The 102,217-nt window shown below is 50.3% G+C and overlaps 6 protein-coding genes and 1 long non-coding RNA gene across 11 annotated transcripts; 4 read left to right on the top strand and 3 right to left on the bottom strand.

Moving 5' to 3' along the window:
* Nucleotides 1-24: 24 nt before the first annotated feature.
* CCDC68 (coiled-coil domain containing 68) lies at nucleotides 25-6,112 on the top strand. 3 transcript variants are annotated; one of them, XM_048931813.1, is made up of 8 exons: nucleotides 25-866; nucleotides 1,603-1,676; nucleotides 2,475-2,600; nucleotides 2,689-2,800; nucleotides 4,133-4,215; nucleotides 4,299-4,389; nucleotides 4,499-4,582; nucleotides 5,840-6,091. In XM_048931813.1, exons 2-8 carry the CDS (start codon nucleotides 1,614-1,616, stop codon nucleotides 5,842-5,844), a joined length of 564 nt encoding a protein of 187 aa, XP_048787770.1. In that variant the 5' UTR covers nucleotides 25-866; nucleotides 1,603-1,613; the 3' UTR covers nucleotides 5,845-6,091. The 3 variants fall into 3 exon arrangements, with proteins under 3 accessions (XP_048787770.1, XP_048787773.1, XP_048787771.1); XM_048931816.1 differs by lacking the exon at nucleotides 25-866 and having other exon boundaries at nucleotides 1,431-1,676; nucleotides 5,840-6,112; XM_048931814.1 differs by lacking the exons at nucleotides 25-866; nucleotides 4,499-4,582 and having other exon boundaries at nucleotides 1,431-1,676.
* A 1,637-nt stretch (nucleotides 6,113-7,749) lies between these two features.
* Nucleotides 7,750-26,421, top strand: MBD2 (methyl-CpG binding domain protein 2). The gene is made up of 6 exons (XM_048931812.1): nucleotides 7,750-9,155; nucleotides 12,166-12,325; nucleotides 18,864-19,001; nucleotides 20,242-20,332; nucleotides 24,094-24,271; nucleotides 26,263-26,421. Exons 1-6 carry the CDS (start codon nucleotides 9,043-9,045, stop codon nucleotides 26,354-26,356), a joined length of 774 nt encoding a protein of 257 aa, XP_048787769.1. The 5' UTR covers nucleotides 7,750-9,042; the 3' UTR covers nucleotides 26,357-26,421.
* Nucleotides 26,422-26,582: 161 nt separating this feature from the next.
* Nucleotides 26,583-29,181, bottom strand: LOC125687100 (uncharacterized). The gene is made up of 2 exons (XM_048931905.1): nucleotides 28,532-29,181; nucleotides 26,583-28,501 (listed from the first exon to the last, which is right to left on the bottom strand). The coding sequence occupies exons 1-2, from the start codon at nucleotides 29,014-29,016 to the stop codon at nucleotides 28,111-28,113; spliced, it is 876 nt and encodes a 291-aa protein (XP_048787862.1). The 5' UTR covers nucleotides 29,017-29,181; the 3' UTR covers nucleotides 26,583-28,110.
* Nucleotides 29,182-33,725: 4,544 nt separating this feature from the next.
* SMAD4 (SMAD family member 4) lies at nucleotides 33,726-70,701 on the bottom strand. The gene is made up of 10 exons (XM_048930574.1): nucleotides 70,151-70,701; nucleotides 64,423-64,452; nucleotides 61,646-61,837; nucleotides 58,901-59,032; nucleotides 57,656-57,772; nucleotides 55,359-55,409; nucleotides 54,686-54,869; nucleotides 49,678-49,846; nucleotides 47,509-47,647; nucleotides 33,726-45,065 (listed from the first exon to the last, which is right to left on the bottom strand). Exons 1-10 carry the CDS (start codon nucleotides 70,563-70,565, stop codon nucleotides 44,854-44,856), a joined length of 1,641 nt encoding a protein of 546 aa, XP_048786531.1. The 5' UTR covers nucleotides 70,566-70,701; the 3' UTR covers nucleotides 33,726-44,853.
* Nucleotides 50,225-54,676, top strand: LOC125686514 (shematrin-like protein 1). The gene is made up of 2 exons (XM_048930575.1): nucleotides 50,225-52,983; nucleotides 53,043-54,676. Exon 2 carries the CDS (start codon nucleotides 53,507-53,509, stop codon nucleotides 54,503-54,505), a length of 999 nt encoding a protein of 332 aa, XP_048786532.1. The 5' UTR covers nucleotides 50,225-52,983; nucleotides 53,043-53,506; the 3' UTR covers nucleotides 54,506-54,676.
* A 1,418-nt stretch (nucleotides 70,702-72,119) lies between the features above and the next one.
* ME2 (malic enzyme 2) lies at nucleotides 72,120-101,977 on the bottom strand. Of its 2 annotated transcripts, XM_048930573.1 has the most exons (16): nucleotides 101,867-101,977; nucleotides 95,128-95,239; nucleotides 92,446-92,579; nucleotides 92,217-92,366; nucleotides 91,234-91,309; nucleotides 88,612-88,773; nucleotides 84,875-84,978; nucleotides 84,664-84,773; nucleotides 80,055-80,152; nucleotides 79,838-79,951; nucleotides 78,127-78,241; nucleotides 77,482-77,624; nucleotides 76,057-76,159; nucleotides 74,698-74,768; nucleotides 72,744-72,842; nucleotides 72,120-72,652 (listed from the first exon to the last, which is right to left on the bottom strand). In XM_048930573.1, the coding sequence occupies exons 2-16, from the start codon at nucleotides 95,215-95,217 to the stop codon at nucleotides 72,503-72,505; spliced, it is 1,719 nt and encodes a 572-aa protein (XP_048786530.1). In that variant the 5' UTR covers nucleotides 95,218-95,239; nucleotides 101,867-101,977; the 3' UTR covers nucleotides 72,120-72,502. The 2 variants fall into 2 exon arrangements, 1 of the variants encoding a protein (XP_048786530.1); XR_007373814.1 differs by lacking the exons at nucleotides 72,120-72,652; nucleotides 72,744-72,842; nucleotides 74,698-74,768; nucleotides 76,057-76,159 and adding exons at nucleotides 76,188-76,368; nucleotides 76,428-77,052 and having other exon boundaries at nucleotides 77,456-77,624.
* On the top strand, nucleotides 92,249-102,028 carry LOC125686515 (uncharacterized). Of its 2 annotated transcripts, none has more exons than XR_007373816.1 (3): nucleotides 92,249-92,356; nucleotides 95,046-95,105; nucleotides 101,917-102,028. It is a non-coding gene; the product is annotated as an uncharacterized LOC125686515 (long non-coding RNA). The 2 variants fall into 2 exon arrangements; XR_007373815.1 differs by lacking the exon at nucleotides 92,249-92,356 and adding an exon at nucleotides 92,586-93,304.
* The last annotated feature ends 189 nt before the right edge of the window (nucleotides 102,029-102,217 follow it).

Genomic DNA, 102,217 nt, shown 5'->3' with positions numbered 1-102,217 from the left:
GGTCCTCCAGGAGGATCATAGAGATGAAGGGGAGTGGGGTCCTCCAGCATCACAGAGTTGTGGGGTAGGGGGGTCCCCCAGGAGGATCATAGAGTTGGGGGGTAGGAGGGTCCTCCAGGGTCATAGAGTTGGGGGATGGTTGGATTAGGGCTGGTCCTCCAGGATCATAGAGTTGTGGGGTAGGGGGTCCTCCAGGATCATAGAGTTGTGGGGTAGGAGGGTCCTCCAGGGTCATAGAGTTGGGGGATGGTTGGATTGGGGCTGGTCCTCCAGGATCATAGAGTTGTGGAGTGCTTGGGTAGGAGGGTCCTCGGAGATCATAGAGATGGAGGGTGGGGGTTGGAGGGTCCTCCAAAGTCATAGAGTTGAGGAATTGGGGTAAGAGGGTCCTCCAAGATCATAGAGTTGGAGGGCATTGGGGTAGGATGGTCCTCCAGGATCATAGAGCTGTTGGGTGGTGTAGGAGAGTCCTCCAAGGCCATAGAGCTGTCAGGTGGTTGGCTAGGAGGGTCCTCCAAGGTCATAGAGCTGTTGGGTGGGCTAGGTAGGTCCTCCAAGGTCACAGAGTTGCAGGGATCGGGGTAGGACGGTCCTCCAAGGCCATAGAGTCACAGGGAGGGTGGGGTAGGAGGGTCCTCCAAGATCATAGAGTTTGCAGGGGAGGGAGAGGACTTTGGAACTGGGCGCTGCCGTCCAACTGCTGGGACTTCGCCCTTGGGGAGGGGGAGAAAAGGAAGAAGGAAGAGAAAGGCAAATTACCGGCTTCTAATTAATCGTTTTTAATTAGAAGGTGGGGAGGAAAAGCTGCTCACGCTCCGTCAGGATCCGCTGCTACAGTCCGGGAGAGGGGGACTTCCTTTGGGCAGGTGACTTTCTAGCCTACGGCTCTATGACCCTGGAGGACCCCTCCAACCCCCACGCTCCATCTCTATGATCTTGGAGGACCCTCCAACCTTCACCCCTCAACTCTATGATCTCGGAGGACCCTCCAGTCTCCACCCCTCAACTCTATGATCTTGGAGGGCCTTCCTACCCCACTCCCCTCCATCTCTATGATCTCAGAGGACCCTCCAACCTCCACCCCACAACTCTATAATCTTGGAGGACCCTCCTACACCTCTCCCCTCCCTCTCTATGATCTCAAAGGACCCTCTAACCTCCACCCCTCAACTCTATGATCTTGGAGGGCCTTCCTACCCCACTCACCCTTGACCTCTATGATCTTGGAGGACCCTCCAACTCCCCACCCTCCATCTCCATGACCTTGGAGGACCTTTCTACGACACCACCCCTCAACTCTATGATCTTGGAGGGCCTTCCTACCCAACTCCCCTTCATCTCTATGACCTCGGAGGACCCTCCAACCTCCACCTCTCAACTCTGTGATCTTGGAGGACCCTCCTACCCCACTCTCCCTCCATCTCTATGATCTTGGAGGACCCTCCAACCCCCCACCCTCCATCTCCATGATCTTGGAGGACCTTTCTACCCCACTCCCCTCCATCTCTATGACCTGGGAGGACCTTCCTTCTCCCCCTTTCCCTCTCCGACCTCCCCCACCTCTCCCAACCTCCTCAATCCTAATTAACGCCAATTAATTAGCCACCAGAACGATGGACCCCATCGATCAGCAACTCCTGGACCTCAACCACCAGAACAGAATCCTCCGCCTTCAGGTTGGGCCTTAATTTGTTTTTGGGGGGGGGGGGGGGGGGGGGGCAGATTTGGGGTTTTTGAGCGCTGGGATCATAGAGAAGTGGGGAAGATGGGGGTAGGAGGGTCCTCCAAGATCATGGAGTTGGAGGGCATTGGGTTAAGATGGTCCTCCAGGATCATAGGCTTGCAGGGAAGATGCTGTAGGATGGTCCTCCAAGATCATAGAGTCGGAGGGCACTGGATTGGTCCTCCAGGATCATAGAGTTGAAGGGGTTTGGGGTAGGAGGGTCCTCCCGGACCATAAGAGTTGAAGGGCATTGGGTTAAATTGGTCCTCCAAGATCATAGAGTCAAAGGGCATTGGGTTAAGTCGGTCCTCCAGGATCATAGAGTCAAAGGGCATTGGGTTAAATTGGTCCTCCAAGATCATAAAGTCGAAGGGCATTGGGTTTAAATTGGTCCTCCAGGATCACAGAGTTGTGGGGAGGTTGGTTTAAGTTAGTCCTCCAGGATCATAGAGTCAAAGGGCATTGGGTTGGTCCTCCAGGATCATGGAGTTGAAGGGGTTTGGGGTAGGAGGGTCTTCCAGGATCTAAGAATTGAAGGGCATTGGGTTGGTCCTCCAGGATCATAGAGTCGGAGAGCATTGGCTTAAGTCAGTCCTCCAAGATCACAGAGTTATGAGGAGATTGGCTTAAATCAGTCCTCCAAAACCATAGAGTTGCAGTGGATCGAGGCCTGTACGGGCTTTTCCAACACTGGGAAAACCCTATAAATCCTATAGGGGAAGCTTTTAGGGTCTTTTTCCCACCCCTACAGTTGGAAGCGACGCGAGAAGCCGGAATCCAAGCTTTAAAATCAGCATCCCAACGATTTTCGGAGACCTATAAGAAGAAACAGGAAGAACTGAAGAAATCCCACCATGAGGAGAAGCAGCGAATGGAGGTTTGGGGTTTTTATGGGGTTTTTGGGGGGGTTTATAGGGCCGCCGTTTGGGTTATATGGGCTTGGAGGACTCATGGCGGCCCCGCAGGCAGGCAGGATCATAGAGTTGAGGAAGGAGTGGCGGAAGAAGATGGCGGAGGAAGAGGAAACAAAGGCGGCGCATGGCGGAAGTGGAAGAGAGGCTGCGAAGGATGGAGGAGGTGGGGGGGAAACGGGGGGTTATGGGGGTTTTTGTGGGGTTTGTGGGGTTTGGCGGCCATCTTGGGGTCCTATGGGGTCACTTTGGGGTCTGGCGGCCATTTTGGGGTCTTATAGGGTCGGCTTTGGGGTCTTTGGGGTCCTATGGGGTCATTTTGGGGCCTTTGGGGTCAGGCGGCCATTTTGGGGTCCTATGGGGTCTTATGGGGTCCTATGAGGTCTTATGGGGTCCTGTGGGGTCATTTTGGGGTCCTATGGGGTCATTTTGGGGTCTTTGGGGTCTGGCGGCCATTTTGGGGGTCCTATGGGGTCACTTTGGGGTCTTATAGGGTTTGGGTTTGGGGTCTTTGGGGTCATTGGGTTCCTATGGGATCTGGGCCCCATTTTGGGGTCCTATGGGGGTCACTTTGGGGTCTTTGGGGTCTTTGGGGTCCTATGGGGTCATTTTGGGGCCATTTTGGGGTCTGGCGGCCATTTTGGGGTCTTATTGGGTCACTTTGGGATCTTATAGGGTCGGCTTTGGGGTCTTTGGGGTCCTATGGGGTCATTTTGGGGTCTTGGACGATTTGGGTTTGGGGTCTTGGGTTCAATTGGCATCGGCTGAAGTTGGTCCTCCAAGACCATAGAGTAGCAGGGAAGACGCTGGAGGAGAGCCTTTGGGGTCTGGCGGCCATTTTTGGGTCCTATGGGGTCATTTTGGGGTCTTATTGGGTCGGCTTTGGGGTCTTTGGGGTCATTTTGGGGCCTTTGGGGTCTGGCGGCCATTTTGGGGTCTTATAGGGTTTGGTTTGGGGGTCCTATGGGGTCATTTTGGGGTCTATGGGGTCCTATGGGGTCATTTTGGGGTCTTTGGGGTCTATGGGGTCCTATGGGGTCTCTTTGGGGTCTTATGGGGTCGGGTTTGGGGTCTTTGGGGTCTTTGGGGTCCTATGGGGTCACTTTGGGGTCTATGGGGTCCTATGGGGTCATTTTGGGGTCTTTGGGGTCTATGGGGTCCTATGGGGTCTCTTTGGGGTCTTATAGGGTCGGGTTTGGGGTCTTTGGGGTCTTTGGGGTCTGGCGGCCATTTTGGGGTCTGGCGGCCATTTTGGGGTCCTATGGGGTCACTTTGGGGTCTTATAGGGTCAGGTTTGGCGTCTTTGGGGTTGTTGGGTTCCTATGGGATCTGGGCCCCATTTTGGGGTCCTATGGGGTCATTTTGGGGTCTTTGGGGTCCATTTTGGGGTCTATGGGGTCCTATGGGGTCTGGCGGCCATTTTGGGGTCTGGCGGCCATTTTGGGCTCCATTTTGGGCTCCATTTTGGGGTCACCTCCCCCTTTTCCCCCCCCTATAGGAGCAGCGAACGCTGAGCGCCAAGAAACTCAACCTGGAGCTGCAGCTCCGCCAGCTTCACTCCCCGACCTGCGGCCCTTTGCGGTAACGAAGGCGGCCTTAATGAGTTTAATGAAGCTCATTAGGATGGGCGGCGACTTAATGAATGCTAATTAGATGCTAATTAGGGAGGAGATCAGGACCTTGGACGATCAGCTGGCCCACCTGCAGGCTGTGATGCAGAGGCAACATGGCGCCTTGCGTGGGGTCATTCGTCAAGTGAGCGGCTTTGGGGGTTAATTAGGGCTTAATTAGCGGCCTGGGGGGGGGTTCGTTAACGAGCTGGGCCTTATGGGTTAATTAATGATGCGTTTTTGGTGTCCTGGAGGCGGAGGAGCTGAGGAAGGAAGCGAGGATGAAGGAGCAGAGGGTGGAGGAGATGGAGGAGAGGCTGAGGGGGTTGGAGGAGGAGGTATTATGGGATGGAGGGGCATGGGGGGGGATGGGGGGGGGACAGGGGGGCCTATGGGGGCCTATGGGGGGAGATGGGGGGAGATGGGGGGGATATGGGGGCTTATGGGGACATAGGGGGACATAGGGGGAGATGGGGGGAGATGGGGGGAGATGGGATGAATGGGAGCCTATGGGGGGGACATGGGGGGAGATGGGGGGAGATGGGGGGACATGGGGGACCATGGGGGGAGATGGGGGGACATAGGGGGACATAGAGGGACATGGGGGCCTATGGGGACATGGGAGGAGATGGGGGGACATTGGGGGGACATGGGGGGATATGGGGGGGAAATGGGGGGGACATGGGGGGACATAGGGGGTCTAAGGGGGGACATGGGGGGACATGGGGGGACATGGGAGCCTATGGGGGGTCATGGGGGGGACATGGGGGGGATATGGGAGCCTATGGGGGGACATGGGGGCCTATGGGGTCATGGGGGGACATGGGAGCCTATGGGGGGACATAGGGGGACATGGGGGGAGATGGGGGCCTATGGGGGGACATGGGGGCCTATGGGGGGTCATGGGGGGACATGGGGGGACATGGGGGGAGATGGGGGGGACATGGGAGCCTACGGGGGGACATGGGGGTACATGGGGGGACATGGGAGCCTATGGGGGGACATGGGGGGACATAGGGGGACATGGGGGCCTATGGGGGGGACATGGGGGCCTATGGGGGGACATGGGGGCCTATGGGGACGTGGGGGGACATGGGGGGACATAGGGGGACATATGGGGACATGGGACCCTATGGGGACATGGGGGGACATGGGAGCCTATAGGGGGAAGTGGGGGCCTATGGGGTCATGGGGGGACTTGGGGGGGGAACAGGAGGGGCCATGGGGGGCCTATGGGGACATGGGGGGGACATGGGGGGACATGGGGGGAGATGGGGGGACATGGGGGGAGATGGGGGGACATAGGGGGGATATGGGAGCCTATGGGGGGACATGGGGGGACATGGAAGCCAATGGGGACACATGGGGGGACATAGGGGGGATGTGGGGGGGACATAGGGGGATATGGGAGCCTATGGGGACATGGGGGGACATGGGGGGACATGGGGGCCTATGGGGGGACATGGGGGCAGATGGGGGCCTATGGGGTCATGTGATGCCATGGGGGGGTCATGGGGGGACATAGGGGGGACATGGGGGCCTATGGGGGGACATGGGATGCTTTGCTTCTCATCTCTTCTCTTCCCCCATTGGAGAATAAGGAGCTGAAGGCGAGATTGACAGCTCAGCTGGGCCAATCCGCCGCCAGGCTTTCCAAAGGGGTGGGGACCGAAAGCTTTCGTCCCATTGGTTCTTTGGAGGCGGTGCAAAGCTCCCGGATTCGCAAGCTCTACCAATCAGGAGGCAGAATGGAGTCCTAGGTCCTCCAGGGGCATAGAGTTGGGGGGGTCCTCCCAAGGTCATAGAGTTGGTGGGTTGCTGGGGTCCTCCAAGGTCATAGAGTTGGTGGGTGGTAGGAAGGGGGGTCCTCCAGGGTCATAGAGTTGGGGGGTGGTGGGAAGGGGGGGGGGGTGTCCTCCAGGGTCATAGAGTTGGTGGGTTGCTGGGGTCCTCCAAGGTCATAGAGTTGGTGGGTTGTTGGGGTCCTCCAGGGTCATAGAGTTGGTGGGTGGTGGGAAGGGAGGGTCCTCCAAGGTCCCTCCAGGGTCATAGAGTTGGTGGGTTGCTGGGGTCCTCCAGGGTCATAGAGTTGGTGGGTTGCTGGGGTCCTCCAAGGTCATAGAGTTAGTGGGTTGTTGGGGTCCTCCAGGGTCATAGAGTTGGTGGGTTGCTGGGGTCCTCCAAGGTCATAGAGTTGCTGGGGTCCTCCAAGGTCATAGAGTTGGTGGGTTGCTTGGGTCCTCCAGGGTCACAGAGTTGCTGGGTGGTGGGAAGAGGGGTCCTCCAAGATCATAGAGATGTAGGGTGGTGGGATAGGAGGGTCTTCCTTCCCGTGGCTCTGTGATATTTGTCTCTCCTACCCAACCATCGCGCAACTCTATGATCCTGGAGGGCCTTCCTACCCCACAACTCTATGATCCTGGAGGACCACCCCCCCCCTTCCATTCTACCAATACAAACACCACACAAATGCAAATGAAAGCTCCTTTATTTAACGAACGTTCGGCTAATTAACCACGCTAATTAAGCGCGGGGGAACCGCTGGAAGACAACCAAATATGGACCTGTGGCTACCAAATGTAGGCCGGTGGCTACCAGAAAGAGATCCACGGTTGCCAAATAGGGAGCTGCTATTCTTAATACAGACCCACAGCTGCCAAATATTGATCCGTTACTCCCAATAGAGACCCACGGTTGCCAAATAGGGATCCATAGCTTCTAATAGAAACCCACAGTTGCCAAATAGGGATCCACCATGCTTAATATAGACTCACGGTTGCCAAATATTGATCCATTGCAACCAATACAGAGCCATGGTTGCCAAATAGGGATCCACTGAGATCAATAGAAACCCACAGCTGCCAAATATTGATCCACTATTCTTAATATAGACCTATGGCTGCCAAATATTGATCCACTACTCCCAATAGAGACTAATGGCTGCCAAATATGGATCCATTGCTCCCAATAGAGACCCATGGCTGCCAAATATGGATCCACTGCTCCCAATAGAGACCCATGGCTGCCAAATAGCGATCCATTACTCCCAATTGAGAGCCATGGCTGCCAAATATGGATCCACTGCTCCCAATATAAACCCGTGGCTGCCAAATATGGATCCACTGCTCTCAATTGAGACCCGTGGCTGCCAAATATGGATCCATTACTCCCAATAGAGACCCATAGCTGCCAAATCCCCAGTCTTCTCCCGCCCTAATTACCCTACGGTGCTAATTAGGCTCCTGGCAGGGTCACTGGGGGGGGGGGGAACAGGGGTCTTCTCCAACCTTAATGACTTTAAGGTCCTAATTAAGGTCCTTCTTCCACGTGATTCCCTTCACTTCCGGTTTTCCCTTCACTTCCGGTCAACCTTCCACGCTCTTCCTTTTTCTTCCGGTCCCCCCCCCCCCCCCCCCCCACTTCCTGTCCCCGTTCCTCCTTTCGGTCCTCCGGTCCCCTCCGTTTCTTTCACCCAAACGTCTCCGAATGTCCCGAAAAGCTCCGAGCGCATCCCGAGCGCTTCCGAACCCGACCCGAACTCGACCCGAACATCTCCGAGCGTCCCCGAACGGCTCTCAGTGCCCCCCGAACACCTCCGAGCGCTGCCCGAACTCGACCCGAACAGCCCCGAACTCGACCCGAACGCAGCCCGATTGCTCCCGAACTCAACCCGAACGCCTCCGATTGCAGCCCGAGTGCCTCCCGAGCGGCTCCGAACAGCCCGGAACTCGACCCGAACGCTCCCGAGCCGCCCCGAATTCGACCCGAGCGTCCCCCAGGGCTGCTGAACGCCTTCCGATTGCACCCCGAATGCCGCCGAACGCGATCCGAAAGCGCCCCGAACGCTTCCGAGCGTCCCCGATTGCACCCCGAACCACCCCGAACTCGACCCGAGAACCCTCCGAATGGCCCGAGTGTCTCCCGAGCGTCCCCGAACCCGACCCGAAGATCTCCGAGCGTCCCCGAACGCCTCCGAGTGTTCCCCGAACTCGACCCGAGTGCGCTCCGAACACTTCCGAACAGCCCGGAACTTGACCCCGAACTCTCTCCGAGTCCTCCCGAACTCGACCCGAGTAAGCTCCGAGCGTCCCCGAATTCGACCGGAAGTCGCCCCTAACACCCCGGAACTCGGACCCGAACGCTCCCCGAACACCCCGGAACTCGGAGCCGAGCCCCCCCGAACTTGACCGGAAGGAGCCCCGAATCCTCCCGAACACCCCGGAACACGACCCGAGTGCAGCCCGAATCCTGCCGAACTCGACCCGAACTCTGCCGAAACACCCCGGAAATCTATCCGAAAAGTCCGGAAGTCGGACACGAACTTTGCCGGAGAACCCCGGAACTCGATCCGAGTGCTGCCCGAACCCCCGCGAACTCGACCCGAACACCCCCGAATTCGACCGGAAGTCGCCCCGAACACCCCGGAACTCGGGCCCGAACGCTCCCCGAGTCTCCCCGAACTCGAACGGAAGTCGCCCCGAACACCCCGGAACTCGGGCCCGAACGCTCCCCGAGTCCCCCCGAACTCGACCCGAGTCTCTCCGAACTCTCCCCGAACACCTCGGAACTGGACCCGAGCGCCCCCCGAACTCGCCCCGAACAACCCGGAACTCGGACCCGAACGCTTCCCGAACTCGACCGGAAGTCGCTCCGAACGCCTCCCGACTCCATCCGAACTCGCCCCGAACAACCCGGAACTGGAGCCGAACCACCACCCGAACTCGACCCGAGTGCGTTCCGAACACCTTCCGAACTCGGCCGAAGCCCGGCTCCTCATCGCCTCCCCGATAGAACCAAGATGGAGAAGCAAGGCCGGATCGATTGCCCGGCTCTTCCACCCGGTTGGAAGAAAGAAGAAGTCATCCGTAAATCCGGGTTGAGCGCAGGGAAAAGCGACGTTTATTACTTCAGGTCAGGCCCCGAATCCCCTTTGCGGTTGGTTTGGCTCCGGTTCCATGGGGTTTTTATGGGGAGGCTGGCGAGCCGGTTTCTCCTATGGGTTCCTTAAAGGGGGGGGTTTGGGGTCGTGCAGCCCCTCATAGGGCTGTAGGGGAAGGGAGGGGGGGGGAAGGGGGAAAAGGTGGGGTGGATTTGGGGCTGGGAGTGGAATGGGAGGCAATGGGAGTGAATAGGAGTCCATGGGAGTGGATGGAGGAAAACCCGGAATGGATTTGGGCTGGGAGTGGAATGGAAGGCAATGGAAGTGAATAGGAGTCAATGGGAGTGAATGGGGGAAAACCCGGAGTGGATTTGGGGCTGGGAGTGGAATGGGAGTGAATGGAGGGCAATGGGAGTCAATGGGAGTGAATGGGGGTGGATGGGGGAAAACCCGGAGTGGATTTGGGGCTGGGAGTGGAATGGGAGTCAATGGGAGGCAATAGAAATGAATGGGAGGGGATGGGGGAAAACCCGGAGTAGATTTGGGGCTGGGAGTGGAATGGGAGTGAATGGAAGGCAATAGGAGTGAATGGGAGGGGATGGGGGAAAACCCGGAGTGGATTTGGGTGGGAGGGGAATGGGAGGCAATGGAAAGCAATGGGAGTCAATGGGAGTGAATGGGAGTGAATGGGAGTGAATGGGGGTGGGGGAAAACCCGGAGTGGATTTGGGCTGGGAGTGGAATGGGAGTCAATGGGAGTGAATAGGAGTCAATGGGGGGATGGGGGGAAAACCCGGAGTGGATTTGGGCTGGGAGTGGAATGGGAGTCAATGGAAGGCAATGGGAGTGAATGGGGATGGGGGGAAAAGCAGGAGTGGATTTGGGGCTGGGGTGGAATGGGAGTCAACGGGAGTGAATAGGAGTCAATGGGAGTGAATGGGGATGGGGGAAGACCCGGAGTGGATTTGGGGCTGGGAGTTGAATGGGAGTCAATGGAAGGCAATGGGAGTCAATGGTAGTGGATGGGGATGGGGAAAACCTGGAGTGGATTTGGGGCTGGGAGTGGAATGGGAGGCAATGGAAGGCAATGGGAGTCAATGGGAGTGGATGGGGATGGGGGAAAAGCAGGAGTGGGATTTGGGGCTGGGAGTGGAATGGGAGTCAATGGGAGGGGGATGGGGGAAAACCCGGAGTGGATTTGGGGGTGGGAGTGGAGTGGGAGTCAATGGGAGTGAATAGGAGTCAATGGGAGTGAATGGGGGAAAACCCGGAGTGGATTTAGGGCTGGGAGTGGAATGGGAGTGAATGGAAGGCAATAGGAGTGAATGGAAGGCAATGGGAGTGAATGGAGGAAAACCCGGAGTGGATTTGAGGCTGGGAGTGGAATGGGAGTCAATGGAAGGCAATGGGAGTGAATGGGAGTGAATGGGGGTGGATGGGGGAAAACCCGGAGTGGATTTGGGGCTGGGAGGGGAATGGGAGTCAATGGGAGGCAATGGGAGTCAATGGGAGTGGATGGGGGTGGGGGAAAACCCGGAGTGGATTTGGGCTGGGAGTGGAATGGAGTCAATGCAAGGCAATGGGAGTCAATGGGAGTGAATGGGGGTGGATGGGGGAAAACCCGGAGTGGATTTGGGGCTGGGAGTGGAATGGGAGTGAATGGAGGGCAATGGGAGTCAATGGGAGTGAATGGGGGTGGTTGGGGGAAAACCCGGAGTGGATTTGGGGCTGGGAGTGGAATGGGAGTCAATGGGAGGCAATAGAAATGAATGGGAGGGGATGGGGGAAAACCCGGAGTGGATTTGGGCTGGGAGTGGAATGGGAGTGAATGGAGGGCAATGGGAGTGAATGGGAGTGAATGGGAGTGAATGGGAGTGAATGGGGGTGGGGGAAAACCGGAGTGGAATTAGGGCTGGGAGTGGAATGGGAGTCAATGGGAGTGAATAGGAGTCAATGGGGGGATGGGGGAAAACCCGGAGTGGATTTGGGGGTTGGAGGGGAATGGGAGTCAATGGGAGTGAATGGGGATGGGGGAAAACCCGGAGTGGATTTGGTGGGGGGAGAGTGGAATGGGAGTCAATGGAAGGCAATGGGAGTGAATGGGAGTGAATGGGAGTGGATGGAGGAAAACCCGGAATGGATTTGGGCTGGGAGTGGAATGGGAGTCAATGGGAGTCAATGGGAGGGGGATGGGGGAAAACCCGGAGTGGATTTGGGGCTGGGAGTGGAATGGGAGTCAATGGGAGTGAATAGGAGTCAATGGGGGGATGGGGGAAAACCCGGAGTGGATTTGGGGGTTGGAGGGGAATGGGAGTCAATGGGAGGCAATGGGAGTGAATGGGGGTGGATGGGGGAAGACCCGGAGTGGATTTGGGCTGGGAGTGGAATGGGAGTGAATGGAGGGCAATGGGAGTCAATGGAGTGAATGGGAGTCAATGGGAGGGGGATGGGGGAAAACCCGGAGTGGATTTGGGGCTGGGAGTGGAATGGGAGGCAATGGGAGTGAATAGGAGTCAATGGGAGTGAATGGGGGAAAACCCGGAGTGGATTTGGGGCTGGGGATGGAATGGGAGTCAATGGAAGGCAATAGGAGTGAATGGAAGGCAATGGGAGTGAATGGAGGAAAACCCGGAGTGGATTTGGGGGTTGGAGTGGAATGGGAGGCAATGGAAGGCAATGGGAGTGAATGGGAGTCAATGGGAGTCAATGGGGGAAAACCCGGAGTGGATTTGGGCTGGGAGTGGAATGGGAATCAATGGAAGGCAATAGGAGTTGCTTATAGGGTTTCTATGGGATTTGTGGGGTTTTTTATGGGATTTTTATGGGATTTTTATGGGATTTGGGGTTTTTCTCCATCCCATGAACCCCTATAGGGTCAGAATGAGAAAAATTGGGGTGAAAATCCGCCATTTTGGGTCAAAAAGTGTCAATTTTTAGTGTCATTTCCTCCCCATTTACCGCTATGTATCTTATAGGGTTTTGATGGGATTTTTATGGGGTTTTTTATAGGATTTCTGTCCCTTTTTCCCCTATAATCCCACAGCCCGAGCGGGAAAAAGTTCCGGAGCAAACCTCAACTCGCTCGATATTTGGGCAACGCGGTGGATTTGAGTTGCTTCGATTTTCGGACGGGCAAAATGATGCCCAGCAAACTGCAGAAGAACAAACAGAGATTGAGGAACGATGCCCTCAACCCCAATAAGGTGACGACCCTATAAAGGGAGCCTGACCCTATAACCTTAATGACGACCCTATAACCTTCATAATGACCCTATAACCCTAATAACGACCCTATAACCCCATCCTGACCCTATAGTCCCGATGGTGATCCTATAACCCCGATCCTGACCCTATAAATGTGGTCCTGAGCCTATAATCCTAATGGTGACCCTATAACCCCAATGCTGACCCTATAAGTCTAACCTTGACCCTATAACCCTAATAATGATCCTATAACCCTAATAATGACCCTATAAGCCTAATAATGACCCTATAACCTCAATCCTGACCCTATAACCCTAATAATGACCCTATAACCCCAATAATGACCCTATAACCCTAATGCTGACCCTATAACCCCCGATCCTGACCCTATAAATGTGGTCCTGACCCTATAATCCTAATGGTGACCCTATAACCCGGATCCTGACCCTATAACCCTAATAATGACCCTATAACCTTCATAATGACCCTATAACCCTAATAACGACCCTATAACCCCGATCCTGACCCTATAACCCTAATAATGACCCTATAATCCTGATCCTGGCCCTATAAATGGGATCCTGACCCTATAATCCTAATGGTGACCCTATAAAGGGAGCCCGACCCTATAAGCATAACCTTGACCCTATAAGCCTAATGATGACCCTATAACCTTAATCCTGACCCTATAACCCTAATAATGACCCTATAAGCCTAATAATGACCCTATAACCCCAATCCTGACCCTATAATCCTAATGGTGACCCTATAACCCCAATCCTGACCCTATAACCCCAATCCTGACCCTATAACCCCAATCCTGGCCCTATAAATGGGATCCTGACCCTATAATCCTAATGGTGACCCTATAACCCTAATAACGACCCTATAACCCCAATCCTGACCCTATAACCCCAATCCTGATCCTATAACCCTAATAATGACCCTATAACCCCAATCCTGACCCTATAACCCCAATGCTGACCCTATAAAAGGGATCCTGACCCTATAAATGGGATCCTGACCCTATAACCCCAATCCTGACCCTATAAAAGGGATCCTGACCCTATAAATGGGATCCTGACCCTATAACCCCAATCCTGACCCTATAAAAGGGATCCTGACCCTATAAATGGGATCCTGACCCTATAACCCCAATCCTGACCCTATAAAAAGGGATCCTGACCCTATAAAAGGGATCCTGACCCTATAAATGGGATCCTGACCCTATAACCCCAATCCTGACCCTATAAAAGGGATCCTGACCCTATAAATGGGATCCTGACCCTATAACCCCAATCCTGACCCTATAAATGGGATCCTGACCCTATAACCCCAATCCTGACCCTATAAAAGGGATCCTGACCCTATAAATGGGATCCTGACCCTATAACCCCAATCCTGACCCTATAAATGGGATCCTGACCCTATAAATGCGATCCTGACCATATAACCCCAATCCTGACCCTATAAATGGGATCCTGACCCTATAACCCTGATCCTGACCCCATAACCCCAATCCTGACCCTATAACCCCATCCTGACCCTATAAGCCTAATCAGGACCCTATAACCCCAATGATGACCCTATAAATGGGATCCTGGCCCTATAATCCCAATGGTGACCCTATAAAGGGATCCTGACCCTATAAGCATAAGCTTGACCCTATAACCCTAATCAGGACCCTATAACCCCAATCCTGACCCTATATAACCCTAATAATGACCCTATAACCCCAATCCCGACCCTATAACCCCAATCCCGACCCTATAACCCCAATGCTGACCCTATAACCCCGATCCTGACCCTATAAATGGGATCCTGAGCCTATAATCCTAATGGTGACCCTATAACCTGGATCCCGACCCTATAAGTCTAACCTTGACCCTATAACCTCGATCCTGATCCTATAACCCCTAATAATGACCCTATAGCCCTAATGCTGACCCTATAAATGGGATCCTGAGCCTATAATCCTAATGGTGATCCTATAACTTGGATCCCGACCCTATAAGTCTAACCTTGACCCTATAACCCTAATAATGACCCTATAACCCCAATCCTGACCCTATAACCCTAATAATGACCCTATAACCCCAATGCTGACCCTATAACCCCGATCCTGGACCCTATAACCTCGATCCTGACCCTATAACCCTAATAATGACCCTATAACCCCAATCCTGACCCTATAACCCCAATGCTGACCCTATAACCCCAATCCTGACCCTATAACCCCAATCCCGACCCTATAACCCCCAATGCTGACCCTATAAATGGGATCCTGAGCCTATAATCCTAATGGTGACCCTATAACCTGGATCCCGACCCTATAAGTCTAACCTTGACCCTATAACCCTAATAATGATCCTATAACCCTAATAATGACCCTATAACCCCATCCTGACCCTATAATCCCAATGATGACCCTATAACCCCAATCCTGACCCTATAAATGGGATCCTGTCCCTATAATCCTAATAATGACCCTATAACCCCAATCCCGACCCTATAAGTCTAACCTTGACCCTATAACCCCGATCCTGACCCTATAACCCCAATGATGACCCTATAAACCCCATCCTGACCCTATAACCCCAATACTGACCCTATAACCCCAATGCTGACCCTATAAATGGGATCCTGACCCTATAATCCCAATGGTGACCCTATAAAGGGAGCCCGACCCTATAACCCTAATAAAGACCCTATAAAGGGATCCTGACCCTATAACCCTAATCATGACCCTATAAAGGGATCCCGACCCTATAACCTTAATAATGACCCTATAACCCCATCCTGACCCTATAAGTGTGGTCCTGACCCTATAACCCCAATGATGACCCTATAATCCCAATCCTGACCCTATAACCTCGATCCTGACCCTATAACCCTAATAATGACCCTATAAGCCCAATGCTGACCCTATAACCCCAATCCCGACCCTATAACCCCAATGCTGACCCTATAAATGGGATCCTGAGCCTATAATCCTAATGGTGACCCTATAACCTGGATCCCGACCCTATAAGTCTAACCTTGACCCTATAACCCTAATAATGATCCTATAACCCTAATAATGACCCTATAACCCCATCCTGACCCTATAACCCCAATGATGACCCTATAACCCTGATCCTGGCCCTATAAATGGGATCCTGACCCTATAATCCCAATGGTGACCCTATAAAGGGATCCCGACCCTATAACCCCAATCCTGACCCTATAACACCAATCCTGACCCTATAAGCCTAATAATGACCCTATAACCCCAATAATGACCCTATAATCCCAATCCTGACCCTATAAATGTGTTCCTGACCCTATAATCCCAATGGTGACCCTATAAAGGGATCCTGACCCTATAACCTTAATGAGGACCCTATAACCCCAATCCTGACCCTATAACCCCAATCCTGACCCTATAACCCCAATGCTGACCCTATAACCCCATCCTGACCCTATAAATGTGGTCCTGACCCTATAATCCTAATGCTGACCCTATAAATGGGATCCTGACCCTATAACCCCAATCCTGACCCTATAAAAGGGATCCTGACCCTATAAAAGGGATCCTGACCCTATAACCCCAATCCTGACCCTATAAAAGGGATCCTGACCCTATAAATGGGATCCTGACCCTATAACCCCAATCCTGACCCTATAAAAGGGATCCTGACCCTATAAATGGGATCCTGACCCTATAAATGGGATCCTGACCCTATAACCCCAATCCTGACCCTATAAAAGGGATCCTGACCCTATAAATGGGATCCTGACCCTATAACCCCAATCCTGACCCTATAAAAGGGATCCTGACCCTATAAATGGGATCCTGACCCTATAACCCCAATCCTGACCCTATAAAAGGGATCCTGACCCTATAAAAGGGATCCTGACCCTATAACCCCAATCCTGACCCTATAAATGGGATCCTGACCCTATAACCCTGATCCTGACCCCATAACCCCAATCCTGATCCTATAACCCCATCCTGACCCTATAAGCCTAATCAGGACCCTATAACCCCAATGCTGACCCTATAACCCCCATCCTGGCCCTATAAATGGGATCCTGACCCTATAATCCTAATGGTGACCCTATAAAGGGATCCTGACCCTATAAGCATAAGCTTGATCCTATAACCCTAATAATGACCCTATAACCCCAATGCTGACCCTATAACCCCGATCCTGACCCCATAACCCCAATGCTGACCCTATAACCCCAATGCTGACCCTATAAATGGGATCCTGACCCTATAATCCTAATGGTGACCCTATAAAGGGATCCTGACCCTATAACCTTAATGAGGACCCTATAAGCCTAATCAGGACCCTATAACCCCAATCCTGACCCTATAACCCCAATGCTGACCCTATAACCCCATCCTGGCCCTATAAATGGGATCCTGACCCTATAACCCCAATCCTGGCCCTATAAATGGGATCCTGACCCTATAATCCCAATGGTGACCCTATAAAGGGATCCCCGACCCTATAAGCATAACCTTGACCCTATAGGCCTAATGATGACCCTATAACCTTAATCCTGACCCTATAACCCTAATAATGACGCTATAACTGGGATCCTGACCCTATAACCCTAATCATGACCCTATAACCCCGATCCTGGCCCTATAAATGGGATCCTGACCCTATAATCCTAATGGTGACCCTATAACCCCAATCCTGACCCTATAACCTTAATAATGACCCTATAAGACTAATCATGACCCTATAACCCTAATAACGACCCTATAACCCCGATCCTGACCCTATAACCCTAATAATGACCCTATAATCCTGATCCTGGCCCTATAAATGGGATCCTGACCCTATAATCCCAATGGTGACCCTATAAAGGGATCCCGACCCTATAACCTTAATAATGATCCTATAACCCTATTAATGACCCTATAACCCCAATCCCGACCCTATAACCCCAATGCTGATCCTATAACCCCAATGCTGACCCTATAACCCCAATGCTGACCCTATAACCCCAATCCTGACCCTATAACCCCAATGCTGACCCTATAACCTCGATGCTGACCCTATAACCCCCATCCTGACCCTATAACTTGGATTTGGGTTCTTATATGGGATTTCTTATGGGATTTGGGTCCTTATATGAGATTTCTTATGGGATTTGGGTTCTTATATGGGATTTCTTATGGGATTTGGGTTCTTTTATGGGATTTCTTATAGGATTTGGGTTCTTTTATGGGATTTCTTATGGGATTTGGGTCCTTATATGGGATTTCTTATGGGATTTGGGTTCTTATATGGGATTATTTATGGGATTTGGGTTCTTATATGGGATTATTGATGGGATTTGGGATTTTATATGGGATTTCTTATGGGATTTCAGTTCTTATATGGGATTTCTTATGGGATTTGGGTTCTTATATGGGATTCTTAATGGGATTTGGGTTCTTTATGGGATTTCTTATGGGATTTTGGTCTTTATATGGGATTATTTGTAGGATTTGGGTTCTTATATGGGATTTCTTATGGGATTTGGGTTCTTATATGGGATTATTTATGGGATTTCTGTTCCTATATGGGATTATTTGTAGGATTTTGGTCCTTTTATGGGATTTCTTATGGGATTTTGGTCCTTTCATGGGATTTCTTATGGGATTTTGGTCTTTATATGGGATTATTTGTAGGATTTGGGTTCTTATATGGGATTTCTTATGGGATTTTTGTTCTTATATGGGATTTCTTATGGGATTTTGGTCCTTTAATGGGGTTTCTTATGGGATTTGGGTTCTTATATGGGATTATTTATGGGATTTCTGTTCCTATATGGGATTATTTGTAGGATTTTGGTCCTTTTATGGGATTTCTTATGGGATTTGGGTTCTTATATGGGATTTCTTATGGGATTTTGGTCCTTTTATGGGATTTCTTATAGGATTTGGGTTCTTTATGGGATTTCTTATGGGATTTGGGTTCTTCTATGGGATTTCTTATGGGATTTGGGTTCTTATATGGGATTTCTTATGGGATTTCTGTTCCTATATGGGATTATTTATAGGATTTGGGTCCTTTTATGGGATTTCTTATGGGATTTTGGTCTTTATATGGGATTATTTGTAGGATTTTGGTCCTTTAATGGGATTTCTTATGGGATTTTTGTTCTTATATGGGATTTCTTATGGTATTTGGGTTCCTATATGGGATTTCTTATGGGATTTGGGTCCTTTCATGGGATTTCTTATGGGATTTTGGTCTTTATATGGGATTATTTGTAGGATTTGGGTTCTTCTATGGGATTTCTTATGGGATTTGGGTTCTTATATGGGATTTCTTATGGGATTTCTGTACTTATATGGGATTATTGATGGGATTTGGGTTCCAATATGGGATTATTTGTAGGATTTTGGTCCTTTTATGGGATTTCTTATGGGATTTTGGTCCTTTTATGGGATTTCTTATGGGATTTGGGTTCTTATATGGGATTACTGATGGGATTTGGGTCCTTTTATGGGATTTCTTATGGGATTTCTGTTCTTCTATGGGATTTTAGGGCAAACCCGACCTGAACACGGCCCTCCCCATCCGTCAGACCGCTTCCATCTTCAAACAACCCGTCACCAAAGTCACCAACCACCCCGACAACAAGGTCCGCTCCGACCCCCAGCGCCTGGCCGACCAACCGCGCCAGGTACCACCCCAAAAACACCCAAATCCACCCCAAAATCCCCCATTTCCACCCCAAAAACCCCCATTTTGACCCCAAAAACCCCATTTTCCACCCCCAAATACCCCAAAATCCCCATTTTTGACCCCAAAATCCCCCATTTCCACCCCAAAATCCCCCATTTCCACCCCAAAATCCCCCATTTGCACCCCAAAAACCCCATTTTCCACCCCCAAATACCCCATAAACCCCATTTTTGACCCCCAAATACCCCAAAATCCCCCCAAAATGCCCCATAATCCCCTGAAAATCCCCCCAAATCTCCCATAATCCCCCCAAAATCTCCCATAATCCCCAAATTCCCCCCATAATCCCCCATAATCCCCCAAAATCTCCCATAATCCCCCCAAATCCCCCCCAAGATCCCCTTTTCCCCCCAAAATCCCCCCATAATCCCCCATAATACCCTAAAATCCCCATAAAATCCCCCATAATCCCCCCAATTTCCCCCATAATCCCCCATAATCCCCCCATAATCCCCCAAAATCCCCCATGATCCCCCAAAATCTCCCCATAATCCCCCGTAATGCCCCCAAATTACCCCAAAATCCCCCATAATCCCTCAAATATCCCCCATAATCCCCCCAAATCTCCCATAATCCCCCATAATCCCCCTCAAAATCCCCTTTTCCCCCCAAAATTACCCATAATCCCCAAATTCCCCCCATAATCCCCCATAATCCCCCAAGATCTCCCGTAATCCCCCCAAATCCCCCCCAAGATCCCCTTTTCCCCCCAAAATCCCCCATAATCCCCCCAAATTACCCTAAAATCCCCTCATAATCCCCCATAATCCACCAAAATCTCCCCATAATCCCCCATAATCCCCCATAATCCCCCATAATCCCCCCAAAATCCCCTCATAATCCCCCAAATCTCCCATAATCCCCCATAATCCCCCTCAAAATCCCTTTTTTCCCCCCAAAATTACCCATAATCCCCCCCTAAATCCCCATTTCCCCCACAATCCCCCAGTTTCCCCCCCATCTCCTTAATTAATAATCAATTAATAACCGATCAATGCTAATGAATCAAAGCGCCCAGGCCCCGCATGCAAATTTCATCCTCCTTTCTGGAGCCCGATTGGATGGTTGGCAATGAAGCCTCATTCCTAATGCGTAACAGTCATGATGGAGACTCATTAGGGTTAATTAGCGGCGCTAATTAGTGCTTAATTAACGGCTGCTTAATGAAACCCTTCCAGCTCTTCTGGGAGAAGCGTTTGCGCGGCCTCAGCGCCTCCGACGTCGGCCATGAGATCCTCAAAGCCATGGAGCTCCCGCGGGGACTGCAAGGTGACCTTTGACCCCTGGGCTTGACCTCTGACCCCATAGGATGACCTTTGACCCCTTGGTTGACCTTTGACCCCATGGGTTCCGTAGAATGACCTTAGACCCCATAGGACGACTTGAGATCCCATTGACCCATGGATCCCATAGGGCTGACCTTTGACCCCTGGGCTTGACCTCTGACCCCATAGGATGACCTCTGACCACACAGGTTGACCTCTGACCCCATCAGTTGACCTTTGACCCCATGGGTTCCATAGAATGACCTTTGATCCCATAGGACAACTTGAGATCCCATTGGATGGTCATTGGCCGCATGGATCCCATAGGGCTGACCTTTGACCCCTGGGCTTGATCTCTGACCCCATAGGATGACCTTTGACCCCCTCGGTTGACCTTTGACCCCATGGGTTCCATAGAATGACCTGTGACCCCATATGAAACCCTTTGACCCTATAGGTTGACCTTTGACCCGCTGGGGTTGACCTTTGACCCCAATTGTTGACCTCTGACCCCAAGGTTGACCTTTGACCCCAGAGGATACATCAAAAAAATCCCTAAAAATGGCAGAAAAATGCCCCAAAAATGGGGTGAAAAATGCCCCAAAATTGGGGGAAAAATCCCAAAAATGGCTTAAAAAAAATCCCAAAAAATGGGGAAAAAATCCCAAAACTGGGGAAAAATCCCAAAATTGGGAAAAATATCCAAAAATTAGGGAAAAAATCCAAAAATTGGGGAAAAATCCCAAAAATGGGCCAAAAATCCCCATAAATATGAAGGAAAAAAGACTTGGAGGAAACGACCCCAAAAATGGGGGAAAATTGCCCAAAAATACCCCAAAAAATCAGCAAAAAAATCCCAAAAAATCCCAAAATTGGGGAAAAATCCCAAAATGGGGGAAAATATCCAAAAATTGGGGAAAAAATCCTAAATTTGGGGACAAAAATCCCAAAAATGGGCAAAAAATCCCCATAAATATGAAGGAAAAAAGACTTGGAGGAAACGACCCCAAAAATGGGGGAAAATCACCCAAAAATCACCAAAAAATCAGGAAAAAAATCCCAAAAAATCCCAAAATTGGGGGAAAAATCCCAAAATGGGGGAAAATATCCAAAAATTGGGGAAAAAATCCCAAAATAGGGAAAAAAATCCCAAAATTGGGGAAAAAATCCCCATAAATATGAAGGAAAAAAGACTTGGAGGAAACGACCCCAAAAATGGGGAAAAATCACCCAAAAATGCCCAAAAATCACCAAAAAAATCCCAAAAAATTCCCAAAAAATCCTAAAAATGGGGGAAAAATCCCAAAATGGGGGAAAATATCCAAAAATTGGGGAAAAAAATCCCAAAATTGGGGGAAAAAATCCCAAAAATGGGCCAAAAATCCCCATAAATAGGAAGGAAAAAAGACTTGGAGGAAACGACCCCAAAAATGGGGAAAAATCACCCAAAAAATGCCCAAAAAATCAGCAAAAAATTCCCAAAAAAATCCCAAAATTGGGGAAAATTTCCAAAATTGGGGAAATATCCAAAAATTGGGGAAAAAATCCCAAAATTGGGGAAAAAAATCCCAAAAATGGGGGAAAAATCCCCATAAATATGAAGGACAAAAGACTTGGAGGAAACGACCCCAAAAATGGGGAAAAATCACCCAAAAATGAACCAAAAATCAGGAAAAAAATCCCAAAAAATTCCAAAATTGGGGAAAAATCCCAAAATGGGGGAAAATATCCAAAAATTGGGGAAAAAATCCCAAAAATAGGGAAAAAAATCCCAAAAATGGGGGAAAAATCCCATAAATATGAAGGAAAAATCCCTCAAGGAGTCGACCCCAAAAATGGGGAAAAATGACCAAAAAATCCCCCAAAATGCCCAAAAATCAGGAAAAAAAGCCAAAAATGGGGAAAAATGTCCAAAAAATGGGAAAAATATCTGAAAATTAAGGAAAAAAAATCCCAAAATTGGGGAAAAAAAATCTCAAAAATGTGCAAAAAATCCCCATAAAAAAGGGGAAAAAAGACTTGGAGGAAACGACCCCAAAAATGGGGGAAAATCGCCCAAAAATCCCCAAAAATCAGCAAAAAAATCCCAAAAAATCCCAAAATTGGGGAAAAATCCCAAAAATGGGGGAAAATATCCAAAAATTGGGGAAAAAATCCCAAAATTGGGGAAAAAATCCCAAAAAATGGGCAAAAAATCCCCATAAAAAGGGGGAAAAAAGACTTGGAGGAAACGACCCCAAAAATGGGGAAAAATTGCCCAAAAATCCCCAAAAAATCAGGAAAAAAATCCCAAAAAAATTCCAGAAATTGGGGAAAAATCCCAAAATGGGGAAAATATCCAAAAATTGGGGAAAAAATCCCAAAATTGGGGGAAAAAATCCCAAAAATTGGGGGAAAAATCCCCATAAATATGAAGGAAAAATCCCTCAAGGTGTCGACCCAAAAAATGGGGGAAAATCCCAAAAATACCCCAAAAAATCAGGAAAAAAAAGCCAAAAATGGGGAAAAATGTCCAAAAAAATGGGAAAAATATCTGAAAATTAAGGAAAAATTCCCAAAATTGGGGGGGAAAAATCCCAAAAATGGGCCAAAAATCCCCATAAATGTGATGGAAAAATCCCTCAAGGAGTCGACCCAAAAAATGGGAAAAAATCCCAAAAATACCCCCAAAAAAATCAGGAAAAAAATCCCAAAAAATCCCAAAATTGGGGAAAAAATCCCAAAAATGGGGAAAATATCTGAAAATTGGGGAAAAATATCCAAAAATTGGAAAAAAATCCCAAAAATGGGCCAAAAATCCCCATAAATGTGATGGAAAAAGCGTTGGAGGAATCGACCCCAAAAATGGGGAAAAATCACCCAAAAATCCCCCAAAATGCCCCAAAAATCAGCAAAAAAAGCCAAAAATGGGGGAAAATGTCCAAAAAATGGGAAAAATATCCAAAAATGGGGGAAAAATATCCAAAAATTGGGGAAAAAAATCCCAAAAATGGGCAAAAAATCCCCATAAATATGAAGGAAAAATCCCTCAAGGAGTCGACCCAAAAAATGGGGGAAAATCCCAAAAATACCCCAAAAAATCAGGAAAAAAATCCAAAAATGGGGAAAAATCTGCAAAAATGGAAAAAATATCCAAAAATTGGGGAAAAAATCCCAAAATTGGGGAAAAAAATCCCAAAAAATGACCAAAAATCCTCAGAAACACAAGGGAAAAAACCTTCAAGGAATCGACCCCAAAAATGGGGAAAAATCACCCAAAAATACCCCAAAAAATCAGGAAAAAAATCCAAAAATGGGGAAAAATGTCCAAAAATTGAAAAAATATCCAAAAATTGGGGAAATTCCCAAAAATAGGGAAAAAAATCCCAAAAAATGGCCAAAAATCCCCATAAATATGAAGGAAAAATCCCTCAAGGAGTCGATCCAAAAAATGGGGGAAAAATCCCAAAAATACCCCAAAAAATCAGGAAAAAAATCCAAAAATGGGGAAAAATCTGCAAAAATGGGAAAAATATCCGAAAATTAAGAAAAAAATCCCAAAAATAGGGAAAAAAAATCCCAAAAATTGGCCAAAAATCCCCATAAATGTGATGAAAAAAACCTTGGAGGAATCAAACACAAAAATGGGAAAAATCTCCCAAAAATACCCCAAAAAAATCCCCCAAAAAAGCCCCAACCCCCCCCCAAATCCCCATTGCTTCCCTATTTAATGGCATTTCCCCCTTTTTTTGCCCCAAATCCCCCTTTTTTTCCCCCAAAATTCAGCCCTAGGTCCGGTCCCAGACGACGTCACCTTGCTGTCGGCCGTCGCCAGCGCTTTGCACGTCGGTTCTGTTCCGGTTACCGGTCAGCTTTCGAGTGCTGCAGAAAAAAATCCAGCAGTTTGGCTCAATTCTTCTCAACCCCTTTGCAAGAGCTTTCGTTGTCACGACGACGACATCCGGTAAAAGTTGCTTTTTTTCACCCTTTTTCAACCCAAATTTGACCAAAATCCCACTTTTTCACCCCATTTTTTCCTCCGTTTTTGGTCAAATTCTGTTTTTCTCTCCTCTGTTTTGGGGTAAATTCACATAATTTTTGTGTTTTCTAATAAGAGGCGTCTTCTACCATTAAAAAAACCCTTTTCCTCTCCAACATTCCAATTTCAATTTTTGACCAAAATCCCACTTTTTCACCCCATTTTTTTGTCCATTTTTGGTCAAATTCCATTTTTCTCTCCTCCATTTTGGGTCAAATTCATTCAATTTCGATGTTTTCTGTTTTATTTCTTCTTCTACCATTAAAAAAACCCCTTTTCCTCTCCAAGATTCCAATTTCAGTTTTTGACCAAAATCCCACTTTTTCACCCCATTTTTTCCTCCGTTTTTGGTCAAATTCCATTTTTCTCTCCACCATTTTGGGTCAAATTCATTCAATTTTGTATTTTCTATTTCAAACCCTCTTCTACCATTAAAAAAAACCCTTTTCCTCTCCAAGATTCCAATTTCAGTTTTTGACCAAAATCCCACTTTTTCACCCCATTTTTTTGTCCATTTTTGGTCAAATTCCATTTTTCTCTCCACCATTTTGGGTCCAATTCAGACCATTTTGGGTCTTTCTGATCCCTGCTTCCTTCTACCCCAAAACGCCTTTTTTTCCTTGCGCAGACTGTGGGGTTCTATAGGGTTTCTATGGGGTTTTCTGTAGGGCCCTATTGGGTTCTATGGGGCCCTATTGGGTTCTATGGGGCCCTATTGGGTTCTATGGGGCTCTATGGGGTTCTATGGGGCCCTATTGGGTTCTATGGGGCTCTATGGGGCTCTATGGGGCCCTATTGGCTTCTATGGGGCTGTATGGGGTTCTATGGGGCTCTATGGGGCCCTATGGGGTTCTATGGGGCCCTATGGGGTTCTATGGGATTCTAGAAGATTCTATGGGGTTCTGTGGGGCCCTATGGGGTTCTATGGGGCCCTATTGGGTTCTATGGGGCCCTATTGGGTTCTATGGGGCTCTATTGGGTTCTATGGGATTCTAGAAGATTCTATGGGTTCTATGGGGCCCCTATTGGGTTCTATGGGGCTCTATGGGGTTCTATGGGGGCCCTATTGGGTTCTATTGGGTTCTATGGGGCCCTATTGGGTTCTATGGGACCCTATGGGGTTCTATGGGATTCTAGAAGATTCTATGGGGTTCTATGGGGCCCTATGGGGTTCTATGGGGCTCTATTGGGTTCTATGGGGCCCTATTGGGTTCTATGGGGTCCTATGGGGTTTCTATGGGATTCTGGAAGATTCTATGGGTCTTATGGGGTCTTATGGGGTCCTATGGGGTTCTATAAGGTTCTATGGGGGCCTATTGGGTTCTATGGGGTTCTGGAAGATTCTATGGGGTTTAATGGGGTTTTATTGGGTTCTATGGGGTCTTATGGGATCCTATGGGATCTTATTGGGTTCCATGGGATTCTAGAAGATTCTATGGGGTTTCTATGGGGCCCTATTGGGTCCTATGGGGCCTTATGGGGTTCTTATGGGGTCTTATTGGGTTCTATGGGGTCCTATGGGGTCTTATGGGATCCTATGGGCTTCTATAGGGTTCTATGGGGCCCTGTTGGGTTCCATGGGATTCTAGAAGATTCTATGGGGTTTCTATGGGGCCCTATTGGGTTCTATGGGGCCCTATTGGGTTCTATGGGATTCTGGAAGATTCTATGGGGTCCTATGGGGTCCTATGGGGTCTTATGGGATCCTATGGGGTCCTATTGGGTTCCATGGGATTCTAGAAGATTCTATGGGGTTTCTATGGGGTCTTCCTGGGTTCTATGGGGCCCTATGGGGTCCTATGGAGTTTCTATGGGGCTCTAGAAGATTCTATGGGGTCCTTATGGGTCCTATGGGGTCCTATGGGGTCCTATGGGGTTTCCGTGACCTCTGACCTCTGACCTTTGCCCCCTAACAGGAAGCAGGAGGAGCGCGTGAGGCGCGTCAGGAAGAAACTGGAGGAAGCTCTGCTGGCCGGCGACCCGGCGGGGTCACGGGGTCAAGACGAGTGACCTTTGACCTTTGACTCTCGCCCGGAGGGCGCGGAGGTCAAAGGTCGCCATTTGGGGGGGGATGGAAGGGGGAGAGGGGGTGAAAAATGGCCCGCTTTGGGGAGGGCTGCAACAACATGGCGGCTGGAGCGTCGTTTGTTGGGGTCAAAGGTCGCGATGGGGGGTCAAAGGTCACGGGTGGGGGGGCAGAGGTCGGCGTTTGGGGGTTTGGGTGCCATATTGGGGTCAAAGGTCACATTTTGGGGGGTCAAAGGTCATGGATTGGGGTCAGGGGTCAAGGATTGAGGTCAGAGGTCAACGTTGGGGGTCAAAGGTCACCATTGGGGGTCAAAGGTCATGGACTGAGGTCACAACTTGGGGGTCAAAGTTCGTCATTTGGGGGTCGCAGCTCCCAGCCTTGGGGGTCAAAGGTCACCATTGGGGTCAAAGGTCAACATTGGGGTCAAAGGTCACCATTTGGGGTCGGAGAGCCCTCATTGGGGTCAAAGGTCACAGTTGGGGGGTCAAAGGTCACCATCTTGGCACACACTGACATTGGGGGGTGAAATGTGGGGTTATGAGGGGTCAGAGGTCACAACTTGGGGGTCAAAGGTCAGCAATGGGGTCAAAGGTCGCCATATTTGGATGGGGGTCAAAGGTGAAATATGGGGTCAAAGGTCACATTTTGGGGGGGGTCAAAGTCACCAATAAGGGACACAGCTGCATTAATGGGGATCCTTGGGGGTCAAAGGTCCCCATTTGGGGTCAAAGGTCAAAGATTCAGGTTCAATTTGGGGTCAGAGGTTACGGTTGGGGGTCAGCTGATGTCATGTTGGGGTCAAAGGTCAACACTGGGTGTCCAAAGGTCACATTTAGGGGTCGAAGGGCCCAGGTTTGGGGGTCAAAGGTCACGGGTTGGGGTCAAAGGTCATGGATTGGGGTCAATGTTCACACGATGGGGTCAAAGGTCACACAATGGGGGTCAAAGGTCACAACGATGGGGGGTCAAAGCTCATGGATTTAGGGGGAGCCAAGGCTTGAGGGGGTCAAAGGTCACATCTGGGGTCAAAGGTCAAAGCTGGGGGTCAAAAGGCACCACTGTAAGGTCAAGGGTCACCAGGGGGGTCAAAGGTCACCACTTTAGGGGGCAAAGGTGACATTGGGGTCAAAAGTCAGTGCAGAATCTATGGGGCAGCCCCATAGAATCTATGGGGTGGTGGAATCTATGGGGCAGCCCCATAGAATCTATGGAGTGAAAAGATCTATGGGGCAGCCCCATAGAATCTATGGAGTGAAAAGATCTATGGGGCAGCCCCATAGAATCTATGGGGTGAAGGAATCTATGGGGCAGCCCCATAGAATCTATGGGGCGGAGGAATCTATGGGGCAGCCCCATAGAATCTATGGGGCGGAGGAATCTATGGGGCAGCCCCATAGAATCTATGGGGCACTGAAATCTATGGGGCAGCCCCATAGAATCTATGGGGTGGAGGAATCTATGGGGCAGCCCCATAGATTCTATGGGGCACTGAAGTCTATGGGGCAGCCCCATAGAATCTATGGGGCGGAATAGTCTATGGGGCAGCCCCATAGAATCTATGGGGTGCAGGAATCTATGGGGCAGCCCCATAGAATCTATGGGGCACTGAAATCTATGGGGCAGCCCCATAGAATCTATGGGGTGAAGGAATCTATGGGGCAGCCCCATAGAATCTATGGGGCGTTAATATTAATAATTGGTGCAATACCCGCTGTAATCCCACCAGGGGGCGCAATTAGCCTTTATTAATGCTGCAATAACGGCGCTGTCCGCCAGGCGGCGCTATTGAGCCGCGTCCCTCAGTTTCCCGATCATCTCCGAACATCTCCGAGGTTTCCCGAACGCCACCGAAGTGATCCGATGCGGCCCGATTTCCATCTCGCCTACCGGAAGTGCTCCGAACGGACCGGAAGTGGTCCGAATTGCTGCACGGTCTGATCCGAAAAGCTCCGAAGTGTTCCGAAGCTCCCCGGAAGTGCTTCTCAAAGGCCGGAAGTGCCCCGAACTCGAACGGAAAATCTCCGAAGTGACCCGAACTTCTCCGAAAAGACCGGAAGTGTTCTGAAATGATCGGCACTTCCCCGAAGTCTTCCGAAGTTCTCCGAAGGCACCGGAAGTGCTCCGAACACTTCCGAAATGGTCCGAAGAGCTCCGAAAGGACCGGAAGTGCGCCGAAGAATCCGGAAGTGCGCGGATCTCCCCCCGAACTGCTCCGAAGTGTTTCGAAAGGACCGGAAGTGCTCCGAAAGGACCGGAAGTGCTGCGAAAATACCAAATGTGCCCCGAACTCGAACCGAAGATCTCCGAAGTGACCCGAATTGCCCCGAAAAAACCGGAAGTGTTCCGATATGCTCCCGAACAGCTCGAAGGTACCGGAAGTGCCTTCGGATCGGGCCGAAGTGCTCCGAACTTCTCCGAAAGGACCGGAAGTGTTCCGACGTTCTCGGAAGGCACCGGAAGTGCTCCGAACACTTCCGAAATGGTCCGAAAAGCTCCGAGGCGCTCGGATGTTCTCCGAACAGCTCCGAAAAGCTCCGAAAGGACCGGAAGTGCGCCTAAAAATCCGGAAGTCCTCCGATCGTCCCCCGAACTGCTCCGAAGTGCTCCGAAAGGGGTGAAGGAATCTATGGGGCAGCCCCATAGAATCGATGGGGGTGGAGGAATCTATGGGGCAGCCCCATAGAATCTATGGGGCACTGAAATCTATGGGGCAGTCCCATAGATTCTATGGGGTGAAAAGATCTATGGGGCAGCCCCATAGAATCTATGGGGTGGAGGAATGTATGGGGTAGCCCCCATAGATTCTATGGGGCAACTGAAGTCTATGGGGCAGCCCCCATAGAATCTATGGGGTGAAGGAATCTATGGGGCAGCCCCATAGAATCTATGGGGCGGAGGAATCTATGGGGCAGCCCCATAGAATCGATGGGGTGAACAGATCTATGGGGCAGCCCCATAGAATCTATGGGGCACTGAAGTCTATGGGGCAGCCCCATAGAATCTATGGGGCGGAACGATCTATGGGGCAGCCCCATAGAATCTGTGGGGCGGAGGAATCTATGGGGCAGCCCCATAGAATCTATGGGGCACTGAAATCTATGGGGCAGCCCCATAGAATCTATGGGTGAAAAGATCTATGGGGGCAGCCCCATAGAATCTATGGGGCACTGAAATCTATGGGGGCAGCCCCATAGAATCTATAGGGCACTGAAATCTATGGGGCAGCCCCATAGGAATCTCTGGGGGTGGGTGAATCTATGGGGCAGCCCCATAAAATCTATGGGGTGAACAGATCTATGGGGCAGCCCCATAGAATCTGTGGGGCGGAGGAATCTATGGGGCAGCCCCATAGAATCTATGGGGCACTGAAATCTATGGGGGCAGCCCCATGGAATCGATGGGGCAGAACAATCTATGGGGCAGCCCTATAGAATCTATCGGTGGAGGAATCTATGGGGCAGCCCCATAGAATCTATGGGGCACTGAAATCTATGGGGCAGCCCCATAGAATCAATGGGGTGGAGAAATCTATGGGGCAGCCCCATAGAATCTATGGGGCGGAAACGATCTATGGGGCAGCCCCATAGAATCTATGGGGCGGAGGAATCTATGGGGCAGCCCCATAGAATCTATGGGATGGGTGAATCTATGGGGCAGCCCCATAGAATCTATGGGGTGGAGGAATCTATGGGGCAGGCCCCATAGAATCTATGGGGTGGGTGAATCTATGGGGCAGCCCCATAGAATCTATGGGGTGGAGGAATCTATGGGGCAGCCCCATAGAATCTATGGGGTGGAGGAATCTATGGGGCAGCCCCATAGAATCGATGGGGCACTGAAGTCTATGGGGCAGCCCCATAGAATCTATGGGGTGAAAAAGATCTATGGGGCAGCCCCATAGAATTGATGGGGTGAACAGATCTATGGGGCAGCCCCATGGAATCTATGGGATGGGTGAATCTATGGGGCAGCCCCATAGAATCTATGGGGCACTGAAATCTATGGGGCAGCCCCATGGAATCTATGGGATGGGTGAATCTATGGGGCAGCCCCATAGAATCTATGGGGCAACTGAAATCTATGGGGCAGGCCCCATAGAATCTATGGGGCACTGAAATCTATGGGGTCAGCCCCATAGAATCTATGGGTGGAGGGCAGCCCCATAGAATCTGTGGGGTGAAAAGATCTATGGGGCAGCCCCATAGAATCGATGGGGTGGAGGAATCTATGGGGCAGCCCCATAGAATCTATGGGGCAGAAAAATCTATGGGGCAGCCCCATAGAATCTATGGGGCGGATGAATCTATGGGGCAGCCCCATAGAATCTGTGGGGTGGAGAAATCTATGGGGCAGCCCCATAGAATCTATGGGATGGGTGAATCTATGGGGCAGCCCCATAGAATCTATGGGGTGGAGGAATCTATGGGGCAGCCCCATAGAATCGATGGGGTGGAGGAATCTATGGGGCAGCCCCATAGAATCTATGGGGCATTAACATTAATTGATGCAATACCCGCTGTATCCACCAGGGGGCGCAATTAGCCTTTATTAATGCTGCAATAACGGCGCTGTCCGCCAGGCGGCGCTATTGAGCCGCGTCCCTCAGTTTCCGATCATCTCCGAACATCTCCGAGGTTTCCCGAACGCCACCGAAGTGCTCCGAACTTCTCCGAAAGGACCGGAAGTGTTCCGACGTTCTCCGAAGGCACCGGAAGTGCTCCTGACATTTCCGAAATGGTCCGAAAAGCTCCGAAGCGCTCGGATGTTCTCCGAACACCTCCGAAAAGCTCCGAAAGGACCGGAAGTGTTCCGAAAGGACCGGAAGTGCTGCGGAAAGACCAAAAAGTCCCCGAACTCGAACCGAAGATCTCCGAAGTGTGCCGAATTGCCCCGAAAAAACCGGAAGTGTCCCGATCTGCTCCCGAACCGCTCCGAAAGTACCGGAAGTGCCGTAAGTTAAGCCGAAGCGTTCCGAACTTTTCCGAAGGGACCCGAAGTATTCTGAAATGATCGGAATTTCCCCGAAGTGTTCCGAAGTTCTCCGAAGGCACCGGAAGTGCTCCGAAGCGACCGGAAGTGTTCCGAACATTTCCGAAATGGTCCGAAAAGCTCCGAAGCGCTCGGATGTTGTACGAACAGCTCCGAAGACCTCCGAACGGACCGGAAGTGCGCCGAAGAATCCGGAAGTGCTCCGAGCTCCCTCCGAACTGCTCCGAAGTGTTCCGAAAGGACCGGAAGTGCTCCGCAGTTACCGGAAGTGCTTCGAGTGTACCCAAATCGCAACGGAGGTGCCCGGATGTTCTCGTAATGCCCGAATGCTCTCCGATGTGTTCCGAATTTCCCCGAAGTTGCCCGATGTGCTCGAAAGTTCCCCAAAAATTGCTGTCGAGTGACCCGAAGCGTCTCGAAATGCCCGGATGTGAACCGAAGTGACCGCAAACGCCGCTAGTTCTTTTTCCCGAACTGCTCCGAACTATCCGGAAGTGCCGCCATCATTCCTCCCGAATTGCTCCGAACGGACCGGAAGTGCGGCCACTTTTTCCTCCTGCAGAACTTCGAGCGGACCGGAAGTGCCGCCATGTTGTTTTGTCGACATGCCCGCAGGAGCCCCCGGTTGTTTCCCCGCTCTTCCACAGAGCGAAGCGCTCTGAGCCGCATCCGAACTTTCCCGAAGCTTTCCGAAGGCTCCGGAAGTGCCGCCGAAACGGCCGCCGAAAGCGAGGCGGCAGCGCGGCGGCCGCCGCGGCTCGAAGCCGAAAATCGTCGGTAATGGTGGAAGACGGCGTGGAAAAAAGGGCGGATTTTCGTTGGAACTGTAAATTAAAAAAGGTCAAAGCTTGCGCAGAGCGCGGCGCTTCTCGGCTGCCGTCGGAAAGAAAGCGGCGGCTTCGGCTGTTGTGGAAATACGGAATCGCGGTGGGGATTTCGGGGCAGAACGCGAATAAAAACGGCGAATTCGGGCACGTTTTGAGGGAATGTGGTGGTTTGTGTGGAAACTTGGTGGGAAAACGGCGTTTTGGGGGTGAATTTGGGTGAAATTTGGGGTTTTTTTTTGGTTGGGAGGTGAGGGGGGGAAATGGCGGCTTGGCGGGGAAACGGCTGAAAGTAAAAAATGGCGGCTTGGCGGGGAAAACGGCTGAGGGTGAAAAATGGCGGCTTGGCGGGAACACGGCTGAGGGTGAAAAATGGCGGCTTGGCGGGAAGACGGCTGGAGACAAAATGGCGGCTTGGCGGGAAGACGGCTGGAGACAAAATGGCGGCTGAGCGGGAAAATGGCGGCTATGGGGAGAATTTGGGGGAAAAAAACGGGATTTTAGGGGCAAATAAGAGGTAAAAATGAGGAATTTTGGGGGAAAATGTTGAAAAATGGGGATTTTGGGGGTGAAACGCGAGGAAAAGTTGGGATTTGGGGGGAGAAAAACGGGGATTTAGGGGGGGAAAATGGGGGGAAAATGGAGGCCTTGCAGGGGAAACCAGAGGGAAATGGCGGAGTTTGGAGGGATTTGGGGTTCCTTAGGGGGGCGATTTGGGGCATTTTGGGGTTTTTTGTGGGATTTTTGGGTTGATTTTATGGATTTTGGGGTTTTTTGGCAGGGATTTTGGGGTCTATGGGGCTTTTTAAGGAATTTGGGGGGGGTTTTTGAGGGGATTTGGGGTTTTTTTCGTAGGGGATTTGGGGGAAATTTGGGGGATTTTGGGGTTTATATGTTGATTTTTGGGGTTTTTTAAGGGATTTTTGGGGGTTTTTATGGGATTTGGGGCTTCTTGTGTGGATTTTGGGGTCTTTTAGGGGATTTTTGGGTTTCTATTATAGGATTTTGGGGTCTTTTAAGGGATTTTGGGGTCTTTTAGGGGATTTGGGGTTTTCTATTATAGGATTTTGGGGTCTTTTAGGGGATTTTGGGGCTTTCTGATGGGATTTTGGTTTCCTTTTAGGGGATTTTGGGTTTCTATTATAGGATTTTGGGGGTCCTTTAGGGGATTTTGGGGTCTTTTTAGGGGATTTTGGGGATTCTATGATAGGATTTTGGGTTTCTATTATAGGATTTTGGGGTCTTTTGGGGGATTTTGGGTTCTTTTAGGGTTTTTTTGGGGTCTTTTTAAGGGATTTTGGGGTTTTTTTAAGGGATTTTTGTGGGGTCTTATAGGGGATTTTGGGGCTTTTTGATGGTTTTTGGTTTCCTTTTAGGGGATTTTGGTTTCTATTATAGGATTTTGGGTCTTTTAGGGGATTTTGGGTTTCTCTTATAGGATTTTTGGGGTCTTTTGAGGGATTTTGGGGTCTTTTAGGGGATTTTGGGGTCTTTTTAGGGATTTTGGGTTTCTATTATAGGATTTTGGGTCTTTTAGGGGATTTTGGGGCTTTTTGATGGGATTTTGGGGTCTTTTAGGGGATTTTGGGTTTCTATTATAGGATTTTGGGGTCTTTTAGGGTTTTTTTGGGGTCTTTTGAGGGATTTTGGGGCTTTTTGATGGGATTTTGGTTCCTTTTTAGGGGATTTTGGGTTTCTATTATAGGATTTTGGGGTCTTTTAAGGGATTTTGGGGTCTTTTAGGGGATTTTGGGGTCTTTTATGGATTTTGGGCCTTTTTGATGGGATTTTGGTTTCCTTTTAGGGGATTTTGGGTTTCTATTAAAGGATTTTGGGGTCTTTTAGGGGATTTTAGGGTTTTTAATGGGATTTTGGGGGTCTTTTTAGGGATTTTGGGTCTTTTTGATGGGATTTTGGGGTCTTTTAGGGGATTTTGGGTTTCTCTTATAGGATTTTGGGGTATTTTAGGGGATTTTGGGTCTTTTTTGATGGGATTTTGGGGTCTTTTAAGGGATTTTGGGGTCTTTTAGGCGATTTTGGGGTCTTTAGAGGGATTTTGGGGTCTTTTAGGGGATTTTGGGGTCCTTTAAGGGATTTTTGGGGCTTTTTGATGGGATTTTGGTTCCTTTTAGGGGATTTTGGGTTTCTATTATAGGATTTTGGGGTCTTTTAGGGGGTTTTGGGGTCTTTTAGGGGATTTTGGGGCTTTTTGATGGGATTTTGGTTCCTTTTTAAGGGGATTTTGGGTTTCTATTATAGGATATTGGGGTCTTTTAGGGGATTTTGGGGTCTTTTAGGGGATTTTGGGTTTCTATTATAGGATTTTGGGGTCTTTTGAGGGATTTTGGGGTCTTTTAGGGGATTTTGGGTTCTATTATAGGATTTTGGGTTCTTTTAGGGGATTTTAGGGTTCTTAGTTGGGATTTTAGGTTTTTTTTATGGGATTTTGGGGTCTCTTAGGGGATTTTGGGGTTTTTTATGGGATTTTGGGGTCTTTAGGGGATTTTGGGGCTTTTTGATGGGATTTTGGTTCCTTTTAGGGGATTTTGGGTTTCTATTATAGGATTTTGGGGTCTTTTAGGGGATTTTGGGGCTTTTTGATGGGATTTTGGTTCCTTTTAGGGGATTTTGGGTTTCTATTATAGGATTTTGGGGTCTTTTGAGGGATTTTGGGTTCTTTTGAGGGGATTTTGGGTTTCTATTATAGGATTTTGGGGGTTTTAATGGGATTTTGGGGCTTTTTGATGGGATTTTGGATTCATATAGGGGATTTTGGGTTTCTATTATAGGATTTGGGGTCTTTTAGGGGATTTTGGGGCTTTTTGATGGGATTTTGGGGTTTTTTAGGAGATTTTGGGTTTCTATTATAGGATTTTGGGGTCTTTTGGGGGATTTTGGGGTCTTTTAGGGGATTTTGGGGCTTTTTGATGGGATTTTGGATTCCTATAGGGGATTTTGGGGTTCTATTATAGGATTTTGGGGTCTTTTAGGGGATTTTGGGGCTTTTTGATGGGATTTTGGGGTCTTTTAGGCGATTTTGGGTTTCTATTAAAGGATTTTGGGTTCTTTTAAGGGATTTTGGGGTCTTTTAGGGGATTTTGGGTCTTTTTGAAGGGATTTTGGGGTCTTTTAGGGGATTTTGGGGCTTTTTGATGGGATTTTGGGGCTTTTTGATGGGATTTTGTGGTCCTTTAGGGGATTGTGGGTCTTTTAGGGTTTTTTTGGGGTCTTTTAAGGGATTTTGGGGTCTTTTAGGGGATTTTGGGGCTTTTTGATGGGATTTTGGTTTCCTTTTAGGGGATTTTGGGTTTCTATTATAGGATTTTAGGGGTTTTTAATGGGATTTTGGGGTCTTTTAAGGGATTTTGGGGTCTTTTATGGGATTTTAGGGTTCTTAGTGGGGATTTTAGGGTTTTTTTTTATGGGATTTTGGGGTCTTTTAGGGATTTTTGGTGTCTTTTAAGGGATTTTGGGGTCTTTTAGGGGATTTTGGGGCTTTTTGATGGGATTTTGGGGTCTTTTTAGGGGATTTTGGGTTTCTCTTATAGGATTTTGGGGTCTTTTGGGGGATTTTGGTTTCTTTTAGGGTTTTTGGGGTCTTTTAGGGGATTTTGGGGCTTTTTGATGGGATTTTGGGGTCTTTTAGGGGATTTTGGGTCTTTTAGGGTTTTTTTTGGGGTCTTTTAAGGGATTTTGGGGTCTTTTAGGGGATTTTGGGGCTTTTTGATGGGATTTTGGGGTCTTTTAGGGGATTTTGGGGTCTTTTGGGGGATTTTGGGGTCTTTTGGGGGATTTTGGGGCTTTTTGATGGGATTTTGGTTCCTTTTTAGGGGATTTTGGGTTTCTATTATAGGATTTTGGGGTCTTTTATGGGATTTTAGGGTTTTTAATGGGATTTTGGGGTCTTTTAGGGTTTTTTTTGGGGTCTTTTAGGGGATTTTGGGGCTTTTTGATGGGATTTTGGGTCTTTTAGGGGATTTTGGGTCTTTTTGAAGGGATTTTGGTTTCCTTTTAGGGGATTTTGGGTTTCTATTATAGGATTTTGGGGTCTTTTAGGGGATTTTGGGGTCTTTTAGGGCATTTTGGGGTCTTTTAGGGGATTTTGGGGTCTTTTAAGGGATTTTTGGGTCTTTTAGGGGATTTTGGGGTCTTTTATGGGATTTTGGGTCTTTTTGAAGGGATTTTGGGGTCTTTTTAGGGGATTTTGGGTTTCTATTATAGGATTTTAGGGTCTTTTAGGGGATTTTGGGGTCTTTTAGGGGATTTTGGGTCTTTTTTATGGGATTTTGGGGTCTTTTAGGGGATTTTGGGTTTCTATTATAGGATTTTGGGGATTTTTAAGGGATTTTGGGCCTTTTTGAAGGGATTTTGGGGTCTTTTAGGGGATTTTGGGGTCTTTTAGGGGATTTTGGGGCTTTTTGATGGGATTTTAGTGTCTTTTAGGGGATTTTGGGTTTCTATTGTAGGATTTTGGGGTCTTTTAGGGGATTTTGGCGTCTTTTAAGGGATTTTGGGGTCTTTTATGGGATTTTGGGGCTTTTTGATGGGATTTTGGGGTCTTTTAGGGGATATTGGGTTTCTCTTATCGGATTTTGGGGTCTTTTAGGGGATTTTGGGGCTTTTTGATGGGATTTTGGGGTCTTTTGATGGGATTTTGGGTTTCTATTATAGGATTTTGGGGTCTTTTGAGGGATTTTGGGTTCTTTTAGGGGATTTTGGGGCTTTTTGATGGGATTTTGTGGTCTTTTAGGGGATTTTGGGTTTCTCTTATAGGATTTTGGGGTCTTTTAGGGGATTTTGGGGTCTTTTAAGGGATTTTGGGGCTTTTTGATGGGATTTTGGTTCCTTTTAGGGGATTTTGGGTTTCTATTATAGGATTTTGGGGTCTTTTAGGGGATTTTGGGGTCTTTTAGGGCATTTTGGGTCTTTTTAATGGGATTTTGGTTTCCTTTTAGGGGATTTTGGGTTTCTATTATAGGATTTTGGGGTCTTTTGAGAGATTTTGGTTTCTTTTAGGGTTTTTTTTGGGTCTTTTAGGGGATTTTGGGGCTTTTTGATGGGATTTTGGATTCTTATAGGGGATTTTGGGGTTCTATTATAGGATTTTGGGGTCTTTTAGGGGATTTTTGGTTTCTATTATAGGATTTTGGGGTCTTTTAGGGGATTTTGGGGTCTTTTAGGGGATTTTGGGTTTTTATTATAGGATTTTGGGGTCTTTTAGGGTTTTTTTGGGGGTCTTTTAGGGGATTTTGGGGCTTCTTGAGTGGATTTTGGGGTCTTATAGGGGATTTTGGGTCTTTTTGATGGGATTTTGGGGTCTTTTAGGGGATTTTGGGCCTTTTTGATGGTGTTTTGTGGTCTTTTTAGGGGATTTTGGGTTTCTATTATAGGATTTAGGGGTCTTTGGGGGGATTTTGGTTTCTTTTAGGGTTTTTTGGGGTCTTTTAGGGGATTTTGGGGCTTTTTGAGGGGATTTTGGTTCCTTTTTAGGGGATTTTGGGTTTCTATTATAGGATTTTGGGGTCTTTTAGGGGATTTTGGGGCTTTTTGATGGGATTTTGGTTTACTTTTAGGGGATTTTAGGTTTCTATTATAGGATTTTGGGGTCTTTTAAGGGATTTTGGGGTCTTTTAGGGGATTTTGGGGTCTTTTAGGGGATTTTGGGTTTCTCTTATAGGATTTTGGGGTCTTTTAGGGGATTTTGGGGGTTTTTAGGGGATTTTGGGGTCTTTTAGGGGATTTTGGTTTCTTTTAGGGTTTTTTTGGGGTCTTTTATGGGATTTTGGTGCTTTTTGATGGGATTTTGGTTTCCTTTTAGGGGATTTTGGGTTTCTATTATAGGATTTTGGGGTCTTTTAGGGGATTTTGGGGTCTTTTAGGGGATTTTGGGGCTTTTAGATGGGATTTTGGTTTCCTTTTAGGGGATTTTGGGTTTCTATTATAGGATTTTGGGTTCTTTTAGGGGATTTTGGGTTCTTTTAAGGGATTTTGGGGTCTTTTTAGGGATTTTGGGGCTTTTTCAAGGGATTTTGGGGCTTTTTCAAGGGATTTTGGGGCTTTTTGATGGGATTTTGGGTTCTTTTATGGGATTTTGGGGCTTTTTGATGGGATTTTGGGGCCTTTTAGGGGATTTTGGGGCTTTTTGATGGGATTTTGGTTTCCTTTTTAGGGGATTTTCGGTTTCTATTATAGGATTTTGGGGTCTTTTATGGGATTTTGGTTTCTTTTTAGGGGATTTTGGGTTTCTATTATAGGATTTTGGGGTCTTTTATGGGATTTTGGGGCTTTTTGAGGAGATTTTGGGTTTCTATTATAGGATTTTAGGGTTTTTTTATGGGACTTTGGGTTCTTTTAAGGGATTTTGGGGTCTTTTAGGGGATTTTGGGTTCTTTTAGGGGATTTTGGAACCTTTTGATGGGATTTTGGGGTCTTTTAGGGTATTTTGGGTTTCTATTATAGGATTTTGGGGTCTTTTATTGGATTTTAGGGTTTTTAATGGGACTTTGGGGTCTTTTAGGGGATTTTGGGGTCGTTTAGGGGATTTTGGGTCTTTTAGGGGATTTTGGGTTTCTCTTATAGGATTTTGGGGTATTTTACGGGATTTTGGGGTCTTTTAAGGGATTTTGGGTTTCTATTATAGGATTTTGGGGTCTTTTAGGGGATTTTGGGTCTTTTTGATGGTATTTTGGTTCCTTTTTAGGGGATTTTGGGTTTCTATTATAGGATTTTGGGGTCTTTTAGGGGATTTTGGGCCTTTTTGATGGATTTTGGGGTCTTTTAGGGGATTTTGGGGTCTTTTAGGGGATTTTGGGTTCCTATTATAGGATTTTGGGGTCTTTTAGGGAATTTTGGGGCTTTTTGATGGGATTTTGGGTTCTTTTAAGGGATTTTGGGTTTCTATTATAGGATTTTGGGGTCTTTTAGGGGATTTTTGGGTTGCTTTTATAGGATTTTGGGGTCTTTTAGGGGATTTTGGGGTCTTTTTAGGGGATTTTGGGTTTCTCTTATAGGATTTTGGGGTCTTTTGATGGATTTTGGGGTCTTTTATGGGATTTTGGGGTCTTTTAGGGGATTTTGGGGTCTTTTAGGGTTTTTTTGGGGTCTTTTAGGGGATTTTAGGGTTATTTATGGGATTTTGGGTTCTTTTGAGGGATTTTTGGGCTTTTTGATGGGATTTTGGGGTCTTTTAGGGGATTTTGGGGTCTTTTATGGGATTTTGGGTCTTTTTAATGGGATTTTGGTTTCTTTTTAGGGGATTTTGGGTTTCTATTATAGGATTTTGGGGTCTTTTAGGGAATTTTGGGGCTTTTTGATGGGATTTTGGGTTTCTATTATAGGATTTTGGGGAATTAGTGGGATTAATGGGATTAATAGCAAGATTAATTGGATTAATGAAGTGTTTGGGGGTATTAATGAGATTAATGAGTGTATTAATGGGATTATCAATTAGATTAATGAGATTAATGACTGGCTTGATGGGTTTATTAGGGGATTATCAATGAATTAATGGGATTGCTGATGGAATCAATGGGATTATTGGTTAAATAATTGGATTAATGATTAATTAATGGGGCTGTTGATGAATCAGTGGGGTTATTAATGCAATTGACGAGGTTTTTGATGGACTGATTTAATTATGGGTTTATTAATGGGATTATTAGTGGGGTGGGCGGGATTAATGAGGTGATGGCTTGTTGCAATGATTGGGATTGTCAATTAATGGGATTATTAATGGCATTAAAGGCACTGGTTGATGAGCTTGATTAATTGGTGCAGTGGGTGGGATTATTAATGGGATTAATGGGGTATTGATTGGTCTGATGGGTTATTAATGGGATTAATGGGGTTGTTAATGGGATTAATGGGGTTATTAATGGGATTGATTGGATTAATGGGGTAACTGATGGGATTGATTGGTTATTAATGGGATTAATGGGGTCATTAATTGGGTTAATGGGGTAACTGATGGGATTGATGGGGTCATTAATGGGATTGATGGGGTTATTAATTGGATTGATGGGGTTATTAACGGGATTAATGAGTTTAATGGGGTAACTGATGGGATTCATTGGTTATTAATGGGATTAATGGGGTCATTAATTGGATTAATGGGGTAACTGTTGGGATTGATGGGGTCATTAATGGGATTAATGGGGTAACTGATGGGATTGATGGGGTTATTAACGAGATTAATGAGTTTAATGGGGCAATTGATGGGATTGATTGGTTATTAATGGGATTAATGGGATCCCTGATGGGGTTGATGGGGTCATTAATGGGATTAATGGGGTTGTTAATGGGATTGATGGGGTTATTAATGGTATTAATGAGTTTAATGGGGTAACTGATGGGATTGATTGGTTGTTAATGGGATTAATGGGGTTATTAATGGGATTGATGGGGTTATTAATGGGATTAATGGGGTTGTTAATGGGATTGATGGGGTTATTAATGGGATTAATGGGATTAATGGGGTAACTGATGGGATTGATTGGTTATTAATGGGATTAATGGGGTTATTAAGGGGATTAATGGGGTTATTAATGGGGTTAACGGGGTTATTGATCGGATTGATGGGGTTATTGATTGGATTGATGAGTTTAATGGGGTAACTGATGGGATTGATTGGTTATTAATGGGATTAATGGGGTTATTAATGGGATTGATGGGGGTTATTAATGGGATTAATGGGGTATTGATTGGTCTGATGGGTTATTAACGGGATTAATGGGGTTGTGAATGGGATTGATGGGGTTATTAATGGGATTAATGGGATTGATGGGGTAATTGATGGGGTTGATTGGGTTATTAATGGGATTAATGGGGTTATTAATGGGGTTGATGGGGTCATTAATTGGATTAATGGGGTAACTGATGGGATTGATGGGGTCATTAATGGGATTAATGGGGTTATTAATGGGATTGACGGGGTTATTAATGGGATTAATGGGGTTATTAATGGGGTTAATGGGATTATTAATTGGATTGATGGGGTTATTAACGGGATTAATGGGGTTAATGGGGTAATTTACGAGGCTGATGGGTTATTAATGAGATTAATGGGATTATTGATTGAATTGATGGGGTGATTGAAGGCATTAATGGGGTTATTGATTGAATTGATAGGATTATTAATGGATTAATGGGATTATTGATGGGATTAACGATGGATTGATGGGATTAATGATGGATTAATGGTGTTAATAACGGGATTTATGAGATTAATGATGGATTGATGGGATTAATGATGTAATTGATAGGATTATTGATGGATTAATGGGATTATTGATGAGATTGATGGCATTATTGACGATTGGATTTAGTTATTAACGAGATTGATGGGATTAATGATAGATTGATGGGATTATTAATGAGGTAGATGGGAATATTGATGAGATTGATGGGATTATTAATGAGACTGATGGGATTATTGATGAGCTCAATGGGATTATTGAGACTGATGTGGTTATTGATGAGATTGATGGGTTTATTAATGAGATTGGTGGGATTATTGATGAGGTTGATGGGATTATTGATGAGATTGATGGGATTATTGATGATATTTATGCAATTATTGGGATTATTGGGTGGATAAATGTGATTATTAATACAATTAGCGATTAGTGATCAAATTATTAATGGCCTAATGGGAAGATGGCACGGATTATTGCAGGATGAATGGGGATTCTTGATAGATTGATGGGATTATTGATGGATTAATGGGATTATTGATGGATTGATGGGATTATTGATGGATTAATGGGATTACTGATGAAATTGATGGGATTATTGATGGATTAATGGGATTATTGATGAGATTGATGGGATTATTGATGAGATTGATGGGGGTTTATTGATGGATAGATGGAGTTATTGATAAGATTAATGGGATTATTGATGGATTAATGGGATTATTGATGAGATTGATGGGATTATTAATGAGATTGATGGGGTAAATTGGGTTTATTGATGGAGAGATGGGATTATTGATGAGATTGATGGGGTTATTGATTGGCTTGGTAGAATTGATGGGATTATTGATGGATTAATGGGATTATTGATGACATTGGTGGGATTATTGATGGATTGATGGGATTATTGATGGATTAATGGGATTATTGATGAGATTGATGGGGTTTATCGATGGATACATGGAGTTATTGATAAGATTAATGGGATTATTGATGGATTGATGGGATTATTGATGAGGTTGATGGGATTATTGATGAGATTGGTGGAATTACTGATTGGATTGATAGAATTGATGGGATTATTGATGGATTAATGGGATTATTGATGGATTGATGTGATTACTGATGGATAAGTGTGGTTATTAATACAATTAGCGATTAATTGGTCAATTATTAATGGCCTAATCGTAAAATGGCATGGATTACTGCAGGATGGATGGCATTCTTGATAGATTGATGGGGGTTATTGATGGGATTAATGGGATTATTAATGAGATTGATGGGGTAAATGGGGTTTATTGATGGATAGATGGAGTTATTGATAAGATTAATGGGATTATTGATGGATTGATGGGATTATTAATGAGATTGGTTGGATTATTGATTGGATTGATGGAATTGATTGGATTATTGATGGATTAATGGGATTATTGATGAGATTGATGGGATTATTTATGAGGTTGATGGGATTATTGATGAGATTGGTGGGATTGCTGATTGGATTGATAGAATTGATGGGATTATTGATGGATTAATGGGATTATTGATGAGATTGATGGGGTTATTGATGGATAGATGGAGATACTGATAAGATTAATGGGATTATTGATGGATTGATGGGGTTATTGATGAGATTAATGGGATTATTGATGAGATTGATGGGATTATTGATGAGGTTGGTGGGATTATTGATTGGATTGATAAAATTGATGGGATTATTGATGAGATTGATTGGATTATTGATGTGTTGATGGGATTATTGATGGATTGATGGGATTATTGATGGATTATTGGGATTATTGATGAGATTGATGGGGTAAATGTGGTTTATTGATGGATAGATGGAGTTATTGATGAGATTAATGGGATTATTGATGGATTGACGGGATTATTGATGAACAGATGGGATTATTGATGGACTAGTGGGATTAGTGATGGGATTATTGATGGATTAATGGGATTATTGATGAGATTGATGGGATTATTGATGGATTGATGGGATTATTGATGAGATTGGGGTTTATTGATGGATAGATGGACTTACTGATGAGATTAATGGGATTATTGATGGATTGATGGGGTTACTAATAAGATTAGTGGGATTATTGATTGGATTGATGGAATTGATGGGATTATTGATGGGCTAATGGGATTATTGATGAGACTGATGGGATTATTGATGAGATTGATGGGGTTATTGATTGGACTGATAGAATTGATGGGATTATTGATGGATTAATGGGATTATTGATGAGGTTGATGGGTTTATTGATGAGATTGATGGGATTATTGATAGACAGATGGGATTATTGATGAGGTTGATGGGATTATTGATGGTTTAATGGGATTATTGATGAGATTGATGGGATTATTGATGAGATTGATGGGGTAAATGGGGTTTATTGATGGATAGATGGAGTTATTGATAGATTAATGGGATTATTGATAGATTGATGGGATTATTGATGGATTAATGGGATTATTGATGAAATTGATGGGATTATTGATAAGATTGATGAGGTAAATTGGGTTTATTGATGAGGTTGATGGGATTATTGATGAGATTGACGGGGTTATTGATTGGATCGATAGAATTGATGGGATTATTGATGGATGAGATTGATGGGATTATTGATGAGGTTGATGGGGTAAATGGGGTTTATTGATGGGCAGATGGAGTTATTGATAAGATTAATAGGATTATTGATGGATTGATGGGATTATTGATGGACAGATGGGATTATTGATGAGGTTGATGGGTTTATTGATGATATTGATGGAGTTACTGATGAGATTGATGGGATTATTAATGAGATTGGTTGGGTTATTGATTGGATTGATGGATTGATGGTATTATTGATGGATTAATGGGATTATTGATGGGTTGATGGGATTATTGATGGATTAATGGGATTATTAATGAGATTGGTTGGATTACTGATTGGATTGATAGAATTGATGGGATTATTGATGAATTAATGGGATTATTGATAAGATTGATGGGATTATCGATCATATTGATGCAATTAATGGGATTATTGATGGATAAATGTGATTATTAATACAATTAGTGGTTAATTGGTCAGATTATTAATGGCCTAATGGGGAGATTGAACGGATTATTGCAGGATGGATGGCATTCTTGATTCATTGATGGCATTATAGAGTCGACTGCTGGCATCGCCGATCACCAAACAGCCCCATTAATGAGCTTGACGAGACAATTAACGAACCACCAGCACCGCTAACGAAACGAAAGCTCCGCACTGCGCCCGAATCCATCTTTTATTTCCCCCAAACCCAACAGAGCCCCCCAAAAAACCCCCAAATAAACCAACAGCAACAACAAAAAACCCCAATGGCGACGCGGCGCCCTTCCAGGACCTGCGAATGGAAACCAACCCCCCTATTAAAACAAATAAAGGCGAATGAAAGCCGCTGCTCCAAAGGTCCTGGAAGGGGAAAGGCAAAGCTTCAGTCCAAAGGTTGCGGGTCGGCGATGGGCATCGTGTGAAGGACTTCGTCCAGGAGCTGAAGGGCGCGATGGAGGTGAATCTCGATCCAACATGGCGTCTCTTTGATGCTTTGCCGCGGGTAATCGGGGCCCCAACCTTTGACGAAGCTCATGCGTAAAATGCAGAGGCGACGCAGGTCGTCCACGCCGATGCCGGCGGCGGCGGAGAGGCCTGGGTGCAACGGGGGGGATAAAGGGGGCACCCATGGGTGGGGGGAAGCCATAGGTGGGAGAAGGTGGGGTGTAGGGGGTACCCATGGGTGGGGGGGTGGGAGATGTGGGCATGGGGGGCGAAGTTGGGGTGTTGGTGGGGTGGGGAATGGGGGGGTTGAGGGCAGGATGGGGAGTGGGGAGAATGGGGAGCACCCATGGGTGGGGGGCAGAGATAGGAGGGGGTTCGAAGGTATGGGGGGGCACCCATGGGTGGGGGTGGGAGGTGTGGGGGATTGGGGTAAGGAATGGGGGATAGGGGGTGAGGATGGCTGATGGGGAGGAGAATGGGGAACACCCATGGGTAGGGGGTCAAAGGAGCACCCATGGGTGGGGGGGAAGTCATAGGTGGGGGATCGAAGGTATGGGGGGGGCACCCATGGGTGGGGGTGGGAGATGTGGGTGTAGGGTGCGGGATTGGGGTAAGGAATGGGTGATAAGGGGGAGGGGGAGGAGGAGGATGGGGAGCACCCATGGGTGGGGGGAAGTCATAAGTGGGGGATCGAAGGTATGGGGGGGGCACCCATGGGTGGGGGTGGGAGATGTGGGTGTAGGGTGGGGGATTGGGGGATAGGAGTGAGGATGGGTGTTGGGGAGGAGAATGGAGAGCACCTATGGGTGGGGGGTCAGGGGAGCACCCATGGGAGGGGGGCAGCCATAGGTGGGAGAGGATGGGGTGTAGGGGGCACCCATGGGTGGGGGGTGGCGCCTTTGGATGTAGGGTGGGGGATTGGGATAAGGAATGGGTGACAAAAGTGAAGGAGAGGAGGAGGAAAGGGAGCACCCATGGGTGGGGGGCAGCCATAGGTGGGAGAGGATGGGGTGTAGGGGGGCACCCATGGGTGGGGGGTGGGAGATGTGGGTGCGGGGTAGGAATTGGGGTGTTGGTGGGGTGGGGAATGGGGAGTTGGGGAGTGTAGAAGGGTACAATGGGGAGCACCCATGGGTGCGGGATGAGGGGTAGGGGAGCACCCATGGGTGGGGGTGGCACCTTTGGAGGTAGGGTGGGGGATTGGAGGATAGGGGGTGAGGGGAAGGATGAGGATGGGGAGCACCCATGGGTGGGGGGAAGCCATAGGTGGGGGATCGAAGGTGTGGGGGGGGCACCCATGGGTGGGGGTGGGAGATGTGGGTGTAGGGTGCGGGATTGGGGTAAGGAATGGGTGATAAGGGTGAGGATGTGGGGTGGGGAGGGGGAGAGAATGGGGAGCACCCATGGGTGGGGGGTCAAAGGAGCACCCATGGGTTGGGGGGAAGTCATAGGTGGGGGATCGAAGGTGTGGGGGCACCCATGGGTGGGGGGTGGGAGGTGTGGGTGTAGGGTGAGGGATTGGGGTAAGGAATGGGTGATAAGGGTGAGGATGTGGGGTGGGGAGGGGGAGAATGGGGAGCACTCATGGATGGGGGGGTCAGGGGAGCACCCATAGGTGGGGGGCAGCCATAGGTGGGGTATAAGGGGTGGGGGGAGCACCCATGGGTGGGGGGTGGCACCCTTGGATGTAGGGTGGGGGATTGGGGTAAGGAATGGGTGATAAAGGTGAGGGGGAGGAGGAGGATGGGGAGCACCCATGGGTAGGGGGTCAAGGGAGCACCCATGGGTGGGGGGGCAGTCATAGGTGGGAGATGGGGTGTAGGGGGGCACCCATGGGTGGGGGGGTGGGAGATGTGGGTGCGGGGTGGGAGTTGGGGGTGTTGGTGGGGTGTAAACAGGTGGCAATGGGTGCTAATTGGTGCTAATGGGGGTTAATGGGCGCTAATGGCGGCCAATGGGCGTCAATGGGAGCTAATGAGTGCTAATGAAGCCTAATGGGTGCTGATGAGTGTTAATGGGGACTAATGAAGGCTAATTAATGCCAATGGCTGCTAATTGGGGCCAATGGGGGCTAATAGGGACTAATGAGGATTAACGATGGCCAGTGGTAGCCAATAGAAGCCAATGAGCGCTAATGGATGCCAACGGGGACTGATGGGTGCTAATTGGTGTTAATGGGGGCTAATGGGTGCTAATGAGTGTTAATGGGGGCTAATGGGTGCTAATGAGTGTTAATGGGGGCTAATGGAGGCTAATTAATACCAATGGCTGCTAATTGGGGCCTATAGGTGTAATGGGCGCTAATGGTTGCCAATGGGCGCTAATGGTTGCTAATGGGCGCTAATGGTGGCTAATGGGTATCAGTGGCGGTTAATGAGTGCTAATGGGTGTCAGTGGGCATTAATGGGCACTAATAGGTGCTAATTAGAGCTAATGAAGGCTAATGAGGGCCAACGGGTGCCCATAGGGCCCAATGGATGCTGATGAAGGTGAATGGCTGCAAATCCTTGCCGCTGAGCCCCTGTAAGAGCCAACAGCCACCAACAGAGACCCGATAGAAAGCGCTGAGGCTTAACGAGTGTTAATTACTCACTAATTGCTGGAGCAATGCCACCCACAGAGCCGGGCCCTGGAATATTGCCAGCTACCGCCGCCGCTTGAGCCGCCGCCGCCGCCTGTGCCGTGGCTGCCTGCTGTTGCATCTGTCTGTGGCACTGCCTCAGGTCAAACACCTGCAAAGGTACGGAGGTGGGATTCGTTTCTGGGGTCACCGTAACCCCATAGTCCCCATAGATCCCCCATAGGACCCCATAGATCCCCATGTGCCCTATAAAACCCCCATAGAACCCATAGATCCCCCATAGGACCCCATATCCCCTATAAAACCCCCATAGATTCCCATATTCCCTATAAAACCCCCATATCCCCCATAGGACCCCATAAAACCCCATATCCCCAATAAAACCCCATAGAACCTTATAGGATCCCATATCCCCTATAGAACCCCCATATCCCCCATAGGACACCATAGATCCCCATATCTCCTATAAAACCCCCATAGAACCCCATATCCCCTATAAAACCCCATAGATCCCCTATAGAACCCCATATCCCCTATAAAACCCCCATCGATCCCCCATAGAACCCTGTATCCCCTATAAAAGCCCCATAGATCCCCCATAGAACCCCATATCCCATATATAAACCCCCATAGGACCCGCATAGAACCCCATATCCCCTATAAAACCCCATAGGACCCCCATAGAACCCCATATCCCCTATAAAAGCCCCATATCCCCCATAGAACCCCATATCTCCCCATAGATCCTCCATAGAACCCCATATCCCCTATAAAACCCTCATAGAACTCCCATAGATCCCCCCTAGAACCCCATATCCCCTATAAAACCCCCATAGATCCCCCATAGGACCCCATATCCCCTATAAAACCCCCATATCCCCCATAGATCCCTCATAGGACCCCATATCCCTATAAACCCCCCATAGAACTCCTACAGATCCCCCATAGAACCCCATATCCCCTATAAATCCCCATAGATCCCTCATAGAACCCTGTATCCCCTATAAAACCCCCCTAGATCCCCCATAGAACCCCATATCCCCTATAAAACCCCCATAGATCCCCCATAGAACCCCATATCCCCTATAAAACCCCCATATTCCCCCATATTCCCCCATATCCCCTATAAAACCCCCATAAATCCCCCATAGATCCCCCATAGGACCCCATATTCCCCCATAGATCCCCCATAGAACCCCATATCCCATATATAAACCCCCATAGATCCCCCATAGAACCCCATATCCCCTATAAAACCCCCATAGATCCCCCATAGAACCCAATATCCCCTATAAAACCCCCATAGATCCCCCATAGAACCCTGTATCCCCTATAAAAGCCCATAGGACCCCCATAGAACCCCATATCCCCTATAAAACCCCCATAGATCCCCCATAGAACCCCATATCCCCTATAAAACCCCCATAGATCCCCCCTAGAACCCCGTATCCCCTATAAAACCCCCATAGATCCCCCCTAGAACCCCATATCCCCTATAAGACCCCCATAGATCCCCCATAGAACCCCATATTCCCCCATAGATCCTCCATAGAACCCCATAGAACCCCATATCCCCTATAAAAGCCCCATAGGACCCCCATATCCCCCATAGATCCCCTATAAAACCCCCATAGCCTTCATACATCCCCCATAGGACCCCATATCCCCTATAAAACCCCCATAGATCCCCCATAGAACCCCATATCCCCTATAAAACCCCCATAGATCCCCCATAGGACCCCACATGTCCCATAGATCCCCCATAGATCCCCCATAGAATCCCATATCCCCTATAAAAGCCCCATAGGACCCCCATATCCCCCATAGATCCCCTATAAAACCCCCATAGCCTTCATAGATCCCCCATAGAACCCCATATACCCTATAAAACCCCCATAAATCCTCCATAGATCCCCCATAGGACCCCATATTCCCCCACAGATCCTCCATAGAACCCCATATCCCCTATAAAACCCCCATAAATCCCCCATAGATCCCCCATAGGACCCCATATTCCCCCATAGATGCCCCATAGAACCCCATATCCCCTACAAGACCCCCATATCCCCCATAGATCCCCCATAGAACCCCATACCCCCCTAAAATCCCCTACAAACCCCCCCAACCCCAAAAATCCCCTATAACCCCCCCCCCAAACCCTCTCCAAATCCCATCATGCACCTTGATGTAGGCGCTGGGGTAGATCTTGTGCACGGCGTCCCCCGGCGCCCTGCCGGCCTCGCGGTCCAGGTAGTAACTTTGCACGAACACGGCGTGGTCGCTCAGGCACCTCACCCACACGTCGCCTTCCCCCTTGCACTCCAGCTGCACCCCTTTGCCGATGTGCAACCTGACGAGTTCACCACTGTAGTGAACCCCCTTTGCACCACGGCGGCCATCTTGACACCATACTGGGGCCCTATGGGGTCTTATGGGGTCCTATGGGGTCCTATGGGGTCCCTATGGGGTCCTATGGGGTCCTATGGGGTCTTATGGAGTCCAACTGCAGCCCTTTCCTATGAGGACCCCACACTGGATCCCAATTCACCACTGTAGTGAACCCCCTTTGCACCACGGCGGCCATCTTGACACCATACTGGGGCCCTATGGGGTCTACGGGGTCCCTATGGGGTCTTATGGGGTCCTATGGGGTCTTATGGGGTCTTATGGGGTCCTATGGGGTCCCCTGCACTCCAGCTGCACCCCTTTGCCGATGTGCAACCTGACGAGTTCACCACTGTAGTGAACCCCCTTTGCACCACGGCGGCCATCTTGACACCATACAGGGTCCCCTATGGGGTCTTATGGGGTCCCTATGGGGTCCTATGGGGTCTTATGGGGTCCTTTGGGCTCCAACTGCAGCCCTTTTCCTACATAGGACCTATGGCAGAACCCAACTCACCACTATAGTGAACTCACTTTGCACCACGGCGGCCATCTTGGCACCATAGGGGTCCCTATGGGGTCTTATGGGGTCCCTATGGGGTCTTATGGGGCCCTATGGGGTCCTATGGGGTCTTATGGGGTCCTATGGGGTCTTATGGAGTCCAACTGCAGCCCTTTCCTATGAGGACCCCATAATAGAACCCCACTCACCACTGTAGTGAACCCCCTTTGCACGACGGCGGCCATCTTGACACCATACAGGGTCCCTATGGGGTCTATGGGGTCCCTATGGGGTCTTATGGGGTCCTATGGGGTCCTTTGGGCTCCAACTGCAGCCCTTTTCCTACATAGGACCTATGGCAGAACCCAACTCACCACTATAGTGAACCCCCTTTGCACGACGGCGGCCATCTTGACACCATACTGGGGCCCTATGGGGTCTATGGGGTCCCTATGGGGTCCTATGGGGTCCCTATGGGGTCCTATGGGGTCTTATGGAGTCCAGCTGCAGCCCTTTCCTATGAGGACCCCACAGTGGAACCCAACTCACCACTATGGTGAACTCACTTTGCACGACGGCGGCCATCTTGGCACCATATGGGATCCCTATGGGGTCTACGGGGTCCCTATGGGGTCTTATGGGGGTCCCTATGGGGTCCTATGGGGTCTTATGGGGTCCTATGGGGTCTTATGGAGTCCAACTGCAGCCCTTTCCTATGAGGACCCCATAATAGAACCCCACTCACCACTGTAGTGAACCCCCTTTGCACCACGGCGGCCATCTTGACACCATAATGGGGCCCTATGGGGTCTATGGGGTCCCTACAGGGGTCCTATGGGGTCCCTATGGGGTCCTATGGGGTCTTATGGAGTCCAACTGCAGCCCTTTCCTATGAGGACCCCATAATAGAACCCCACTCACCACTGTAGTGAACTCACTTTGCACCACGGCGGCCATCTTGACACCATACTGGGGCCCTATGGGGTCTATGGGGTCCCTATGGGGTCTTATGGGGTCCTAGGGGTCTTATGGGGTCCTATGGGGTCCTATGGGGTCTTATGGAGTCCAGCTGCAGCCCTTTCCTATGAGGACCCCACAGTGGAACCCAACTCACCACTATGGTGAACTCACTTTGCACGACGGCGGCCATCTTGACACCATACTGGGGCCCTATGGGGTCTATGGGGTCCCTACAGGGGTCCTATGGGGTCCTATAGGGTCTTATGGGGTCTTATGGAGTCCAGCTGCAACCCTTTCCTATGAGGACCCCATAATAGAACCCCACTCACCACTGTAGTGAACCCCCTTTGCACGACGGCGGCCATCTTGGCACCATAGGGGTCCCTATGGGGTCTTATGGGGTCCCTACGGGGTCTTATGGGATCCTATGGGGTCCTATGGGGTCTTATGGAGTCCAACTACAGCCCTTTCCTATGAGGACCCCACACTGAAACCCAACTCACCACTATGGTGAACTCACTTTGCACAATGGCGGCCATCTTGACACCATACTGGGGCCCTATGGGGTCTATGGGGTCCCTATGGGGTCCTATGGGGTCTATGGGGTCCTATGGGGTCCTATGGTGTCCTATGAAATCTTATGGGGTCCTATGGGATCCTATGGGGTCCTATGGGATCTTATGGGGTCTTATGGGGTCCTATGGGGTCTTATGGGGTCCTATGGGATCTTATGGGGTCTTATGGGGTCCTATGGTGTCCTATGAAATCTTATGGGGTCCTATGGGGTCCTATGGGATCTTATGGGGTCTTATGGGGTCCTATGGGGTCTTATGGGGTCCTATGGGATCTTATGGGGTCTTATGGGGTCTTATGGGGTCTTATGGGGTCCTATGGGGTCCTATGGGGTCTTATGGGGTCCTATGGGGTCTTATGGGGTCTTTTGGAGTCCAGCTGCAGCCCTTTCTTATATGGGATTTATAGGGGATCCCAACTCACCACTGTAGTGAACCCCCTTTGCACCACGGCGGCCATCTTGGCACCATATAGGGTCCCTATGGGGTCTATGGGGTCCTATGGGGTCTTATGGGGTCCTTTGGGCTCCAACTGCAGCCCTTTTCCTACATAGGACCTATGGCAGAACCCAACTCACCACTGTAGTGAACTCACTTCGCACCATGGCGGCCATCTTGGCACCATACGGGGGCCCTATGGGGTCTTATGGGGTCCCTATGGGGTCTTATGGGGCCCTATGGGGTCTTATGGGGTCCTATAGGGTCTTATGGGGTCTTATGGAGTCCAGCTGCAGCCCTTTCCTATGAGGACCCCATAATAGAACCCCACTCACCACTGTAGTGAACCCCCTTTGCACGACGGCAGCCATCTTGACACCATACAGGGTTCCTATGGGGTCTATGGGGTCCCTATGGGGTCTTATGGGGTCTTATGGGGTCCTATGGGGTCCTATGGGGTCCTATGGGATCTTATGGGGTCATATGGGCTCTTATGGGTCCTATGGGGTCTTATGGGGTCTTTTGGAGTCCAGCTGCAGCCCTTTCTTATATGGGATTTATAGGGGATCCCAACTCACCACTGTAGTGAACCCCCTTTGCACAACGGCGGCCATCTTGGCACCATATAGGGTCCCTATGGGATCTTATGGGGTCCTATGGGGTCTTATGGGTCCTATGGGGTCCTATAGGGTCCTATGGGATCTTATGGGGTCCTATGGGGTCCTATGGGGTCTTATGGGGTCCTATGGGGTCCTATGGGGTCTTATGGGGTCTTATGGGATCTTATGTGGTCCTATGGGGTCCTATGGGGGATACGGGGTTTCTATGGGGTTTCTATGGGGTTTCTATGGGGGATGTGGGGTTTGTATTTGGGATATGGGGTTTTTATGGGGTCTATGGGATCTTATGGGGGATACGGGGTTCCTATGGGGGATATGGGGATTTTATGGGGTATATGGGATCTTATAGGGGATATGGGGTTTCTGTGGGGCATATAGGATCCTATGGGGGTCCTATGGGGGATATGGGATCCTATGGGGTATATGGGGTTCCTGTGGGGGATATGGGGTTTCTATGGGGTATAGGGGGTTTCAATGGGGTATATGGGATCTTATAGGAGATATGGGGTTTCTATGGGGGATATGGGGTTTCTATGCGGGATATAGGGTTCTTATGGGGGATATGGGGTTTCTGTGGGGTATATGGGGTTTCTATGGGGGATATGGGGTTTCTGTGGGGCATATGGGATTCCTATGGGGTATATGGGGTCCCTATGGGTTATATGGGATTCCTATGGGGTATATGGGATCCTATATGGGGAATATGGAGTCCCTATGGGGTATATGGGATCTTATGGGGGATATGGGGATCCTATGGGGGATATGGGGATCCTATGGGGGATACTGGGTCTTGTATGGGGTATATGGGATTCCCATGGGCTATATGGGATTCCTACGGGGTATATGGGATCCTATGGGGTATATGGGTTCCTATGGGGGATATGGGATCCTATGGGGGATATTGGGTCCTATATGGGGTATATGGGATTCCCATGGGCTATATGGGATTCCTATGGGGGATATGGGGTCCCTATGGGTTACATGGCATTCCCATGGTAAATATGGGATTCCTATGGGGGATATGGGATTCCTATGGGGTATATGGGATCCTATGGGGTATATGGGATCCTATGGGGGATATGGGATCCTATGGGGGATATTGGGTCCTATATGGGGTATATGGGATTCCCATGGGCTATATGGGATCCTATGGGGGATATGGGATACCTATGGAGTATATGGGATTCCTATGGGCTATATGGGATTCCTATGGGGGATATGGGGTCCCTATGGGGGATACGGGGTCCCTATGGGGGATATGGGGTCCCTATGGTAAATATGGGATCCCTATGGGGTATATGGGATTCCAGTGGGGGATATGGGATCCTATGGGGGATATGGGGATCCTATGGGATATATGGGGTTTCTATGGGGGATATGGGGTCCCTATGGGGGATGCTGGGTCCTATATGGGGTATATGGGATCCCTATGGACTATATGGGATTCCTATGGGGGATCTGGGGTTCCTATGGTGAATATGGGATTCTATGGGCTATATGGGATTCCTATAGGTTATATGGGGTCCCTATGAGGTATATGGGATCCCTATGGCAAATATGGGATCCTATGGGGGATATGGGGATCCTATGGGGGATATTGGGTCCTATATGGGGTATATGGGATTCCCATGGACTGTATGGCATTCCTATGGTAAATATGGGATTCCTATGGGGTTTTTTTTAGGGGGTGACAGATGCAGCAGCTTCCTCACCGCGCTCTCTCGATGGCTTCGGTCCGATGCACATTGGAAAGCTGTCCCAAACAGAAGCGATCGCCACCCGATGGATCCACGTAACCGTCCACCGTCACCACGGGACAACTGGAAGGGACCTTAAACGTCTCTCCGACCTGAACGTCCATCTCAAAATAAGCAATGGAACACCAATATTCCGGGGCTGCAAAAACAACACAGCGACTTTCACTATGCAGCTGCCGGGACCTCAGGGTGAATAGTTGACCTTCCAGGACCTGGATTGCACTAAAATCCTCATTACCCCCCTTCCAGGACCTGGATTGCACTAAAATCCTTCCCCCTACCCCCCTTCCAGGACCTGTGGGGTTCATAATTCCCCTTCCAGGACCTGGATTACCCCAAAATCCTTCTCCCTACCCCCCTTCCAGGACCTGTGGGGTTCATAATTCACCTTCCAGGACCTGGATTACCCCAAAATCCCCCTCCCTACCCCCCTTCCAGGACTTGTGGGGTTCATATTTCCCCTTCCAGGACCTGGATTACCCCAAAATCCCCTCACTACCCCCCCCTTCCAGGACCTGTGGGGTTCATAATTCCCCTTCCAGGACCTGGATTACCCCAAAATCCCCCTCCCTACCCCCCTTCCAGGACCTGCAGCTTCCCATTTCCCCTTCCAGGACCCGACACTCACCGGGATGATTGGAGATGGGAGGTTGGAAGGCGAGTTCGTTGTGCACCGGCCCTGAAGGAGGTGAGAAACAAAATGGCCGACGGGGCTTTTGGTTTTACTTTCGCTTTCGCTTTCCTTTCACTTCACTTCCACTTCACTTCACTTTTGGTTCCCATTCACTTCACTTCCATTCACTTCCACTTCACTTTTGGTTTCCATTCACTTCATTTCCACTTCACTTTTGGTCCCCATTCACTTCACTTTCACTCCACTTCTGTTTCCCATCCACTTCACTTTCACTTCACTTCTGTTTCCCATTCACTTCACTTCCACTTCACTTTTGGTTCCCATTCACTTCCACTTCACTTTTGGTTCCCATTCACTTCACTTTCACTTCACTTTTGGTTCCCATTCACTTCACTTTCACTTCACTTCTGTTTCCCATTCACTTCACTTCCACTTCACTTCTGTTTCCCATTCACTTCACTTCCACTTCACTTCTGTTTCCCATTCACTTCACTTTCACTTCACTTCTGTTTCCCATTCACTTTACTTCCACTTCACTTCTGTTTCCCATTCACTTCACTTCCAGTTCACTTCTGTTTCCCATTCACTTCCATTCCACTTCCACTTCACTTCTGTTTCCCATTCACTTCCATTCCACTTCCACTTCACTTCTGTTTCCCATTCACTTCCATTCCACTTCACTTCTGTTTCCCATTCACTTCACTTTCACTTCACTTCTGTTTCCCATTCACTTCTCATTCACTCCACTTTTGGTTCCCATTCACTTCACTTCCACTTCACTTTTGGTTCCCATTCACTTCACTTTCACTTCACTTCTGTTTCCCATTCACTTCCCATTCACTCCACTTTTGGTTCCCATTCACTTCCCATTCACTTCACTTCTGTTTCCCATTCACTTCACTTCCACTTCACTTCTGTTTCCCATTCACTTCCATTCCACTTTCACTTCACTTTTGGTTTCCATTCAGTTCCCATTCACTTCACTTCTGTTTCCCATTCACTTCACTTCCACTTCACTTCCGATTCCCATTCACTTCTCATTCACTTCACTTTCACTTCACTTTTGTTCCCATTCACTTCACTTCCACTTCACTTTTGGTTCCCATTCACTTCACTTTCACTTCACTTCTGTTTCCCATTCACTTCCCATTCACTTCACTTTTGTTCCCATTCACTCCACTTTTGGTTCCCATTCACTTCCCATTCACTTCACTTCTGTTTCCCATTCACTTCCCATTCACTCCACTTTTGGTTTCCATTCACTTCACTTCCACTTCACTTTTGTTCCCATTCACTTCACTTCTGTTTCCCATTCACTTCACTTCCACTTCACTTCTGTTTCCCATTCACTTCCATTCCACTTTCACTTCACTTTTGGTTTCCATTCAGTTCCCATTCACTTCACTTCTGTTTCCCATTCACTTCCCATTCACTTCACTTCTGTTTCCCATTCACTTCACTTCCACTTCACTTCCGATTCCCATTCACTTCCCATTCACTTCACTTCCACTTCTCTTCTGTTTCCCATTCACTTCCACTTCCACTTCACTTCCGATTCCCATTCACTTCCCTTTTGGTTCCCATTCACTTCCACTCCACTTCCCCTTCCCCCTCCACTTCCGCCTTCAGCTTTCACCTTCGCTTTCGCTTCCACCTTCCCTCCCACTTCCCCTTCCCCTTTCACTTCCACCTTCATGTTCACTTCACTTCCGCTTTCACTTCCATTTCCTCCTTCCCATCCTTTTTCACTTCCACTTCCTCCTTCTTTTCCCCTTCTTTTCCCATTCCCCTTCCCCTTTCACTTCCACTTCCTCCTTCACCTTTCACTTCACTTTCGCTTCCACTTCCCCCTTCCCTTTCCCTTCCACTTCCTCTTCCCCTTCCCCCTTCCCTTCCCTTCCCCTCCCAGTTTCACTTCCACTTCCTCCTTCCTTTCCCCTTTCACTTCCACTTCCACCTTCACCTTTCACTTCCGCTTTCACTTCCACTTCCACTTCCCCTTCCCCTTTCACTTCCACTTCCGCCTTCAGCTTTCACTTTCGCTTTCACTTTCACTTCCTCATTCCACTTCCCCTTCCCCTTCCCCTTCCACTTCCACCTTCATCTTTCACTTCCCCTTCCTCCTTCCCTTCCCCTCCCACTTCTGCTTCCCCTTCCCCTCCCACTTCCCCTTTCACTTCACTTCCCCTTTCACTTTCGCTTTCACTTTCACTTCCCCCTCCCACTTCCTCTTCCCCTCCCACTTCCTCCTCCCACTTCCTCTTCCCCTCCCACTTCCTGCCCCCGCTCACAGTAGTGCCCCGGATGCAGAGGCGGATGATGCTGCAGGTGTCCGTTCTGATGATGGGGGATGGCGGAAGGATACGCGGCGCCGCGGCTGCCGCTCCAACCTCCGTTGCCTCCGCTGTCTGCAAACAGGAAACGAGCGTGGCCACTTCCGCCCTCCACCGGAAGTACTTCCGCCATTCCTTCCTACCGCCATCCCAGGTGACGCGGATGGGGTACAGGGACCCCAATAGGGACCCAATGGGATTGGGGGACCCCAATGGGATTCTGGGACCCCAAAAGGGACCCCTATGGGATTTAGGGACCCTAATAGGATATAGGGACACAATGGGGACCCTAATGGGATCTGAGGACCCTAAAAGGGACCCCAATGGGATCTGGGGACCCCAAAGGGATTCTGGGACCCCAAAAGGGACCCCAATGGGATCTGGGGACCCCAAAGGGATTCTGGGACCCCAAAAGGGACCCCTATGGGATACAGGGACCCCAATGGGATCTGAGGACCCCTATAGGGACCCCAATGGGATCTGGAGACCCTAAAAGGGACCCCAATGGGATTTGGGGACCCCAAGGGGATTCTGGGACCCCAAAAGGGACCCCTATGGGATTTAGGGACCCCAATGGGATCTGAGGACCCCTATAGGAACCCCAATGGGATCTGGGGACCCAAAGGGATTTGGGGACCCCAAAAGGGACCCCAATAGGATTTAGGGACCCCAATGGGATTTAGGGACCCCAATAGGATATGGGGACACAATGGGTACCCCAATGGGATCTGGAGACCCTAAAAGGGACCCCAATGGGATCTGGGGACCCCAATGGGATTTGGGGACCCCAAAAGGGACCCCTATGGGATACAGGGACCCCAATGGGATCTGAGAACCCCTATAGGGACCCCAATGGGATTTAGGGACCCCAATGGGATTTAGGGACCCCAATAGGATATAGGGACACAATGGGGACCCCAATGGGATCTGAGGACCCTAAAAGGGACCCCAATGGGATTCTGGGACCCCAAAAGGGACCCCAATGGGATACAGGGACCCCAATGGGATCTGAGGACCCCTATAGGGACCCCTATGGGATTTAGGGACCCCAATAGGATATAGGGACACAATGGGGACCCCAATGGGATCTGAGGACCCTAAAAGGGACCCCAATGGGATCTGGGGACCCCAAAGGGATTCTGGGACCCCAAAAGGGACCCCAATGGGATTGTGGGACCCCAACGGGGGCTTTGAGGCTCTCACTGTGGTGATACGTGGCAGGTTGGGCTGTGAAACCGTTCTGAGCCGCCGCCGCCGCCGCCGCCGCTTGAGATCCGGTAGCCAATGGGAGGAGAGCGTCGCTGTGGCTGCCAGGTAGGACGCTTGGGGGTTGGCCTGGGAAGACAAATGATCATAGAGTGGCTGCCAGAGAGGCCGGTTCGCATCAGAGAGGTTGGGGGAGACGGGTCGTTTCATGGAGGGGCGGCCATTTTGGATTGGAGGTCCTGCGCTACGGTGGTGACTTTTGATCATAGAGTTCTGGCTAGAGTGGCCATTTTGGATTGGAGATTCTACAGTAGAGTGACAACTGTTGACCATAGAGTTTTGGCTAGAGCAGCCATTTTGGGGTGGCTATTTTGGATTGGAGGTACTGCACTACAGTGGCAACTTTTGATCATAGAGTTTTGGCTAGAGTGGTCATTTTGAAGTGGCCATTTTGAGTTGGAGGTACTATGTTACAGTAGCGACTTCTGACCATCGAGTTTTGGCTAGAGCGGCCATTTTGGGGCGGCCATTTTGGATTGGAGGTCCTGAGCTACAGTGGCAACTTTTGACCATAGAGTTTTGGCTAGAGTGGCCATTTTGGGGCGGCCATTTTGGATTGGATTTCCTACGTTACAGTAGTGGTTTTTGACCATAGAGTTTTGGCTAGAGCAGCTGGTTTGAGGCGGCCATTTTGGATTGCAGGAGCAACAGGATTATTGATGGGGTTATTAATGGCCTTAATGGCATTATTAATTGATCAAATAGGATCATTAAGTGCATGAGCGCGGTTATTAATGATGATAATGAGATTACTGAAAGATCACTGCAATTATTAACGGCCTAATGAAGTTATTAATTACTGATGGAATTATTGACGGATTAATGGGATTATTGATGAGATTGATGGGATTATTGATGGACTAATAGGACGATTAATGGGATTGTTGATGGATTATTAGGATTATTGATGGGCTAATGGGATGATTAATGGGATTATTGATGGATTAACGGGATTATTTATAGATTAATGGGATTATTGATGTCTTAATGGGATTATTAATTGGATTACTGATGAACTGATGGGATTATGGATGGATTAATGGGATTATTGATGGACTAATTAGGCGATTAATGGGATTATTGATGAACTGATGGGATTATTGATGGATTGATGGGATTATTGTTGGGCTAATGGGATGATTAATGGGATTATTGACGGATTAATGGGATTATTGATGGATTAATGGGATTAATGATGGGATTATTGATGGATTGATGGCATAATTGATGGATTAATGGGATTATTGATGGACTAATGAAGCTATTAATGGGATTATTGATGGACTAATGGGATTAATGATGGTGTAATGGGATTATTGATGGATTGATGGGATTATTAATCGGATTATTGATGGATTGATGGGATTATTGATGGATTAATGGGGTTATTGGTTGTCTAATAGGATTATTGATGGGCTAATGGGATGATTAATGGGATTATTGATGGATTAATGGGATTAATGATGGATTAATAGGACGATTAATGAGATTATTGATGGACTGATGGGATTAGTGATAGATTGATGGGATTATTGATGGATTAATGGGATTAATGATGGGATTATTGATGGATTGATGGCATAATTGATGGATTAATGGGATTATTGATGGACTATTGGCATTATTGATGGATTAATGGGATTATTGATGGCCCAATAGAACAATTAATGGGATTATTGATGGGATTGATGGGATTATTGATGCATTAATGGGATTATTGATGGATTGATGGGATTAATGATAGAATTAATGATGGATTGATGGCATAATTGATGGGTTAATGGGATTATTGATGGATTAATGAGGGTATTAATGGGATTATTGATGGATTAATGGGATTATTGTTGGATTAATGGGATTATTGATGGATTAATGGGATTATGGATGGATTAATGGGATTATTGATGGACTAATTAGGCGATTGATGGGATTATTGATGAACTGATGGGATTATTGATGGATTGATGGGATTATTGATGGATTAATGAAGCTGTTAATGGGATTATTGATAGATTGATGGGATTATTGATGGACTAATAGAATGATTAATGGGATTATTGATGGATTAATGGGATTACTGATGGATTAATGGGATTATTGATGGGACTGATGGGATTATTGATGGATTAATGGATTATTGATGGACTAATGAAGTTATTAATGGGATTATCGATGGGATTAATGGGATTATTGATGGACTAATGAGGTGATTAATAGGATTATTGATGAACTGATGGGATTATTGATGCATTAATGGGATTATTGATGGATTGATGGGATTATTGATGCATTAATGGGATTATTGATGGATTAATGGGATTATTGATGGACTAATAAAGTTATTAATGGGATTATTGATCGATTGATGGGATTATTGATGCATTAATGGGATTATTGATGGATTAATGGGATTATTGATGGACTAATAAAGTTATTAATGGGATTATTGATCGATTGATGGGATTATTGATGGATTGATGGCATAATTGATGGACTAATGGGATTATTGATGGACTAATGAAGCTATTAATGGGACTAATGATGGATTAATGGGATTATTGATGGCATTACTACCAAACAAACACGATTCCTGATCCATTAAAGCAATTACCACTAAGACAAGACAATTAAAACCATAATTAAGCAGCGAACGAGGCCCACGGCGGCCATCTTGGCACTCACTGGTGGACGCCACAGGGATGGCTGGGAAATTAGCGGCGCCAGGCTCCGTCGGCGGGTTGTAGGCCTCGCTTGGAGCTCGAGCGCTGGGCGGATGTTGGATGGTCTGAACCGAATGGCCGTCGGCCGAAGGCAGCGAGGTTTGGCCTTCGTATTCGCTCACGTATTCGTCCTTCACCAACAAACCCGACGGGGCTGCAGCACCAAACCCAAAAACAAGCGGTGAAACCAAGCTCAGCACCCCAAAATCAGGCCTGGCAACCCCAAAAGCCCCCATAAGGAGCCAAATTTGAGCCCAAAACCCCAATCTGATCCCATAAGACCCCATAAGACCCCATATGACCCCATATTTGACCCCATAAGACCCCAAATCTGACCCCAAAATACCCCATATTTGACCCCATAAGACCCCAAATCCCCCAATTTGACCCCATAAGACCCCAAATTTGACCCCATAAGACCCCAATTTGACCCCAAATTCCCCATATTTGACCCTATAAGACCCCAATTTGACCCCAAAACCTCAATCTGACCCCATAAAACCCCATAAGACCCCATAAAACCCCATAAGACCCCATAAGACCGCAAATCTAACCCCAAAACATCAATTTGACCCCATAAAACCCCAATCTGACCACTTAAGACCCCATAAGACCCCAAATTTGACCCCAAAACCCCAATTTGACCCCATAAGGAGCCAAATTTGACCCCAAAACCCCCAATTTGACCCCATAAATCCCCATAAGACCCCAATTTGACCCCATAAACCCCAATTTGAACCCATAAAACCCCAGAAGACCCCATAAGACCCCATAAAACCCCATAGGACCCCAAATTTGATCCCATAATCCCCCAAATTTAACCCCAAAACCCCAATTTGACCCCATAAGACCCCATAAGACCCCAAATCTGACCCCAAATCCCCAATTTACCCCATAAGACCCCCAAATTTGACCCCATAAGGAGCCAAATTTGACCCCAAAACCCCCCAATTTGACCCCATAAGACCCAAATTTGACCCCATAAGATCCCAAATCCCCCAATTTGACCCCATAAGACCCCATAAAACCCAATTTGACCCCGTAAGACCCAAATTTGACCCCATAAGACCCCAAATTTGACCCCAAAACACAAATTTGACCCCATAAGACCCCAAATTTGACCCCATAAGGAGCCAAATTTGACCCCAAATCCCCCAATTTGACCCCATAAAACCCCATAAGACCCTAAATTTGGCCCCTAAACCCCAATTTGACCCCATAAGACCCCATAAGACCCCAAATCTGACCCCATAAACCCCAAATTTGACCCCATAATCCCCCAATTTGACCCCATAAAGCCCATAAGACCCCATAAAACCCCATAAGACCCCAATTTGACCCCATACAACCCCATAAGACCCCAAATCTGACCCCAAGATCCCGAATTTGACCCAAAATACCCAAATTTGACCCCATAAGACCCCATAAGACCCCAAATTTGACCCCAAACCCCCCATTCTCCCCATAAGGAGCCAAATTTGACCCCATAAGACCCCAATTTGACCCCATAAGACCCCATAAGACCCCAAATCTGACCCCAAATCCCCCAATTTGACCCCATAAAACCCTTTTCTGACCCCTTAAGACCCCAGAAGACCCCAAATTTGACCCCATAAGACCCCATAAGACCCCATAAAACCCCATAGGACCCCAAATTTGATCCCATAATCCCCCAAATTTAACCCCAAAACCCCAATTTGACCCCATAAAACCCCATAAGACCCCAAATCTGACCCCAAAACCCCAATTTGACCCCATAAGACCCCATAACACCCCAAATTTGACCCCATAAGGAGCCAAATTTGACCCCAAATCCCCCCAATTTGACCCCAAAATCCCAATTAGACCCCATAAGACCCCATAAGACCCCAAATCTGACCCCAAATTCCCCAATTTGACTCCATAAGACCCCATAAGACCCCATAAACCCCAAATTTGACCCCATAAACCCCAATTTAACCCCATAAAACCCCATAAGACCCCAAATTTGAACCCAAATCCCCAATTTGACCCCATAAGACCCCATAAGACCCCAAAAGACCCCTTAGGACCCCAAATTTAACCCCAAATCCCACAATTTGACTCCAAAATACCCCATATTTGACCCCATAAGACCCCAAATTTGACCCCATAAGACCCCATAATACCCCATAGGACCCCAAATCTGACCCCAAAACCCCAATTTGACCCCATAAGGAGCCAAATTTGACCCCATAAAACCACATAAGACCCCAAACTCCCCCAATTTGACCCCATAAGACCCAAATTTGACCCCATAAGACCCCATAAGACCCCAAATCTGACCCCAAATCCCCCAATTTGACCCCATAATCCCCCAATTTGACCCCAAAACCTCAATCTGACCCCATAAAACCCCATAAGACCCCATAAAACCCCATAGGACCCCAAATCTGACCCCATAAACCCCAATTTGACCCCATAAGACCCCAATTTGACCTCAAAACCCCAATCTGAACCCATAAAACCCCATAAGACCCCAAATCTGACCCCAAAATACCCAAATTTGACCCCATAATCCCCCAATTTGACCCCAAAACCCCAACCTGACCCCATAAGACCCCAAATTTGACCCCATAAGACCCCAAATCTGACCCCATAAGACCCCAATTTGACCCCAAAATACCCAAATTTGACCCCATAAGACCCCATAAGACCCCAAATCTGACCCCAAAATCCCCCTTTATCCCCTACAAACCCCATTGATCCCCCATTACTCACCAGAGCTCTGTAGGGTCAGGCCAGAGAGATCTAAAATGGAGGACATGAATATTAATGAGCTTGTTAATGAGGTGGTTAATGAGCTAATAGGGTTATTAATGAGCTTATAGGGGTGCTTAGAAGATTATTAGAATTATTAATGGGATTAATGGGGATATAATAAGAATTAGTGGGATTATTAATGGACTAATAATGGGATTAATGGGATTATTGATGAATTAATGGGATTATTTATAAGATTAATGGGGTTATTGATGGATTAATGAGATTATTAATGAGATAATAGGGTTATTAATGAGCTAATAAGGCTATTTAGGGGATTATTAAGGGTTATTAATGGGATTAATGGGGATATAATAGAAATTACTAAGATTATTAGTGGTTTAATAATGGGATTAATGGGATTATTGGCTCATTAATGGCATTATTAGTGGATTATTAATGAGATTAATGGGATTATTGATGGATTAATGGGTCATTAATGAACTAGTAGAATTATTTAGGGGATTATTACGATTATTAGTGGGATTAATGGGGATATAATAGAAATTACTGGGATTATTAGTGGATTAATAATGGGATTAATGGGATTATTGGCTCATTAATGGCATTATTAGCAGATTATTAATGAGATTAATGGGAATATTAATGGATTAATGGGGTTATTAATGAACTAATAGGGCTATTTAGGGAATTATAAGGATTATTAGTGGGATTAATGGGAATATAATAGGAATTAATGGGATTATTAGGGGATTAATAATGGTATTAATGGGATTAATGGGATTATTGATGGATTAATAGGATTATTGATGGATTAATGGGGTTATTAATGAGCTAATAGGGTTATTAATGAGCTAATAGGGGTATTTAGAGGATTATTAGGATTATTAATGGGATTAATGGGGATATAATAGGAATTAGTGGGATTATTAGTGGATTATTAATGGGATTAATGGGATTATTAATGGATTAATGGGATTGTTAATGGGAGTAATGGGGTTATTGATGGATTATTGGGATTATTAATGGGATTAATGGGGTTATTAATGAGCTAATAGGACTATTTAGGGAATTATTAGCAATATTAGTGCAATTAATTGGGATCTGGATGAAATTAATGGATTATTAAACGATTATTAATGGCTTAATGACATTATTAATGGGATTAATGGGATTATTAATGGACTAATGAGATTATTAATGGATTAATGGGATTATTAATGGGATTATTAACGAGATTAATGGGATTATTTATGGATTAATGGGATTATTAATGAGCTATTGGTGGGACTAATGGGATTATTGATGGATTAATGGGATTATTAATGGATTAATAACACTATTAATGGGATTATTAATTATTTAGTAACGCTATTAATGGGATTATTGATGATTAATAACACTATTAATGGGAGCATAAAGATAATTAATGGGCTTATGGAATCATTAATAGCATTAATAGCTTTATTAGCGCTAATAATCACAGTGTTGATTAATTATTGGAGAGTTAATTAAGTTATTAGCGCTGTTAATGGGGTTGCTGGTGGGTTTGTGTAAGAATCGGGGTAATTAATAGCGTTATTAATGGTAATAATGAGGCTATTAATGGCTGATTGATGGCTGATAAACGGCTGCTTAATGAATGGAAGGAAAACGCGGAGCGGAACCCGGAAGCGGAAGCGGCGCTGGGAGCCAATGGGGGAACGGGGCAGGGAGGAAGAGGCGGGGCGGAAGCCGGAATGGCACGGGGCGCAGCCAATGGGAAACGGGGGGGGGCGGGGAAACGGGGCAATAGGGGGCAATGTGGGGGGGGGGGGGGGGGGAATGGAAGGGGGGAATTATGGGGGATTTGTGGGGGATTTGTGGGGGATTTATGGGGGATTTATAGGGGATCCTATGGGGTTATGGGGGATTTATGGGGTTATGGGGGATTCTATGGGGTTATGGGGGATTTAATGGGGGATCCTATGGGGCAATGGGGGATTTATGGGGGATTTAATGGGGTTACAGGGGATTCTATGGGGTTATGGGGGATTTAATAGGGGATTCTATGGGGTTATGGGGGATTCTGTGGGGTTATGGGGGATTTAATGGGGGATTCTATGGGGTTATGGGGGATTTATGGGGTTATAGGGGATTTAATGGGGGATTCTATGGGGTTATAGGGGATTTATGGGGGATTTATGGGGTTATGGGGGATCCTATGGGGTTATGGGGGATTTAATGGGGGATCCTATGGGGCAATGGGGGGTTTAATGGGGGATTCTATGGGGTTATGGGGGATTCTATAGGGGATTCTATAGGGGATTGAATGGGAGATGTATAGGGGATTGAATGGGGGATTTTATGGGGGACTTATGGGGGATCCTATGGGGTAATGGGGGATTTAATGGGGGATTCTATGGGGTAATGGGGGATTCTATGGGGCAATGGGGGATTGAATGGGGGATCCTATGGGGTTATGGGGGATTCTGTAGGGTTATGGGGGATTTATGGGGGATTCTATGGGGTAATGGGGGATTAATGGGGTTATGGGGGATTCTATGGGGTAATGGGGGATTCTATGGGGGATCCTATGGGGGATCCTATGGGGGATCCTATGGGGGACCCTATGGGGATCTTATGGGGTAATGGGGGATCCTATGGGGGATCCTATGGGGGATGCTATGGGCGATCCTATGGGGGACCCTATGGGGTTATGGGGGATCCTATGGGGTCATGGGGGATCCTATGGGTTTATGGGGGATCCTATGGGTTTATGGGGGATTCTATGGGGTTATGGGGGATCCTATGGGGCAGTGGGGGATTTAATGGGGTTATAGGGGATTCTATTGGGCAATGGGGGATTGAATGGGGGATCCTATGGGGTTATGGGGGATTCTATGGGGTTATAGGGGATTTAATAGGGGATCCTATGGGGTAATGCGGGATTTATGGGGTTATGGGGGATTCTATGGGGTTATGGGGGATTCTGTGGGACAATGAGGGATTTATGGGGGATTCTATGGGGTAATGAGGGATTTCATATGGGATCCTATGGGGTTATGGAGGGTTTAATGGGGAATCCTATGGGGTAATGGGGGATGCTATGGGGTCATGGGGGATGCTATGGGGTCATGGGGGATGCTATGGGTTTATGGGGGATTCTATGGGGTTATGGGGGATACTATGGGGTTATGGGGGATCCTATGGGGGATCCTATGGGGTTATGCGGGAACCTATGGGATCATGGGGTTATGGGGGAACCTATGGGGTCATGGGGGATCCTATGGGGTTATGGGGGAACCTATGGGGTCATGGGGGATCCTATGGGGTAATGGGGGATCATATGGGGGATCCTATGGGGTTATGGGGTCCTATGAGGTCATGGGGTCCTATGGGGTTATGGGAGATCCTATGGGGTTATGGGGGATCCTATGGGTTATCCTATGGGGGATTTAATGGGGGATGGAATGGGGATCCTACGGGGGACCCTATGGGGGAACCTATGGGGGATCCTCTGGGGGATCTTATGGGGGACCCTATGGGGGATCCTACGGGGTCATGTGGGATCCTATGGGGTCATGGGGGATCCTATGGGGTTATGGGGGATTCTATGGGGTTATGGGGGATCCTATGGGGTTATGGGCTTATGGGGGATGCTATGGGGTGATGGGGGAACCTATGGGGGATCCTATGGGGTCATGGGGTTATGGGGGATCCTATGGGGGATGGAATGGGGGATCCTATGGGGGTATGGGGTAATGGGGGATCCTATGGGGCAATGGGGAATCTATGGGGTCATGGGGGATCCTATGGGGTAATGGGGGATGCTATGGGGTCATGGGGGATCCTATGGGGTCATGGGGTTATGGGGGATTCTATGGGGGATGGAATGGGGGTTCCTATGGGGTATGGGGTAATGGGGGGATCCTATGGGGTAAAGGGGGATCCTATGGGGTGATGGGGGCTGGAATGGGGGATCCTATGGGGGGATCCTATGGGGGATTTAATGGGGGATGGAATGGGAATCCTATGGGGGATCCTATGGGGTTATGGGGGATCTTATGGGGTTATGGGGCATCCTATGGGGTTATGGTGGATCCTATGGGGGATCCTATGGGGGGATCCTATGGGGGATTTAATGGGGGATGGAATGGGAATCCTATGGGGGATCCTATGGGGTAATGGGGGATCTTATGGGGTTATGGGGCATCCTATGGGGTTATGGTGGATCCTATGGGGGATCCTATGGGGGGATCCTATGGGGGATTTAATGGGGGATGGAATGGGAATCCTATGGGGGATCCTATGGGGTAATGGGGGATCCTATGGGGTCATGGGGGATCCTATGGGGTTATAGGGGAACCTATGGGGTAATGGGGGAACCTATGGGGGATCCTATGGGGGACCCTATGGAGGAACCTATGGAGGATCCTATGGGGTTATGGGGGATCCTATGGGATCATGGGGGATCCTATGGGGTTATGGGCTTATGGGGGATGCTATGGGGTGATGGGGGATAGAATGGGGGATCCTATGGGGTTGTGGGGGATCCTATGGGGGACCCTATGGGGGATCCTATGGGGGATTCTATGGGGTTATGGTGGATCCTATGGGGGACCCTATGGGGGACCCTATGGGGGATCCTATGGGGGATTCTATGGGGTTATGGGGGATTCTATGGGGTTATGGGGTTATGGAGGATCCTATGAAGTTATGGGGGATCCTATGGGGGATCATATGGGGGATCCTATGGCGTTATGGGGGATCATATGAAGTTATGGGGGATCCTATGGGGTCATGGGGGATGCTATGGGGTTATGGGGGATCCTATGGGGTAATGGGGGATGGAATGGGGGATCCTATGGGGGTATGGGGTAATGGGGGGATCCTATGGGGAAATGGGGGATCTTATGGGGTTATGGGGAAACCTATGGGGGATCCTATGGGTGATGCTATGGGCTTATGGGGGATCCTATGGGGCAATGGGGGATCCTATGGGGTCATGGGGGATCCTATAGGGTTATGGGGGATCCTATAGGGTTATGGGGGATCCTATGGGGCAATGGGGGAACCTATGGGGGATCCTATGGGGGATTTAATGAGGGATGGAATGGGGGATGGAATGGGGGCAATGGGGGATCCTATGGGCGATCCTATGGGGGATCCTATGGGGTAATGGGGGATCCTATGGCCTTATGGGGGATCCTATGGGGGATCCTATGGGGGAACCTATGGGGTAATGGGGGATGCTATGGGGTTATGGGGTCATGGGGGATCATATGGGCTTATGGGGGATCCTATGGGGTTATGGGGTCATGGAGGATCCTATAGAGTCATGGGGGATCCTATGGGCTTATGGGGGATCCTATGGGGTCATGGGGGATCCTATGGGGTTCTGGGGTCGTGGGGGATCCTATGGGGTTATGGGGGATCGTATGGGGTTATGGGGGACCCTATGGCCTTATGGGGGATCCTATAGGGTTATGGGGGATCCTATGGGGTAATGGGGGATCCTATGGGATCATGGGGTTATGGGGGATCCTATGGCCTTATGGGGGACCCTATGGCCTTATGGGGGATCCTATGGCCTTATGGGGGACCCTATGGCCTTATGGGAAATCCTATGCTCTCCAGTGCCACACAGCAGCCGATCCTCCATTCACCTCTATGTCCCCCAAGCCGAGCCCTATAGCGCCCCCCCCCCCAGCCCCCCATCCTCCCCCCAGCCCCCAACGCTCACCGATGCCGGGCGACACGACCCTCTCGTAATGATAGGGGTTGACGCAGACGCTGTCGCACTTGAGATCGAAAGCGAACTGGCAATACTTGACGTGCTTCAATTCGTTCTTATGCAGGTCGGGCCAACGCCAGAGGCGGGCGTAAATGACGTGAGGGAAACCTTTCCTGCCCGCCACCTGCAGGCGGCCGTCCAACGTGCGTTGGATGGTGACGCATTTGCTGGGATGGGCGCCGTTGGTGGTGATGGCGGTGATGAGCGAATCCAGCTCGTCTTTCTTCTCCTTCAGCTTCTTCACCAGGCTCTCGATGGCCCGCTTGGCGAACGTCTCGCTCTCGCCGCCCTGCCGGTGACACATGAGGCTGTGCACGATGCTCAGGCACGCGTCGTTGCTGCTCGGCGGGTTCGAGAGAGACATGGCGGATGGAGGGGCCCGGGCGCCGCTTGCGAACCGGGACGGAGCGATGGAACGGGCGGCGCCGGGCCGCTCGCGTCCCGCCGACACGGCCGGGCCGAAGGCGCATGCGCGACATCCGGGGATGCGGCGGTTACGTCCGGGTAGGTGGAGATGTGCGCATGCGCGACATCCGGGTACACAGGCGGGTCGGACGGGGATTGACAGTAGTGCGCATGCGCGGGGGTGGAGAACAAGCAGTACGCATGCGCAACATCCGGGTATAGAAACGTTTCATACGGGGATTCAGGGTTGTGCGCATGCGCGGAGGTGGAAACCAGGAAGAACGCATGCGCAACATCCGGGTATAAGAAAGAGACATCCGGGCATTGAAGGTAGTGCGCATGCGCGGTAATGGGCAGTGAACAGTGCGCATGCGTAACATCCGCGTACTGGAAAAAGATATCCGGGTATTGAGAGTAAAGCGCATGCGTAGTGGTGGAGGGTGAAAAGTGCGCATGCGCAACATCCGGGTAATGGGAAGGGACATCCGGGTGTTTGGAGTAGTGCGCATGCGCAGTTTAGGAGAGCAGGCAGGAAGCATGCGCAACATCCGGGTATTAAAGCGTTTCATACGGCGATTGAAGTTAGTGCGCATGCGCGGTAATGGGCACAGAACAGTGCGCATGCGTAACATCCGGGTAATGGAAAGGGACATCCGGGAATTAAGACTAGCGCTCATGCGCTGTGGCGGAGAGTGAATAGTGCGCATGCGCAATATCCGGGTAATGGAAAGGGACATCCGGGTATTGAGGGTAGAGCGCATGCGCAGTGCTGGACAGCACGCGGTACGCATGCGCAACACCAGGTACTGAATCCTTTCATCCTGTATTGGAAGTAGTGCGCATGCGCAACATCCGGGTACTGTACCGCTATACCGCAATAGGAGTATGTTGCGCATGCGCTATTGTGTAGTTTGAGCATAGCGCATGCGCTACATCCGGGTAACCAAAGGTGAACATCCGGGTATCTTGGCTGCGCATGCGCAGTATTGAGCTGCGCCACTGCGCATGCGCAACATCCGGGAACCCCGACCCTTCTTTGTGGACCGGCGCCATTACGCGTGCGCAGCAACCGGGAACCGGCGCGCAAACATCCGGGCACCGGGGACGTAATAATGAGGTAAAGCCGCCATCGCGCATGCGCCGAGCTCGGGAAAATGGCGTTTTTTAAGCTTATTATTGAGCATGCGCGGCATCCGGGTCTTTTCCTGCCTAAATTCGGTTTGAGCCACCATTGCTGACCGCGCCACATCCGGGTATTTGCGTAGCCGCTTTTGCGTATTGAGGCCACTGCGCATGCGCCACATCCGGGTCTCTGTATTCTGTTACTGTTGGCTGTGCGCATGCGCAGCATCCCGGTTCATGGTATTGTTAATGTTGGCTTTGCGCATGCGCCACTTCCGGGTCTCTATGTTGTTATTGTTGGCTCTGCGCATGCGCCACTTCCGGGTCTTTATTCTGTTATTGTTGGCTCTGCGCATGCGCAGCATCCGGGTCCCTGTATTCTGTTACTGTTTGCTTTGCGCATGCGCTACATTCAGCTCCCGCCATTACGTTACAGTTGGCTCTGCGCATGCGCAGCATCCGGGTACTGCCTTTGTTTCCTTCTTACTGCTTGCTCTGCGCATGCGTCACATCCGGGTTCTTTCTCCCCCCCCCCACTTCCGGGTTTCCATGCGCCGGGTAGGGCCGGCACTGTGGTTACTGCGCATGCGCTGTGGTCGTCTTTATGTTTAACGCTCCGCTGCTGCGCGGGCGGGCGCGTTTGGCCTCGCTTCTTTTCCTTTCTCGTTTCGCATCGGCCGCCCGCACGGCAAAAAGAAACCCCCAAAACCGTCCTTTTTCACGCCAAAAATCACTTTGGAAGACAAATATGGCGGAGGGGGGGGGGATGGGGGTTCAGTGGGCGGTGGAGTGCGGCCAGTCGTAAACATCGGGGACGAAGGATTCGTATTCGTAGCTCCAGACTTTGGAGCGGACGTAAGCGGTTTTGTCGGGGGGTTCTGGGTAATGGAAGGCCATGCCGTTGGCGTAGAGGAATTCCATCACCTGATTGGTCGGAAACGGGGGGGGGGGTGGGGGGGGTGAAAAATGGGGTGTTTTCTATAGGGGGGGAAGGGGGGGGGGGGGGTTTGGTTACCTTGATGGCGATGGAGATGGAGACGTCGCGGATGTTGGCCAAGGGGGGGTAAAGGCGGCCTTGGGAGAGGTCTGAGGGGCTGAGCTGCTCTGAGAGGGCCTGAAGGGGGACATGGGGGAGGGGTGGGCGCCCAGAGCACCCATAGCACCCATAGGACCCCATAGGACCCCATAGAACCTCATAGCACCCCATAGAACCTCATAGGAGCTCATAGGACCCCATAAGACCCCATAGACCCCATAGGACACCATAGACCCCATAGGACTCCATAGGACTCCATAACACCCCATAGGACCCCATAGGACCCCATTAGACCCCATAGGACCCATAGGACCCCATAGGACCCCACAGACCCCATAGCACTCCATAGGACTCCATAACACCCCATAGGACCCCACAGGACCCCATAGCATCCCATAGGGCACCATAGACCCCATAGAACCCCATAGAACCCCATAAGACCCCATAACAGCCCATACAACCCGATAGAACCCCATAGGACCCCATAACACCCCATAAAAGCCCATAAAACCCCATAGAACCCCATAGGATCCCATAAGACCCCATAAAACCCCATAGGACCCCATAGAACCCCATAGAACCCATAGGAGCCCATAGGACCCCATAGGCACCCATTAATCTTCATAGCACCCATTGGCACCCATTGGCACCCATAGGAGCCCATAGGACCCCATAGAACCCATAGGACCCCATAAGACCCCATAGGACCACATAGGACCCCATAGGACCCCAATAGAACCCCATAGAACCCCATAGCACCCCATAAAACCCCATAAGACCCTATAGAACCCCATAGAACCCCATAGGACCACATAGAACCCCATAGGACCCCATTAGACCCCATAAGACCCCATAAGACCCCATAGAACCCCATAGGACCACATAGAACCCCATAGAACCCTGTAGACCCCATAGAACCCCATAGGGCCCCATAGACCCCATAGAAACCCCATAAATCCCATAATAGGGCCGTTATCCCTCATAGAACCCCACAAAACCCCATAAAATCCCATAGGACCCCATAAGACCCCATAGGACCCCATAAGACTCAATAAGACCCCATAGAACCCCATAGGACCCCATAAGACCCCATAGAGCCTCATAGGGCCTCATAGGACCTCATAGGGCCCCATAGAACCCCATAGAACCCTGTAAACCCCATAGAACCCCATAGGTCCCCATAGGACCCCATAAAGACCCCATAAGACCCCATAGGATGCCATAGGAACCCATAGTACCCCATAGAACCGCATAGGACCCCATAGGACACCATAAATCCCCCATAGGACCCCATAGACCCTATAGAACCCCATAGGACACCATAAATCCCCCATAGGACCCCATAGGACCCCATAGGGCCCCGTGGAACCGCATAGGAGCCCATAGAACCCCATAGAACCCTATAGATCCCCATTAGGCCCCCATAGGACTGCCATAAGACCCCATAGAACACCATAGGACCCCATAGGACCCCATAGACCCCATAGAACCCTATAGAACCCCATAGGATCCCATAGAAGCCATTGAGAGCCATTGCAACCCATAGAACCCCGTAAGACCCCATGAAACCCCATAGGACCCCATAGAACCCCATAAGACCCCATAAGACCCCATAGGACCCATAGGACCCCATAGGACTCCATAGAACTGCACAGACCCCATAGAAAACCCCATAGGGCCCCACAGACCCCATAAAAAAACCCATAGAACCCCATAGAACCACATAAATCCCTCATAGGACCCCATAGAAACCCATAGGACCCCACAGACCCCATAGGACTCCATAGGATCCCATAAAACTCCATAGAACCCCATAGAACCCCATAAATCCCCCATAGAGCCCCATAGGGCCCCACAGAACCCCATAGACCCCATAGAACCCCATAGGACCCCATAGAACCCCATAAGACCCCATAGGGCCCCATGGTGTCACCTTGGCCGCCTCCAGGAAGACGCGGTCGCTGATGTGCCGCACGCTGCTCAAAATCACCGCCAGCGCCACCCCTAAAAGGAGCCCGAAACAAAACCCCATCAGTGACCCCATAAATGACCCCATAAAACCCCATAAGAACCCATAGGACCCCATAGGACCCCATAAGACCCCATAGGACCCCATAAGACCCCATAGAACCCCATAGAACGCCATAGACCCCATAAAAAAAACCATAGAACCCCATAGAACCCCATAAGACCCCATTGGACCCCATAAGATCCTAAAGGACCCCAAAAGGGCCCCGGATCACTTATAGGGTTTCTGCTGGACCCCATAAGACCCCATAGAACCCCATAAGACCCCATAGAACCCCATAGGACCCCATAGGACCCCGTAAGACCCCATAGGACCCCATAGAACCCCATAAGATCCTATAGGACCCCATAGGACCCCATAAGAGCCCATAGGACCCCATAAGACTCCATAAGAACCCATAAGACCCTAAAAGATCCTATAAGACCCCATAAGACCCTATAAGACCTCATAAGGCCCCATAAGACCCCATAGAAGCCAGCGAGATCCCATAGGACCCCAAAAAACCCCATAAGACCCCATAGGACCCTAAAAGATCCTATAAGACCCTATAAGACCCCATAGGACCCCATAGGAGCCCATAGGAGCCCATAGAACCCCACTGAACCCCATAGGAACCCTTAAGACCCCATAAGGCCCCATAGGACCCCATAGGAGCCCATAGGAGCCCATAAGTCCCCATAGGACCCCATAAGACCCCATAAGACTCCATAGGACCCCATAAGACCCCATAGGACCCCATAGGACCCCATATGACCCCATAGGACCCCATAGGAACCCATAGGACCCCATAAGTCCCCATAGGACCCCATAAGTCCCCATAAGACCCCATAGGACCCCATAAGTCCCCATAGGACCCCATAGAACCCCATTGAACCGCACAGACCCCATAAGACCCCATAGGACATCATAGGACCGCAAAGACCCCATAGGACCCCATAAGACCCCAAAAGGGCCCCGGATCCCTTATAGGGTTTCTGCTGGACCCCATAAGACCCCATAGGACCCCATAGGACCCCATAGGACCCTAGAAGACCCCATAAGACCCCATAGGACCCCATAGGACCCCATAAGACCCCATAAAACCCCATAAAACCCCATAAGACCCCATAGGACCCCATAAGACCCCATATGACCCCATAAGACCCCATAGGACCCCATAGGACCCCATAAGACCCCATAGGACCCCATAAGACCCCATAAGACCCCATAGGACCCCATAGGACCCCATAAGACCCCATAAAACCCCATAGGAGCCCATAGGACCTGGGAAGATGTAGGCGTTGTTGCCTTGGCCCGGCTTGAAGCTCCGGCCGTCCTTTAGGGTGACGACGTCGAAGGGGCTCCCGCTGGCAAAGAGGCAGCGACCCTATAAGGGAAAAAGAACCCAAAAGAACCCATAAGAACCCATAGACCCTAAAAGACCCCATAAGACCCCATAAGAACCCAAAGGAAAGACCCTAAAGACCCTAAGAGAACCCATAAGACCCCAAACGACCCCAAAGATCCTAAAAGACCCCATAAGAACTTAAAGGACCCTAAAAGACCCCATAAGATCCTAAAAGAACCCCACAGATCCTAAAAGACCCCATAGACCCTAAAAGACCCCATAAGAGCCCAAAAGACTCTAAAAGGACCCATAAGACCCCATAGACCCTAAAAGACCCCAAAGACCCCATAAGACCCTAAAAGACTCTAAAAGACCCCATAAGACCCCATAAGAACCCAAAGAAAAGACCCTAAAGACCCTAAGAGACCCCATAAGACCCCAAACGACCCCATAAGAACCCATAGACCCTAAAAGACCCCATAAGATCCTAAAAGACCACAAAAGATCCCAAAAGGCCCCATAGGACCCCATAAGACCCCATAGGACCCCATAAGACCCCAAATGACCCCATAGGACCCCATAAGACCCCAAAAACCCCATAAGACCCCAAAAGGGCCCTGGATCCCTTATAGGGTTTTTGGTCAACCCCATAAGACCCCATAAGACCATAAAAGACCCCAAAGACCCCATAGGACCCCATAGGACCCCAAAAGACCCTAAAAGACCCCATAAGACCCTAAAAGGCCCCAAAAGACCCTAAAAGACCCCCAAAAAACCCTACAAGACCCTAAAAGCAATCTTGGAGGACCTCCAAGACCCCAAAAGGCCTCTTGGAGGACCTCAGATACCCCAGAATCCACCTTGGAGGACCTTAGATATCCCAGAATCCACCTTGGAGGACCTCCGACACCCTAAAAGGCCTCTTGGAGGACCTCAGATACCTCAGAATCCCCCTTGGAGGACCTAAGATATCCCAGAATGCATCTTGGAGGACCTCCAAGACCCCAAAAGGCCTCTTGGAGGACCTCAGATATCCCAGAATCCCCCTTGGAGGACCTCCAAGACCCCAAAAGGCCTCTTGGAGGACCTCAGATACCCCAGAATCCCCCTTGGAGGACCTTATATATCCCAGAATCCCCCTTGGAGGAGCTTAGATATCCCAGAATCCCCCTTGGAGGACCTAAGATATCCCAGAATTCCCCTTGGAGGACCTCCGACACCCCAAAAGGCCTGTTGGAGGACCTCAGGTATCCCAGAATCCCCCTTGGAGGACCTAAGATATCCCAGAATGCATCTTGGAGGACCTCCAAGACCCCAAAAGGCCTCTTGGAGGACCTCAGGTATCCCAGAATGCATCTTACCTCTGTGAGGGTGTAGGCCTCTTCGGCCGTACACTCAGCTTTGGCTGTGGGGTTGCTGAGGGCGAAGATGATTGGACGGTCGTTGATGGCGGCCATCTTGTGGAGGACTGAAGGAGTGAAGAGCCTTCCGGCGCCTGCTACACCTGGAGGGGGGGGGAGAAGGTTGGCCAATGGGAGTGGAGGAATCATCAACCAATAGGGATGGAGGGAGCAGTCGTCCAATGGGGGGGGAGGGAGCAGTCAGCCAATGGGGGTGGAGGAATCATCAACCAATAGGGATGGAGGGAGCAGTCGTCCAATAGGGGTGGAGGGAGCAGTCAGCCAATGGGGGTGGAGGAATCATCAACCAATGGGGGTGGAGGGAACAGTCAGAGACCAAAGAGAGCAGAAAGGGACAGTCCTCCAGTGGAGGACTAGGCCTCAGTCCTCCAGTGGAGGACTAGGCTTCAGTCCTCCACTGGAGGACTGGGCCTCAATCCTCCACTGGAGGACTAGGCCTCAGTCCTCCACTGGAGGACTAGGCCTCAATCCTCCACTGGAGGACTGGGCCTCAGTCCTCCACTGGAGGACTGAGGAACAGCCGGAAGCCAAAAGGGGCCAAACAAACCCCTCCCCCCCGTTGGGAAGATTGACAGCCCGACTGACCAATGAGAGCCGAGGGCTTCAGTGACGTCACAGCCTCCTCGAAGGACCGCGGGACGGAGCCCGGCGACGGGTGGGCGAAGGGTTCCTGGTTGGAATCCACCTTTTCTTTGCGGCCCTAGCAGGGGAAGGAAGGGGGTTGGAGGACTCAGAACCCGTTGGAGGACTCAGAGACCCCCGTTGGAGGACTCCGAAAGTGTTGGAGGACTCAGAGACCCCCGTTGGAGGACTCAGACCCCCTTGGAGGACTCAGAGACTCCCGTTGGAGGACTCCGAAAGTGTTGGAGGACTCAGAGACCCCCGTTGGAGGACTCAGAATCTGTTGGAGGACCCAGCGACCCCTGTTGGAGGACTCAGAACCTGTTGGAGGACTCAGCGACCCCCTTTGGAGGACTCCGAAAGCGTTGGAGGACTCAGAGACCCCCGCTGGAGGACTCAGAAGCCGTTGGAGGACTCAGAGACCCCCGCTGGAGGACTCACAACCGGTTGGAGGACTCAGTGACCCCCGTTGGAGGACTCACAACCGGTTGGAGGACTCAGAGACCCCCGTTGGAGGACTCAGACCCCCTTGGAGGACTCAGAGACCCCCGTTGGAGGACTCAGAATCTGTTGGAGGACCCAGCGACCCCTGTTGGAGGACTCAGAACCTGTTGGAGGACTCAGCGACCCCCTTTGGAGGACTCCGAAAGCGTTGGAGGACTCAGAGACCCCCATTGGAGGACTCAGAATCTGTTGGAGGACCCAGCGACCCCTGTTGGAGGACTCAGAACCCGTTGGAGGACTCAGAGACCCCCGTTGGAGGACTCAGAAAGCGTTGGAGGACTCAGAGACCCCCGTTGGAGGACTCAGAACCCGTTGGAGGACTTAGAGGCCCCCTTTGGAGGACTCAGAACCCGTTGGAGGACTCAACACCTCCTGGAGGACCCAACAACCCCCTTTGGAGGACTCAAACCCCCCTGGAGGACCCAAAGACCCCCTTTGGAGGACTCAAGACCCACAGAAGGACTCAAAGACCCCCATAGGAGGACTCAACACCCCCTGGAGGACTCAAAGACCCCCTTTGGAGGACTCAAGACCCATTGGAGGACCCAAAGACCCCCACTGGAGGACTCAAGACCCATAGGAGGACCCAAAGACCCCCCTGGAGGACCCAACGACCCCCGGAGGACCCAAAGACCCCCTTTGGAGGACTCAGAACCCCCCTGGAGGACTGAACACCCTCTGGAGGACCCAAAGACCCCCTGGAGGACCCAAAGACCCCCTGGAGGACTCAAGACCCCCTGGAGGACCCAAAGACCCCCATAGGAGGACTCACACCCCCCTGGAGGACTCAACACCCCCTGGAGGACCCAACGACCCCCTGGAGGACTCAAAGACCCCCATAGGAGGACTCAAACCCCCTGGAGGACCCAAAGACCCCCTGGAGGACCCAAAGACGCCCTGGAGGACCCAAAGACCCCCTTTGGAGGACTCAGAACCCATAGGAAGACTCAGAACCTGTTGGAGGACTCAACACCCCCTGGAGGACCCAACAACCCCCTTTGGAGGACTCAAACCCCCCTGGAGGACCCAAAGACCCCCTGGAGGACCCAAAGACCCCCACTGGAGGACTCAACACCCCCTGGAGGACCCAAAGACCCCCTGGAGGACCCAAAGACCCCCCCTCTCCCCCCCGTTATGGGATGGGTGGCGGCGTTCCTTTGTCAGGTTGTACCTGGAGGACCAGGCCGTGTTTGTCGTACATCCAAATCCTCCGTCGCGCCTCGTCCACCGGCACCCCGTTCTCCACCATGGCCATAACGATGAGGTTGGCGATCCCCAACGCCGCCTGGCGGGGGCGCAAACGGCACCCGTGGGTCCCCCCATAACCTTGGAGGACTTCACCCCCCCCCCCCTCTCAGATCCCAGGATTCCTTGCGGTCGGATCTCACCTCACCGGCGCCGAGGAACAGGATCTTGTGTTGGGCCAATGGTTTTCCCGTTGATTTCTGGGCCGCTAAAAGGCCGGCCAAGGCGACGGCGGCGGTGCCTGGGGGGAGAGGGGGGAGTGGGGGGGGTGTTGGAGGACTCAATGGGGGCTGGAGGACTCAGCGACACCCATTGGAGGACTTAAAGGATGCTGGAGGACTCAGCGACACCCGTTGGAGGACTCAACAACAGCCCTAGGAGGACTTAAAGGACATTGGAGGACTCAGTGACACCCGTTGGAGGACTCAGAGGACAGTGGAGGACTCAAAAACAGCCCTAGGAGGACTCAGAGGGCATTGGAGGACTCAGTGACACCCATTGGAGGACTTAAAGGATGCTGGAGGACTCAGTGACACCCGTTGGAGGACTTAAAGGATGCTGGAGGACTCAGTGACACCCGTTGGAGGACTTAAAGGATGCTGGAGGACTCAGTGACACCCGTTGGAGGACTTAAAGGATGCTGGAGGACTCAGTGACACCCGTTGGAGGACTTAAAGGACATTGGAGGACTCGAAAACAGCCCTAGGAGGACTCAGAGGGCATTGGAGGACTCAGTGACACCCATTGGAGGACTTAAAGGATGCTGGAGGACTCAGTGACACCCGTTGGAGGACTTAAAGGACATTGGAGGACTCAGTGACACCCATTGGAGGACTTAAAGGATGCTGGAGGACTCAGTGACACCCGTTGGAGGACTTAAAGGACGTTGGAGGACTCAGTGACACCCGTTGGAGGACTTAAAGGATGCTGGAGGACTCAGCGACACCCGTTGGAGGACTTAAAGGATGCTGGAGGACTCAGTGACACCCATTGGAGGACTTAAAGGACTTTGGAGGACTCAGTGACACCCATTGGAGGACTTAAAGGATGCTGGAGGACTCAGTGACACCCATTGGAGGACTTAAAGGACGTTGGAGGACTCAGTGACAACCGTTGGAGGACTTAAAGGACGTTGGAGGACTCAGCGACAACCGTTGGAGGACTTAAAGGACATTGGAGGACTCAGTGACACCCATTGGAGGACTTAAAGGATGCTGGAGGACTCAGTGACACCCGTTGGAGGACTTAAAGGATGCTGGAGGACTCAGTGACACCCATTGGAGGACTTAAAGGACATTGGAGGACTCAGTGACACCCGTTGGAGGACTTAAAAGACATTGGAGGACTCAGTGACACCCGTTGGAGGACTTAAAAGACATTGGAGGACTCAGTGACACCCGTTGGAGGACTTAAAGGACGCTGGAGGACTCAGTGACACCCATTGGAGGACTTAAAGGATGCTGGAGGACTCAGTGACACCCATTGGAGGACTTAAAGGACGCTGGAGGACTCAGTGACACCCGTTGGAGGACTTAAAGGATGCTGGAGGACTCAGTGACACCCATTGGAGGACTTAAAGGACGTTGGAGGACTCAAAAACAGCCCTAGGAGGACTCAGAGGGCATTGGAGGACTCAGTGACACCCATTGGAGGACTTAAAGGATGCTGGAGGACTCAGTGACACCCATTGGAGGACTTAAAGGATGCTGGAGGACTCAGTGACACCCGTTGGAGGACTTAAAGGATGCTGGAGGACTCAGTGACACCCATTGGAGGACTTAAAGGACATTGGAGGACTCAGTGACACCCATTGGAGGACTTAAAGGACATTGGAGGACTCAGTGACACCCATTGGAGGACTCAGAGAGCATCGGAGGACTCAGTGACACCCGTTGGAGGACTTAAAGGATGCTGGAGGACTCAGTGACACCCATTGGAGGACTTAAAGGACATTGGAGGACTCAGTGACACCCACTGGAGGACTTAAAGGATGCTGGAGGACTCAGTGACACCCGTTGGAGGACTTAAAGGATGTTGGAGGACTCAGTGACACCCGTTGGAGGACTTAAAGGATATTGGAGGACTCAGTGACACCCGTTGGAGGACTTAAAGGACGCTGGAGGACTCAGTGACACCCATTGGAGGACTTAAAGGATGCTGGAGGACTCAGTGACACCCATTGGAGGACTTAAAGGATGCTGGAGGACTCAGTGACACCCCTTGGAGGACTCAGAGGACATTGGAGGACTAAGTGACACCCATTGGAGGACTTAAAGGATGCTGGAGGACTCAGTGACACCCATTGGAGGACTTAAAGGATGCTGGAGGACTCAGTGACACCCGTTGGAGGACTCAGAGGACATTGGAGGACTCAGTGACACCCATTGGAGGACTTAAAGGATGCTGGAGGACTCAGTGACACCCCTTGGAGGACTCAGAGGACATTGGAGGACTCAGTGACACCCATTGGAGGACTTAAAGGATGCTGGAGGACTCAGTGACACCCCTTGGAGGACTCAGAGGACATTGGAGGACTCAGTGACACCCATTGGAGGACTTAAAGGATGCTGGAGGACTCAGTGACACCCATTGGAGGACTTAAAGGATGCTGGAGGACTCAGTGACACCCATTGGAGGACTTAAAGGATGCTGGAGGACTCAGTGACACCCATTGGAGGACTTAAAGGATGCTGGAGGTCTCAGCGACACCCGTTGGAGGACTCAGAGGACATTGGAGGACTCAGTGACACCCATTGGAGGACTTAAAGGATGCTGGAGGACTCAGTGACACCCCTTGGAGGACTCAGAGGACATTGGAGGACTCAGTGACACCCGTTGGAGGACTTAAAGGATGCTGGAGGACTCAGTGACACCCCTTGGAGGACTCAGAGGACATTGGAGGACTCAGTGACACCCATTGGAGGACTTAAAGGACATTGGAGGACTCAGTGACACCCGTTGGAGGACTTAACGGACATTGGAGGACTCAGTGACACCCGTTGGAGGACTTAAAGGATGCTGGAGGACTCAGTGACACCCGTTGGAGGAGTTAAAGGATGCTGGAGGACTCAGTGACACCCATTGGAGGACTTAAAGGATGCTGGAGGACTCAGTGACACCCATTGGAGGACTCAGAGAGCATTGGAGGACTCAGTGACACCCATTGGAGGACTCAGAGGACATTGGAGGACTCAGTGACACCCATTGGAGGACTTAAAGGATGCTGGAGGACTCAGTGACACCCATTGGAGGACTTAAAGGATGCTGGAGGACTCAGTGACACCCATTGGAGGACTTAAAGGACATTGGAGGACTCAAAAACAGCCCTAGGAGGACTTAAAGGACATTGGAGGACTCAGTGACACCCATTGGAGGACTCAGGGGACATTGGAGGACTCAGTGACACCCGTTGGAGGACTTAAAGGATGCTGGAGGACTCAGTGACACCCTTGGAGGACTCAACAGCCCTTGGAGGACTCAACACCCATTGGAGGACCAGAGGACCCTTAGGAGGACTCAGCACCCGTTGGAGGACCTCTAGGTGGACTCAACACCCCTTGGAGGACTCCTAGGAGGACTCAACACCCGTTGGAGGACCCACAGGAGGACTCAACCCCCCTTGGAGGACTCAACACCCCTTGGAGGACCCCTAGGAGGACTCAAAACCCCTTGGAGGACCCACAGGAGGACTCAACCCCCCTTGGAGGACCCACAGGAGGACTCAACACCCCTTGGAGGACTCAACCCCCCTTGGAGGACCCACAGGAGGACTCAACACCCCTTGGAGGACTCAGCACCCTTTGGAGGACCAGAGGACCCCTAGGAGGACTCAACCCCCCTTGGAGGACCTCTAGGAGGACTCAACACCCATTGGAGGACTGGAGGACCCCTAGGAGGACTCAACCCCCCTTGGAGGACCCCTAGGAGGACTCAACACCCATTGGAGGACTCAACACCCGTTGGAGGACCCTTAGGAGGACTCAACACCCTTTGGAGGACCGGAGGACCCCTAGGAGGACTCAACCACCCTTGGAGGACTCAACACCCATTGGAGGACTCAACACCCGTTGGAGGACCTCTAGGAGGACTCAACACCCGTTGGAGGACTCAACACCTGTTGGAGGACCCCTAGGAGGACTCAACACCCCTTGGAGGACTCAACCCCCCTTGGAGGACCGGAGGACCCCTAGGAGGACTCAACCACCCTTGGAGGACTCAACACCCATTGGAGGACATCTAGGAGGACTCAACCACCCTTGGAGGACTCAACACCCGTTGGAGGACCCACAGGAGGACTCAACACCCCTTGGAGGACTCAACACCCGTTGGAGGACTCAACACCCGTTGGAGGACCCCTAGGAGGACTCAACACCCCTTGGAGGACTCAACACCCTTTGGAGGACCAGAGGACCCCTAGGAGGACTCAACCACCCTTGGAGGACCCACAGGAGGACTCAACATCCATTGGAGGACTCAACACCCGTTGGAGGACCCACAGGAGGACTCAACCCCCCTTGGAGGACCAGAGGACCCCTAGGAGGACTCAACCCCCCTTGGAGGACCCACAGGAGGACTCAACACCCCTTGGAGGACTCAACCCCCCTTGGAGGACTCAACCCCCCTTGGAGGACCCCTAGGAGGACTCAACACCCATTGGAGGACTCAACACCCATTGGAGGACCCACAGGAGGACTCAACACCCCTTGGAGGACCAGAGGACCCCTAGGAGGACCCAAGACCACCGAAACGCACCTTGAATGTCATCGTTAAAGGTACAGTACTTCTCCCTGTACTTCCGGAGGAAGCGGAAAGCGTTGTGGTTCCCGAAGTCCTCAAACTGAATCAAGGTGTTCTGCCCGTATCTGGGGAGGGCAGCGACCGTCGGCCATATTGGACGAGGGGGAGGGAAAAGGGGGGGGTTCTTAAAGGGCAACGCACCCCCGAAAAGGGGGGGGATCCAGACCTGTCTGTGATGGCCTCCATGAATTCGTCGATCAAGGCGTCGTAGGCCGGAGAGCGGTCGCGTTTTTGGTACAGGCCCATATAGAAGGGGTCCTTTAAGAGGCTCTGGGGGGGGGAGATGGGGGGGTTTTGGGGGGGTCTGGGGGGCTTTGATGGGGTCTGGAGGACTGAAGAGGCCTTGGAGGACCTACAGGCGGACTGTAGTAGGGTGGGATTGGGGTCTTTATGGGGTCTGGAGGACTGAAGAGGCCTTGGAGGACCTACAGGCGGAATCGATAGGGCTGGGATTGGGGTCTTTATGGGGTCTGGAGGACTGAAGAGGCCTTGGAGGACCTACAGGCGGAATCTATGGGGATGGGATTGGGGTCTTTATGGGGTCTGGGGGTCTTTTATGGGGTCTGGGGGGCTTTGATGGGGTCTGGAGGACTGAGGAGGCCTTGGAGGACCTACAGGCGGAATCTATGGGGCTGGGATTGGGGTCTTTATGGGGTCTGGAGGACTGAAGAGGCCTTGGAGGACCTACAGGCGGAATCTATAGGGATGGGATTGGGGTCTTTATGGGGTCTGGAGGACTGAAGAGGCCTTGGAGGACCTACAGGCGGAATCGATAGGGCTGGAATTGGGGTCTTTTATGGGGTCTGGGGGTCTTTGATGGGGTCTGGGGGTCTCTTAAGGGGTCTGGAGGACTGAAGAGGCCTTGGAGGACCTACAGGCGGACTGCAGTGGGATGGGATTTGGGTCTTTATGGGGTCTGGAGGACTGAAGAGGCCTTGGAGGACCTACAGGCAGAATCTATAGGGCTGGGATTGGGGTCTTTTATGGGGTCTGGGGGTCTTTGATGGGGTCTGGAGGACTGAAGAGGCCTTGGAGGACCTACAGGCGGAATCTATAGGGCTGGGATTGGGGTCTTTATGGGGTCTGGAGGACTGAAGAGGCCTTGGAGGACCTACAGGCGGAATCCATAGGGCTGGGATTGGGGTCTTTTATGGGGTCTGGGGGTCTCTTAAGGGGTCTGGAGGACTGAAGAGGCCTTGGAGGACCTACAGGCGGAATCTATGGGGATGGGATTGGGGTCTTTTATGGGGTTTGGGGGACTTTGATGGGGTCTGGAGGACTGAAGAGGCCTTGGAGGACCTACAGGCGGAATCTATAGGGCTGGGATTGGGGTCTTTTATGGGGTCTGGGGGTCTTTGATGGGGTCTGGAGGACTGAGAAGGCCTTGGAGGACCTACAGGCGGAATCGATAGGGCTGGGATTGGGGTCTTTTATGGGGTCTGGGGGGCTTTTATGGGGTCTGGAGGACTGAAGAGGCCTTGGAGGACCTACAGGCGGACTGCAGTGGGATGGGATTGGGGTCTTTATGGGGTCTGGAGGACTGAAGAGGCCTTGGAGGACCTACAGGCGGAATCTATGGGGCTGGGATTGGGGTCTTTATGGGGTCTGGGGGTCTTTTATGGGGTCTGGGGGTCTCTTAAGGGGTCTGGAGGACTGAAGAGGCCTTGGAGGACCTACAGGCGGAATCGATAGGGCTGGGATTGGGGTCTTTATGGGGTCTGGGGGTCTCTTAAGGGGTCTGGAGGACTGAAGAGGCCTTGGAGGACCTACAGGCGGAATCTATAGGGATGGGATTGGGGTCCTTTATGGGGTCTGGGGGGCTTTGATGGGGTCTGGAGGACTGAAGAGGCCTTGGAGGACCTACAGGCGGAATCTATGGGGATGGGATTGGGGTCTTTTATGGGGTTTGGGGGACTTTGATGGGGTCTGGAGGACTGAAGAGGCCTTGGAGGACCTACAGGCAGAATCCATAGGGATGGGATTGGGGTCTTTATGGGGTCTGGAGGACTGAAGAGGCCTTGGAGGACCTACAGGCGGAATCTATGGGGATGGGATTGGGGTCTTTTATGGGGTCTGGGGGGCTTTGATGGGGTCTGGAGGACTGAAGAGGCCTTGGAGGACCTACAGGTGGAATCTATAGGGCTGGGATTGGGGTCTTTTATGGGGTCTGGGGGTCTTTGATGGGGTCTGGGGGTCTCTTAAGGGGTCTGGAGGACTGAAGAGGCCTTGGAGGACCTACAGGCGGAATCTATGGGGATGGGATTGGGGTCTTTTATGGGGTCTGGAGGACTGAAGAGGCCTTGGAGGACCTACAGGCGGAATCGATAGGGATGGGATTGGGGTCTTTATGGGGTCTGGGGGTCTTTTATGGGGTCTGGGGGTCTCTTAAGGGGTCTGGAGGACTGAAGAGGCCTTGGAGGACCTACAGGCGGACTGCAGTAGGGTGGGATTGGGGTCTTTATGGGGTCTGGAGGACTGAAGAGGCCTTGGAGGACCTACAGGCGGACTGCAGTGGGATGGGATTGGGGTCTTTATGGGGTCTGGAGGACTGAAGAGGCCTTGGAGGACCTACAGGCGGAATCTATAGGGATGGGATTGGGGTCTTTTATGGGGTCTGGGGGTCTTTGATGGGGTCTGGAGGACTGAAGAGGCCTTGGAGGACCTACAGGCAGAATCTATAGGGCTGGGATTGGGGTCTTTGATGGGGTCTGGGGGTCTTTTATGGGGTCTGGAGGACTGAAGAGGCCTTGGAGGACCTACAGGCGGAATCTATAGGGATAGGATTGGGGTCTTTTAGGGGGTCTGGGGGTCTCTTAAGGGGTCTGGAGGACTGAAGAGGGCTTGGAGGACCTACAGGCGGAATCTATGGGGATGGGATTGGGGTCTTTTATGGGGTCTGGGGGTCTTTATGGGGTCTGGAGGACTGAAGAGGCCTTGGAGGACCTACAGGCGGAATCTATGGGGCTGGGATTGGGGTCTTTATGGGGTCTGGGGTCTTTATGGGGTCTGGAGGACTGAAGAGGCCTTGGAGGACCTACAGGCGGAATCTATAGGGCTGGGATTGGGGTCTTTTATGGGGTCTGGGGGTCTTTATGGGGTCTGGAGGACTGAAGAGGCCTTGGAGGACCTACAGGCGGAATCGATAGGGATGGGATTGGGGTCTTTATGGGGTCTGGAGGACTGAAGAGGCCTTGGAGGACCTACAGGCGGACTGCAGTGGGATGGGATTGGGGTCTTTATGGGGTCTGGAGGACTGAAGAGGCCTTGGAGGACCTACAGGTGGAATCTATAGGGCTGGGATTGGGGCCTTTATGGGGTCTGGGGGTCTTTTATGGGGTCTGGAGGACTGAAGAGGCCTTGGAGGACCTACAGGCGGAATCCATAGGGATGGGATTGGGGTCTTTATGGGGTCTGGGGGTCTTTTATGGGGTCTGGGGGTCTCTTATGGGGTCTGGAGGACTGAAGAGGCCTTGGAGGACCTACAGGCGGAATCGATAGGGATGGGATTGGGGTCTTTATGGGGTCTGGAGGACTGAAGAGGCCTTGGAGGACCTACAGGCAGAATCCATAGGGATGGGATTGGGGTCTTTTATGGGGTCTGGAGGACTGAAGAGGCCTTGGAGGACCTACAGGCGGAATCTATGGGGATGGGATTGGGGTCTTTATGGGGTCTGGAGGACTGAAGAGGCCTTGGAGGACCTACAGGCGGAATTGATAGGGATGGGATTGGGGTCTTTTATGGGGTCTGGGGGTCTTTGATGGGGTCTGGAGGACTGAAGAGGCCTTGGAGGACCTACAGGCGGAATCGATAGGGCTGGGATTGGGGTCTTTTATGGGGTCTGGGGGGCTTTGATGGGGTCTGGAGGACTGAGGAGGCCTTGGAGGACCTGTTGGAGGACTCACGGTGTTGTCGGTGCCGACGTCGATGCAGACAGGCAGACATTTGTGGGGGTGAATCCCGGCGCAGGCGGTGTAAAGGCAGAGCTTCCCCACCGGGATTCCCATCCCATAAACCCCCAGGTCGCCCAGGCCCAAAATGCGTTCGCCGTCGGTGACGACGACGGCCTGCGGTTGGGGGGAAATGGGGGGAAGGGGAAGAGGAAGAGGAAGAGGAAGAGGAAGGGGAAGGGGGAGAGGAAGGGAAGGGGGAGAGGAAGGGAAGGGGGAGAGGAAGGAGGAAGGAGGAAGGAGGAAGGAGGAAGGAGAAAGGGAGGGGAAGGGGAAAGGAAAGGGAAGGGGAAGGGGAAGGGAAGGGGGAGAGGAAGGGGAAATGGAAGGGGAAGGGAAAGGGGAAGGGGAAGGAGGAAGAGGAAGGGGAAGGGGAAGGGGAAATGGGGAGGGGAAAAGGAAGGAGGAAGGGAAAGGGAAATGGGGAAGGGAAATGGGGAAGGAAATGGAGGGGAAGGGAAGGGGAAGGGAAAGTGAAGGGAAAGGGGAAGAGGAAGAGGAAGAGGAAGGGAGGGGAAGAGGAAGGGGAAGGAGAAGGGAAGGGGAAGAGGAAGAGGAAGGAGGAAGAGGAAGGGGAAGGGGAAGATGGAAGGAGGAAGGAGGAAGGGAAAGGAAGGGGGAAATGGAAGGGAAATGGGGGAAGGAAGGGGAAAAGGAAGGGGAAGGGGAAGAGGAAGGGAAGGGGAAGAGGAAGGGGAAATGGAAGGGGAAGGGGAAGGGGGAAGGGGAAGAGGGAAGGAGGAAGGAGGAAGGGAGGGGGGAAGGGGAAGAGGGAAGGAGGAAGGAGGAAGGGAGGGGAAGGGGAAATGGAAGGGGAAGGGGAAAAGGAAGGAGGAAGAGGAAGGGAAATGGGGGGGGGAAAGGAAGGGGAAGGGGAAGAGGAAGGGGAAGGGGAAGAGGAAAAGGAAGGAGGAAGGGGAAGGGGAAGAGGAAGGAGGAAGAGGAAATGGAAGGGAATAAGGAAGGGGAAGAGGAAGGAGAAAGGAGGAAGGAGGAAGGGAAGGGGGAAGGGGAAGGGAAATGGGGAAGAGGAAGGAGGAAGGGGAAGGGGAAATGGGGACGGGGGAAAGGAAATGGGGAAGGAAATGAGGGGAGAGGAAAGGGAAGGGGAAAAGGAAGGGAAGCAGGGAAGGAAATGGAGGGGAAGGGGGAAGGGGAAGGGAAATGGGGAAGGGAATGGGGAAGGGGAAGAGGAAGAGGAAGGGAAGGGAAAGAGGAAGGAGGAAGGGGAAGGGAAATGGGGAAGGAAATGGAGGGAAAGGGGAAGTGGAAGGGAAGGGGAAGGGGAAAAGGAAGGAGGAAGAGGAAGGGGGAAGGAGGAAGGGGAAAAGGAAGGGAAATGGGGGAAGGAAAAGGAAAAGGAAGGGAAAGGAAGGGGAAATGGAAAGGAAATGGGGAAAGGAAGGAGGAAAGGAAAGGAAATGGGGGAAGGAAGGGATAGGAAGGGGGAAAAGGAAGGGAAAGGAAGGGGGAAATGGGAGGGAAATGGGGGAAGGAAGGGGGAAAAAGAAGGGGAAAAGGAAGGGAAATGGGGACAGGAAGGGGGAAAGGAAGGGAAAAAGGAAGGGGAAAAGGAAGGGAAATGGGGAAGGAAGGGGGAAATGGAAGGGAAATGGGGACAGGAAAGGGGAAAGGAAGGGAAGGAAGGGGAAATGGAAGGGAAATGGGGGAAGGAAGGGGAAAAAGAAGGGGAAAAGGAAGGGAAATGGGGACAGGAAGGGGGAAAGGAAGGGAAAAAGGAAGGGGAAAAGGAAGGGAAATGGGGAAGGAAGGGGGAAATGGAAGGGAAATGGGGACAGGAAAGGGGAAAGGAAGGGAAGGAAGGGGAAATGGAAGGGAAATGGGGGAAGGAAGGGGAAAAAGAAGGGGAAAAGGAAGGGAAATGGGGACAGGAAGGGGGAAATGGAAGGGAAATGGAGGGAAGGAAGGGGGAAATGGAAAGGAAATGGGGGAAGGAAGGGGAAAAGGAAGGGAAATGGGGGAGGGAAGGGGGAAAGGAAGGGAAGGAAGGGGAAATGGAAGGGAAATGGGGGAAGGAAGGGGGAAATGGAAGGGAAAGGAAGGGAAATGGGGACAGGAAGGGGGAAAGGAAGGGAAAAAGGAAGGGGAAAAGGAAGGGAAATGGGGAAGGAAGGGGGAAATGGAAGGGAAATGGGGGAAGGAAGGGGAAAAGGAAGGGAAATGGGGGACGAAGGGGAAAAGGAGGGGAAATGGGGACAGGAAGGGGAAAAGGAAGGGAAGGAAGGGGAAATGGAAGGAAAATGGGGGAAGGAAGGGGAAAAAGAAGGGAAGGAAGGGGAAATGGAAGGGAAATGGAGGAAGGAAGGGGAAAAGGAAAGGAAATGGGGGAAGGAAAAGGAAAAGGAAGGGAAAGGAAGGGGAAATGGAAAGGAAATGGAGAAAGGAAGGAGGAAAGGAAAGGAAATGGGGGAAGGAAGGGGGAAATGGGAGGGAAATGGGGGAAGGAAGGGGGAAATGGGAGGGAAATGGGGGGAAGGAAGGAGGACATTGTGTGTCTTTAAAGGGGAAATTGATGCTTTCAGGTCCCGGAAGGAGGAAGAAGCGTCGGCTGCTGACCTTGACGTCGTTTTCAGGCCAGTTGTTGACGATGGATCGGATGTGGCCGCGATCCGAGATGGAGATGAACAAACCTCTGTGTGGAACAGGTAGGAGAGGGGGAATGCAGCCCAAAATGGGTCCAGATGGAACAGAATTGAGTCAAAATACAGCAAAATCACCCCAAAATCCAGTAAAATGCACCCAAAATCCAGCAAAATCCACCCAAAATCCAGCAAAATGCAACAAAAGCCATTAAAATACCTCAAAATCCAGCCAAAATCCAACAAAATGCACCCAAAATCCACTCAAAATGACCCAAAATCCCCCAAAATATCCCCAAAATCCATCCTAAATCCCATCAAATGCCCCAAAATCCACCCAAAATCCATTAAAATCCAACAAAAGCCATTAAAATACCCCAAAATCCATCAAAATCCATCAAAATCCACCCAAAAAACATCAAAATATCCCAAAATCCACGCAAAATCCCCCCAAAATGACCCAAAATCCATCAAAATGTCCCAATATCCCCCAATATTCCCCAATAATCCACCCAAAATCCAGCAAAATGCACCAAAATCCATCAAAATCCACCCAAAATCCACCAAAATCCATTAAAATATCCCATAATCCCCCAAATCCACCCAAAATCCACCAAAATCCATTAAAATCCACCCAAAATTCATCAAAATCCACCCAAAATCCACCCAAAAACATCAAAATATCCCCAAAATCCATCAAAATATCCCCAAATCCCCCATAATCTCCCAAAATCTCCCATAACCCCCCCAAAATCCCCCATAATGCCCCCAATATCCCCCATAACCCCCTCAAAATCCCCCATAATCCCCTCGAAGTCCCCCTAAATCCCCCATAATCTCCCATAATCCCCCCAAAATCCCCCCAAATACCCCCTAATTCCCCCCTAATCCCCCCATAACCCCCCCAAAATCCCCCATAACCCCCTCCAAATCCCCCATCATCCCCTTCTCCCCCCTCACTTGGGCCTGCGGAAGATATGGCCGTATTGGGAGCAAGCGAGGCCGACCGTTGGCGTATAAACAACCGGCATCAACCTCTCGATGTCGTCCTGCAGGACGCGGTAGAAGAGCTTCTCGTTCCTCTCCTGGATGCCCATGATGTAAATATACCTGGGGGAAAGGCACCAAGATGGCCGCCGGGTGGCCCAGGCCGGCCTTTGGAGGACCAACAGGCGGACAGGGCCCTCACTTTTGCAGGGGGTCGCTCATCTTGGCCATGTTCTTGTGGAAGCGTAAGGCCTGGATGTCCTGGGTTTCGATTTTGGGGGGGAGGAGGCCTTGCAGGCCCAACATCTGCCGTTCCAATAGGGTGAAGGCCATGCCCTGCGGGAGAGAAAGGCGACTGTTGGTCCTCCAAGGGCGCTGTCGCTTTAAATCTGCCATGATTGACAGCCTGTGGAGGACCAACATCTATGGGAGCGACTGTTGGTCCTCCAAGGGCGCTGTCGCTTTAAATCCACCATGATTGACAGCCTGTGGAGGACCAACATCTATCGGAGCGACTGTTGGTCCTCCAAGGGCGCTGTCCCTTTAAATCCGCTGGGATTCACAGACTGTGGAGGACTAAGGTTTGTGGGAGCGACTGTTGGTCCTCCAAGGGCGCTGTCGCTTTAAATCTGTCACCTTTAACACCCTGTGGAGGACCAACATCTATGGGAGCGACTGTTGGTCCTCCAAGGGCGCTGTCGCTTTAAATCCATCACATTTGACAGCCTCAGGAGGACCAAAGGTTGTGGGAGCGACTGTTGGTCCTCCAAGGGCGCTGTCGCTTTAAATCCGCCATGTTTGACATCCTGTGGAGGACTAAAGGTTGTGGGAGCGACTGTTGGTCCTCCAAGGGCGCTGTCGCTTTAAATCCGCCATGTTTGACATCCTGTGGAGGACCAAAGGTTGTGGGAGTGACTGTTGGTCCTCCAAGGGCGCTGTCGCTTTAAATCCGCCATGTTTGACAGCCTGTGGAGGACCAATATCTATGGGAGCGACTGTTGGTCCTCCAAGGGCACTGTCCCTTTAAATCCGCTGGGATTCACAGACTGTGGAGGACTAAGGTTTGTGGGAGCGACTGTTGGTCCTCCAAGGGCGCTGTCGCTTTAAATCTGTCACCTTTAACACCCTGTGGAGGACCAACATCTATGGGAGCGACTGTTGGTCCTCCAAGGGCGCTGTCGCTTTAAATCCATCACATTTGACAGCCTCAGGAGGACCAAAGGTTGTGGGAGCGACTGTTGGTCCTCCAAGGGCGCTGTCGCTTTAAATCCGCCATGTTTGACATCCTGTGGAGGACTAAAGGTTGTGGGAGCGACTGTTGGTCCTCCAAGGGCGCTGTCGCTTTAAATCCGCCATGTTTGACAGCCTGTGGAGGACCAAAGGTTGTGGGAGTGACTGTTGGTCCTCCAAGGGCGCTGTCGCTTTAAATCTGTCACCTTTAACACCCTGTGGAGGACCAACATCTATGGGAGCGACTGTTGGTCCTCCAAGGGCGCTGTCACTTTAAATCCGCAACCTTTAAGACCCTGTGGAGGACCAAAGGTTGTGGGAGCGACTGTTGGTCCTCCAAGGGCGCTGTCGCTTTAAATCCGCCATGTTTGACACCCTGTGGAGGACCAACATCTATGGGAGCGACTGTTGGTCCTCCAAGGGCGCTGTCGATTTAAATCTGCCATGTTTGACAGCCTCAGGAGGACCAAAGGTTGTGGGGAGCGACTGTTGGTCCTCCAAGGGCGCTGTTGCTTTAAATCTGCCATGTTTAACACCCTGTGGAGGACTAAGGTTTGTGGGAGTGACTGTTGGTCCTCCAAGGGCGCTGTCGCTTTAAATCCGCCATGTTTGATGCCCTGTGGAGGAACAATGTCTCTGGGAGGAACTGTTGGTCCTCCAAGGGCGCTGTCACTTTAAATCCGCTGGGATCCACAGACTGTGGAGGACCAAAGGTTGTGGGAGTGACTGTTGGTCCACCAAGGGCGCTGTCACTTTAAGTCTGCCATGTTTGACAGCCTCAGGAGGACCAAAGGTTGTGGGGAGCGACTGTTGGTCCTCCAAGGGCGCTGTCGCTTTAAATCCGCCATGTTTGACACCCTGTGGAGGACTAAGGTTGTGGGAGTGACTGTTGGTCCTCCAAGGGCGCTGTCACTTTAAATCCGCCATGTTTGACAGCCTGTGGAGGACCAATATCTATGGGAGCGACTGTTGGTCCTCCAAGGGCGCTGTCGCTTTAAATCCGCTGGGATCCACAGACTGTGGAGGACTAAAGGTTGTGGGAGCGACTGTTGGTCCTCCAAGGGCGCTGTCGCTTTAAATCCACCATGTTTGACACCCTGTGGAGGACCAACATCTATGGGAGCAACTTTTGGTCCTCCAAGGGCGCTGTCGCTTTAAATCTGCCATGTTTGACACCCTGTGGAGGACCAACATCTATGGGAGCGACTGTTGGTCCTCCAAGGGCGCTGTCACTTTAAATCTGCCATGTTTGACAGCCTGTGGAGGACCAAAGGTTGTGGGAGCGACTGTTGGTCCTCCATGGGTGCCATCTTCATCTCTAATGCCCTCTGGAGGACCAAAGTCCGACTGTTGGTCCTCCAAGGCTGCTATCTTCATCTCTAATGCCCTCTGGAGGACCAAAGTCCGACTGTTGGTCCTCCAAGGGCTGCTATCTTCATCTCTACTGCTCTCTGGAGGACCAAAGTCCGACTGTTGGTCCTCCAAGGCTGCTATCTTCATCTCTAATGCCCTCTGGAGGACCAAAGTCCGACTGTTGGTCCTCCAAGGCCGCCGCCTCGTCCAACCCCACAGGTTTTACAGCAGCCTGAGGTCCAAGGTCCGCAGCGGAGGCCCCAATTAACTAATTAGCAGGTAATTAAGGGGCCCGACCGACCTTGTTGGTGCGGGGGTTCAGCATGAGGGGTTTCCCCTTCTCCCTGGTGTGCACACAGCGGCGGAGGGACAGGCGGAAGCGGGACAGCATGGCGGCAATGGGGTTCGGGGGCCTGCAGAGGAGATCATGAGGGGTTAATTAGGGTTAATTAGGGTTAATTGGGGGGGGGGGGGGGGGGGGAGAGAGGGGGGGATTAGGGCAGCCAGTAGGGGATGGGGTGGCAATGGGATTGAATGGGGTCCTATGGGGTCCTATGGGGTGGCAATGGGGTCTTATGGGGTGGCAATGGGATTTAATGGGGTCCTATGGGATTGAATGGGGTCCTATGGGGTGGCAATGGGGTCCTATGGGGTGGCAATGGGATTGAATGGGGTCCTATGGGGTGGAAGTGGAGTCCTATGGGGTGGAAATGGGATTTTATGGGGTCCTATGGGGTGACAATGGGATTTAGTGGGGTCCTATGGGATCCTATGGGGTGGCAATGTGATTTAATGGGGTCCTATGGGGTCCTATGGGGTGGCAATGGGATTGAATGGGGTCCTATGGGGTCCTATAGGGTGGCAATGGGGTCTTATGGGGTGGCAATGGGATTTAATGGGGCCCTATGGGATTTAATGGGGTCCTATGGGGTCCTATGGGGTGGCAATGGGGTTTAATGGGGTCCTATGGGGTCCTATGGGGTGACAATGGGATTTAATGGGGTCCTATGGGATCCTATGGGGTGGCAATGGGATTGAATGGGGTCCTATGGGGTCCTATGGGGTGGCAGTGGGATTTAATGGGGTCCTATGTGGTGGCAATGGGATTTAATGGGGTCCTATGGGGTGGCAGTGGGATTTAATGGGGTCCTATGGGGTCCTATGGGGTGGCAGTGGGATTTAATGGGGTCCTATAGGGTCCTATGGGGTGGCAGTGGGGTCCTATGGGGTGGCAATGGGATTTAATGGGGTCCTATGGGGTGGCAGTGGGATTTAATGGGGTCCTATGGGGTCCTATGGGGTGGCAGTGGGATTTAATGGGGTCCTATAGGGTCCTATGGGGTGGCAGTGGGGTCCTATGGGGTGGCAATGGGATTTAATGGGGTCCTATAGGGTCCTATGGGGTGGCAATGGGGTCCATTGGGGTCCTATGGGATTTAATGGGGTCCTATGGGGTGGCAATGGGATTGAATGGGGTCCTATGGGATCCTATGGGGTGGCAATGGGATTTTATGGGGTCCTATGGGATTTAATGGGGTCCTATGGGGTGCTATGGGGTCCTATGGGGTGGCAATGGGATTTAATGGGGTCCTATGGGATTGAATGGGGTCCTATGGGGTGGCAAAGGGATTTAATGGCGTCCTATGGGATTTAATGGGGTCCTATGGGATCCTATGGGGTGGCAATGGGATTTAATGGGGTCCTATGGGATTGAATGGGGTCCTATGGGATCCTATGGGGTGGCAATGGGATTGAATGGGGTCCTATGGGGTTCTATGGGGTGGCAGTGGGATTTAATGGGGTCCTATGTGGTGGCAATGGGATTTAATGGGGTCCTATGGGGTGGCAGTGGGATTTAATGGGGTCCTATGGGGTCCTATGGGGTGGCAGTGGGATTTAATGGGGTCCTATAGGGTCCTATGGGGTGGCAGTGGGGTCCTATGGGGTGGCAATGGGATTTAATGGGGTCCTATGGGGTGGCAGTGGGATTTAATGGGGTCCAATGGGGTCCTATGGGGTGGCAGTGGGGTCCTATGGGGTGGCAATGGGATTTAATGGGGTCCTATAGGGTCCTATGGGGTGGCAATGGGGTCCATTGGGGTCCTATGGGATTTAATGGGGTCCTATGGGGTGGCAATGGGATTGAATGGGGTCCTATGGGATCCTATGGGGTGGCAATGGGGTTTAATGGGGTCCTGTGGGATTCTATGGGGGTGGCAATGGGATTGAATGGGGTCCTATGGGATCCTATGGGGTGACAATGGGGTCTTATGGGGTGGCAATGGGGTTGAATGGGGTCCTATGGGGTCCTATAGGGTGGCAATGGGGTCCTATGGGGTGGCAATGGGATTTAATGGGGTCCTATGGGGTGGCAATGGGATTTAATGGGGTCCTATGGGATTTAATGGGGTCCTATGGGGTGCTATGGGATCCTATGGGGTGGCAATGGGATTTAATGGGGTCCTATGGGGTCCTATGGGGTGGTAATGGGACTTAATGGGGTCCTATGGGGTGCTATGGGGTCCTATGGGGTGGCAATGGGATTGAATGGGGTCCTATGGGGCACTATGGGGTGCTATGGGGTCCTATGGGGTGGCAATGGGATTTAATGAGGTCCTATGGGATTTAATGGGGTCCTATGGGGTCCAGTGGGGTCCTATGGGGTGGCAATGGGATTTAATGGAGTCCTATGGGGTCCTATGGGGTGGTAATGGGACTTAATGGGGGTCCTATGGGGTGCTATGGGGTCCTATGGGGTGGCAATGGGATTGAATGGGGTCCTATGGGGCACTATGGGGTGCTATGGGGTCCTATGGGGTGGCAATGGGATTTAATGAGGTCCTATGGGATTTAATGGGGTCCTATGGGGTCCAGTGGGGTCCTATGGGGTGGCAATGGGATTTAATGGAGTCCTATGGGGTCCTATGGGGTGGTAATGGGACTTAATGGGGTCCTATGGGGTGCTATGGGGTCCTATGGGGTGGCAATGGGATTGAATGGGGTCCTATGGGGCACTATGGGGTGCTATGGGGTCCTATGGGGTGGCAATGGGATTTAATGAGGTCCTATGGGATTTAATGGGGTCCTATGGGGTCCAGTGGGGTCCTATAGGGTGGCAATGGGATTTAATGGGGTCCTATGGGATCCTATGAGGTGACAATGGGGTCTTATGGGGTGGCAATGGGATTGAATGGGGTCCTATGGGGCACTATGGGGTGCTATGGGGTCCTATGGGGTGGCAATGGGATTTAATGGGGGTCCTATGGGATCCTATAAGGTCCTATGGGGTGGCAATGGGGTCCATTGGGGTCCTATGGGGTGGCAATGGGGTCCTATGGGATGGCAATGGGGTCCTATGGGGTCCTATGGGGTGGCAATGGGATTTAATGGGGTCCCATGGGATTTAATGGGGTCCTATGGGGTGGCAATGGGGTCCTATGGGGTGGCAATGGGGTTGAATGGGGTCCTATGGGGTCCTATGGGGGTGGCAATGGGATTGAATGGGGTCCAATGGGGTCCTATAAGGTCCTATGGGGTGGCAATGGGGTCCAGTGGGGTCCTATGGGATTTTATAGGGTCCTATGGGGTGGCAATGGGATTTAATAGGGTCAAATGGGGTTCTATGGGGTGGCAATGGGGTCTTATGGGGTGACAATGGATTGAATGGGGTCTTATGGGGTCCTATGGGGTAGGCAATGGGATTGAATGGGGTTCCTATGGGGTGGCAATGGGGTTTAATTGGGGTCCTATGGGGTCCTATGGGGGTGGCAATGGGATTTAATGGGGTCAAATGGGGTCCTATGGGATTTAATGGGGTCCTGTGGGGTCCTATAGGGTGGCAATGGGGTCTTATGGGGTGGCAATGGGATTTAATGGTGGTACTATGGGATGGCAATGGGATTTAATAGGGTCAAATGGGGTCCTATGGGGTGGCAATGGGGTCCAATGGGGTGGCAATGGGATTTAATGGGGTCCTATGGGATTTAAAGGGGTCCTATGGGGTCCTATGGGGTGGCAAGGGGATTGAATGGGGTCCTATGGGGTCCTATGGGGTGGCAATGGGGTCCTAGGGGGTCCTATGGGGTCCTATGGGGTGGCAATGGGGTCCTATGGGGTTCTATGGGGTGGAAGTGGGATTTAATAGGGTCAAATGGGGTCCTATGGGGTGGCAATGGGATTGAATGGGGTGGCAATGGGATTTTATGGGGTCCTATGAGGTCTTATGGGGTGGCAATGGGATTTAATAGGGTCCTATGGGGTGGCAATGGGATTTAATAGGGTCCTATGGGGTGGCAATGGGGTTTAATGGGGTCCTATGGGGTTTCAATGGGATTTAATGGGATCCAAGGGGGTTTCTATGGGATTTTAGTGGGGTCCTATGGGATCCAATGGGATTCTATAGGGTGGCAATGGGGTCCAATGGGGTCCCATAGGGTGGCAGTGGGATTTAATGGGGTCCAATGGGACCCTATGGGGTGGCAATGGGGTCCAATGGGATCCAATGGGATTCAATGGGATCCAATGGGGTAGCAATGGGATTTAATGGGGTCCAATGGGATCCAATGGGTCGGCAATGGGATTTAATGAGGTCCTATGGGATCTTATAGTTTCCTATAGGGTGGCAATGGGATCCTATGGGATCCTATGGGGTTTCAATGGGATTTAATGGGGTCCAATGGGATCCTATGGGGTGGCAATGGGGTCCAATGGGATCCAATAGGATTCAATGGTGGTGGCAATGGGGCCCAATGGGATCTTATGGGGTGGCAATGGGATTTAATGGGAAATCAATGGGATTTAATGGGGTCCTATGGGATCCAATGGGATCCAATGGGATCCTATATTGTGGCAATGGGGTCCAATGGGATCCAATGGGGTGGCAATGGGATTTAATGGGGTCCTATGGGATCCTATGGGATTCTATAGGGTGGCAATAGGTTCCAATGCGATCCTATAGGGTGGCAATTGGGTCCTCTGGGATCCAATGGGGTTTCAATGGGGTCCTATGGGGTCCTAAGGGAACCAATGGGATCCCTATAGGGTGGCTATGGGGTCCAATGGGATCCAATGGGGTTTCAATGGGATTTAATGGGGTCCAATGGGATCCTATGGGGTGGCAATGGGGTCCTATGGGATCCAATGGGGTTTCAATGGGATTTAATGGGGTCCAATGAGATTCCTATGGGGTGGCAATGGGGTCCAATGGGATCCAATAGGATTCAATTGGATTTAATGGGGTCCAATGGGTCGGCAATGGGATTTTAATGGGGTCCAATGGGACCTTATGGGTTCCTATAGGGTGGCAATGGGGTTCCAATAGGATCCCATAGGGTTGGCAATGGGATTTAATGGGATCCAATGGGGTTATCAATGGGATTTAATGGGGTCCTATGGATCCTATAGGGTGGCAATGGGATTTAATGGGGTCCTATGGGATCCTATGGGATTCTATAGGGTGGCAATGGGGTCCAATGGGATCCAATGGGGTCCTATGGGGTCCTAAGGGAACCAATGGGATCCTATAGGGTGGCAATGGGGTCCTATGGGATCCAATGGGGTTTCAATGGGATTTAATGGGGTCCAATGGGATCCTATGGGGTGGCAATGGGGTCCTATGGGATCCAATGGGGTTTCAATGGGATTTAATGGGGTCCTATGGGGTCCTATGGGGTGGCAATGGGGTCCAATGGGATCCAATAGGATTCAATTGGATTTAATGGGGTCCAATGGGTCGGCAATGGGATTTAATGTGGTCCAATGGGATCTTATGGGTTCCTATAGGGTGGCAATGGGGTCCAATAGGATCCCATAGGGTGGCAATGGGATTTAATGGGATCCAATGGGGTTTCAATGGGATTTAATGGGGTCCTATGGGATCCTATAGGGTGGCAATGGGATTTAATGGGGGTGCAATGGGGTCCAATGGGATCCTATAGGGTGGCAATGGGATCCAATGGGATCCAATGGAGTTTCAATGGGATTTAATGGGGTCTAATTAGGTTCAGTGGGATCCAATGGGATCCTATGGGATTCTATAGGGTGGCAATGGGGTCCTATGGGATCCAATGGGGTGGCGATGGGATTTAATGGGGTCCAATGGGATCCAATGGGGTTTCAATGGGATTTAATGGGGTCCTATGGGATCCTATGGGATTCTATAGGGTGGCAATGGGGTCCTATGGGATCCAATGGGGTGGCGATGGGATTTAATGGGGTCCAATGGGATTTAATGGGAATCAATGGGATTTAATGGGGTTTCAATGGGATTTAATGGGATCCTATGGGGCGGCAATGGGGTCCAATGGATCGAATGGGATCCAATAGGATTCAATGGGGTGGCAATGGGGTCCAATGGGATCTTAAGGGGTGGCAATGGGGTCCAATGGGATGCAATGGGGTTTCAATGGGATTTAATGGGGTCCTATGGGATCCTATGGGATTCTATAGGGTGGCAATGGGGTCCCAATGGGATCCCATAGGGTTTCAATGGGATTTAATGGGAATCAATGGGATTTAATGGGGTCCAATGGGATCCTATGGGATTCCATAGGGTGGCAATGGGGTCCAATGGGATCCAATGGGGTCCAATGGGATCCTATAGGGTGGCAATGGGATCCAATAGGGTCCAATAGGATCCAATAGGGTGGCAATGGGATTTAATGGGGTCCAATGGGATCCTATGGGGCCGCAATGGGATTTAATGGGGTCCAATGGGATCCTATGGGGCAGCAATGGGGTCCAATGGGATCCAATAGGATTCAATGGGGTGCCAATGGGGTCCTATGGGATCCAATGGGATCCAATGGAATTCCGTGGGAACCAATGGGATTCCATAGGTCCAATAGGATCCTATAGGGTGGCAATGGGATCCAATGGGATCCAATAGGCTGCAATGGGATCGGATGGGACGTAACTAAGCAATGGGGGCTGGGCTGCGGGCCGTTCCTCCTTCCTCCATCCCCCCCCACCCCCCCCAAACGCTTCCACCCGTCCCGGTTGAATCCTCCGCTTCTCCCCCGCCCTTCCGGTTCCCTTCTTACCGCTTTTGGAGTGTGAGAGGCCTAAAAACGGCCCTTGTTTCCCTATGGAGATCGGCGAGAGCCGGAGCTTCCGTCCGCCGCGGCGGCCGGCGCCGTCTGGAGGGCGGGAAACGGCGGCTGTGAGGGCCCTTCCGGGAGGCGGGGCTTTGCGGGGGTGATTGACGGGCGCGCGGCCAATCGGGAAGGAGAAGTCGGCGGTGAGGGAGCGGCGTTTGAGGTGAGGGCCAATCGCGGGGAGGGGGGTGGGGAGAGTGGGCGGGATTTAGGGGGGAGGGAGCGGCGTGATTGGTTGGCGCTGCAGCGATAGGGGAGAATGGGGGTATTAAAAAAAACCCCCCGATTTTTCCCCCC

Source organism: Lagopus muta, chromosome Z (assembly GCF_023343835.1).
Source record: "Lagopus muta isolate bLagMut1 chromosome Z, bLagMut1 primary, whole genome shotgun sequence".
NCBI lineage: Eukaryota > Metazoa > Chordata > Aves > Galliformes > Phasianidae > Lagopus > Lagopus muta.
This window is presented reverse-complemented; position numbering and strand designations above follow the sequence as displayed.

What these genes read in the sequence shown, in the direction of transcription:
- LOC125686514 (XM_048930575.1), top strand. Translation starts at nt 53,507, where the DNA reads ATGCGGGATATAGGGTTCTTATGGGGGATATGGGGTTTCTGTGGGGTA.
- SMAD4 (XM_048930574.1), bottom strand. Translation starts at nt 70,565, where the DNA reads ATGTCTCTCTCGAACCCGCCGAGCAGCAACGACGCGTGCCTGAGCATC. An exon ending in CCTGACCCTACAGAGCTCTG is followed by an intron (nt 61,838 to 64,422) that starts GTGAGTAATGGG and finishes TTGGTGCTGCAG; the next exon opens with CCCCGTCGGGTTTGTTGGTG. An exon ending in CATCCCTGTGGCGTCCACCA is followed by an intron (nt 59,033 to 61,645) that starts GTGAGTGCCAAG and finishes TTGTCTTCCCAG; the next exon opens with GCCAACCCCCAAGCGTCCTA.
- CCDC68 (XM_048931813.1), top strand. Translation starts at nt 1,614, where the DNA reads ATGGACCCCATCGATCAGCAACTCCTGGACCTCAACCACCAGAACAGA. An exon ending in GGCTGCGAAGGATGGAGGAG is followed by an intron (nt 2,801 to 4,132) that starts GTGGGGGGGAAA and finishes CCCCCCCTATAG; the next exon opens with GAGCAGCGAACGCTGAGCGC. An exon ending in TGCGTGGGGTCATTCGTCAA is followed by an intron (nt 4,390 to 4,498) that starts GTGAGCGGCTTT and finishes GGTGTCCTGGAG; the next exon opens with GCGGAGGAGCTGAGGAAGGA.
- LOC125687100 (XM_048931905.1), bottom strand. Translation starts at nt 29,016, where the DNA reads ATGGGGCTGCCCCATAGATTCCTTCACCCCTTTCGGAGCACTTCGGAG. An exon ending in TTCGGCGCACTTCCGGTCCT is followed by an intron (nt 28,502 to 28,531) that starts TTCGGAGCTCTT and finishes ATTTCGGAAGTG; the next exon opens with TTCGGAGCACTTCCGGTGCC.
- MBD2 (XM_048931812.1), top strand. Translation starts at nt 9,043, where the DNA reads ATGGAGAAGCAAGGCCGGATCGATTGCCCGGCTCTTCCACCCGGTTGG. An exon ending in AGCGACGTTTATTACTTCAG is followed by an intron (nt 9,156 to 12,165) that starts GTCAGGCCCCGA and finishes ATAATCCCACAG; the next exon opens with CCCGAGCGGGAAAAAGTTCC. An exon ending in GCTCCCGCGGGGACTGCAAG is followed by an intron (nt 20,333 to 24,093) that starts GTGACCTTTGAC and finishes CCCAAAATTCAG; the next exon opens with CCCTAGGTCCGGTCCCAGAC.
- ME2 (XM_048930573.1), bottom strand. Translation starts at nt 95,217, where the DNA reads ATGCTGTCCCGCTTCCGCCTGTCCCTCCGCCGCTGTGTGCACACCAGG. An exon ending in GAAGCCCTCGGCTCTCATTG is followed by an intron (nt 77,625 to 78,126) that starts GTCAGTCGGGCT and finishes CCCCCCCTCCAG; the next exon opens with GTGTAGCAGGCGCCGGAAGG. An exon ending in CAACGCCTACATCTTCCCAG is followed by an intron (nt 74,769 to 76,056) that starts GTCCTATGGGCT and finishes GGCTCCTTTTAG; the next exon opens with GGGTGGCGCTGGCGGTGATT.